This window comes from Acanthochromis polyacanthus, chromosome 10 (genome assembly GCF_021347895.1).
Source record: "Acanthochromis polyacanthus isolate Apoly-LR-REF ecotype Palm Island chromosome 10, KAUST_Apoly_ChrSc, whole genome shotgun sequence".
Taxonomy (NCBI): Eukaryota; Metazoa; Chordata; class Actinopteri; family Pomacentridae; genus Acanthochromis; species Acanthochromis polyacanthus.
The window spans coordinates 24,673,324-24,809,485 of record NC_067122.1 but is presented as its reverse complement, the minus strand read 5'-3'; the positions used below and the strand labels follow the sequence as shown (position 1 = coordinate 24,809,485).

At 41.0% G+C, this 136,162-nt stretch overlaps 6 protein-coding genes across 8 annotated transcripts; 4 read left to right on the top strand and 2 right to left on the bottom strand.

Moving 5' to 3' along the window:
* Nucleotides 1–5,931: 5,931 nt before the first annotated feature.
* On the bottom strand, nucleotides 5,932–22,122 carry anxa6 (annexin A6). Of its 2 annotated transcripts, none has more exons than XM_022195766.2 (25): nucleotides 21,923–22,122; nucleotides 20,932–20,987; nucleotides 18,551–18,635; nucleotides 18,296–18,390; nucleotides 18,055–18,168; nucleotides 17,887–17,977; nucleotides 17,727–17,806; nucleotides 17,529–17,585; nucleotides 16,184–16,277; nucleotides 15,675–15,770; nucleotides 15,530–15,588; nucleotides 15,252–15,374; nucleotides 15,101–15,159; nucleotides 14,717–14,795; nucleotides 14,011–14,092; nucleotides 13,821–13,915; nucleotides 13,548–13,661; nucleotides 9,979–10,069; nucleotides 9,804–9,883; nucleotides 9,512–9,565; nucleotides 9,329–9,422; nucleotides 9,144–9,239; nucleotides 8,958–9,016; nucleotides 8,667–8,804; nucleotides 5,932–6,383 (listed from the first exon to the last, which is right to left on the bottom strand). In XM_022195766.2, exons 2-25 carry the CDS (start codon nucleotides 20,932–20,934, stop codon nucleotides 6,324–6,326), a joined length of 1,998 nt encoding a protein of 665 aa, XP_022051458.2. In that variant the 5' UTR covers nucleotides 20,935–20,987; nucleotides 21,923–22,122; the 3' UTR covers nucleotides 5,932–6,323. The 2 variants fall into 2 exon arrangements, with proteins under 2 accessions (XP_022051458.2, XP_022051468.2); XM_022195776.2 differs by having other exon boundaries at nucleotides 8,682–8,804.
* A 6,608-nt stretch (nucleotides 22,123–28,730) lies between these two features.
* LOC110952289 (cationic amino acid transporter 2-like) lies at nucleotides 28,731–40,619 on the top strand. Its single transcript, XM_022195784.2, has 15 exons — nucleotides 28,731–28,889; nucleotides 30,114–30,222; nucleotides 31,684–31,743; nucleotides 31,998–32,030; nucleotides 32,438–32,811; nucleotides 33,340–33,495; nucleotides 34,694–34,856; nucleotides 34,951–35,087; nucleotides 35,661–35,883; nucleotides 37,606–37,742; nucleotides 37,842–37,944; nucleotides 38,043–38,176; nucleotides 39,210–39,376; nucleotides 39,473–39,581; nucleotides 39,664–40,619. The coding sequence occupies exons 5-15, from the start codon at nucleotides 32,442–32,444 to the stop codon at nucleotides 39,789–39,791; spliced, it is 1,827 nt and encodes a 608-aa protein (XP_022051476.1). The 5' UTR covers nucleotides 28,731–28,889; nucleotides 30,114–30,222; nucleotides 31,684–31,743; nucleotides 31,998–32,030; nucleotides 32,438–32,441; the 3' UTR covers nucleotides 39,792–40,619.
* Nucleotides 40,620–41,535: 916 nt separating this feature from the next.
* LOC110952165 (platelet-derived growth factor receptor-like protein) lies at nucleotides 41,536–45,137 on the top strand. The gene is made up of 7 exons (XM_022195568.2): nucleotides 41,536–41,827; nucleotides 42,037–42,188; nucleotides 42,266–42,408; nucleotides 42,510–42,661; nucleotides 42,777–43,070; nucleotides 44,204–44,343; nucleotides 44,725–45,137. Exons 1-7 carry the CDS (start codon nucleotides 41,752–41,754, stop codon nucleotides 44,938–44,940), a joined length of 1,173 nt encoding a protein of 390 aa, XP_022051260.1. The 5' UTR covers nucleotides 41,536–41,751; the 3' UTR covers nucleotides 44,941–45,137.
* Nucleotides 45,138–47,522: 2,385 nt separating this feature from the next.
* On the top strand, nucleotides 47,523–81,470 carry n4bp3 (NEDD4 binding protein 3). Of its 2 annotated transcripts, XM_022195814.2 has the most exons (11): nucleotides 47,523–47,799; nucleotides 73,675–73,955; nucleotides 74,068–74,239; nucleotides 74,935–75,147; nucleotides 75,900–76,021; nucleotides 76,141–76,336; nucleotides 76,440–76,532; nucleotides 76,626–76,877; nucleotides 78,008–78,266; nucleotides 78,978–79,307; nucleotides 80,586–81,470. In XM_022195814.2, exons 2-11 carry the CDS (start codon nucleotides 73,708–73,710, stop codon nucleotides 80,636–80,638), a joined length of 1,938 nt encoding a protein of 645 aa, XP_022051506.1. In that variant the 5' UTR covers nucleotides 47,523–47,799; nucleotides 73,675–73,707; the 3' UTR covers nucleotides 80,639–81,470. The 2 variants fall into 2 exon arrangements, with proteins under 2 accessions (XP_022051506.1, XP_022051496.1); XM_022195804.2 differs by having other exon boundaries at nucleotides 78,978–81,470.
* Nucleotides 81,471–85,152: 3,682 nt separating this feature from the next.
* On the bottom strand, nucleotides 85,153–94,163 carry rmnd5b (required for meiotic nuclear division 5 homolog B). Its single transcript, XM_022195825.2, has 10 exons — nucleotides 93,938–94,163; nucleotides 91,878–92,057; nucleotides 91,588–91,730; nucleotides 91,378–91,515; nucleotides 91,150–91,250; nucleotides 90,497–90,663; nucleotides 90,080–90,245; nucleotides 89,810–89,912; nucleotides 89,566–89,720; nucleotides 85,153–87,076 (listed from the first exon to the last, which is right to left on the bottom strand). The coding sequence occupies exons 2-10, from the start codon at nucleotides 92,014–92,016 to the stop codon at nucleotides 87,013–87,015; spliced, it is 1,176 nt and encodes a 391-aa protein (XP_022051517.1). The 5' UTR covers nucleotides 92,017–92,057; nucleotides 93,938–94,163; the 3' UTR covers nucleotides 85,153–87,012.
* Nucleotides 94,164–99,096: 4,933 nt separating this feature from the next.
* Nucleotides 99,097–107,715, top strand: si:ch73-43g23.1 (serine/arginine repetitive matrix protein 2). The gene is made up of 2 exons (XM_022195580.2): nucleotides 99,097–99,484; nucleotides 100,019–107,715. Exons 1-2 carry the CDS (start codon nucleotides 99,097–99,099, stop codon nucleotides 107,266–107,268), a joined length of 7,638 nt encoding a protein of 2,545 aa, XP_022051272.2. The 3' UTR covers nucleotides 107,269–107,715.
* Nucleotides 107,716–136,162: the final 28,447 nt, after the last annotated feature.

Here is a 136,162-nt window from a genome sequence, read left to right as displayed (position 1 = left end):
CCTGTGAACACTGAAAATCAAAGAAATCCTGAGGTTTCATTTCAATCAAAAATAATTTTAATATAATAATTTATTAACCCTCCTTTTCTTTTTTTTTCTTTTCTTTTTTTTTACCTCTTAAAAGTCACCTCCCATGGCCCTGGGAGAAACCCGGCCCTGTTCTCTGAATGATTTTTTCCTCATTGATAAAGAGAAGGGGCTGGTGGGGGTTTCTGTGATTGCATCACATATTTCCTCTGAACTGAAAGGGTCATGTTACACGGAGCTTTTTTAGTTCACACTTTAGGTTAACAGAAATATTTGGCAATAGAGTAAAAAAAAATTACAATGTTGTAAGGGGCTGCAACCATTTCTTTAGAATTAATGCTTACTATAATATATTTTGTCAATTAACTATCTGTCTTCTTGTCTATGAATATATAAAATGTAAATAAAAAACTCTGAAAAATCTCCATCAGAGTTTCCTAAAAATCAAACTGACATATTCTTATTACTTTCTTTGTCTAACTGAAAGCCCATTCAGTTTTTAACTGTAAAGGATATCTATTAATTAAATATGATTATGATAGCTCAAACAGAGATATTCCAAAATTACCTAGGATTTTGAAATTAAAATATATGTTTGTATTACATTTAAGTCACATCCTGAAAATGAAGCTACAAATAATATACAGATCTCATTTGAGAATTCTGCCTGTGTACAGTGAACATCATCTAAGTGTTCTACATATCTATGTATGTACATGATTTCAGACAAATGACATATACCTCATTATGACTGTCATGAAAATATTCAGAGCGTACACCATACTTATAATATGATCAGCTGATCATATTATATTTCAAATCTACAGAATAAAATTATGTTGAGCACAATAATTACCTGATACTGTGTAATACTAACACATTACACATTACACATTACATAGGCCACTGCAAAGAAATACTGTATTTTTTTTAATGTTAATTGTAAGTCAGAGGTTGCGAGGTGTTTGCCGCGACTCACTGTGCCACTTCAAGTAAAAACTATGTTTTGACTTATTTATCAGAATTTTATTCAAGGCCCCCAGCGAACCAAAAACAAATCATTCAGAGCAATAGTGACATCTTGTGGGAATTAACAAACAGATAATACATAAAAATATTCGCCCCCTTAACAACGGTATTTAGTAGATGAATCTTTGGCTGCAATTATAGCATTGAGCCTGTATGAAGGAGTCTCAATCAGGCTTCTACATCTGTACACTGTAAATTAACCCCGTACTTCTTTGCAAACTGCTTCAGCTCTGTCAGGTTGTACAGGAATTGTGAGTGAACGGCCTTTTTATTTTTTAATCCAGCCACAAATTCTCAGTCGGATTGAGGTCTGGGCTCTGATTAGGTGTCTCTAAAATCTTCACCTGCTTCAGGTCGTTGTTTGGCTTCAAAAAAATGTTTTCCAAAGTTGCAGTTGTCTTGTAGACTGCCTCAGATTGCCCAATTCTTTGTATTTTACCCACTGCTTTGAAAACCTTCCCGTGCCTGCTGCCGAGAAACAACCCGACATCATGATGCTGCCACCACCATGCTTCACGGCCAGGATGATATCTTTACCATTTCAGTCTCTGAAGATCCTCCTTCAGAAGAGTCATAGGGGTCTTTGTGGCCTCCCTAACTAGTGTCTTTCCCGTATAGTCGCTTGGTTTTTGAGGACAGCCTGCCTCAGGTTGATTAATGTATTTGCCATATTTCTTTAATTTCCTAATGATGGATTTGACTGAACTGCAAGAGATATTCTGTGACTTGGAAATGTTCTTGTATCAATCCCCCAACTTATGTTTTTCAATAATCTTTTAATGAAGGTTTGACTGTTTTTTAATCTACTTGGTGTACTTACAGTGTGAAGTACTGATTCCCCAGTGGCTGGACTTTCCAGATACAGATGTTTTTATATTATAATCACTGAGACACATTCGCTGCACTCAGACGATCTCCATTTCATTAACTGCGTGACGTCAAGCACCAATTGGCTGCACCTCTGTTGAAATGGATGAGTCATTTTAAAGGGGGATAATACTTGTTCCGTTATTTATTTTACATTTTCAATTAATTGACATGAATTGATAAAAATCTCTTTTCATTTTGAACATGACAGACTGTAAATCTCTTTTAAAAAATGTTACATTATACTGATCGTGATTCAGTGGTGTAAAACAATAAAAGAGGAAAACTTCCAAGGGGGTGAATACTTTTTATAGACACTGTATGTGGTAACAATTTTTCCACAAGGAGTGTCACCAACCATTGCTGTGTTGACTGGAAGCATAAATATGATACTGTATAATTCAGCTTCCATTTAGACCAAACCACACAAGGGTAGTCCCAGCTAAGTAGTGCGTGTTTCTAAGACTCTAGAAAGACAAACAATGTTTAATTTCACTATGAAAGACATATCACTGCTTGTCAGCCAACACAATTAGAACAAAGACACCTAGAGACTCAATTTTAGAACATTGGCCTTGTCGATCTTATCAGGAAGCAAGCTGTAATAAAACAGGAAACACCCAGTTTGCAAATAATTTTATAATTATATGTGATATGATTAATGATAAACCCAAAGTAATCAGAATCACACCTTTGTGTTTCTCTTTATAAAGCCATCCCTGTTACTTCCTGTAATGCAAAAATGTGCCCCAGTAATACTGAAGTATTGACGTATAACTGTCGTAATAAAGTAACTGGTTCAGTAATAGCTGTAATGAAAAAACGTCATCACATCTCGACTTTAAATGTCTCAGTCAGTCATTGTAAATAGGATTTCACTATACTAGTCATTTGTGTCTTAACCTCACTGTAAAAAAAAGACGATGAGTGACAAAACAAGAGCGAGTGGGTGTGTGGACTCTGTAAATGGTGTGTGATTTAATAACAGTAAGCCTCATTAGAAAATCCTTTTCATAAATAAAAACTATTCTTTGACTCCGTTTATGAGAGTATTCACATATTTCAGTCCAACAACAGGCGCACACACCCAACTCAGTGTGTCCCGTTGGGCAGAAAATGCTTGGAACGTGCGAATGCATCCCCCAGAGACCTATTTGTTCACTACAGGAAAAAGCAAACACACAACTCATGTGGCTCACACACACACAAGTTGTTTTTCCTTAGTCCTGTCCCTGCCACCAAACACCTTGGCCGTATCTGCTGGTGCACAACGTTTCCACCGCAGGCTGCTGTGGTGTGCTGAAATAACAAACAGGGTGATGACTCTCAGCCTGCCGGCACAAAACAAAAAACAAAGGCCTGAGGATACAGGAAACATCACCCAGCATGTAGTCCTGCTGCGTAACAAAAACTGCAAACTTTGTTTTCGCCTCCCACCTACTTTAAACTACATTTTAAAGCATTTTCCTCACAAGAAAGTGAGCAGGAGACGTGAGAAAGAGTATTCATCAGACTGAAGGCCCACTGTGTCAGTGCTCTAAAGAACATGCACCTCACCCTGCTGGGACAGTCCAGTCTCCCATCTCCTCGCAGCAGAAATTAGCAGCTGATAGTCATTAGATCTGTGCTACTTAGTACAAAATGTCCTTTTGTTTGCAGAGAGTGGTGACTTCAGCCCTCCTGAGGCATTAAATCAGAGACATTATCGCAACTGAGTCTCTAGCACAATGCAACAAAACTAAACAAGACATGCTCTGGCACCAGATCTGCTTCCATTTCAGCCCTTAACAAATTACTGATCTTATTTTTATTTCAAATCTAAATTTTAGACTTTATTAAGTGTGTAAAACTAATGTACCAGTTTGTCGAGTAGGCGTTGAAGAACAAGTTTCTTTAAAAGCTACACTTAAGATGAATTTATCATCAGGTTTTATAATATTTAGCTATATTTTAAATACATTTAATTACAAAATAATGTAAAATAAACAACAATTTACTTCTTTAGACTTTTTCCTTGAGATTAGATATAGAAGCAACTGTACTTTTGACCAAAAGACCACACAATTATAGAACTAACAGCAGTTTTTAAGCTTAGTGAATCTTTTTACTGCGCTACATTTGCCTGACATGTAAAATTCCAAACAAAAGGCTACACCAGTTGCTTAAGTAACTGCATAAAAAGGTTGCAACCCACCCAGACGTCAAGAAAAGAGAGAAAGTACAGACAAAAACACCTCTAAAATAATCTATACTTACATCTCAACTGTTAAAACAAATAAACAACAACTCACCCACACATTCAGCTTGTTTCGGAGAGGCACTTTTTAAGGAAACTGGTGAATAGGGGGGAAGCAATTTCACTGTGAGACTTGGGGAATTCCCATAACCCAGTAAAATGGCCTGATACTGTAGGCTCAGCCTGAACAGAACCTGGTGTGTGTCCAACCGTGTGGCCTGCCTTCACTGAGCAACACAACACAGGAAAAGAAAGCTGGATACATTTAAATAATTTTTTGTAAACACGTACGCCAGGCTGCAAACATGGATGCATGCAAAGAAACCTGAATGATACAGAAGAGCACAAAAACATGGCAAATTTAATGGTGAAGTGAGTTAAAATGCATGTAATATATTTTTAACTTGCATGTTCAGTACCAGTCAAACGTTTGGACACATTTTCTCATTCAATGGTTTTTATTTAATTATTTTCTACATTGTAGATTAATACTGAAGACATCAAAAGTACAAAAGAATACATATGGAATTATGTTGTAAACAAAATAGTGTTGATCTCCAGTATTAATATACAATGTAGAAAATAATACAAATAAATAAAAGCATTTAATACAAAGGTGTGTCCAAACTTTTGACTGGTAGTGTATAGTACTGTAGGCCTACATACAGTACAGAACATGGCTTCTTCGCGTCACGTAAAGAAGCATCTATAACAGAGAGGCTGTAGACAGTAAGTCAAAGGCTAAAGCAACCAAAGACTCTCTCTGAAGACGCTGCAGCTTTGAAATATGTAAACTACAAGCTGTTTAATTCATGCAGCACAAGCTGAACATCACCAAAGTTCCCCCACCTATAAAAAGGGAAATTCAAGAACAGTGTATATATGTTGATATTAGCAAAATGCTATTGAAGTAATCTCTTAATCTCTTGTAATTATCATCAAATAGAGCAATTTCAGGTTGGGTGTGCCATTAAAAGCAGTGTGACTGACTGCTGCAGACTTTATTTGTTGCCTTGGATTTTGGCGTAGTGCAGGGGATTTCCTCGCCACATACATCTTTTTTCTTCTTTCCTCTTTTAACTCGAAATGGCTTGACAGCAGCTGCACTCACACATACGCAGTGAGCTGAGACACCAACAAGAACAGAGGCAGCTGTCGTGCACTTTTTTCTTCTGCATTAACAAGTGTACGAGTGCAACTGACACACGAGAAACCAAGTGTCAAGTTAAGACAGAAAAGTGTCAACTACATATTTCCTCTTTGCTCGTTGTAATATATTGATGTATAACAGTTCTTTAGTCATGTTAAACCTCTTTCTTAATATGAAGAATCAAAGTGACTGGGAGTCCTAATAGAAGCCTGATGTGTTAAGATTGATTGTATTTCTCAGCTACTATCCAATAAAGAACTGTTTTCAAAAAATAATGAATTGCTTTTATTTTGATAGTGGAGCCTTTATTTACATCAGTTCACCTCCATGAGCTCACTTTTGCATATTTTTGCTAAGCAGAAGAGGTACCGAATTGGAGTGGGAGTTTCCTGATGTCAACTATTCTAGTTCCCATTTTGCTCAACCCAATGCTATTACCAGGATCAACATAGTTAATCATTTAATTACCCTGCTAAATGCAAACCAGGAACTCACCCATTTCAGATACTGTAAAAAAAAAAGTACAGAAAGAGAACTTGCGGTCTGCTGATATGCAACAAACAAAACCTAATATCTCAAAAATGTATTTATATATTAGAAGACAAAGAAAAAGAAGGCATAGTTTGATTTAATTTACTTTATTCAGGTATATGTGATACCTAAAAATCACAGTATTGACTGGACGTCCTACAGTCTGAAGGCACTACTAGTCTTACACACGTTGTACATGTGAAGCCCCTTCTACACTAACGTGAACGTCTTCATATAACATAGGACACTGTAAAAAAAAAAAGAAAGATACCGTCCTGCCACACAGGAAGATTAGATGTGAGAGCAGAAAAACTGGCTTGCAAGGCTGAGAGGTCACAGGTCACTTGGTTTGGCTGAGGAGTGGCAGCAGTTGGGAACACTGACAACAGATACTGACTTTAACCACCACCCGTTTCACTCTTTGAACGAGCTTGTCTTGTGGTCACTGAAGTCTGCGAACAAATCTGCAGGGACGTGACAGGTTTAATCCTCCCCTCCACAGAGAATCAGCAGGGTTTTACGGTAGTCTCCTGAGGTATCACCCTGAACATGGACAACAAACACACACAGAGCAGGAGCTTGAATGAATGGAAAATACTATTTTCATCACGTTCATGTCTGCTGATATGTGGTCATCACAGAGCTGACGCTGGAAAGCAGAGATCATTCAAGGCTCACATTGTAGCAACACAGCAGAACAAAAGGCAAGAAATCAACTGAAATCGACAAGGGAGTTAGAAGTGGAAATACCCTCAATGTCAGCTGACACCTATAAAGATTTCTACTTTACGATCATCATTATGTCAGACAATGTGGTCTTAAAGGGATAGTTCCTCATTTAGGGAATTACACCTATTTGCTTTTATATTTAGAACAGGTCAGGCTGTCTGTTACCCCGCGTTTCCAGTCAGTATGCATATATATCAGCCATCAGATAATACCGTTTCAATGAAAGGGTGTACATGGTCTGAAACAATGCTTAGGTAGATGGTACGTGTCACAGATACATCCACATGGATGGCAGGACACAAGGTTTCCCAGCAGAACATTGCCCAAAGCATCACACTGCCTCCCTTCTAGGTAGCCCCATACGTAACAAACTGCGATGCACTGTGTATTATGACACCTTTCTATTAGAACCTGCGCTAACTTCTTCAGCAATTTGAGCAACAGTAACTCATCTTTTGAATCAGACTACACGGGCCAGCCTCATCAATAAGCTTTGGCCACCCATGACCCTGTCACCAGTTTACCACTGTTCCTTCCAAGGACCATTTTTGATAAATACTGACCACTGCAGTACAGGACCCCACAAGCTCTGCAGTTTTGGAGATGCTCTGACCCAGTTGTCTAGCCATCACAATTTGGCCTTTGTCAAACTGGATCAAATCCTTATGCTTGCCCACTTTTCCTGTTTGTAACACATCAACTTTGAGGACAAAATGTTGACTTGCTGCCTAATATATACAACCCGCTAACTTTTACTTACTTCACCTGTCAGGGGTCATAATGTGAGGATACGCCGACACGTCCGCAGAGACAAATGAAACATTTCCTTCATGGAGAAAATATGAGGAAATAATTGTTTTGTTTTTCCTGTTTTTCTTTCTTTATGCTTAAAATTGAACCATTTATGTTCATTTTATCACCGTTGTCCGATCACAGAACTTTCTAACAGACCACGGGCCGATTCTTTGGATTTAAATTTAAAATGTTTATATGTAAACAAGTTTATATGTATGTGTGTGTGTATATATATATATATATATATATATATATATATACATACATACATACATATATATTGGATTTGTTGGGGCTCAGTGCATAATTTAGGGAGGTCTTCATCTTACTATGTGACACTAAAGAAATAAAATTATTTGACCCAAAATTGATTTTTAAATGTATATTTTATGAAAAACAAAACGTCTAAAGGACTAGTATACAATATCAGTGCATGATAACTGGAAACAATGGGAAACCACCCTGTCTTAAGGTAACAAAATCTACCTATCAGCACCTGTAAATCTGCTGCTGTTGACTTTAGAGGTGCTGATAGATGGATTTACAGTGTAGTCTTGAGAATAAGTAAATAAACATATTTCCTAGAATGTTAAAATACTCCTTTAAATAGTTTTAAGCATCTGTTTGCTCCAGTACAGTTGTGATACTAACATTTTTGTATAGTGGGTTAAATTTTTAATTTATCAAATCATTAATTACACTTTTCTTAAATCTCAAAACTTTTTCTCAATTTCTTCAACTCCAAAATGTCTTTTGTAATCGAAACTGACAACCTAAAAATAATTGTTATTAAAATCACCATCTTGCCAAACTTGACTGCACAACTTCGAAAACTTATGCAAGACATTTTTTTTTTTGCTATATACACACTTCAGAATAAACAGCATATAGCAATCGTTGCATCTGTTGCATAATCTGATAATATTTCTGTGAAGGGCACCCTACTTGCTTGATGGTGATTTCATCTGTAAGTTATTATAGAACTGCTTTTAGGAACTTCCTGTCTCTGTGGCTTCCAACCAATCACACAGCAGATATAGAGAGGAAGTTAAGCATGCAAGGGGAAATTCCTAAACAGCTGTGTGGTAGCCACAGATCCATAGTCCACCGCACAAAGCTATAGAAAAACGTACCCCTCCGCCGCCGCTGCCCCACCACAGCAGCAGCAGGAGGATGTGCAACACACGCTCACACGGAGGCACACAAACAGCAAAGATAAAAAAAAAAAAACTCCGTAGAGACACACAGGTCACATGAGAACACAACAAACCACTTTGTTAGTAGACAAAGACTCTGACTTACAATCATAGTTTCTACCTGGATGAATTCATGGAGGGACTCGTCATGTGTTTCCTTGAACTCTTTACGAATGTTGAAAAGGTCGACCTCGCTACGGGACACCATGATTCGGATCAGTGCCCTGTCGTCTGTACCAAGACCCTGCAGAGGAGATCAATGAATGCTCTGTTTATTCTCATTTTAGGTTAGGCTATTTATTTTCTAAAAAGGACACAAAGTACAACATGAGCATATCATTGTTTCTTCTGATAGTCAACACTCCAATGACATGAATTGCGTAAACTTAGAAAATACCTTCATGGCTTTGTACAAACGGTCTGCAAAATAAGAAGGCTGGTTCTTCACACTGCGAACTGGAGAGCAAAGAGATAACAAGAAAGAGCTCAGAAGGAGTCACAGAACAGATCCTGTCAGCATTAGCAACTGTGCCAAACTGAAAAGTAAAATATAACCAGACTTCAGGTCAAAAACAGTCATTACCTATCGCATAAAAGGCGTTTTTCACATCTCCTGACATTTCCTTCTTGATAATCTGTTCTATGTCCTTGTTAGTGCATCTGACAAACTCCTGGAATACTGTGAAAAGTAAAGATTACAATTCAAGTTGATAAATGAAAGAAACAAACATCTTGATTCGTAATTTATTGATTTATTTGAATCTCTACCTTTCCTGAGATGGGGGAAGCTCCTTGTGCACAGAATGCTCATGAACTTCATCTCCATGTCATCAGAGTCTGCATTGCATGCATCGGCAAGTTCCTGAGAAGTTCAGGAAGAACAAACATTAAAATCCATTCTTTTTTTTCATATTTTATCACTTTAAAATTGTGGAGAACACACTAAATCACCTGAGCGTCTGCATTAGCTCTTTCTACATCGGCAGGACCCTCCTCTCTAGCACCCTGAACTCAGAAAAAAAGGTAAATGTAAATTCTGTTCTATTATATGTCAGTGGTTAACCAACAACATGCTTTGTTCTTTAAAAACGTGGGTCAACACATGAGAAAAAAGACTTTTGAAGGTGATTAAAAAAAGGCTTTCTCGGCTACAGTCAGCAAAGAGCACAAACCAGACTGCAACCAGTGAGTGGGCGTGGAAATTAAACAAAGACTAAGTTCTCATGGTGCTGATGAACGTTACCTGCACGAGAGAAACAAGGATGCGACAGAAGTGGCCTGATGTGTCTGACTGAATGGCTTCCTCCAGAGTCTTCTTATAGGCTGTAAAGCGTGGGTAAACGATAAATTGCATGAACTGCAAAAGACTTTCAGGACAAGAAATGGATTTGAAAGTCCTATTGTGGTGTCAGACTCACCATCCTGATAGGCAGCATTCATGGCTTGTATTTCCTCGTTGCTCCTGGTCACCAGGATCTCGATAAGAGCATGCTCATCTGTACCGGCTCCCTAAAATAAAGATCATAAAAACAGCCAAAAAAGACATTCAGATAAGCAAGAGCTGCACCACACACCTAGGACGAGGTTAAATGTGAGCTGCACCCTGACATTATGAAATGACAGTGTCCATGTTTTAATATTTTGCTGCCTGGCTTTTATAATCTGTGAATCAAGAATGATGGTACACCAGGCTGTCAACTGATCACAAGGTTCAATCTGTAGCTTCTCCCGATGCTTCGCTTGGAAGCTGAACGCAAAGTTGTGGTGCATGAACGAGCGAATGCAGAATCTAGTTAAGGTTAAAAAGTGCAGACCATTGATTCGGGATCAGGAGACAGACGCTCTCTACTTTTATGCTATGTTTACTTAGCTGTGCTGCTATAGGCCTAGACTGTTGGGGGACTTCCCATCATCCACTGAGCACCTCTCATCTCATCTCCTCTCCTCTCCTCTCCTCTCCTCTCCTCTCCTCTCCTCTCCTCTCTGCATACGGTTATACGCCACCATTGCATGCTACTAACTTTGCTTCTTCTATCCCTGTTATTGGTATTTTGCTCTCTCTGCAGGTATCTCCCGATCTGGAGCCACACATATCTGATCTGCATTTACCGACCTCACCCATCTGCAGTGTTTTTTGTTTGTCTGTTCTCTTGTCTGTCACACTTCTCCCTCACCCCAACCACTCAAGGCTGGCTTCCTGAACCTGGTTCTGCCAGAGGGTTTTTGCTTCAACTTTGGATTTGTTGGGTTTCTCTTTACAAACGTTCAAAGGTTGACACCGTACTAAGTTAAGCGTCCTGAGTTGACATATGTTGTGATCTGGTGCTAGATTAATGAAAGCAAATTGAATTGATCTGAATGGAATTGTCCAGGTCATGTTTGCAAATGAGAACTGGTTACCTGGTAAAATAAAGGTCAAATAATCAAAATAAATAAATACAAAATATTAGCGTATTTTTATTGAACTGAACTGAACTAAACTGAATTGAAATTAACTGACTTAAACTCAATTCAGTTGAACTGAATTGAATTGAATAAAATTGAATTGAATTTATGAAATATACAGACGTGGACAAAATTGTTGGTACCCCTCAGTTAAAGAAGGAAAAACCCACAATTCTCACTGAAATCACTTGAAACTCACAAAAGTAACAATAAATAAAAATTTATTGAAAATTAAATAATCAAAAATAGCCATTACTTTTGAATTGTTGATTAACATAATTATTTAAAAAAAAAAACAACTAATGAAACAGGCCTGGACAAAAATGATGGTACCTCTATAAAAGATTGAAAACTATTTGACCAGAGTGACATGATTAACTCAGGTGTGTCATTTAATTGACATCACAGGTGTTTCCAAACTCATAATCAGTCTGTCTGCCTATTTAAAGGGAGACAAGTAGTCACCCTGCTGTTTGGTGAAAAGGTGTGTACCACACTGAACATGGACAACAGAAAGCGAAGGAGAGAATTGTCCCAGGACATCCAAAAAAAATGATAGACAAACATCTTAAAGGTAAAGGCTATAAGACCATCTCTAAACAGCTTGAAGTTCCTGTGACAACAGTGGCTCATATTATTCAGAAGTTCAAGACCCACGGGACAGTAGCCAACCTCCCTGGACGTGGCCGCAAGAGGAAAATTGATGACAAATTGAAGAGACGGATCGTTGGAATTGTATCCAAAGAGCCCAGAGCAACCTCCAAAGAAATTAAAGGTGAACTCCAAGGCCAAGGTACATCAGTGTCAGATCGCACCATTGGTCGTTGTTTGAGCCAAAGTGGACTTCATGGGAGACGACCAAGGAGGACACCACTGCTGAAAAAACTCATAAAAAAGCCAGACTGGAATTTGCAAAAATGCATGTTGACAAGCCACAAAGCTTCTGGGAGAATGTCCTTTGGACAGATGAGACCAAACTGGAGCTTTTTGGTAAGGCACATCAACTCTATGTTCATAGACTCAAAAACCAAGCATACGAAGAAAAGAACACTGTCCCTACGGTGAAACATGGAGGAGGCTCAGTAATGTTTTGGGGCTGCTTTGCTGCATCTGGCACAGGGTGTCTTGAAAGTGTGCAAGGTACGATGAAATCTGAAGACTATCAAGGCATTCTGGAGAGAAATGTGCTGCCTAGTGTCAGAAAGCTTGGTCTCAGTCGCAGGTCATGGGTCTTCCAACAGGACAACGATCCAAAACACACAGCCAAAAACACCCAAGAATGGTTGAGAGAAAAGCGTTGGACTATTCTAAAGTGGCCTTCTATGAGCCCAGATCTGAATCCCATTGAACATATGTGGAAGGAGCTGAAACATGCCATTTGGAGAAGACACCCATCAAACCTGAGACAACTGGAGCTGTTTGCTCATGAGGAGTGGGCCAAAATACCTGTTGACAGCTGCAGAACGCTCATTGACAAATACAGAAATCGTTTAATTGCAGTGATTGCCTCAAAAGGTTGTGCAACAAAATATTAAGTTATGGGTACCATCATTTTTGTCCAGCCCTATTTCATTAGTTTGGTTTTTTAAATAATTATGTTAATCAACAATTCAAAAGTGATGGCTGATTTTGATTATTTAATTTTCAATAAATTTTTATTTATTGTTACTTTTGTGAGTTTCAAGTGATTTCAGTGAGAATTGTGGGTTTTTCCTTCTTTAACTGAGGGGTACCAACAATTTTGTCCACGTGTGTAAACGTTAAAACTGACTGATTCAGTTCAGCCTAATTTAAAAGTTTAGTATTAGATTGGACATGTCAAAACTTTGATAGATAGCAAACAACTGTTATCTATGTCGTTCTTGTGCCAAATTCCTGTTTTTCCTGTATGCCTTCAAAAAAACATATTAAAAAAGTCTGACTGCTTCCAAATCTGTAAAATTGTGAAACACTACTTTGCATTTTATTCTTGCGCTATACGAGGAAATATAAAGTAATCTGACAGTTAGCTACACTTTCTGTATAATTGCCATCACATCTGTGCACCAACTGTACCCATCTGTGCCTAACATCAACCACCAGAGGCTTGATACGATCGGCCACAACATTAAAACCACCTGTCTGGTGCTGACAAACAGTTTTCTTGGATCAGACTTCCTCCAGAGCATCTCACAGATGCACATTTGGATTCTGATCGGGCAAATTTGGAGGCTGAGTCAACACATTGGCCTTGTTGTCAGGTTTCTTGTGCTATTTTCTCTGCTGTCAGTGAGTGCAACTGCTCTCGAGAGTTTGCTTGCTCTGTAACAATGTTTGGGTGGGTGTCATACGTCAATAGAACATCTGCCTGAATGCTATGACCCAACGTTTCTTATTGTAATAAGACAATTATCAATGGATGTATTGGTGTGGAGTAAATTAATGGAGGGTGTTCTTACCACACGTATAAATTAAATGCACCAGCAGATCACTTGGCAGCACCGGAGTGTCCCTCAAGGAACAAATCTAATCATTCTAAGCTTCGTATCAACTCCTATATTACCTCCATGGCCTTCCTCATCATTTTGGCGTTAAACTCAGCAGGGGTCAACATGAGTCCGATGATCAGCCTCTCCAAGTTCTTTGATAGTTCAGACTTCAGGTCCTTCATCAGATCCTGAGAGACGATGGAGAGCGGTAGGCGTTAGACAACATTTAATAACTAATGAGATTTAATAAGCATGTGTATCAAAAATGAACAAAGATAAGAAATACTGTATGTTCCAACATTCATCTTTTTATTCCAGGTTTATTTTCTGTATTTCACTTCTCTCACCCGTCCTAGTAGGGATTTGAAGGCCTGTCTGATCTCTTGCCTCTGGGCGTTGCTTCTTCGTGCAACAATATCAATAATTGCATCTTCATCTGTTCCTGTGGTTAGGAAAGAGGTAATAACACTTGTAAATATGAGTTTTGTAAAATTGTACAAGCGGCATCAATGTGCTTTAGTTTTCAAGGTTGCGTACCGAAACCCTTCATAGCTTTCCTCAGCGCTTGTGCATCAGCAGCAGGGTCAAAGTCGGGAGCGGGACGGACTGACGGCCTTAGCTGAGGGAGTAGAAATCACAAAATTAGAAGAATGAGAATCAGTGACACAAACATGATGTGAGGTGGAAAAGCTCACACTAATGACCTTAAATTAAATACACCAGATCTGTAAGCTTAAAGAAATACACACAGGGGTTTGCATGCAAAGTGCAAATTTCCATACAATGGTTTGTTGTTCAAAGATTATTTTGCTGATAACAATTTTGAAACAGCAGATTAAGTTTTATGATAATAATCTCCTGACATTTGAGGGGGCGGTGCCTTCTTGAGGTTAGAATTCATGCCACCACCAACAATGAAAAGGTTGGTAGACAGAAAAACAGCTCTGCTTTCTCAAGCGTTAGTGAGACAGCCCTTTGTTGACAAAAATGCTGAGATCTTTTTGACATTCACTCTCCATGTTATAGTGCACCGTGTGGAAGCTGCATTATAACAAAAACTATTTGTACTTCAGCATTCTGATCATATCCACAGTTAGACAAAGGCTTCACTGTGCAGATACAGCAGCGTTATCAGCACCATGTGTGGCACATCGTCGCAGGGCCAGCAGGTAACTCAGATGGAAAGTGCTGCTAAGCCAGACATGCAATGACACATCTACAGTGGTACAGATGAGGCCCAAACCTGCACTTTGGTCATGGCACTTAATTCCCACATCTTGTAGGCTATCTGAGCAGCTTCAGGGAAGAACTCTCCAGCTAAGCTGTAACGATCAGTTTAACACAAGACAGCACATTCAGCAAAGCCAAAATCTCAAGCATTATCCCATCTGTGCACGTCGAGGAAGAGGGACCTGTTAGAAAATGAACTCTGTATTTTGTGGCAATATTCAGATATCGGCTTTATCTACTAGTTTGTATTTGTCTCTGCACAATCACTATGACAGCAAGCTTTATCCGTTAAAGCAATAAACTTCTCTTGTACTTCCTTAGAAAGCAAAAACTCCTGCAAAAGTTGTGCTCTGTCACCCCCAGCTGGTTGCTGCTTTTGTCTGCAGCTGTAACTTACTCATCATCTCCTCCACACAGGTTAAGCAGAGTCCTCTTGTAATCCCCTGATGTATCATCCTACATTACACACATAATGTACACAAAGCCACGTTAGAGAGGGTTGTATACGATTTATGAATGTGGGAAAAATGTGTTAGCTTTGTTCTAACCTTTATCATGTTGTAAAGTGACTTCTCATATCTGAGACGGAAACACTCCCGAATGTCCAACATGTCGATTTCAGAGCGAGAAATCATGATCCGGATCAGAGTGTTGTCAGCTGTACCGAGACCCTGGAAAGACAGGAGACGTGTTGAGAGGCGATTCAAAGTGGCAGCAATATACAGTTCATCACAAATTTGAAATATCATTTAACAGAAAATGTGTTATAATGGTTATGCAGGTATCAGACGGCACTGAATTACAGTGAACGGCTACTTAAGTTTACCTTCATTGACTTGTAAAGGCGCTTGGCAAAGAACATGGGAACACTCCTTATGCACTGGACTGTGGGAAAACACCAGAAAAGAACAGTAGGTTAAATAAACAGTCTACATGTTGCCGTTAAATGCTGTTTTCAGTTTATTTCTTACCAACAGCCAACATCAGTCTCTCAAAGTCTCCGGACAGCTCGTTCTTAATGCTGTCCTCGATGCTCATCTCCGCGATCTTCTCATATGCATCAAAAACTAAACAGGGGACAACATGTCACACAGTTACTAATCTCATCTTTACTGGAAATCATCTTGTTCAGTTCTTTTATTCTACCAGACCAGGCTCTGATGATTCACCTTGTAAAGCGCTGAACATCAGCATTATGTCACTGTGAGCATGTTGACATTCAACTCAAATTGCCACTGAGCTGTCAGCATTGGCTGACTCTTTATCAAACCAACTGTATCACAAGTGACATTTATCTGGTTCTTCCTGTTCTGTAATGCTCTTTATCTATTCAAAGTTCAGCTGTGAACATCAGTTTCAGTAACAAAAAGCAGTAAAAAAAGTTTTACTGGGAAGGTTTATTATACTGACACACTGATAACAGCTGTAAAACATGGAATATCTTGAATGCTGTGTTAATTTGACAAAAAAACGTGCTCACCCATGTGGAGGTGGGTGACGCTGCGGTTTCCCAGGATCATGATGAATTTGGCCTCATCGGTGCCCCACTGCTCCTCTCCGGCTGCATACAGATCCTACATAGTGGAGAGAAAACATGGGTAGCACAGTGCAAAAACAAGATAAACACTCAGAGAGGGCATATGGCATTGTCAGAAATGCAGCATATTTTTCGTAGAAATGAAGCTTTTTTTTTTTAGTTATTGATGATCAGAAATCTTGACATTATAGAATGTGGCCATTTAATATAGATGTACCCACAAACACAATGATCTCACACTTCTGATCGCGTGACCTAAATATGTAGCCGGTGGTGACAAATGATAGGACTCAGAAACATCCCCACGATTTAATCAGTTGTGCCTTGTATAATTTCCAATGGATAAATCCCGATAAGTCCGCAGTGGTTGATTTGCAGTAGGATCACAATCACGTGATTGTCAGCAGTCAGCTGATGTAGTGCTATCTCGCAATGATACAGAAATCTTAAACAAATCTGTGGATCCAGACAATAAGCTGCATCACTGCCAGAATCTAATCACTTGGTCTTTGTGTCATTTCTGACCTTCCCTGAAAATTTAATCCGAATCTGTTAATCTGTTTTTGAGTAATGTTGCGCACAGACAGACTAACAGACAGACCAACGTATCCCAATCATCACATAACTCCACTACGTTCCTTGGCGGAATAATAATTTATAAAAAATACATGTGACATACGAGATCCAAGCTCTATCACTGGATTGAGGGTATGCCACATTGACCCTAGTTTATAAGCATTAAACCCAGCGCAAATAGAAACTCATGTGTGCACTAATGTCCAGTACGGTAACATCTCAACTATTGTTGAATAAACTTCCCGGAAATATTGTTCTTGCTTGCAAACTGAATGAAATTTCCATCAACCTAAACTGCACTTAGTGTTTAACCCTGATTAACAAAACTTGACCATGCTAGCATCTGAAACTAACATAGTTATTATAGCTGCACAATGCCTGCATGCTAGCTCTACATCTGTTAGCGTGCTGACGTTTGCATTGTGCATTGCTTGAGTTCAGTCAGTATTTGGTTTCATACTTTTTTGAGATATATTTTGATTCCTTTTATAATATATTGTATTATAAAGACTCGATGTATTGAAATCAGGCTATTCAATGTTGTCGCCAACGTGTTATGTCTCCATATCGAGTGCTACCCTATCCCATTGGATGACTGGTTTCACTGAAAGTCACTTAAAATGTCGTTTTTAAACAGATGCTGTATAAAGTCAAAAAGTCCAAGCACTGTATACTTTTCTATTACTCATAAAATGTTTTGATTCTCACCCACCTGTGCGTCCTGCTCCACCAGGTCTGCATTCACCACTCCTGACTCATCTCTGGTCCCCTGAAACCATCAAACCAAAAAATATATAAAACAACCTATCTGCTGATCGGTCAGGGTTTTAAAAGGCACCGAAGCTCAAGCATCACTGCGTGGTTGATAGGATGCTTCACTTCTCGTAACATCAACTCCAGTTGAACTGACCTGGAGTAAAACAATCAGCATCTTCTTAAAGTGACCTGAAGTGTCGGCGATTACATCCTCCTCGATATCGCTGCCGTAAGCTGCAGACACAACAATCATAGTGAGATGCTGCCAGATGCTAACACATTATCTGTTGTCTTGAAGTGATAGAAGAACTTACCATCTTTGTAAGCTGCAACCATCTCATGTATCTGTGCGTTGTTTCTGGATGCCAGGACTTCAATCAGGCATCTCTCGTTTGTTCCAGCGCCCTTTAAAAAATGAGTAAGTATGAAATAGTTGAACATGACTGGTGTCAAAAAGATGTGAGTGTGAGGTGAAGTCTTACTTTGATTGCATCATGGATTTCCTTGGCGTCATGGTAGGCCCGGGTTCTCATCAGACTGACAATGAGACGCTCAAATTTTCCGGTGAGCTCATATTTCAGATCCTCAATCAGGTCCTGATAAGACAGAATTGTAAATTTGCAAAAATATGCTAGACTTAAAGCAAGCGCCCAAAAGTTTAATGTATAATTTGATATTCAGAGGATTTCTTTGGCATGGGATATGAAAAATGCATTTGTGTACCTTTCCAAAGCTGCATTTGTACGCTGCAATGATTTCCTGCCTCTGTGCGTTGCTCCGAGAAGTGACCAGATCCAAGATGGCCTCTTTATCGCTACCTGAGGAACACCAGGAATAGTTGAAATCATTTTTGACATCTCAGACACAGACCCAAAACTGTGGAACATTCCTTCTGTGATTATTCAGCCGATAAGTGGGAAGGATGAAAGAAGACCTTTACACCCCCGTGGCCAAAAATGACAGGAATGAGACACTCACCGATGCCTTTCATAGCATTGTAAAGCGTCTCAGCATCAGCGCTGGCATCGAAGTCCGGAGCACCTGTTATTGTGCCTCTGAACACCTGTAGGGAGAATAATTCAATTTAATATTTCAGGTATGGTTATTCAAGAATAAAGTGTGGAGATGAAGTTGCATCTCAGGTTTGACACAACACTTTGCACACTTATACTAGAAATACAGATCAGCACATATGATGCTGTTATCTCTTAATTCATCCCTCTTTAGTCTACATCTAAAACAGGATCTGTTGGTGTTTGGGGCATTTGGGGACATAAATCTTTAATGTCCCATATTATGCATCTTTTCAGCAAATTATTGGAAGTCTCACATGTCCTTTGTTTTTTTTGTTTTTTTTTGTAACTCAAAATAATTTCACCTTGACTGTACAATCCCTTGTTTTAGGGTAATTCTAAACAGACTGCATTGCTCTGAAAACCAGTGAGCTGCTGCTGGTTCACCCCATCAAGGACGAACACACTGTATTCATAACTTTACAGCAACGCAAAACACAACAAGAAAGAGTTTTCACCATGTGGCAACTTTAAATCTGAGTGTGTGACGTATTGATGATGGCAGTGGAAAGCTGGATTGTGGGTACTGAGGTAAGGTGAGATGAAGCTTCTAGTTGTATCTCAAAGAACTCAAGAAGTGATAGCAACAACAACAACAATGGCTGGAAAGTACAGTTAGAGGAAACAACAATGGTCTACAATTCCTATTATAGCTTTACTGCCCTGTATCACCTGCAACCCTAATGAGGATTAAGCGGTGTGTGGACAACGGATGGACGGATGGACGGATGGATGGATGGATGGACTAACATCGGTGACACTTTTCATTTGTGTAAAGCAAAAAATGCAAAGCTAATCACATTCTTAGGTGCCTCAAGTGAATTTTTGAGTATTTCTGTGCAAATTCATTAGCGAATATTAGCATGGTGATACACTACACTAAGATTCTCAACATTAATCTTGGTACACATTAGCGTGTTGACGGTGTGCTTCTGCTAATCAATCCAAAGCCCCAAAATTAACACAGAAATCTGTAATGTCTAATTTAAAACTGCAGCTTGCAGGCTGCAAATATTGAGAAATAGGCCCCTGACTGGGTCTGTTTACGGTCTGCTCCTTTAATGTAACTTTGCAGATGCTGCTCACCTCAATCAAAAACAACTTCTTTCTCAACTCACTTATAAAGGTGGGAAAGAGACTGCATGTAAATCCTCCTAACTAAGGATTAATAGGATAGGAGTTACAATACATTTTGCTTTTCCAGGATCGCAGGTCTGCACTGCATATCCGACAGTGGATTAGTTCGACACGCAACGTCTTGCATAGTTTGAATTGTGTTAAAGTAGCAGCAACGGGACTCCGGGAGAGGAGGAGCAGCCAAGTCTGCCAATACAACAGCTGACCTTTGGCACCTTTTTGAACCCAACAGATCAGAGTAAAACCTGCAGTGTGTGTGTTAGTGTGTGTGTGTGTGTGTGTGTGTGTGTCAGGGAGTCAGGTTGCACACATAACACGCTGCATGGCTTTGCAGGGGTCTGACGTACAATAGCTCAAATACAATGAAAAATGTCAGAGAATTCAACTCCATATAAGGCTCTACTCACAATGACTGCATTAAAATAATCATAGTTGTGTCATTTAGCTCTACTGTGTGATAATATCACCTCGTTCACTGTGGAAAAAAAAAACAAAAAAAAACATTAGGTATGTAAACTGCAGCAGCTGCCATATAGATTATTGCTGCAGTGAGGCTGTCGGCCAAAAAAGTACGCTCCACCCATCTGAGGGGCCACTGCACATGCTCAGATCCTCCTCTTTACAAGAACGACCATCACTCTTCACGACAGCTGGAGAGCTTCGCCCACATAGCAACAGCACCACAAATACAAGCCCCTAGCAACAAGCTACACACTAAACTAATCCCATTTCTTTTGTCGTAAAGTGGATTTAATATCATAAACGATTGTCCTACCAAATCCTAGTCCACTGAGTGCAGCCAAGGTTTGAACTGAGCAGAGTTATAATTAAGACTAAGTGCGTGTTTCTCCTCAATGCAGACCACGATAAAGCTGAATGCCTGCCGCCAGTCGTAAACAATCCAACAAAAAGATGCGGCCAGGTGTGTCTATCAGCTGTGCAGGCAGAACAGGTAGCGATGACACCCTACACTGCTGCCTTTATGATGCCGAGGCTCACATGGTGGCAGGTGGCAGCTGATGACCTCACTCATTCATGTGGCACACAAAACCACTGCTATCACACATGACACAGAATCTTTCTGAATAGTTTGATACAGTCCTCACCATACTTACATAACACAAGATGGCAGAGGTCCTGTCTACTCACCATGTCTATGTTTGGTCTTGTGTGTCAACACTGCTCAGGAATCAATAGTTTCAGGCCTGAAGAGAGAGAGAGAGAGAGAGAGAGAGAGAGAGAGAGAGAGAGAGAGAGAGAGAAATGCTGAGGTAGGACTGGATAGCAGAAATGCAAATCATCCCTGCTCTGTTGAAAGTGTCATTCTTGAGAAATTATGCTGCAGAGACAAGAGGTAGTCTGTTCAGTGTGCTGCTTAAAGCTGTTTGCTACACCTACTAGTAACCCTCAGCAAGAATATAGCACCAAAAAAGAAACAGGGGGACTGTTTTCTATAGGTCTGACCTCATGTTCACCCTGTATGGCACATTAGTGGATGGAATTTGTATTCATCTGGCTGCCAGGGAAAGTATTTAGTCACATTTTCCATTCTGCTAACCTATAATGCAGCCATTCAGACAGAGGCAAAGTTCTGCTAACTTTCCCCCTTGGTACATTTTTGAATTTAGAATCACTGCACTGAATAATAATGGATTTCTGTCTACAAACTCAGATTGCAAATGCTTCATAAACTTTATATCCATTCAGTTTTTTGTTTTGTTTTGTTTTGTTTTTGCACAGAAAAGAAATGACTGCTTGATTCCCCTGTACTGTTTGCTTAAGACAGGAGTGAAGCTCTCCAAAAATAGCATGCACAGTCTAACTTAATGTCAGAATTAAGGTCTGGGTGGGGGAGACTGGGCCTCTCTATATAGACAGAGACCACACCCTTCTCTGCACCCCACACTAGAATAAACTTCAATCTACACACTGTTTTTCTAATTTCAACTTTAAATCAACCTTTTCACTTACATTTGAAGCTGTGAATACACTTATTTCACTCACAACTCTTCAGCTGTGTGCGTGCAAGTCACTGGCACATTTAAAAATGACAAATCAGTAAACTTCTCCTGACGCAGTCTCTGGAAGAACTTGTGTTTTACCGGCAAAAGAAGCGTCCAAACAACAGAAAGCAGCTTACCTCCTCTGCGCAAGAAGTATCGGAGTTGGGTGATAAGGCCAGTGGTCCTGTCGTCTCCCTCTCTGTCCCCGCTAACCCGGTCTATCTGCCTCCGCACCGGTCAGATTCAGGCCGTACCGTTACGTGTCCTCTCTGTGACGCAGCGACTGCAGCTCTCTCTCCCGCAGCTTCTCCAAAGTGTGGTGTGTGCGAGACAGCGCGCACGCGTGGGGGGGTGTGCGTGGGGGGTGTGAATGAGAGCTGAGCAGAAACGTCTTACGGTAAAGAAAATGCTAAAAATACATCGGTGTTACGTCTATGTGAGTGCGTAAAATCCCCGTAGCGCAAAATTTGGGTTGTTTTACGCACGTCTTCATTTGGAAAATGCAAGCTTCCATTCGAGCATTTCTTATTCTGCAGCCTAACCAAACAACATATGAATCTGTCTTCAATAGTAATAATAATAAAATCACTTTGGAGCATTTGACACACGTAAAGTGTCAATTGTGACGTATAGTTTCTGAACTTTATCGCATGACTGGGAGTTAAGTTAGATTGTAACAGAGGGCAGCTTGCTGGCACTGATGTGAGACATTGCCTGCTCTATTTCTGTCCTGTCAGGAGTCCATTCCAGTAAGAGGGGGAGAGAGACACCAGCATAGCTAAAGAGGGAGATGGGGGGAGACAGAGAGAAAGCAAACGTTGCAGCACACAGAAATTAAAGCGTCCAAAATATGAAATAAATGAACTGATAACAGAGGAGGCACAAACACTAGCAGCGAAAATTATCTTCAGCCTGACTTCTGGATGACCAGGTTTTGCTTCTACCTCACAGAATTGTGTGTTCCATGTGTATTTTCTGTGATGTTTTAAGCAGGTTTGACTGTGTTCCTTCATGGTGATATTGTGCCGCTAAATATGGAAAGTGGTTTCTGAAGGTAAGATGAGAAACAAGAGGTGACTTACAGGAAGAGCAGCGTGCCACAGACAGTCCACTGCCCCACATAGAATAAACATGACTCAGCTTGTTTCATCCTGACTGGGAGCTGCTGTAGGAAACTGTGATGTTCGTGTAATCAATACTTGTTCTGATACAGATAGGTGACATATTAAAGGAAAAACACACAACCCCTGACCCCTACAGCGAGGGGATCAGGTGCCCTTTTTATGCTGTGGAGGCATTTTTCTGCCTGAGTTTGAGTTCATTCTGTCCTTTAGCAGGAACATTCACTGCAAATCAATACAAAGCTGTTCTGACCGTTCACCTTTATCCTGTGATGAAACATTTCTAGCCTAAAGAGAGTGGTCCATTGATGAAAATTATGTGAATCATATGCTGAACTGAAGATCTATTTTATGGGGGTATTATTAGAGCTAAACAACTAAGCAGCTGTGACAACAGAATTTGTTGTTGTAGAGAAAACTTCACATATTAAACACATCAAAGTTGTTAGAGAATTCTGCGATGTCAGGTGAGGAAACCAGGAGGCGAACTCAGGAACACTCAGGAGACTCAGATGGTTGATGTTGAGAAATAAAGCTTTACTGAATTCAGGAGAATTGATACAACAAGTAGCACACATGCCAACATTGCCAGTATCTAATCTGTGGAGACTCTCTGTCCTTGGGGGTTTACACACGTGGACAAAATTGTTGGTACCCCTCAGTTAAAGAAGGAAAAACCCACAATTCTCACTGAAATCACTTGAAACTCACAAAAGTAACAATAAATAAAAATTTATTGAAAATTAAATAATCAAAAACAGCCATTACTTTTGAATTGTTGATTAACATAATTATTTAAAAAACAAACTAATGAAACAGACCTGGACAAAAATGATGGTACCTCTATAAAAGATTGAAAACTATTTGACCAGAGTGACATGATTAACTCAGGTGTGTCATTTAATTGACATCACAGGTGTTTCCAAACTCATAATCGGTCAGTCTGCCTATTTAAAGGGAGACAAGTAGTCACCCTGCTGTTTGGTGAAAAGGTGTGTACCACACTGAACATGGACAACAGAAAGCGAAGGAGAGAATTGTGCCAGGACATCCGAAAAAAAATGATAGACAAACATCTTAAAGGTAAAGGCTATAAGACCATCTCTAAACAGCTTGAAGTTCCTGTGACAACAGTGGCTCATATTATTCAGAAGTTCAAGACCCACGGGACAGTAGCCAACCTCCCTGGACGTGGCCGCAAGAGGAAAATTGATGACAAATTGAAGAGACGGATCGTTGGAATTGTATCCAAAGAGCCCAGAGCAACCTCCAAAGAAATTAAAGGTGAACTCCAAGGCCAAGGTACATCAGTGTCAGATCGCACCATTCGTCGTTGTTTGAGCCAAAGTGGACTTCATGGGAGACGACCAAGGAGGACACCACTGCTGAAAAAAACTCATAAAAAAGCCAGACTGGAATTTGCAAAAATGCATGTTGACAAGCCACAAAGCTTCTGGGAGAATGTCCTTTGGACAGATGAGACCAAACTGGAGCTTTTTGGTAAGGCACATCAACTCTATGTTCATAGACTCAAAAACCAAGCATACGAAGAAAAGAACACTGTCCCTACGGTGAAACATGGAGGAGGCTCAGTAATGTTTTGGGGCTGCTTTGCTGCATCTGGCACAGGGTGTCTTGAAAGTGTGCAAGGTAAGATGAAATCTGAAGAGAAAAGTGCTGCCTAGTGTCAGAAAGCTTGGTCTCAGTCGCAGGTCATGGGTCTTCCAACAGGACAACGATCCAAAACACACAGCCAAAAACACCCAAGAATGGCTGAGAGAAAAGCGTTGGACTATTCTAAAGTGGCCTTCTATGAGCCCAGATCTGAATCCCATTGAACATATGTGGAAGGAGCTGAAACATGCCATTTGGAGAAGACACCCATCAAACCTGAGACAACTGGAGCTGTTTGCTCATGAGGAGTGGGCCAAAATACCTGTTGACAGCTGCAGAACGCTCATTGACAAATACAGAAATCGTTTAATTGCAGTGATTGCCTCAAAAGGTTGTGCAACAAAATATTAAGTTATGGGTACCATCATTTTTGTCCAGCCCTATTTCATTAGTTTGTTTTTTTAAATAATTATGTTAATCAACAATTCAAAAGTGATGGCTGATTTTGATTATTTAATTTTCAATCAATTTTTATTTATTGTTACTTTTGTGAGTTTCAAGTGATTTCAGTGAGAATTGTGGGTTTTTCCTTCTTTAACTGAGGGGTACCAACAATTTTGTCCACGTGTGTATACTGTCTGAGTCTGAGAGGCAGGCAGGATCTAGCCTTGTTATTGTTGCACTATCAGCAAATAGTTGTCTGGTGTGCTTCTGTGCGTCTTCAGAACAACAACAACAAATGGAAATGCAATTGGGGTCAAGGGATGACCTCCTGTATGTTGGTTCGGGGTGACTTGGTACCTACAATTTTTCCTTCACAAAAGTGACAGAGAACAGTTCTTTATCTTTTGTCAAATGTTTTCCCCTAGAAAAACAACACAACCATTCTCAAATTCTTCATTGCTAGTGGACAAATACTATTTTTCAGCTCCTCTAATCAAGGAACTCAATCACTCATATTTTTGCTACAATTATTTGTAATAAATATGAAGTAAAAAACATTCACACACCTGTGTCAATGGATAAAATCATACATCAGTATGTGAATTCATGCAGTGAGAGTAGTGCAGCATCAGGCGAATGTTTTTTCACAAATGCATTTTCTCTTTAATATTTTTCCTTCACAAACACAAGTCAGTAACTAAAACTGTTTGAATGTGGCGCTATGGCTTGTTTTTTCACTCTCAAATCAAACACCTAAATTTTGTGGAGCAAAAGTGACTTATACATCTGAAGAGCACTGCTGAAAGTCATTTGTTTGGGGATATGACCTTTGGATGTTAGCACTCTTCACCACTACCCAGGGCCGGCTCTCCCTATACGCGAATTAAGCGGCTGCTTAGGGCCCCGCCGCCACTAGGGGGCCCCCGAATTGACTGTGTCTGGTCTGACCCACAGACTGCCATCTAACATTACTTGCTTCGGACTAACCTGGCAACCACGGTGGTTGCCAGAGGGGCCCTCTGTCCCCCCGCACTTTTTTCAGCCGTTACAACTTACAACAGCTAAACCCGTTATTAGCATCCAGTAACGTGTTTTCCCGAGCCGTCTTTGAATGCACCATGAGCGCATGCTAGCGCAGGTGTTCCACAGGAGACGTGCTGCTGTGCTGAGCTGTGCTGAACGTGCGTCTGGAGTAATGTTTAGCAAACCAGCCAGAGCCAGCAAGAAGCAAAAAACTTTACAGTTTTTTCCAAACAAACCGTGTAAGTTGTGTGACCTTGTTGGATGCAAACAGTGTTAGACTTGTTAGCTAAATGATGACAAGGTAAAACGTGGCAATATATCAATATGTTAAGCTAGTTAACAATAATTCAAATGTGGTTGCCTCTGTTACATTACTGCTAATTAGTTTATTCTTGGAATAAACCCAGTCCTCTTTAATTTCTGGGTAGAAGATGTGCTCACAATTGCTCTCCATGTATTTAAGTCTTTTGGTCCCAAAAGAGGAGAGTCAGGGAGGAGAAAAAAGAAAAGGCTATTTATGGTATAAAAGTGGTTAAATTTACAACTATTTTTACTGCTTCTCTTTCAAATTCTATCTCAGAATTTTGATTTTCAGATTTTTTAATGATTATTTCCATAACAAAGAGCAGAGTCAGGCAGGAGATGGACCAGAGGCGGCGGCCAGCAGTAATGTTAACCATGCAGGGTCTGCAGAGGTGGAAAAAAATATATATATAAGTGGCTGAGAAAAAAATATGTATCTATGGGTTAAAGTGATTTTGAGGTTAAATTCTACTGCAATTTTTACTCTTCCTAATGCTATTTCAGAATTTTTCTTACCACATTTTTTATGTTTATTGCCATAACAGAAAGAGCAGAGTCAGGGAGGAGATGGATCAGAGGCCAGCAGCAGGGACAAGGATGTCGGGTCTTTACAGGTGAGGAGAGATTATAACTTCCTGAAAATAAGATACCGGTATCTATTGCAGGGAGAAACCAGGCAGTACTGATCATTTCATGTTCAGTGTTTGGCACCTTTGGCTACTCGTCCAGTAGATGTTCAAGGGACATTGTTGTCAACTCAACTAGAGTTTGGCCACTAAAACTTTAGATTTTATAGTTTAAAGTTTTATACTTTATAGTTTAAAGAACTAGCCTAGTTGGTCCCCTGGTATTGTACTGTGGCTGTTAGGGATTATGTGGTTCTTTAGCCACTAAGGACGGTGCAATTAAATGTAAGAGAATGATAAATCGCTCTGAAAAATTTGTCCCCTTCATTTCTGAGATGGTGGTTATGCCCATGTCTGTCTTCCAATAAAACATAAATCATCATGGTAACATATCAATTTAAACTGGCTTATTAGAAAACTATACGGGAAAAATACAGGAAAGAAAAAATAAACCAGCAGTCAGTTGGTGACTCCATGCTTCGTGCGTAAGTTAGGCTACTGTGACACCACGGCACCATTTCAAACTTGATCGATTACACTCCATTACAAAAGGAAGTTCAGGAGTGGGCTGAATATTTGCTGTTAATCATGTGCATGTGTGTTTTAACCCAATTACAAGCTGGGCACGTGATTTGGTAGTTGCCCTGTGCATGTTTTGGGGCCACAAAAAAAATCTTGCTTAGGGCCACCAAAGTCCTAGGGCCGGCCCTGCCACTAGCATCAGAAAAAAACAAATGCTGAAACTCTTGTGGAAGAACAGTGTTCCAAAAGAGACTGTAGCATTAATGCAAAAGAACACTGAAGATGTTCTGGTGGCCCAGAAGCTTACTAAGACAATTCACGTTGCTTTTTCTTTTAATTTGCCACCTATATGTATTGTCTAAAGCACATTTCTTACACTTAGATACATGTTTATAAACTTTATACTCTGTTATTTAAAGAATAAAAGTTTCATGAGTCAACTAAAAGTTCTATTTGTCTGTCTGTATCTCTGGTCTTCTTCCTATTAACCCTGAAGTGGGTGTTTTGCTCAAACCAAACACAGCAACGTCACCGCTTCAGTTTTGCTTTTGTGGTTACTATCAGCAGTTCCCTGACATCACCTGACCTCCATTCACTGTATCAACATGGATAATGTTGTTAACTCATGTTTCCATTCGAATCATATCCGGTCGGTGAGAAAAATATTGTTGCTCTGCTCGTTTTCCTTTATTACCTAACCATCTTTTAATCTAGTTCACGCTCTATGTTTTCCCTGCTACTGTGCTGAAAGAGGGAGGAGGCCATGTGAGGTGAACACTGATGGAGGTGGGAGGAACCAAATGTTATTGTTGTATACTGACCTCTTCTGCTTTGAAAAGGCACTGCACACTGATCATGGCTGTTGCAAAATGTGATCTCTTACAAACTGCAAATGCATAATCAGTTCTGAAATTGAATGCATTCCAAAGATCACAAATTAGTATTTTAACTTACAAAAATGACGCTGTTATGCTTTTAAAACTTGAGATATTCAGTCAGCCATAAAAGTTTTAAATACATTCATGACTTAATAGAGACTAATAGAGAATTTCCCCAAATATTTCCCAAAGCATTTCACTGTAAAGCAGGTTATGTTCCCTAAAATCTACACATGCATCCGAAAAATTCATAAAACTGGAATTACGGGGTAAAAATGCAACAACAAATGAAGCGAGCACAAAAGCATTTTTCACATTCTGAATAGGATTTGCTGTTCACAGCTCTCACCCGTCGCCTTCCATGCAATAATGAGCACATTATGATCCAAACTGGTCGGGAGCGAGAAAGGCTACTTTGTGAGTAATTCCATTGAGTGGGAGGGTCACACTGGCCAGTCTTGTATATATCGCCGTAAAAATCATGCTTCCTTCATCCAAGTCAACAGCACGGATATTTTTTGTTTCGTTGCTCTGTTTCAGTCACCAGTTACTCCTTGTGGAACAGAAGACAAGGTAAAAGAACTGAATAAAATTACCATTCAAATCCCTCATCTCTGCTTCGATTGAAATTAGTATGTTTTAATGCATTTATCCAGTTTTGCATCTTTCTACAAAGTTGTACTGCTCAAAAAAAAATGCATGAAAATCTTTTTGCATTGTTTTTTCCATAAAAACAATAGTTGCAGTATGTAAACAAACTCACAATAAAAGGTATAATATGCAGAAATTTGATGAACATTTGGTATTTATTAAAAATGATGACAGTGGAAACTAATATTAGTATGCATGTGTCATTTTCGTTTCTCATCCCTGTGCATGTTGTTAGTATTATTACTGTTTTATTATTATTTGATTACTATTACTGTGTTTTTTGCTAAATAAGCTTGATGCAACAATGTGAATTTGCCCTGGCATGGGGAACAATAAAGGATTATCTTAACATTTTTATGGCAGCTGTTTTAATGAGAATATTTTGCCCTTAAGATCTTAATCTTTTTCAGTTAAATCAGATATGCACACAAAATATTCATACATCAGAGTCAATGTTGCTAATTAACGACGTATCTCAGACTGTGGAGATTTAAAAAAAAGGAATTTTCCACCTTTTATATGAAAATGTATTTTTTATGTTTTTTTTTAATTAAAAAAACAACAGCAACAAATTGGCATATAAAGGTTAAATCCTAAAAATCTAATAATGTTTGGTAGGTATAATCAGGACTGACGTTGGTTAAAAATAAAGCTTAGTAAAGGTAGAACATTCTATAACTTTTTTATGTCAGTTTTTCTGACGAGGACGTTTTTGTCCTTAATAAAATCTGTGTAACGTCTTTAAATAATTCAATTCAATTCAATTTTATTTATATAGCGCCAATTACAGTCAAATTGTCTCAAGATGCTTTACAGAACCCATATGCCTGACCCCCAGAGCAAGTCCAAAGGCGACAGTGGCAAGGAAAACACCCTTTGAACAGGGGGAAAAAAAACCTTGAGCAGAACCCGGCTCAAATAGGCACCTGAGGGTTAAACGCATCACAGATAGCCATAAAAATCACTTTAATGAGCATTACTCGAGCTTCAGTGTGATCATAAAGCTTCACATCACGTGCGTAGTCGCTGATATTTAGTTAAGCATTACCCCCCATTGTCCTTCTGGAATTGAAACGCTATCTCAGCTGCAGAGATGTGCAGATAGGGAGTCTGAGCTTAAAGCATGTTCTTTGACCTTCCACACAGGCTCGCCTTCCCACTCCACTCCAGCCTGCTGAAGTAGATGCCAGGAGGGATTAGGAAGCTGAAATCCCCCCTGATGGGAGATGAGAAGGTGAATGCTACCTCTCACGGAGTAAGTGTGCAGACCTGCTGCATGTATAAGCCATGAAAGCTGCTTTGTCCTCCTCTGTTTCGTTCACCGGCAGGGCCATTAGTCTGGCAGGCGCACACCTTCAGGCTCCTATAGGGAGGCAGGAAACTCCAACAAAGCTGCAGTGAGAAGTTCACAGCAACACCGACATGCTGTGATCACACTCTGAAGAGATATTGTGTGGTTTTTGTTGGTATGCACTAAAAATAAAGTTTTATTCGTAAATCCAGGTCATTTGAAAAGTCTAGTTTGTAGCTATTGTGAGTTCCCATAGTTGTCACATTTAGATGTTTCACTTTATGGTGAAGGACAGATTCTTAAATTTTGCAGAATGTCTTGTTTTATCTTGAAGAAATAAACATGAAAAGATGATCAAACTCAAAAAGAAATCTATCCATTTTTGTACAAAAAATCAAAAAATAAAGCTATTCTTGTTTAATTTTCTTCATATAGGCTAAATATTTTTCTTAAATGTTCATCCCTAATGTGTCAGAAGAATTAAATGTGGACCAATTAATGACACTACTCAACATTTATTCAAAAAGCAAATGAAAAAAATGAAGTGCAGTCGTTTAGAAGATTGACCACCAAGTGTCTGAGGGGCGGAGCTTCTCTCTGTCACTCACGTGCAGCTCTGTGCAGGTGAGTTTGGAGGAGAAGTAAATGTCTAAAACTATGATTAAACTTCAACGACTTGATCAAACTTCAACGGAACACAAACAAGATAAAACAGTAGAAAATTTCAAAGTCAATCACATACAGAGCTCGTAATTCATTCTTCAATAAAAGGTACATTATGTTTCTAAGGCAAGTTACTGAGTTAACTAAATTGTGTGAACATTAGATAATGTTTTGGCAAGAAATAAATAAATACATTCCTGCCATTTGTTGAGCTGTGACTGTATTCGTGGATTCAGAGTATCAGTTTAATTTCATGGTTTGGTGGCTGCGAGTAAACTGAAATATTTTCAGCTTTTCTGTCCCTGAATGTTGTAGTCAGAGGTAGAAGTACTTCAGCTGTTTTCTTCATTAAACTATTAAAATCACACAGTAAAAACAGTCAAAGTCCTGCTTTAATTTTCCACTTAAAAGCAAAAAAATGGAACTGGTTTTATTAGCACAAGGCACTAATAGTTACTTAATATCTGTTCAAGGTGAAGCTCTTAATTTTGATTATGATGTCATCAACACAACGCTAATGTCTGTATACGTTTAAATTCTTACACAGTACAGATGACAAAATTCAGCAATCTTTATCCTGATCTTAATTTGTTTAGTTTCCTCTCTGATAAGAATACCTTTAAGAGTACTGGATGGGTAAGAAGTTTCTGTAAAAATAGCGTGTTGTTAATATGCATTGGCACAGGCCGTACAAATAAGGACATAAAGGTCTCATCTTTACTTTTGAAGTGAACTTTTACTTTGTTGTCATTCATTTTTCAGCATTTGATTGATCAAAACTGAGAGGAGACATCATCTCTGACATGATGTTGCACTACTGAGGTGAGAACGCACTTTACAAATGACATTACAGATACATATTTTCCATCTTCTGTAATCATCTGAGGCTATAGGACATAACTGTGTAAGGCTGAGTAAAGTGCAGTCCAGGAGCAGGGCGTTGTTTTCGCTCAGTGGCTGGCAGTGAAACCTCATACATCAGCAGAGTGATATCAAGGTGCTGATAAAGAAGGACATGTATAAAGCAATATTGTGAATTAGGTTGGTGAAGGATTCTTTTTATTGTCTCTTCAAAGCACATCTGTGAGGCAGAAAATCACACTGAAGCGGTGAGTGGATTGTTATATTTCTTTTTAAGTTGTGTGAGTCATCAGAATCACGGCTCATTTGTCCCGTGAAGGCTGTTACACTTTAACCAAATAGATTTTTCTTTTAGTTTAAATGTGTAATTTGATGCCTCAGATTTAAATACAGCAGCTTTGAAAGCAAACAACACATTTTCTCTAAAACAAGAGGCTGCTGTTATAACAAAAATAGATGATAATAGCGTTTCTTTGAGTAGACAATGTTCCTCTGTGGGGCTGACCTGACAATTATTCACTGACACATTCGCTGATCTGCCCTCTCCTCTCCCCTCACCGTTTCTCCTCATTCTCAACAACATCAAAACCTGCACTCCCACCTGTCTCTTCCTATATAATGCCCTCATCTTTTCACCTGTAACCAAACCCTGTAGAAGCATGTCGTGCAGCCCTGTGAAGTCCTTTCTGAGGAGTCTGTCTCGGAGGAAGCCCCTGGAGCCCGAGGGGGAAGAGTCCACCTTTAACCGATGCCTGACCACCCTGGACCTGGTGGCCCTCGGTGTGGGCAGCACCCTGGGAGCTGGAGTCTACGTCCTCTCTGGAGAGGTTGCCAGAGAAACCGCCGGACCCAGCATCATCATTTCTTTCTTCATCGCCGCCATGGCCTCCATATTCGCCGGTCTGTGCTATGCAGAGTTTGGGTCCCGGGTCCCAAAAACAGGCTCGGCATACCTTTACAGCTACGTGACGATCGGAGAGCTGCTGGCTTTTATCACTGGCTGGAATCTGCTACTCTCCTATGTCATAGGCAAGTGTGATCAGTTACTATATTTTATGTTGTAATTCATGAGAACAAGCCCCTCTTTGAGTGTTATTTTTTTATTGAATCAGGGCTGAAATGTGACAGAAATGCGCAAGTTAATTATTAATCAAGTTTTTTGCCATTTTCTTCCCCATCATCATTATATAAACTGTTGATTTTCCTTTTTTGTGGCATGCTGACTCGCAAAGAGTATAGAAATTCATGAATGATCAACCATCCACAGGAGACTCTTTAACGTCGCTCTCCGACCTTTCATCTGCTGGAGAAGCAGATTTGAATGACTATTACAGTACAAGATTAGTAATCTTCTGTCCATTTGAAAGCCTGTTTTGCTTTTCCACACGGCCTATTAGGTTCATTTTTATAACACCACAAAGTGGCTGCAAATCACCCTGTTATAAAGTGTGAAATGACCAGAGAAGGAAATGGCCCCATCAGTATTTTCTGTTTATGACAGCAGTTAATGGCGAGCTGATTGGTTTATTGCATGTTTATCATGTTCTATCTGTTTAGGGACATCCAGCGTTGCACTGGCATGGAGTGGTACGTTTGATGACCTCATTGGAAATGTTATGTCAAAGTATTTTCAAGAAAATGCATCCATGGGTCTCCCTGGTCTGGCGCCGTACCCAGATGTGTTTGCTGCTGTTCTCATCCTGCTTCTGTCAGGTAAAATGGTAAAATTGGTGCTGTTGACTGAAAAACATGGACACAGTAATAAATAACTCCAAAAATACACCCAAATTCTAACAGTACTGTACATTTGCCAAAATACAATTGAAAATTATAAAATCTGATGCTCTTCTTGAGCCAAAAACGAGAATGATCACTAATAGCAGGAAACAGTAAAACCTAACGGTGTGAAGTGAGCGAATGATTTGACACAAATCAACACAAAACGGCAAAAACAAGATCTAAAGTGATAAAATGAGACAAAATGATATAAAGGACATAAAAAACTGTCACAAAGACACTTATAACAACAGACACAAAAGAAAAATGACACACAAAACGACACAAGCTTGACACAAAATTACAAAAAAAATTGATGAAACAGCACAAGTGAAGTATGACAGTAAAATGAAAGACAAAATGATGAAAACGAGACACGCAACAACAACAATTAGATCACAAAATGATGAAAACGTGAAACAGAACGAGACATAACGTGACACATACAAGACAAATGAGACACCAAATGACAAAAACAACAGGAAATAATACCAAAATGAGACACAAAATGACCAGCTGAGACAAATTATATCTCAAATTGACAAAAATGTGACACAACGCAAACAAGAAAAGCACTCAGAGAGCGCAGTACTCCAGCAAGGCTGCTCAGTCGTTGTATCACTTCTGACAGATAAGTCCCGATAAGTCCACAGCGATCGAGTTGTAGTAGGATCACAATCATGTGATGATCAGCAGGCAGCTGCTGTAGTGTTCACTTGTTGTCATAGTTACAGTGACGCCATGCTGCAATCTGGCAATGATACAGAAATCTTGAACAAATCTGTGGATTTAGAGAATAAGCCGCATCACTGCCAAAATCTAATCACTTGGTCCTTGTGTCATTTCTGACCTTCCCTGAAAATTTCATCCAAATCTGTTATTCTATTTTTGAGTAATGTTGCACACAGACAGACTAATAGACATACAAACGTACACCGATCGCCACATAACTCCGCCACATTTCTTGGCTGACTAAAAAAGCAAAACAAAAAAGTACAGAGACAGTTGATGTTCATTACAGCAGCAACACAATATAAACACAGTACATCACTGGAAAGTCCAATCACAGCATCAAACAGTAAAATTCTACTGCGTTGTGCTGCGGAACAGCGTCTTTAAAATGTTTTCCCTGAAGGTCTGCTGGCTTTTGGAGTAAAAGAGTCGACAACAATCAACAAGATCTTCACAGCGATCAACATCCTCGTGCTGCTGTTTGTCATCATCTCTGGATTCATCAAGGGAAACATCTCCAACTGGCAAATCAGCCCAGAGGAGCTCTTAAACGCCACGCTGGCTGGGTGTGTGTGCAGAATCCTGTCTTACATAAATACAGTAGAGTTGTTGTCTCACTGTAAATAACTACAAGGTGATGCTCTTTCTCCTCCGCTGCAGAAACCTGAGCTCCACTGGAAACGTAACAAACGAGTTCGGAGTGGGAGGATTTTTCCCTTATGGCTTCAGTGGAACCCTGGCGGGAGCTGCAACCTGCTTCTACGCTTTTGTTGGATTTGACTGCATCGCTACAACCGGTAAGAGGACCGTTTGTCTCATTTGACAACATCAGTAAATACATAATTATTTCAACAAAATTGCATTTAGATATTTAAAACATGAACTTCACAACTTTGGGAATATTTTTCGTGTCAGTATTGAAAACTATAACAGAAGGTTCGGGGATTGTATTTGCTGTGCAATGGTAAAAATAAAATCATAATTCAACTAATTGTAATGAGGGAAAATATAATGATGCATTATATGGAATAACACTATTATTATTAAAATTATATACCAGCATGATTTTGCACTTGACTTCATGCACTATTTGCATGTTACTTTGCACAGTGGTTTCCTCATTTTAAATATATCAATATAGTGATGAATATAATGGCAATTAATGGTAACTTTACCATAACGTTTTTACAGCAGCACATACATTATTATTTCTCAAACCTGCTATTGAAAACCACACAAACTCAGTCTCTTGTTTGCTTCTATTTTCTAGCTTCCAATGAGGATTGTTGTCTCCAAACTACATACACGCTTATTACAGGTTTTCATGTGTTCCCTAACTCCTCCTGACCTCTTTGTTTCTTTCTTGTTAGGTGAGGAGGTGAAGAACCCCCAGAAGTCTGTCCCTGTAGGTATCGTGGTGTCACTTCTTATCTGCTTCCTTGCCTACTTCGCCGTGTCGGCCGCCCTCACCCTGATGATGCCCTACTACATGCTCAGTGAGAAAAGCCCCCTGCCAGTGGCCTTCGAATATGTCGGCTGGGCTCCCGCCAGATACGCCGTGGCTGTGGGATCTCTGTGCGCCCTTTCAACCAGGTATAAAACCACTGGTAGTGTAGGTACGCATTATGGGAAGATTAAAGCTGGAATAGGCAAAAAGTAGGAAAAAGAACAGACCACCAATCAAGCTCGAGCTTTATCAGAAACACAAGCATCAACATAAAATTATAATAGTCATAACAGAGTTTTGGGTACAGTTGGCTTAACTATTCAAAGTATTCACTAAAGCCACTTTGTCAGCTTTTGTAGTATACCTACCAACACAACCTGACCAACACCTACAACACATTTAGATATTGTCAGGGAAATAAATCTGCAGCTTGCATAAATGAAAATGGCAAGCTCATTATGCCACAGTTATTGGCTGTACCTCCAGGTTTATTATGAGCATACGTCACTGATACTGACACTTTATCTGCCACCCTTATAGACTCTGTCCTCTGTTTTGTTGGGATTATTCCGCAAGATAGGCAGGCATTGCAAATGTTGGAATAGCGACTTCTCCTACATTAAACCTACTTTTTCTCCACTGAATCATGCTTTCCACCATCTGAAGAAACATGCAAGTGCATTAATACAAGAGTCCACAGAAAACACCTTATTTCTAGAAAGACTTGGGCTGGACTATCTTAAGCCTAAAAACGAAGAAATGAGGAGGTGCAGCAGTCTAGTTTCCTCTCAGATAACTAAAGCTACAAAATACTGATTGCTTATAATGGAATTTAGGTCCAGTGATAGTGGAAAAAATACTGCCTAACCTAGCTTTAAGCTCAAATCCCGTTTGTGCCTAACCCAAAAGTTATGGCCGTAGATTCTATAAACTGTTGTTTTATCCACAGATGTATTACTTTTGGATGTTTACAGCTTTTGGCAGCCTGCCATAGGTATCTGACTCAGTTTGTGACAATGGTTTATGCCAATATGTTTGCTTTATTCATCAAATGCATCGTCTTCTTTACACACACTTTGCAAGACTTAGAACTGGATTATCACCAAAAAAGTCCAACATGTGTGGCTTCAGAAAAGTTTCAAAAGACAGGCCTGTAATCAAACATCTCAGTTTGGTTAAAATTTTTAAATCTGTTGCAGATCTAGGAACTATCAAAGTATGTTCTGCAGTATTGACTCAATATCAACTCTACACAGACCCTGGAAAGCATTTAAGCCAAAGCCAGCAGGTCACCTGACAGCAGTTGTAGCGTAGCCCAAGAAGATTAGGGTCAGCTGTTTGTTACAAAGAGGAAGTGTTTGACAAAAGCATTGTTGTGAGTTCAGTTAAAAATATTCATTGTTAAGCATGTTTTCGCCCTTCACGTTCCAAGCGGAGACGTGTGGGTGCCAGGAGTTTTACTGTGTCCTCAGATCAGATGGACAGGAACAAATGTTTTGTACTGTTTTATTTGTCGAACGAGATGTAGTCTCGCACAGTGAGTGTGTCTCTACAGTGCTGCAGAAGATCGGATAAGTCGAGATCTCACGGTCACCACTGTTTGACATAATAGGAATTGTCTTGAGTCTAGGTTTTATTTAAATCAGTTGAAAGTGTTGAACTTTTATTATTGAGAGAAATGTATGAAATTAAATCACCAGTAATTAGCAAACCCATCCCTGAATGATACAAGCCATATCAACTTGTTTAGGACTTAAGAATCAAATCAACATAGAAATGTCTCTAGATTGAAAATAAGGTTGTTTTTTTTTTTCCTATGCTAAAGGCATTTACATTGTTGTTGTCTCTGTTTGTGTTTGTCCTTCCAGCCTGCTGGGCTCCATGTTTCCAATGCCTCGTGTCCTGTTCGCCATGGCCAGGGATGGACTTCTTTTCCAACCCTTAACCAAAGTCACCGCCAAGGGAAGTCCTGCTATAGCTACCGTATCATCTGGAATTGTGGCAGGTACAGATGTTTCAGCTGTTCATGAGGTTCATTGTACATGTGGTGACATTCTCTGGGCTTGAAATAACTCCATACCTCCTGTGTCCCTTGTATGTTCAGCCATCATGGCTCTGCTGTTTGATCTGGAAGCCTTGGTGGAAATGATGTCCATTGGTACTCTGTTTGCCTACACACTGGTGGCCATATGCATTTTAATACTGAGGTACATTTATTTATTTGGTCTCCTGCAGCTCTATATCTACAGCTTTGTGCAAATCTGAGCTTATTTCATGTTTATTTTCTTTCCTTTCCTTTATCAAGGTATCAGGAGGGCATTTCATCTGATGAAAACACAGACCTTAAAGAACCAAACACCAAGTACAACTTCTTGAAGCCTCCATCGACTGCCAGCTCTTCCACCTCACGAACAGTCACAATTTTGACTATGATTTCTGGTAAGTTAGGAAAAGATTCCTGCAGCGGTCATAAACTGGAAAAAATGCCCCTCTCACAATAAGAAAAAAAATGTATTTCAAGGAACTTTTACCTCGAACTAAGTGAAAAAATCTGCCAATAGAACAAGAGAAAAATGGCTTGGTAAGAGTTCTTGAAATAAGATAAAATGTTGAGATCTTAAAATTAGCTAGGAAAACTTATTTTAAGCTGTATTTTACCAGGATTGTCAAGCTTAGGTGTCTTAACCCTCCTGTTGTCCTCATTTACGGCACCAAAACGTATTGTTCTGTTGTCTGAAAAAACCCAAAAATTCAGCAAAAAATTCCCTAAATTTATAAAAAATTACAAAATCTTCAGAAAGAAAATTTCTTGAAGTCTCCCATAAAAATTTTATTAAAAAAAAATCCCAAACTTGGGAAAATATCTTAAGTGATTACATATATATATATATATATATATATATATATATATATATATACATATACATATATATAAGTAAAAGTTGTAATATTTGCTGGATTTTGGTTAATTTTTCCCCGAATGTTGTTAAAGAAACATTTTTTTAACATTTCTTTTTTTCCACCAAAAATGTCCTCAAAAAATTTGAAAATGTGGAAGTTTTCACTGTCAATATATGTATATATTTCCTCAGTTTAAACTTTAAACCAGGTCAGTATGACCTGCAGAACAACACGAGGGTTAAACTTATTTAGAGTTTTCTTGTAAAATTCAACTCAAAACAAGATAATTTCAAGATTGTTTGACTTAACAAGATATTTAAGATGCATTGTCTTAAAACAAGTGCTTCTATCTTGCTGAAATGCCACTTGTTAAGAGAATCTATCTTAAATCGAGTGGGATGAGTCATTTTGACTAAAAATCAGACAGATAGACTTGGTAAGAGTTTGAGTTTTTACAGTGTAGCTTCTCAGCTGTGTCTGAAACTACTGTTTTTGAGGTTCGTGACTTTTGCTGCCTGTCTGAGTCACAAACTGATGAACTTTGTCATTTGTCTTTTCTCTTTTGCTGCAGTTGTATGTGTGGTTGTCCTGTGCATCATCCTGACTCAAGCTTTAGATGCTCTGTCTAATGCGGAAGCCTGGAGCATTGTGCTCATCTGCATATTTGGAGTCATCCTGCTGCTCAACGTCTTTTTTATCTGGAGGCACCCACAAAATTCCACCAAGGCGTCGTTTATGGTGAGAGTATTTCACTTGAGTATCTGAGCATTCAAGTGACTCCTGATAATCATGAATTCGAAATGTTTCTCACCTTCTGATTTCTCATTTTTTTAGGTGCCCTTACTTCCTGCTCTGCCCATAGTGAGCACCTTCATCAATGTCTACCTGATGGTGCAGTTAGGTGGACCCACGTGGGTTCGTTACGCCATCTGGATGTTAGTTGGTAAGTCTAGACTTTTGCTTGAAAACATTTTGCTCGAGTCACTTCCTAATTTGTAATGACCGTCCACCTCTTTTCTCTGCAGGGCTGCTTATCTACTTTGGCTACGGTATGCATTTTAGTGTTCAGCGAAAGCATTTCAAGGTCAACAAGACGACCGTCGAAACAGTCAGCGGCAAAACAAACAAAATCATCAGCGAAGAGAAGTTCTAAACTCAAATGGAATGAAGAAATAAAAAGTGTATATGTTACACTGAGTAACTACTTCAAAGGTGCAACTGTGCTTTAGATGCACCGGTGCTGATGAGTGTTTAGTATCTGATAGCACAGACTAAATGGACAGATGGGCTAACTTACTCCACACTGACACTTTATTACATCCTAACAGTGTTTGCTGTGTATTTAAATATTATTATTCTCAACACTGGAACATTAAAATGCTGCATATCATTGGACCTTTAAGGTGTTCAAAAACATGGAATGAGAGTATTTCCTAAAGCCATTTGTGTATAACTAATTCAAAAAAGGGGAGCACATATTTAAACTTCACTTGTGCTTTTTATTAATCAAATGGACCTGCATATCATGCCAGTATCAACGTCAGAACCACAGCATCTCCTGGAGTCTCTAAATCTGTTATCAAGTTGCTCCTATTTACATGTTTAAAAAACGTGAAACAAAAAAAGGATTTATACTCGGTCGATAATTTGCATTTTATTACACTGAAATAACTTTATACTTTTAGCTACTTTTTGAAAAGTGTGAAAATTGATTTCAACTTTATACAATTTAGATAATGATTCCAAATAGTCCAATTGATTTTTTCTGACATATCAATTTGTAGTATTAGACTGAAGAAGTTGCACAATTTAGATGCAGAGAGCCTTTTGTGGAATGTCATATTTTTGTGTTGTAAACCGCTTTAAAGTCGGCTGTATTAATTGTTACTCATCTCCGTTTGTAAATATGGAAACTGTACATGTTTGCTTGTGATATTACTGTAAATGTGTAACCTAATTAAAAAGAAATTATCAAGTTTTTCATGTGGCTACAATCTGGTGTGACTTGGTTGTTTATCAGGTCATTTTGAATTATAGCTAATAAAATAATAAATAAGCCCAGTTCCACGTGTAATACAGTATGAAGGGCCAGAGATAGCTGACTACCCAGAGTGCACCGAGAACAAAAGGACCTTTCAAGGCAGCTTATCTGTGTCGTGTTCAAAATTACGGCTTAGCTAGTCACTCTGAGGGAAAGGTTTACATGCCGTTCCCACTGGGAACAGCATGCTACAAATTTAATCAAAAATGCCTATCCTGTTTGGAAACATGTCTTTATGGAGATGTTGTCATGTTTTTATCAGAGGGCAGTAAAGTCTGAACCTGCGGTTCCTCTCGTACTGACCAGGATTGCTATTGCAACAACACATCATCAGTAGGTTAAAACTAACCTGTCTCAGGACGGTCTAAACCCAGCTCACATTCCCTATTAGTGGGTGAACAATCCAACGCTTGGTGAATTCTGCTTTTTACAGCAGATTGTCGTAGTTTTTAAAAAAATCTGAATTACTTGATGGAATTTCACATCAAAAATCTCGTTTTCAGTATCTCAAAGCAGCTATAGTCCACTGGATGAATTACATGAAACAGACACGTATAAACAAGTTTATAGATATTTTTATGCATAATTTCATTCATTTTAGACTCTTCTAATCCTAGTCAAGACTATTTTTTTGATTTGCCCCTGTGCAGACAGTTGGTTTATGTAGGACACATGGTTTAGTGGGCACCAAAAGCTTTTAATAACTTTGCCACAGCGCTGTCCTGGGCAGTGTTTCTGAGGATCAGAGTCATGCTGGTAACACACTTCCAGTCCAGCAGCTCAGCAGCTAAGCAAACAGGCTGTGCGATTCCAGATGGAGGGGCCTCAGTCTCTGAACTCTCATTGGTCCAGACAAGCTTGAAAAGCCTCCATTGAGCCACTCAGGAGGAATTTGGGGTGCTAAGGCCACTCTCAGGAGGAGGAATTTGCGTGATTCTGGTAAACAGCTGACTTTGCAAGCTCTGCCCTCCTCCTCTCTTCTCTTTCGCCTTCTCTTCTTTTGGTTTCTGCACTGTGTTGAACTGACTGAACTAACAATCCACGCCGCACTTCGATAATCCCATGATCAATCATGCCTTTGGAGTCTCGATCGAAGTGGAGGCTGGTGCTGAGCGCTCTCTTGATTTGTGCTGTAATCTTCGAGTTAGGTAAGTGACTTTGTTCCCTGTTCACTGTGCAGCTCTGTGAACATGTGTTCCTACCAAGAGGGGAAAATTCCTCTCAGCCTTGCATGGCACATGACTCACTCTCCAAGGTGCCATCTGATAAAAAAAAGACACCACCTGCATCAATCTTATCTGTATTTGCACACCGCTGATGCAGTATCTCCTCTGTACACTGTGTTATTGACAAAAAGGCGCACAGGAACAGAGGGTCACGCCAGGTAGGACACCAAACCCAAGCAAACCAAAGCTGGGGAAGTCAGCAAAGAAAGGGCCCAGAGCTGTGACAGCCAAACCCAAGACCAAAGCTACACCTGCAGCCAGGGCCCAGAACCTCCTCACACAGGTATTACATCTATTGACATGGATAGATTGTTATTTTCTTTGAAAGTATGACTATAATTTTGCATTTTACACACAAAGGTGCTGAACAGAGGTAAGTTTAAGAAGGTGGGAGAGAGCATCAGTGTGCAGACAGGAGACACTCTGGAGCTGAGGTGTAGAGGGAAACCTGTGCAGTGGAGCGTCCCTCCCTACCTGGAGGAGGACGATGATGGAAGGCTTAGGTACCATCCATATATCTTTATTGTGCACTTTACAGTTCAAATGAAAGAATGATGACACCTGGAGGAGATTCAGTATTTTTTTTTCCTTTTTGACTTTGCAGGATTGTCCAACACGAGCGATACGGCACTCTGACATTAGTCAACAGCACTGGTGCAGACACAGGGGAGTACACTTGTTACCCAATGTACTGCGAAGACACAGACTGCAGGAAGGAGTACAATAAAGCTGTCAAAGTCTTTGTCTTCTTTCCTGGTATGATGAACGAACCTTACTGATGCTCACACGTGCATTTCTTAGAACTACATTGTAGGAATCATTCTCACACCCACAAGATCTTAACATCAACCTGCTTTGCTGAACCAAACAGATCCACAGGAACTATTTGTCCCGTCGTCCGACTATTACGAGGTGATCCAGCTGAGAACCAACTGGCCGACGGTCCTTCCCTGCCAGGTGACGTCGCCTGAGGCTAAAGTAACTCTGCACCGAGAGTACCCACCAGTGGAGGTGGCAGTGGACGGGACGGAGATCTCATTTAATGTCAAGAAGGGCTTCACCATCAATCGACCTCGGCCTTATCATGCTGGAGCCCTGTACTGTGTGGCCAGTCTGGGCAACCTGAGGCAGAGCTCCACCAAGTACATGCTCATCTATGTTAACTGTGAGTATTTCCTCACACATTTGATGCATGATGGGAAAAACAATGGATAAGCAAACAAACTGATACAGAGCGGAAAAATAACACAAAAATCAACAACAATTTTCATATTAGGTCATTTATTAAGCTTGTTTCAGCTTTCCTAATGCAAGAATTTGCGTTTTTTCTTCTCTATATAGACATACTTTCAATTAACAGGCACAATAAATTAAAGAAAAACTTAAGTTGTTCTGACTCCCCCAGTTCCCATTGTTTATGCCAATTGTTTGCTGTATTTAAACCTCAGCTGACACTTAAATTCACACTTTCCTTCCTTTTCATACACTTCAAGAAGGACAAATATCTTTCAGATCCCCAATAAGTACTGCTAACAGTTAACACTGTTAAAAGTATGTAACTGTTAAAATTAATAGCCATCATCAGTTTCTAAATAAACAAATGGAATTGTTAGCTAGCCATAAGAAAGCAGTCCAAATAGCTTTTAAAAAGTTGGAGTTTAACAGTTGGAAGTTATTAGGTGAAAATACAGCTAGCCAATGAAGTTGTTAGCTTATAGTAGACAATGGATATTAAATTGAAGTGTTAGCTAGGCATAAGAAAGCCGTTCAAATACCTTGAGAAAGTTGGAATAAACAGCTGGATATTATTAGGTGAAAACAGAGTGAGCAGATGGTTAATTCAAGTATGATTTAACAATTGAAGTTGTTACTTAAAAGTGGATAAACAGCTAAAATTGTTAGCTAAAAATCAGCTATGGATGAACAAATGGAATTGTTAGATAAACACAATTAGAATATTTAGTGAAAATTTTTGGGGGAAAAAAGCAGTTTACTGTCAGTAAACTGTCAGATAAAAGTTTGAACCATTGAAATAATTTGTTAACAGCTGAAAGAGTGGTTAACAGCTATGTTTTGTACGATAGATGTAGCACCAGTAAAAAAAAAAAAAATACAAGTTGCACTTGTGGAAATGTTCTTATTGAACAATGAAAAAGGGGGATAATGCACTGGACAATGGTTGCATGTATGTTGGTGAAGTAGCTGACCTGTGGAGCTCGATTGGGAACCGCTCGATTAACTTTAAATCAGATAAACTGACTGTGTGTTTACTCTCTGATACTTCATGTTTGAAACCAGATCCAATGGCACCTCCAGCTCCAGTGATCCAGGCATCGTCAAATTCAGTGGTCGTCGGGGAAAACCTGCGAGTCAGCTGCACGGTGATGGGAGAGCAGGACGTAGTGGTAGAGTTCACCTGGGAATACCCTGGACAGCAGGTCAGACATGCAAAAAATGGGGGAAAAAATCCTACCATTTTTCTGTAATACTTAAAACTAGCTTAACTTATTCTCATATGACTTTGATTCTGTTAATAAATCATCTATTAATACTTTACAGAGTAACAATAAGCTGTTTTGATGCTGCAAGAACATGCATTTCAGGTTGTGAAATAAAAAGTTGAGCTCAAACATCTTCAGAGACTGTAGCTTTCTTTCTGTCTAGTCAACAAGCATCCAACCTATGGACTGTCTGAGCCATAAACTAATTATAAATGGCTTATCAGCACTTATGCTGTAAACTGGAGACCTTACTGTAAACAGGTGGCTTTTCCTTGTATGCTGTACATCTTTATAATGGAGCTCCTGTTGTGGTTGCAGATTGGGAGGCCTCTGTACACACGTGAGAACATCAGTCCAGTCGGTGGAGGAGCGGCTCGGCAACAGTCCCAGTCAGTCCTCCTGGTGGACGAAGTTAGAGACGTGGACCAGGGAACCTATACCTGCACTGCCCAGAACCTGCAAGGAGCCAAATCAGTGTCCACCACCATTAAAGTGGTGCCCAAAGCCAAACCCAAGAAACTACGAGTGGCCTGAACAGCTGGATGACATTACAGAGAGCAGAATTTTGTCATTCACGTCTGAATACATAAACATAACAAAACATAATCTTTTCCCTTTGCAGCTATGAGTGATGAAAACACACTGCAACAGTACAAGGAGAACAACAGTCTGGTTGTTTAGATGAATGTATGTAAAATGTTCACACTTGTATATTAAAGGTTTTACATACACATGTTGTTGCCTTTCTATTGCTATTTATGTTTAATTATGCACAGTGGTGGAAAGTAATTAAATACATTGACTCAAGTAGTGTACTGAAGTTCAGTTTTGAGGTGCTTTCATACCACTTTTTACTTACGCTCCACTACATTTCAGAGTTAAATATTATACTTTCTACTCCATTACTCTATTTTAATTAATTGTTATCCAGTCCTTCCTTTCCTATTAATCAGTCATCTTACTTTCACATAGATTTATCTGCTGTCCCTGTATACAAAACTGTTTATAAAATAGTTCAAATTAGCTCCATCTGCAGAAGCTACAAGACTACGATGCTGCTGACAAATGATGTATCAGTATTAATGATGCAGTTATGTCTTATATAATAATCAGGGAAACCAAACTAACACTTCCATACTTTAACCACATTTTGCTGCTAATACTTGTGTACCATTACTTGGTTGGAATCTTGGTTTATTTCACTTTGAGGAACATTTTATTTCCAAACAGGCACATGCGAAATGCTACCATGTACTTAAGTGATAATATTCTCAGTATTTATCAAAAACTAAAACATATGCAATCGAAAACAGCTTTTTTGTGTTTTCGACTGTATTAAAATACAGCATATGAGAGCGCAGCGAGCAAGAGAGAAGTAAGCAAATGTAAACACCGGCTGAGTTTAGGTTGTACTGAAGCACAATGCTCCTCATGAAAACATAATTTATTGGTTTTAGATTTAAAGTTTCCACCATCTCCCAATGTCCCTCAACTTCACAATTTTAAGAGGGCTGTGACTTGTGGGCATATGATCAAAGCTAATGGCAAAGTTAGCCAGATCAGCCACACGACATGCTAACACTGCGGATTGTCAGGCTGTTGTGGTGCCGATTCCATCGATAATGAAAGTAATCCACTGGGCCTTCTTAAGTTCTTCAGACGCTGGGGTGCGTGAAGCCTCCTGCGTTCACTCTTGCGGCCAAACAACAGAACTCTAGGTGAAGTCTGAGACATTTCAGAGTTAGCAGAAGCTGCTCTAGAGAGTAAATGAAACTGACGGACTGTACATTCTGAAAGGGTTATGTGGAAACAGCAGGATATAAAGTCTGACCAACTTTTGGTTTGTTCAAGGGTATGTAGCACTTTGGCCATATATGCGGCAAAATGCCACAAGCTGGACTCAAACTCACAACCATCGTACCAAAGGCGAAGGCGCAACCTACTAAGCTATCGGTGCATGTAGGTGAAAGGGTCTGTGGGCCGCTATGGTACTAATTCTCCCGGGCCGAAATTTTGCCCCTGCACGCCTCTGGTCAGAGCGTCCACTTGGCACGGACGCAAATTTAGCATCTGTGCGTTTTTTTTTTTTTGACCTCACGAAGGTGTGCTGCACGTCTGTGCAACTCTCGGCGTGCGGAGTGCGAGTGCGGATGGTGCGTTCATGAGCGTCGAAATTTTCTATACTACTGAAAATAACTGGGTTTACAACGGCCTACATGTGAAGAATTTGAATGTGTTGGAGACAAAATGACCCCTGACAAAAAGTGTGTGTGTGTGTGGGGGGGGGGGGGGGGGGGGCACGTCCCCACCGTCCCCCCCCAAAACTGACGCCTATGTCTAATGCAATCAAATACAACAGCTCTGTCATAGGGTCTAAATATTAGGAACTCTTTTAGAATCAGAATCAGAAAAGCCTTCATTGCCAAGTGAGTACACACAAGGAATTTGACCTGGTGTATAGAGTTACAGTAGTCAGCAATAACAACGGACAATAAAAGAATAATTATACGTTCTGCTGTCGACACCTTTAAAAAGCAGCTAAAGACTCATCTTTTAAGACTTGCCTTTGAGTGATTTGTTGTATGTTTATCTCTTTTCTTTATTTTTTGTTTTTAATGCCTTGTTGTTTTATGCTTTTGTAAAGCACCTTATGACTTTTATGATCTAGAAAGGTGCTATATAAATAAAGTTTATTATTATTATTATTATTATACAAGTCTAAATCTGAGGAATTCAAAATAAAAATGCAATAAGTATAAGATGTACTGTGTTAGAATACAACTTAAACTATGATATTGCACATTGTTATTCAGGTATTGCACATGAGGTTAAATATTGTATATGTATTGAATATTTTGCACTGGTAGTAAGACAGGAGTCCTTAATGATTTTCTGATTCATGGTTTAAAACACAGCATAATAATTCAACATAATCCAGCCCTGTGCACCAACACCAACACCCACTTTGACCTCAATAATAAACCTAAAGTAGAAGGATCACCATTTTTGGCAGCAAAATGAATTGTTTTTTTCTCCACAGTGCTTCTGTTTATTTTCTTTATGCAGTGCACCTACACGTCCTGCCGGTAGATGGCGCTGTCTCTCCTCTCAGTCCTAAGTGTGTCAGTGCGGTTATCAGGGGACAGGCGCATGTTTCCCTGCATCTCGTGTTTCCTCCTTCTCTCCGCTGTTCAAACCTGTGAGAGGGAAACCGCTCGGTCCCACTCCGCTCCGCTCCGCGCTCCACGCCGCCTGTAGCCTCGCCACTGTCCGCTCCGGTCCTGGAGAAAACAGCCGCGTTAACGCAGTTTGTTTCTTTACGTAACCAGCGAGACCCAAAACTGCAGCAGAGTGCCAGTGCTGGTCCGAGAGATGTCCTGCATGCACAACATGGTGAGCGCCAGTTTTTCCCTAATCTTTCTCTCTGATCCGATCCCAATGCGGAGCTGCAGCTGGAATCTGTGTCAGTAGTTATGTTTGCGGTTCATGATGATGGCAAAACTTTATGCAAGGAATACATGTGATAAGAAGCTTGACTGTGCACATTGAAGCCCTTAAAGTAATGACGGTGTTGCTCCTAAATCAGAGTTTTTTTCATGCAGTTCACTGACATTTGCAAAGCTTTTACGGGAGCAGACTGATGGATCTACTTGTGCCATTTATTAATGTTGTCAGTGTGCAGCCATGGTGGTCTCCTGCTCGGTGTTTGGCCTACACGGCTGTAAATGTTTGGGCTCTCCAGGCTCTCTTTTGACGCACAGGAGTTTGGGGACAAAAGCTGCTCCTCTGTGAGTGTCAGTGTTTGTATGTGGGAGGAAGAGGGGGGGACAGACTCCTGGCTCAGTGTTGGGGACTGCCAGGCTGTCGTCGTGGAGACCAGAGGCCACAGGTGACCTCTGACCTGAGGAGTCATGGAGCGTTGCAGGAGGACTCCTTTGAGCCGTGGTGGTTACGGGTGTGTGTGCTGACGCAAGTGAAGGAGCACAATAGGGAGACAATAGATATGTGGGCCGCTGCTGGAGACTGCGTGGTAACCATGACTGTAATTTAGGAATGGATGATAGGAGGATTCAGAGTGGGTGATAGCGGGGTGATGATGCTGTCGCTGCACAGCAATCACCGAGACAGCGTAAGTATTGTTTAGGGTTAAAGTTAGCACACTAAAATGCAGGTCTCTATCTCATCCAGGCGTCTTCATTATCACAGAGGTGACTGAGAGATGAGACTTGGCCTCTATCCATGCAGAGGGCTTCAGCAGCACGTTGCTTTGCACTTTATTTTGAACATTAGCGTTCTTGTTTTTCTTAAATATAACACTTTCTCCATTCTATCTCTCTCTATCTGTAGTAGAACTTCCACACTAGACTCAACAAACTCAAGATAAGTGCAATTTAACTTGGCTGACTCAATAAAAACAACAGATACCATTGAAAAAGTGTCCTTTTCTGTAATTTCTGTGTGCTGACCCTTTAAGACACCATTAAAATGAAGCGAACCACTTGTAGCTTCTTGAAAAGAGCAGTTTAGATCACTAGATGTATGCAAACCTACCAATATTTTGATAATTAACTAGATATATAACGATGATTTTGCTCTATTTTGTGTGTGTGTGTGACGTTCAATTCCAGCGGGAAACTTAAAATCGAGAATTTTTTAGTCACTTTATTCTACATGTAGAGATTTTTAAAAATCTCCACAATAAAGTGTTTGCACTAACCAGATCCTGTCAAAAACCTCGGCTAGTCAATAGTTATGTTGAATATTTTGATAGTAAATTGAATATATTTCGATATATGCTGATTACAGGCTCTCATATGTGTGAATTTAACATGTTTTGTGTGGGTGAGATGTGCAGTTCCATCAGGAAACTTAAAATCGTGATATTTTAGTCACTTTACTGTACATATCTCATGCACTAACATACATGCACTTACTTGATTATGTCAAAAACATTTACTGATCAATAGATGTATTGAAAACTACCAACACTTTGATAATTAACTAAATACTTGCTGATTAGAGCCTCAGACATGAACTTGTTCTGCTGTATTTTGTGTCATCGGCAGTGTTGTTTTACGCTCTTTCAACATTTTAAGACAAACCAGACTATGAGGACAGATATTATTGCCAACACTCACATAATCAGTATTGAGATATTCAGTCCAATGTATCAAGATGCTAGTTTTTGCCAGAACACATCCGTTAGCTACGAGCTGATAGGGAGATGTTGGACCACAGCATATTAGCGCTGTCTGTGTCTTTGCGGCTCTTCTGTCAGCAGAATCAAGCAGACAGCTGAGGTGATGTCTTCGTTCAGCTGTTTGAGCTCCCAGGGGGTTGACACTCCCCTGTTTGTGTGTTTGTGTGTGTCTATACGAGCGGCTCCTTAAAGCACTGGCAGCTGATGAAACACTAATTCTGCTGACCATCAGATGTCTGCTGACCATTTGCTGAAGATTAGAGGATACAAATTCAGCTCCATCCCCCTGTACATTTGTGTTGATGCAAATGTTCAAGGCGCGGCTGACGTCGCTGATGTCAAATTCGCAGCACACTGCTTTGTAGCTTGGAAGTGCACGTCCAGTCGGTCGTGCGTACTGCACTGTAGCAGATGGTGTAGCGGGCAGAGCACAGTCGTAATGGCACTGTGTTTTCTTGACAGACATTTCCCCTCAGGCCAGCCACCTAATCAAGCACTAATCAGCTATTCTTCCACTCACTGGTTTCACTCTGTCTCCTAAACTCTATTTCCCCCCCCTGCTTTTCGCCTCCCCATTTTCACTGTTTGCTCCTAATCTTGAGGTTATCCGGTTATCCTGCTATTCTTTCTCTCTCTCTCTTTCCTGTTATCTCTTAGACTCTTTCTACACAAGGCCATGCCTGATCGGTCTAAGGAGAAAGTGCCATGCTCTTACACTTATACTCTGTCTGCCTGTGGCTGACCTGATCGCCTCTCGGGGCCATCTGTCGGTGCGATTAAAGCCCGCTCGGGTTAAGGAAATCACTGTGGGACCTGGCCAGGCGTGCATGGCTGTCGGGCTGCGTTCTGCCACAGTTGGATGAAAGGCTGTTTAGCATTCACAGCTCAGAGCGATCATAGTAGAGGGCGACAGTTTGCGTCAGTAGAATCAGAAGACAGCGTTTGTATAAGCAACTGCCAGCAAATATGTTTTGGATTTTACTCTGCATCTGATGAGCATATTGACCCTCCTAGTCCCAAATCCACTGGCTGTTTTCTAGAAGCACAGAGAAATGCAGGATTTTCAACTTTCTAGCAGTTATTGAACTAATAGTGCATGATGGTTACTTCTATCGGTGTGCTTGAATTCGTGATATTTTAGTCGGGTTATTCTACAAAAATTGCAAAAAATCAACTAGTTCTGCTAACCAGATTCTGTTACAGAAAGACAAAAAAAATTTGCCCTCACCTGTGCAACCATGAAACCATGAATGATTAAACTGTGACCAAAACTCACAAAACAAAAATTCAGGGACTTTTCGGCTGAGCTGCAGGTTGTGTGTGCAGACGAGTATGGATGCAAATTAAAAATAATATATCTATAGTAGGAAGGATGTCTTTTCTTGTATTTTTAATTCCTGTAGGCACTTTATATTGTGTGTTAATTCCAGGATTTTGAAATACATTTTTCAAATATATAATCAAAGAAATTCAACTGTATTTTTAACGATTTCTAGCATTATCACTGTGCCATGCTTCACATATGACATTTCTATTTATAGCAACAGTTGTGCTGTTTCCGTAGAAGTGCAGGACTGTTTTTTTATTGCTTTGAAAATGTGACAGGCAAAGAACACGCAGAAACTGATTGGGGTGTAACCAGTTCACTTTACATTCGTGGTGTGTATTCCTGCTGAGTGAGAACTTTGACAGCAGCTAAGATTTATTCCCCCAGTTTCTCAGTAAAACTTCAATTTCTTCGATACTAGTTCAACTGGGTCAAGTTGTATTGGTATACAAGATCGACCCAAGTTATCTTCAAGTACTGAGACACAGAACACACCCAAGTTAATCATTATCCCCAAATGGCAGGTGTTTCCCTATAGCTGAAGATTGATCTTCCTCAGTATGTTTCCATTCCTGCCACTTCCTCTTAGCTGGAATGTAAATAAACTACAACTTAGTAACTGAAACTGTAATGCTTTAGCTTTCCAATTTACTTACACCTTTAAGCTGCACTACTCATTACTGTTATATGGATATATTGTGTGTGGAAACTGGCAACTTACTATTGAGCAGCATGTAAACCAATGCAGAGCTAGAATGAGAGAGAATGTTGGACTTTATCCAATAATAATAATAATAATAATAAAACCTTGAAAAAATCTTAATATTGAACACTAATAATGGCAAGAAGTCAGTGCTGAGTCGTCCAGTTCTGCAGTCTGCTGTCATAAAAACAAACAAAAAATAATTAATGCAGCTTTTAGAAATAATCCACATTTAGAAACAGTTAAAACGGTGGTCTGGTTTACTAAATTAGATAAGACGAAGCAGTTTAAGGAATGAAACCAGCCTGAGTAGTGCCATAAACAGCTAACAACTGCAATTCAGTGAACAGTAGATACAGCATATGGCAGCATGTGGGCATCTAAGTCTCGCTGTTATCTTGTTTTGACTCCTGAAATATTTTTGCAACAAACTGGAATGTCTGAAATCTTAGAAGGTCAGAGCTCTTCCCAGAAGTTCCCGACTAACATTGCACCTCCTGTCAGCCTATTAATTAAACGAGACTGTGCAGCACTGTCTGCCAGGAATCAGAAATAACTTGTGAAGGACTGTCACGGGATAACTAATGTAAAGCACCCGACATCACAGATTCAGGATGTGTAAGAGTTTTAAGTGCGAGTGTGGGCGAGCATGGGTGGATGAGGCATAATGAGGAGCTGCCTTGGTGGCCCACACTCTCAGTCCTGTCAATCAAAATCCCTTCTGCCGCCAGAGGAGCCAGATCTGCAGATGCACCGTTTTAATATTTAATCATCGGAAACTCTGCTGTGCCCCCATGTTTCCGGGCTTATTGCTGCATGGTTAGCTGACCTGCCACCTCACTGCAGTGCTGAACAATTGTCTTATCCTCATGGGACACACGGGACCCTGTGACCTTCAGAGGAGAAAGGTCTCAGAGTGTGGGAGGCTGGACGGACCCCATACTGAGGCTTTTGTTTGTAAATGTCACCAGCTCATGGAAATAGTCGCTCACTGCTGCTAACTCTGGCATCATCTCATCCTGGGACTATTGTCTTGTTAACGCATGTAGCCTCGTGAGTCAACAGTGGTGTGTTCGCTTCGGCTCGGCCTTATCGTTTCCTCGTGTTTTTATTGATCGAGCCTATCTCCCCGTGAGGAGTGCTCGCACTCACCTGCCTTCTTTTTAGATATCGGCGGTGGCAGCTATCGTCTTTGTGTGTGTTGTGCTGGGATGAGTTGTGCGTGCGCGTTGTGCTCAGCCCTTGTCTCTTTTATTTAGTCTGAAGAGTTGCAGTGTTGCGGAACAAAAGGCCACGAGTCAAAGCCCTCCTCTGTGAGTGGGCATTGTTGTATTTATATCTGTGTGTACAAGTAGCGGTCGTCGGCTCTGTTCTCCCCAGCAGCGTTTCACTTCGCCCTCACATCCTGTGTCTTTACGCAAAATCAATATGGTGCTTTTAAAGGTTACAGTTGGTTAAAGTGACCTGCTCATGTCGCACAGGTAGTGAAGTGTAACAGCGGTTAAGACTCACTGCCACTTTGATTCTCTTGTTTTAGCTTGTTTAAGAGCAGTAGAGATGAAAGACATTTACAGTTTCACAGTATCTGTAAACAAGGGAGAGTTCAGGGAGGGTTCTAGTATCAGCTAAGCAAATGAGAAATAGCATTCCAATTTATGTCCTTTGTATGTGCTGGTAAGTGGATTCTGTGACCTTCGGACAGAGCGAGATTAGATGTTTCCTCTTGTTTCCAGTTTTTGCACTACGCTGCCCATTTGCTGGTTATAGGGTTGGACAGGGCTGCCACAATTAATTGATTAGTTGCTAACTGTTAAATTAATCACCAGCTGGTTTGATAATCAGTTAATTAGTTGTGTTATTTTCAAGAACTAAAGGTAAAAATTCTCAGCTTCCAGCTCCCTGAATGTGAATATTCCCCGGTTTCTTTCAAGGGGTCCGAAATTTGTAGTTTTTGTAGTAATCAGTATTGTGATTTGCTATGAATCGATTCCTGATGGATTAAAGTAAATGCTTTACTACGTCTATCGACAGAGAAACGCATTTTCAAACTGAAGCATGCTTTGAAAGTGAGTTTGCAGATGTTGCTGAAGTTGTAATAAACACCGCAATCTCATCTCTCAACTCAGCTTCCCAGTTAAACTTAACCTGACTGAATATTTCACTTTGTTACAGTGACACAGTTAACTTAAATAAGGTAACAGAGTCTTTTCTGTAGCACTAGATGTACATTTAAGTAGCATCTGTGCAAGTGCAGTAAACACAGTAGAGAATCCCAGCATTGTAAAGCTCTGACTACATTTCATCAGTTACTATTGTACATATTGAGTTATAGTAATCTTTACTATCACATGCTGTTAATATATAATGTTAAATTTCATTTTTTGGTTCTGCTTCCTTGATTGTTATTTATCAGTATGGGGATCAGTGCTAAAATAAATTATATCAGTCAACCCCTCATTATGTACTCTTCAGTGATTTATTTTAGAGGTATGGACAAATATTTGAGGACATCCTGTGAGGCTTTGGGAAACCCTCATCAATATTTTTTCATATTTTTTTTTTGCTATTTTGTTGACCAAACAGCTATTTGGTTCGAGATTGGCATTGTTGTTTTCATTTGTCTAAGTCTTATTCAGTGTTGTAAAACCTGTGTTTGTGAAATAAGATAGTTGTTCTAACTTCTTCTATATCATTACTGACAGAATTTCCAAATGGCATGTCGTATTTTCCAGAAGAAGTGGCTCCAAACTGGCAGACGCGCTAAGCTCAGGTGGCTGTCTGACAGGATAATGCTGTTTCTCCAGAACCAGACAGCTAGCATGCCTCCCATGGCTGTTTCCTGCGATATTATTGTCCACAAGAGCTTAGGCAGAGGAAATGAGTCTAGGCCAGGCTGTTGTCCCGTCTAGTTGACTGGTCAGACAGGTACAGCATCTGTAAGCAGGCCTCGACTCGTCCCACACTGTTGTTTTTGCCTTGTATCGCCATCTATGGATCTCTTTCTTTATCCTGTGTTTCCTCCTTCTGCTGCCATTTTTCCAAACATTCCCACACACAAACGCGTCACCTTGACCATTCCTCCAGGCTCCTCCAGACTCCTCCATCTTTTTTTTTTGTTGTTGTTGTTGGAGCTGCTCTGTCAGCCAGCTGAGAGACTTACAAGTGAGTATCTGTGGAATCTGAGCCTGGAAATGCCTGCGGGGCCCAGACGTAATGACAGGGGTACGGTGGCACCTGCTCAAGTGTTAGGCTAGCTTTGATGGGGTTATCCTCTCTTTTCATTTTTCAGCTGATTTTCTTCAAATTACACTCGGCAGGCCAAAGGGGCACCATAAAACATCACATTCTTGCTGTGGAATGCCTTTAATAGCTTGCCAATCCCTACATAGTGCATCTCTGGCTGGCAAGGTGCTTTATTAGCTGAGATTCCTGCATGCCCACCCGTCGGTGCCAGCTTTAAGAAGTCCAGATACATCCCTCACTCCCTTTAGCTTTGCGTCGACATCTCGTGGCGAAGACAGAAGAAGGGAGTCGCTCTCCTCTTGGTTAAGGAGCAGAGAACAATGTCCTCTCTTTTCTCCTTTCTCAGATGTCTCCAGTTTGAGTTATGTAACTTGATACGGTGCAGAACCCGTCCAGTAGCCCAGCCTCAGGAAGAGAGACTTACACTCAGACTATTGTCCAGACAGTCCACTCTGACACAGCCCCCACATGCCCTCATTTTCCACTTCTTCCTCATTCGTCCTCTCTCATATTTTCCTACCCTCATCCTTCTTTCTCTGTTCCTGCTGTCTTGTCTTTTAACCAAAGCCTAATCCCTCGTTATTGTCTCATTATCTGTACGTAAACACAACGCGCTGTGCTGTTGGTGTTTGTCCGGTGAAGCTGACACGGGTATTTCATTGTAGGGTCTGAGCTTGTTCGCATGCGGGGCTTTTGTTTCTGGAACTGGAGGAACAAGTTCAACCACACCGGTCCATGAGAGAGCTCAGAGTGCACAAAGAGATGCTCAGAAGGGCTGGGAAAGTGTATGGTGAGCTCTATTAGATGAGTTGAAATTAGCAAAATAGGACAGCTTAGTGGTTCCTCCCAGTTTCCTATGTGAAACACGGGTAAATTTACTGAAACCATCCTCACGAGCAGCTTAAGATCAGCTTAGTCTTCTATTTAGATCGGTGTAAAGTCACCCTGCATGTCAACGGTTTAGGCAGTTTCCTCCTCATCCACGCACCTTCAAAGAAACTGAAAGTCATGTGAGAGAGAAATAGAGCGAGCATGGGATCAGGAGCTGAGAGGTGAAGCAAGTGTCAGGTGGACAAGTACACACAGGTAAATGAGTTTTTCACTACCAGCCATTATATTTAAACTTATCCTCTGTGAAAAGCTGTCTTTGTGTGTCTCTTCACCTCATGCCAACATATATGGGTTTTGAAGAGTCTCTTATAATACTGAAATTACCTCTAATTCTAAACTCTGCTACGTAGAACTGGGCTTTAGGCCACATATGGCCTGTATGTGTATATTTTAGATATTTCCCAACTTTCTGCAGGAGAAGTTGGGCTTATTTAAATGTCAGTAACCTTCAAATGCCCTGAACTCGTTGTCATTTAAGGCTGCATTGTCAAAGAAGAGCTTAAGCTGCATAGAGGAGCGGAAAGCAACCTAATTGTTAATTACATTCCCCACGAGGAATGCTTATTTGTAGTGGAGCTGAATTGGATTTAGCTAACTTTTTAACCTAATCTTTTCTCCCGGGCAAATGACGTCACACTGAGCAGCTTCCCCATTTACCTCCAACATTGAACAAATATGCTAATTAGCAGTTAATTATTGAATGTCTTCAAATGGAGCCACATGGCACCCAAAGAACAATATGTCGGATTATTTTCTCCACTAAATGATGCATCTTGACTTCTTCATTCCATTGCATGCATTCTTTGTCTGCTATATTTAAGTGATCTGTGGTCTGATGTACTATTTGTGTCCCTGGAAATCCCCCTGAGGATTATTCATGGCTTTCTGTTGTACTCAAGCTCAGTAACAAGATTTCATCGAACTTCTTCCTTCCGCTGTCAACAATAGTTTCTCCAATTTCTCCGTGCACCTGAAGGCAAAGTGTCACAACCATCCTAGGAGGAATTTTGACATCTTCACTGCTGTTTCTTGTTGTTTTGTTGTCACTGTAAACTCTGTACGGTAAAGTTGTGACATAATTTGGCTGAGCATGCTGGTTTTCAGTAGTTCCCACCGTGCTCCTTCTCAGCACTGACAAACAACAAACACTTAATTTGTTTACAGAGAAACTCCACAGGAGGAAAAAGTGCTGATCCTCCAACTGGACATCAGCATGCGTCAGCAGCAGTGCTTACTACCTGACATCCAGGCCGCCTGGTTCTTCTTCTGGTGTTGGGGTGGTGATGAGATCAAAGTGAGCTAGCAGGGATGTGATCAGTGAAGCATTTCATCTTTGTGGTTTATTATGGCCTAAATTGGAAGGCATTAACATTTTAAGCACAGTCATACGGTGCAGAGGTCAGTCCGTATCTGAAGCCCGATCGATTTTTAGCTACAGTCCACACATTTCCCTGTTTGTGTTTGTGCTGAGTGTGTGGTCCGACAGCGAGGGCGGATGCATGCACATTCACTGCAGCTGTTAAGTGGAATCGGTTCAGGTGTGGGTCGATGTGGGAACCACTCGATTTCCATCGCTGTAATCACAGAGCGGTGACTCCTACATGAACTGCTCCAGGAAACAAAGAAGCCACAGAGAGAAGAAAGAGTCTCCGCTCAGCCTTCCCGTGTCCCCCCCTTTGCTGTTAAGAATTTAATAAGAAGCTGGCCCTCTCATGCTTTTGTCTTTATCAGCTCAATTTAACACTATACGCCCTTCACACTCTGATTATGTGACTAAATTATCAGTCATTAGGGTTTTGTTTGGTGCAGGGTGATTCTCATGGGAACACAGGTGCTTTGGATAATAGTCAAAAATGTCCAACAACACTTGAGGGCAGAAAGAACCGTTCACATCAACCGTATCCATGCTACATGTGCTATGTGATGCCGCATTAATAATTACCCAGCAAGAAATGTAAGGAATGTGAGTTTGTTTCCTCATCGCTCTGCTGATAGCAGCGGTCGGCAAACACTGTACGGGTTTTGCTCGCTGACATGGTGAGCACAAACCAAAAAGAACTTGAACTGGATTTGATAAAACAAATAGTCCGCCATTCTGTTGTTTGTTTTCTCACAAATTCCACTCACGTTACGTAAGGGAACATTTCAGTGTGCTGCCATTTTTATAGTGCTTGATTTTCTTGTTGAAATCAGGACAATCCCAAAAAAAAGTTTGTGCATTTATCCTGCGTGATCTCAGATATTACTGCTGCAATAATCATCTCATCAACATCTCAGAACAAGTAAACATTCTGTGTTTTTCATTTATAGCACTCTCAGCTTGCCAGGAAATGCACTTTGTATATGTTAACACTTGAACATGGTGCCAAAAATCGTCATCCAGACAAGATCAAAGTGTCAGAATAAGAAACGTACAACACAAAGCCAAAATACGTCATGCTCGGTCGGTCGAAGTTACACAAGTAATGTGAAGATGCATCATCTCAACAAGTTCAGGAGGTACAATGCTAACACATAAAGTGTTCAGAATTTGCAGGAAGACTGTGAAAGAAATTTTGAAGACCAACTTACTTCTTAAAAATATGCTGAATTTCAAGGACATTTCTCTTAGTTTGTGTCAGCACCCAAGGAAATACAGCAATTCTCTTATCGTTGAAGAAAATACCTGAGATTTTTTTTTTCATTATAGATACTTTATTACTTTACTGTGTAATACAAGAACGATGCAGCTTTCTTTATTCCTACTAGTGCAGTTTTCGGCTTCAGGTGTTGTTCCTTGCAGATTTGTCATTATTATCAAGCAGCTTCTAATCCAAACTACGTCACAATGACAGCACAAGGTAGTGTTCAAACTCAAATTAGCTGACACTTTGTTGAGTAAAGATGATTAATCCAAGTGTCAATCTTAAACATACTTTGAATGATCATCCGTAAGTTGTTTTGTTTTTAACTGCAGCCTCCAGCTTATTCTCCATCGGATTTGATGCAGTGGCATAGCACAGATGGTTTTGTGACTTTGATTGCATTGATAAGTGATTCCTATCATAGTCAGCTGTCATTTTATCTTTTTGTGTGTCTTAAGAACCACTTATCTTAAAGACTTGACTCCCTACATTGCACTTCTTTGGGTCCCTAGCAATATACACTGCTTGTCCAAAAAAAGTCACACACTAATGTTTTGTTGGACTGCCTTTAGCTTTGAGTATGGCACGCATTCACTGTGGCATTATTTCGGTAAGCTTCTGCAATGTCACAGCATTTATTTCTGTCCAGAGTTGGATTCATTTTCTGCCAAGATCTCATATTGGTGATGTGAGAGTCGGACCGCTGCGCAAAGTCTTATCCAGCACATCATACTCCCTGAATTCTCAATGTGAACCCTATGAATCCTGACATCGTCATCTTGGAACATACTCATGCCATCAAGGAAGGGCTAACTCCTAAGGGTCTAACTCCTTTGATGGACAGACCTTGACATTCAGTATATTCAGGTAGTCAGCTGACCTCATTCTTTGGGAACATAACATTGCTGAATCTGACCAATCCCAGATCATAACCCTAACCCCCACAGGCTTGTAGGCACTAGGTATGATGAGTGCATCACTTCATCCAACTCTCTTCTTACCCTGATGCACCCATCACTTTGGACCAGGGTAAATCTGGACTCATCAGACCACATGACCTTCTTCCATTGTTCCAGAGTCCAATCTTTATGCTCCATAGCAAACTGAAGCCTTTTTTTCTGATTAGCCTCACTGATCGGTGGTTTTCTTAGGGCTACACAGCTGCTTAGTCCCAATCCTTTGAGGTATCTTTGCATTATTACATTGTGGAAATGTTCTTACTTTCACTATGAAGCATAACTGCGAGTTCTCAATTTTGATTTCGCATGACAGGATTTCACCAAACGCTTAGGTGATCTCTAATCAAGATCATCCAAGAGTTTGTTCCGACTGTATTTCTTCCCAGAAGATGATGGTTCGCCACTATCCTTTCAGGTTTTAATAATGCGTTGGACGGTTCTTAACCTGATTTTAGTAGTTTCAGACATGTCCTTAGTAGTTTTTTTGCTTGTTGCAGGCCACTAATTTGAGCCTTCTGAGACAAATTAACATCCTTTCCACAACCACAGGATATGTCTTCCAACAAGGTTGTTTAAGAAATGAGAAGCTCCTCACTGCCAGGGTTAAATAAGTTGTTGTAGCTGAAACATATTCGTCACTGCAGTAATTATCCAACAGAAGGCTTTTACCTATTTGCTTAGTTAAATCCAGGTGGTGACTTTTTTGACAGTGTATCTGCCAAGTGTGAAGTAGATTGGATGAGCAGTTGTTGGGAAAAGCGAAGAACAGACACAAACGCATACATAGAAATTCCTTCATTTATTACCCCCATTTAGCATTGAGGTGTCTTCTTCGTTCACTAGTGCTGACTTCTGCTTCAGCTCCAGTGTTTCAGCACAATATCATGTAAACATTAGTGTTATATCCAAAACCTTTTTATGGGACATTTCCAAATCACGTCTTTATGAAGCGAGTATGGAGCTTAACTGACTAGCTAAATCAGCTAGTGACTGTTGCTGTCTGTCGTTTTCGTCACATGCTTTTGCCATCATGGACCTGTCATTTTACTCAGGAATTCTGAGTGGTAAACCTGCATCACTGGAATTATAAACTACTTTAAATGCCGTGTGTTGATGGAAATATTGATGGGTATAGCAACAACAACTGAAGGGTTTAGGAAACAGTCAGTTGTTTGGGTTGTTCAGAGATTATTTCCTTTAGTTCAGCACCCAGATTACTACCACAGTCACTGTGTCTTGTTGGTTTGACTAGTGGATACATCAAAAATTGTGTTTTGATGAAGGATATTAATCCATCTTTTAAATGTGTATTGCAGATTTATTTCTATTATTAGACTGTGGTCAACCAATGTTCAGTGTTCAGTGGCAGATGCTGTGAGAGCATCCTTATATAACCCAGATAATATAGCTATATCTATATATCTGTATATTTGTTCTGTTCTGTTTTTTATATCTGGTGAAATACAACATTTTAATAATAATAATACCAAAATGAGACAAAAAATTCTGAACTTGAATAAACATCAGCATTGTCTTGGGTAGATTTGCACCCTGTCTGCAGTGCACTTATTGAGAATTCAAATCTTCGAATTCGAATCTGCAAATAAAAAAGCTAAATTGTGTAAAATACAAAAACTGTAAATGAAAATAAGATCAGGTTTTAGTGCATTTAGTAACAGCATCTACTACTCTTCTAGTAAAATGCTCAGCTGCCCTTTACAAATTTATCTGAGCTCATATGCAGCGTTGAAAACAATCCATCAACTGCAGCAGCTAGTAGAAGAATAGAGAATAGAATGTGTTTATTGTCATTATACAGTGTATAACAGCGTATAATGAGATCGGGGAGCAACCAGTATCTGGTCCAGACCGACCCAGTGCAACCTCGGTCAACCTCGGTCAGCTGTCCCACTGTCAATCAACTGAGCCTGATTACCTCAAAATGACATTTAATCGCTGTTATTAGTTATATCTGATGTAATGTGGAGTGTTTACCACTCAGGGTTATTGGTAGATTAGTATAATGTGTGTGTGAGTGAAGGGCAAGTGGATGTCACCTTAAACAACACAGAGGTCAGATACTTATCCTCATACTAATCTCTCTATCACACACAGACACTCACAGAGGTTGAACTTGTAACCTCACAGAGGGTTTAGCACAGACATTCATCCAAACAAAGTTAGGGATTATGCAACCAATCCTGTTCACACTTCAAATTGAGGATATTGTAGCAAACATACTGTTTGTACTGATGGAGGAAAAGCAGAGCAGGGTTGTTGTTGATTTAATTTCCACATGAATAAGACTAATAACACGTTTGGGGGTAAGACGAGGGCCTGTGAACGCCTCCCCTAGGGTGCTGTTTCCTCATAATAAAGCAGTTTATGTAACATCAGTTAGATCCAGATCAATGAGGTTCCATGAAACACGAGTGCAGCCAGTCACTCCAGATAACCCCAGCATGGCTACTGTAGTCAGAGCCAGTAATTGAATTCTGTGCAGAAATACAATACTGTAAAGTCAACACAGGCAGTAAAAGCCAGAACAGACTGGGCACCGTCCTATCAATGAGCCAACCGATGCAAAGTGAGGAAACCGATTTCAGCTGGTCTGCCTCAGAGGAAGTCCTGACAGCTGATTTAGTGGAGGTAGTCCGGGGCAAAGCCTTGTGGCAGGATGTTGAGATTTCTAAACAGAGTTGTGGAGCTCATGAAGATTAAACTGGTTTTTACTGCAGATTCTCTACGGTAGCTGTTTTTTCCGACTCTCGTAAGGTTTGAGTTTCTCCTAAGTTGCAAGGATTTCCCTTCTGGGTCGGTAATTATGGATGCTGCTGTGGAAATTATTAATGAGTCTCATCTATCTACTGTACTCAGTGAGGAGAGCGATTTGTAGAAGTAGCCAGCTGAAATCCATTAAAGACTAAAATGTGAAAAGATAACAAGATGGATGACATGCACGGCAGGAATTTGTGATTAATGACTTATCTTCAGGAGCCTTGGCCTAACTTACTGAACAGGTATAAATGTGTAACTCAGTCATATCTGGGAATCAACATTAGGATTTGGCCAGTGAATGTATGTGAAATACACCCTGTTTATTCTGTATTATTTTTCTCTGAATCTGAAATGGTTTTAAATGCTTTTTTTGTTTTTTGTTTCTATAATCTTATGAACCCTGAGAAGTTTCTTGGCATTTTTAACTCTTGTCACATTTTCACTGTGGACTCATTTTTCCCTATAATATAAAGTCCTACACCTCAGTGGAAACGGCACAGCCATAGCTAGAAGTAGAGAGAACTCAAAAATGTCTGCTGTGCAGTTGTAATGCTGTATTCATACTAATTCATATTCAAAAAAGTTGACTGTCTTTGAATATTGAGTGATAAAAATAAGCGCTTGAAAAAAGTTGACTTACATACTGAAGATATTTTATGATTTACATATTTCATTAATGTTCATAGTTGTCTTATATCTGCTCTATGTAAACACAGCCTGCAGTTCAACTGAAACATCCCAGAATTTTTGTTTAATGACTGTTGATCACAGTTGAGTCAGTCATGGCGTCATTCTGACACCGATAAGTGCAGATTATTTTTAGTTTTTTAAAGAGTCTGGTAATAGTCTGCTACATCCATCTGCAAATTTTGTTGTGCTATGAAGCTGCAAGCCGTACCTTACCAGTCCTTACCACATTTGTTTGATTTGGGTCACACAAACATCTGTTTTTCCGACTTATATGTATTCCTCTGGTGTATTTTTGATTTAAAATATCCCTTTGCATCATACACGCTCCGACTTTGATGTCTCAAATACTAACTGTGAAGTGTTTGTATTAGTCATCTTTTGCTGGAACAATAACCCACTTCTGTGTTGCTTTTTGCCCATATCTAATACATTTTGTTATAGTTTATAGATTCTATGGATTTTTTGTATGGATTTTACATAAATTTTCCACTCAGGTGATACAGATGGGCATTCCCATGAATATGAAGTACCGATCACAATGTAGCCCTGCCCTAAAACCTACTCTGCTTTATCATTTGTTTGACTCTAAATGGGACCATAATTTACTAAATTAACATTATGCTGCATTTATAAAATCTTAAAATTCTCAACTGAGACCATAAACTTATTAGGGAAATGTTTACTAAGGTAGCAATTTAAGAAAGAAGAAGGGTCTTTTTCTCGTAGACTTCTGGACCATTTGATATATTTTTCTAAACAGATGCTGGCTATTGGAAAGAATGCAAATTGAAGGTACTCCTGTGTTGACTTCACTTTATAAAATCAGAGGATACATCTCTTTGTTATACACAGTCCATTGGTTGAACATTTAACACCTCAGTTTAACTTAGCATTGACTACTTGGCCCTAGGAATAGCATAAATCTCACGACGATAGGCACATCTTCAGTTTTGGATATATTTAGATCTATGAATTGCATTTTTTGCAGCTGAGTCAGACTAGAAATGCTCTTTATACATTGAGATGTATGTATGTACGATTGTTGATATATGTTGTATCGAGTTGAGTTTTTGTTTATTAAGATATATGTATAGCTTTAGAAAGTGCATTCCTACAGTAAAAGCAAAAAAAAGATAGTATTTCATCCACTGTTGTACAGCCGTATGGTATACAAGCTGCTCCAGTGATTGCTAAAATGCAGCAGATCTACCTTGTCAGAACTTGCAGAACTAAACATCTGTGTCTGGTCTTAACTGTCTGTCTGCTCAATAGCGCCCTGTATCTCTGGCTATGGCCAAATATAACCTTCGACCTCTGTAAAGACTGGAGTATTCATCATCAATGGGGACAGTGTGAAGCTGAACACTGGGCCTTCAGCTTTAGCACCACCACGTTCCAACCACCAGTGAGTTATGGTCCGTGTTTCTCTGACAGACTGCTCGTCATCCTGAGAGTCATGAAATGAAAGTTGACCTTTTATGCAGTGTTCTATATGATCTTTCATATAGAAAACAGAAGACAAGAATCACCGAGAGGCACTTTAGCTTGAGGTGGTTGTGACCATACATCCTCATGAATGTAGAGCTTGTTTCCTGTTAGATTTCACTGATGTGTGACGCAACATGACACAAACGACTGTCAGAGATGCAGAAGAAGAAACATTTCATTCATGCTTCTCAACATCTTGACTCCTCTGAGTGGCCTCGGGGTCTGTAGAGAGGAACAGCGTCTGCCTGATTATCTCCCATCCATAATGAGTAACCTGCTAACAATTAGAGAGTGCAGCTCAGCACTCATCTACTGCCAGGCCCCACAGCCAGAGACACTCTCACTCATTACATGCCAGCATCTAACAGTGGATCACAGAGTGGAGTTCTCCTCTGCTTCACTTAGAGTGAGTTTCCTTCCTGATCAGCCTCAGGCACAGCTTCACGTGCTGACAAATTTAGACATGATCATCAGTAGAAAGTCACACTTGGCTTTACATGCATGCTTCATTTTGTGCTCTCTGCTAGAACCATGTCCCTGTTCATTACATTTTTCCATAATATCTAACTTCAAACCAGAAGACAACAGCTTTTGCTGCAAATGTAATCACTTCCTTGTAATGCGGGATTCACTGGGTGAAGACTTATCCAACAAAAACACAAATACTTTTACTTAAATGTTCCGTTTTTAGCCATGTAGCTGACAGAGCTCAAGGGCTTTACAGTTTGGTCCAGGCTGAAATACCGTATCTGCATAACTTCTAATTTCTGCTGTAAAGTAGGGCTTATTGACGTGGAGGTCTATGGGCATTGACTTGCTTTTGGAGCCAGTCTCAAGTGGCTATTCGAGAAACTGCAGTTTTTGGCACTTAATCGGCTTCATTTTTCAAATCTGGAGGCTGCTGCTTGGGAGCAATCATAGCAATGCGGTTGGAGTGGGCTGCAGGTACTAGTGAACTGGTAAAAGACATAACACATAGTAGGTGGTGGTAGATACCTGAAAGGTTTCTGCTATCCACCTTGAAATCAGGAGAGGAAGAAAGCTGGAAATTGCTATTTGTTGTTGATATTAATGCCCCCTTGGTGAAGTAGGAGTATTAGTTTAAAGATTCCTTGACTTTCCTAAGTTAAGTTTATCCAGTCTTCACCTGCAAAAGCAATGACATTCTCATCTTCCCGGGCTCTTTTTGTGCTAATTAGCAAATGATAGCATCCTAACCTGTTAAGTTAAGATGGTTAATATGATAAACAGTGCCTGTTTAGCATCAGCATGTTTGCATTGTTGCTATAAATTGGGAGTAATATTTAGTAGGGTTGAAGGATATTAGAAAAAAATGACATTGAGATATTTTGTTTGTCAGTTATTCTTATTGCAATATAAAGAAATGTTTTGGATCACAATGAGATCTTGCTTTGTCATCATCATTCAGAGATTTGTGCTGATTTCAAAGGTTCAACGATTAGTCGTGTTGCTTTATATGGTGGCAACAATTGCAAAACACTTCTAACAGAACAGCTGATTTTGGTCAACATCATCCTTTCAATTGCTGAAACATTTCCGTAAAAACTGCCATTGCATTTCTTTTCAGTGTTTCTCTGCTGTTCCTCACTCATTTTTCAGAGAACACGTGCAGCCTGTATGCCGACAACCTCCATGTCTTGTAAATAAAGTTTTTTTTTTAAAAAAACTCAATTTATCCAAGAACTCCTCAAATCAGAGAACAATGTCGTATCAGAAAGACTTCCCTTGCAGAACAGTCACAGAAAATGAGAACCGTGTGTCAAAAAGTTGTAACATGATGTGTTTGAGTTCTGTTGTCCTTACTTTACACTGCAGTTCATGCGATGTGAATAATGCGCATGTTCATGTCGCAGTGTTGATGCTGAAACAATTAGTTTGCTGCTCTATTATTCAGCTCTCAGTGCTGCTATACTTAGACAACTTATCCACTCACAGACAGTACACCGTGTATACAGGTTAAAGCCTCTTCGTCATGTTGTGCTCTTTCTGGATAATTCTTCTGGATAATTTCTGCGGTGAAATGTGACCGAAGCGTCTATTGTAACACACCGAGTCAAACCTCTGACACTGCAGCAATCCTCCACATTACGCTGCCATGGCCCTGTTTTTTGATTTTTTGATGGAAGTGTCCCTAAAGACGGGCTGCCAGGTTATCAGAGTAGGTGTTAAATATATTCCTGCAGTTCTCTCTAGAATAGATTAAGTAAGGGTCATGGCTGATTTGGTAATCGCTCAGTGGTGTTTTACACAACTAACAGCTGCGAAAACCAAGTGAGCACAGCTTTGACAGAGCTTATATAATGTAACAGAGCGCGTGGGAGTTTGAGATATAACCTGCAAAGTTACCCCACAAACGTAAACAGACTTTGATCAGGGGCCGGTTAGAGAGGAGGGAAGCGGGTGAGGATCTGGAGCTGCGAGCCGAACATGTGCTCTTTTTTTGAGGCGGGGGCTTCGTTGAGTGACCAGCACACACACAAGTGTTGGTGAGCGTCTGTGGGAGTGGGAGTGAACGTTTTGTGCATCAAACGCTGACGAGCCCGAGCTTGTGTTCTGCAAAGTATCTGTGGAATTTGGCTTCTCTGCTCCGTCTCTGTCCCGGTGCAGAGCTGGGTTTGAAATGTTCCCTCTTCACGCTCAAACGTTTCATTCAAAGCTTTTTTTTTTTTTTTCCCTCCACAGGAGAACCAATTACAATATGTTAGGAGAGGTCGTCCTTGAAACCCTCCTCTTGAAGACTGCATGTTTGGTTTTCTTTGTGATCATAGTAAAGTGGTAGTTGTACGGCTTTCTGGAGGAGTTAAGGCACTCTGAGTGGACAGCAAAGAATCACTGCAATCCTTTTAGAGGAGACACCTCTCAGCAGCACATCTTTCCTCTGTAAGATACGCTGCTGTGGATCACTCTGACACCATGAAATCAGTGAAAAGAGTGTGTCTGGAGATACTTGCAAATGTTTAAATTACACAAAACACTTGAAGTATTGCTCTGAAAGAGAAAATTACAGAAATATTAATTTTTATTGTTTGGAAATTCCCAAATTCAGCGAAGCCATGGCTCAGGATTCATAAGATGAGCTAAAATAAGCTAGAAATGTATTTTTCTCAAAGGAAATTCTTGAAAAAATTGTCACATCCACCAACCATTATATTTCCCATTTGAATATAGGAACATCGTCTATTTTATCCCGTAGCACTGATGCTCAGCTGTGTCCATTCAAGACTGATGATGCTTCAGCAGGACATCCCAGTCCATTACAGGTTTTCAATCATGTACTAAATTTATTACAAATTTCCACTTAAAACTAGAAAAAATTACAAGGAATCCACCTGGGGCTTAGAGTGCAGCAGATGCAGGTAAAAGTGCAGCGAATAAGAAGCGTCTGTCTTCTACGCAGCTCTTACTTTTATGTTTAATCAACGTTTGCAGCTTTTGAAGAAGCTCGTCTCTGCTTTGAAAGACGTGTAAATCACCAACAGGCTACTTTTCAATTAGAACATAGCTGTTCGAGGCTGGTTGGAAGCGCTGCTTTGATGTGCGCACGCGTCTGTGTGTGATTTAAGGAGGTGTGTTGCATTTCAGGGCCCCCTTTGGTGAGTCGGGGCTGTAAATCTTCCCCCGTCTCCTGGTTTACTCAGGTCCATAAACTAGAAGGCAATTATGGAAAACAACTGGATGCAAGATTATTTTTTTTTCAGTCCTGCAAGATTTGTGGCTCCAGCCTAAAAGCATTTTTACCCTCCTATTGGCCCAAAAGGAATTGCCTCGCCTCACCCTGCCTCACCCCCGAGCTCTGCTTCCCGTCAAGCATCGATTGGCCCTCCATGTGTTTGGTAGATAGAAGACACGAACTGAGTGAAGTATTGTAGCTAAAAATACTGCATCAGACCTTGACCAGTCACCATTAGGTTTGCCACGCTCATGATTAATTCATGTGGTGTCAGACACATGCATGACCTGCTCTGACTGACGCTGGTCATGTCTTACTGTGACCCAGGCAGCGTGTTACCCGTTATTATATTCATTGATTATCAGGCTTCACTCCTCTGCCTGAGTTTAGTCTGTATTATATCAGCTTATTAGCAGCCGGATGCTTTAGTGGAAAGTTTCGCATCGGGGGGGGTGAATAGTACCTCATGAATACAAACATGAGCAGCCTGGGCAGCTTTGATCTGGGCCTGGCTGAGAGCCCTGAATGGAGTGGGCTGGAGCTGCCGCTGCACAGCTCTCTCTGCCTATTTTAACCATTTGCATAATTGTTCTAACTGTCGAGGCCAGCAGTGCAAAGTACTTGATGAGTGTGGATTGTATTAGAAGCAAGAGGAGATGCCAGAGCGCCGCCGCGGGTGTCGGTGCTCGTACATGGGAGATCGCCGTGTGACGGGGAGCAAGTAGAATTGCCGTAAGGAAGCGAGTGTGTCATTGACTGAGCTGAGCGGTGACAGCCAGCAGCAGGATGGTCCAGTCATTAGCTGGGATGAGCTCAGGGTTGAACCTCCATACAGCCTGATAAAGCATTCTGACTACCATACAGAGGTTTTGTACATTTATGCCAACAAATTGTGCACATCATCTAAATTTCATCGCAAACGAGCTTCCAAAAACTTCCCGGCAGTCACTTGGTTCATTTTGTTTCACTGCAGTACGACTTGCTTGGTCAAGATTGCCAGTCAGTCTGTTCCAGTGACTATTCTTTGCTTTATTTCCCCATTATTGTGTATAGTAATGCAGGTATTAGCTGGACAACTCAGTCTCTTGTTGCTTTTCAAGACATGAGGACCCAGGTTCCATGCAAAAATCTTAGCTGCATCAGTCCTCAAATTTCCCGCCTACCCCTTTGAATCCCAAATGCAGTATGCTGTCCTTAAAAAAACACTCACATTACAGCGTTTATCAGAGCTGGAAACTAAAACAGAAAAAACTGTTAGATTTTCAGCTTTCTGACAGTCTTTGAACTACTCATCCATGATGTTTCGGACCATCTGGAAACCTAGTACTGTGATATGGAATTAAAATGACTTTCTTCTGCAAAAATACCAAAAATGAAGTGCTAGTTCTAATGAAATTCTATAAAAAAAAAACTAAAAATTCTGTGCTCCTTGATGCAGCCATGAAACCATCAGTTAATCAGCTGCAACCAGCATTCGTATAGCAAAAATTCAGAGACTGCGTGGAACTGGAGGCCGTACTTGAAAGAGCAGATAGGAGACAAGTGTGGAAACAAATAAAACATTTATGATGTCTATAGCAGGCAGACACACCATTTTTTCCAGTATTTGTAACACCTGAAGGCACTGGAAAAACTGTGGCACATGCTGATTCCACGTCTTCTCTTTTTCATGATGATTTATTGCATAATCTTTTTTTGTACTGCAGAAAAACATTTTGAGTTCCCTCTATTTAAAGACATAAATCCAGGTTCCCGTTTTTACTTTTCAGATTCATGTAAACAGTGGCCTATTAGTTGAATTAATCTTTAGATTCATGCGGAGACCATTTGAAAAACTAGTCAGTAGCAATGTTAAGTATTAAAAGTTTGTAAATTAATAGTCCAAAATGAACAAAATATCCTATATGTCCCTTTAAAGTCTTCCTGGTCCATTGGTGCCACATCAGCTGGCTGAACACGAAAAGAGACTTTGCCTCCCTCAGGCCTTGTTTATAGTCGGAAAGACTGCGGCGTGTTTGTGTGTTTTATGGTCTGGAGGATGTTTTATGGCTGCTGGGGGTGTTTATGCACGGGAAGAGAGGGGGTCACAAGGGTGAAATCAATAGTGATCCTTAATGAGGTTGTCTGAAAAGAAGGAAAGGTGGGTGATTTGAAAAACGATGGCGATGGGGGTGTGCAGGGAGAAGGTATTCTGTTCAGTGGTAAAGAGGCTCAAACTCAAGCTGACAAAGCAGTAGTACTTCATATGTGGGTATTGTCAAACTTGGCAGTGGGTTTAGTTTTGTCAAAGTCAGCAGAAAATGTTAATTGTTGTAATGTTACTTTTTTTGTTTCCTACAGACAGACAGAAAGTCCAACAACACACAGACAGCCGTCATATCCGATGAAAATATATTCAGCCAATGCTAAGAGTGTGATTGGTGCAATGGCTGCGTCTCATTTTCATGAGAGGCCGGAAATTTGCAAAGAAAATAAGCTTCCAGAGCTCTTGATTAAATTGTCCATAATGTGCATTGTTGACCAAAGCACTTTTTCTCCTTTTTTTTTTTTTTTTTTTTTTATAAGGAAATGAGTTGTAGTAACCCAGTTGGATCAGAGTTACATAACAAGCTTATGATGTGACATATGCTGTCCTACCTCTGGAAAAAAGAAAAACAAAAAAACATTACCCTCAGAGAGTTCATGTTTCACATGATCCTGTGCTCTTTTGATTTGCTGTTGGGAAAGATAACACGAGCTCCTGAGAGGAAAGACGGATTCGGTAAGAGCTGCATCATGAAGAAATTTTCAAATTGGTTTGGGATTTGTTCTCTTTGTAGAAGCGTGGTTTTGCATTTATTGCTCTCCTATAATCGGGCTTGCATGGAGGTCAGGTTGTGTGTTTGTTCGGTGGTGAAGTGCGACGCTGTGATGTTGTGAGAAGCTGAGTTGCTCTAGCTGTGCTGTGAGACAGCTGTCTGCACGGAAAAACACAGCTGATGAAACGCGTGTCGGCTCGTTTTCCTCTCTGGGATTAACATCCTCTCACAGCAGCAACGGGACAAAATGTGAAGTTCATTTCAGTGGAGGAGGAAAGTCACAGATTTTTAGCAGCTCGGTTTTATGCGTGGTGATATCAGCTGGTGAAGACCTCAGTCCACAGTAAAATATCTCAACAGCAATCGTAAGGCTTGCCACAAAATCTTTCTAGTGAAGTATGTCAGCATGCACTGAATGGATTGGTACAATATTTACTGCAGACAGTCATGGTTCCCCTGAGATTAAACCTACCCACTGATCCTCTGACCTTTACTCTGTGTTTATTGCCAATGTTGTTATGTCAGTGACGCTAAACTTGCTAAACTAACCGGGTGAACATGGTAAACATATCTGTTGAAAATCAGCATGCTAGCACGTCAATATGGCCAGTATGACTCTTATACAGTTTGATATAGTTTGAAGTGATTGTCCATTAACTGATCATAAAACCAATAGAAGATTAGTCTGATCTTAATGCATTTTTTAGCCATTAGGAGTCATTTATTCAAATGAACAAGATCAAAATTCTTTGATCCAACCTCTCAGACATACAGCAATCAGCCCCAACATTAAAACCAGTGACGGGTGAAGTGAATAACACTGATTATCTCGTTACAGTGGGAGGAGGTGGGACATATTAGGCAGCAAGTGAACAGTCAGTTCTTGGAGCTGATGTGTTGAAAGCAGGAAAAAAAGGGCAAGAGTAAGAATCAGAGTGACTTAAACAAGAGACTAATTGTGATGGCCGACAACTGGGTCCTGGACACCCAAAGCTCAGTGATGCACATGGGATGTAAAGGTGTGGTTCAGTCCCACAGAGAAGCTTCAGATTGCTGAAGTCCTTAAAGCTGCTGTCCGGAGTTTCCGTTTGTTTTCAATCTATGTATCATTTTTTAACAAAGCTTAAATGTGTTAGTCTAGTTCGATACTATAATATAAAGTTAGAATAACGCGATATGAAAATTTATTCCTGAGCTCCGCCTTCCTCTCATAGACCCCCATGTTATTCCAAAAAGCGCCGGTTGCTGCCGACCAATCAAGTTCGAGCTTCAGCTTTGTCATGCTGTCAATCAACGGTTACGCGCACAGCAAGCAAGCCCATGCAGAGGTGGGCGAGCTACGCGCTACGCAACCGCGCGCACATTTGTTTTGCTTGTGGAGGAGAGAGCATCAGGGATCAGCAACTTCCAGAAAAGTTACCAATCCCACGGCTTGTCAGGCCAAGAGACTGCAGGACGTTTTTTGGCTCGGGGTGCTCGCGTCGCTCCCCGACCACGGCCTCCATAGCCCGCCTGACGGCTTCGTTTAGATGCCCGACCTCTGGAGGAAGATGTTGGGGCGTCTGGGACACACTCTTCGTCAGAGGAGTCATGCAATTCTGAACTCTAGATAGAAATAAATAAACAATGTAACACATATACACGCGTAAATGCACTAAGTTTGATAAACAACGTCATCGAGAGGGATACACGAGTGTAATCACATATTGAAACTTTATTCGTTCGTCCTAGCAGATTCATGTTATTTTGGTATTAGGACAAGTTAGACTCAATACAGCATTCTAACGTAATTCCTTTATTATTTACTGAATGTACTAAATGTAGAAGAGTGGAAAACAGCAAAACAGGCAAGATGCTGCAGCACTCCGGGCACTCCTCTCATGTACTCCGCGCGTGCACAAATAAAGGGGCAAAATCAGAGGGAGGGAGGGAGGGACCACCGGTGTTTTGGGAGACGCTGCGATTCAAACTCCGGACAGCAGCTTTAATGCTGCTATCAGAACATGCAGTACATCAGAGCTTGTTGCATTTGGGGCTGAGGAGCTGCAGACTAGTCCATGCTGAGCCTTATCCATTGCTGAAGACGCCTACAATGGACACGTGAGAGTTAGAAATGGATCAAGTGGAGGACTGGATGTGTTGTTTACTTGGACGTTTATGGGAAAAACTTATCTGGAACTTATCTCATTGCACGTGTTTAATAGGATAGCGTTTCCTCATTTCCTCAATCCCAAATTCATTTATTTCTAATATGACGTTAGGGTGTAGGTGGAGACTGTACAGTTTTATTCCACTTTTTTGCTGTAAAGCACTTTGTGTTGCATTGTATTTGTATGAAAAGTGCTATATAAATAAAGTCTGAATGCTTGAAGAAGGTGAGCAAACTGAGGCGGTGTGAGGTGAATGCACCCTGAAGTCACGTTTTCACATTAAGAGGATAGTTTTAACGCTGTGGCTGATTGGTGTACACTTTCTCAGACACTTGAGGTCACAATGGGCACTGGAACTTGCACTTTTTTTCTAGTTTTTTAATATTTCACATACAAAACAACAACAACAAAAAAAGTAATCAATAGACGAATGTTAAGGTAATGTTTATTATCATCAAGGGTAAGATTTTGAGTTTTTGCAGTGTATACTCACCAAACAGGGGATTCCAATGTGCTAAATCCTTAGTTTCAGCCCTAGAGAGCTCAGAATGATCAAATGCCTGGTTTTTTTTTACATGTTTTACCAAGAAGCAGGGGTACATCTCAACAAAAGAATCAAAGATATGTTAGCATCAAGGACATCAGCTCATTATCTGCTGTAAACAAGCCTATCTGCTTCACCTTCCTCTGACCAATCAACCCATTCTCTGTTTCTCTTCTCTCCAGAGCACCTCGCCGCCCCACAGAGCAGAGTGATCAATGGCAACCTCAGTCCAGACTCTTCCTCTGACCCGTAGCCCCAACAAAAACTTCCGCGGCCCCTTCCCGGCCCCGCCCCTCTCCCCGCGTTGCGCCATGGGAAGCGTAGGCAGTCTGGTGGAGAGGCCCGACGTGTCCCCGACCAAAGCCAGCCGAGCGGTTCCCCAGGTGAGACCCAAACAGAGCAACGGCCTCCTGAAGAAAGGCTTGACCCAGAGAGAGCTGCTCAACTACCTCAACATCACCAGGTGGGCTCAGCTGTAGACAAACGGCAGATTCTTTGGTAGAACATTTCACACGCAAGCTTCTCTAAAACATGACGGGGCTTGACCTCAGCTGACCTCCTGTGCTTCCAAACAGAAAAGAGCCTAAAGCAAGTCCAAGCAGCGACGGCAAGAAGGACATTATCACTGGCCTGAGCTCTGCCAGTGGCCGTGAAGAGGACAACGTTTATGCCAAAGTCTACCATAAAGACGGCACTGAAGTAGATTTGACAAAGAACTCGCTGCCAAGTGGGGGCAAGTATGAAAAGGTGAATGTCTTTGAGTAAAACAGCAAAAAAAAAAAGGTCAATTGAAGAAGCGAGCAATAAGAAACTACTTTGTTAAACATCATTTGTATTCAATTATTTACAGTTTTGGCGTCTTGTTTTGTGTCAGTGTCATTTTCAGTCAGCTAACAGAAGACAAGTCACGTATTACGCGTCTTCCAAACATCCATTACTGTAAGAGTAAAGTAGATAAGTTTAAAGCAGTAGGTGTGTGGATCACCGAGTCTCATCCGCCGATTGAGCCACACGTGCAGATGAATGGCTTCCCATTGTGTTGGTTTTATAAATGATATACAGGCAATGAAAGGCTGCAGGGGTTGCGGTAAATTGATCAGTTTCACATTTATACATCTCTGGCAGCGCGACGCAACACCCCCACACCCTGTCAGCAGCATAAATCAGCCCTAAACGTCTCGCAGCTCACCGGCACAGATTGAGAATCTGCCGCTTGCTGTGTTCTGAATTTATGGCAGCAATCAAATCTCACCTCTTTTTCTGCTCGAATTGATCAACGTTAAGAACACAGAGAGTGGAAAACTATTTGATTTAATGGAAATGTTGTGATTTATGTTGCGTAGCCCAACCTCTTCTTTCTCCCCTCACCGCTTTCTACTACCTGTGCATCCTCTGAAACTCTCCCTAAACTTCGTCGGGTCTCGCTGCTCCTCCTCCTTTAGGCTCGTTTCAGGTCTTCAGCCTTCAAACCTGTCACCCCCAAAAACTTCAGCTCCATGCAAAACCTCTATCCGTCTTCCAAGTCAGAGGATATGGATCATGGCCTTTCTAACGGGCTGCACAGAGCCTATGCTCATGTTCCCAAAGCCGTTTCCACCTCCTCTTCTTCTTCCTCGCCCTCCCGACATGGAGGACCAACGTCAAACGGTAACAAGGTACGCTATGGCATGATTGCAAGTCCCACAAATCGATGCATGGTGAATTATTACCACTACCAAGGAGGTGGCGAGTATTTATCAAGCATTTTTCAGCTTTACTTGTTGTTGTTTTCATTAACCCTCCTGTTGTCCTCATTCACAGCACCAAAAAATATTGTTCCCTTGTTTAAAAAAAAAATCCAAAAATTCAGCAAAAAATTCCCCAAATTTGTAAAAATTTGAAAAATCTTCAGGAATAGAATTCCTTAAAAGTTTTATTTTAAAAAAAAAAATCCCAAATTTGCCAAAAAAGCAAAAATTAAAAAATAAAATTGTAAATACTTTCAAAAAAGGAATAAAAATCTTCCAAAAAAACCCTAAAAATATCTGAAGTGATTCCATATATATCAGTAAAATTTCAAATAATTTCTTTAAGAACATTCGTAAAAAAAATCAACCAAAATCCAGCGAATTTCGCTGGATTTTGGTTGATTTTTTTTTACGAATGTTCTTAAAGAAACATTTGTTTTTTTAACATGTTTTTTTCCACCAAAAAATATTCAAAAATTTCCCCAAAATATTGAAAATATGTAAGTTTTCACTGTGAAAATATTTTTTTCTGCATTTTCAAACTTTAAAATGGGTCGGTTTGAGCCAAGCAAAGTTTCTGCGCATTGATTACAGATAAACTGTCCGTGATGCCGCTTCGTTTTCAAACATTGTTTATGGCTAAAATAAAACCTTTAATTTGTGTAATTATGACCGTGCAGGCTCTCTCCTCGGTGCGTGGGATCAGCCAGGAGGACGATAACCTGTCAGACTCGGGTCATAACTCCATGAGCAGCCTGCCGCCGTACCGGCCTCCATTCCGCCCACACCTGGCTCACATCAGGTCTGCTGCAGCAACAACGTCTCAACTATACGTTATATTCAAAAGCAGAGCTGCTGTATTTGATTTTTCTTGCTAAATTACTGTCTGGGTGGTGATATTAGAAGATTTTTTTTTTCTAGTGCATCCATGGGCCACATCAACACCATCGGCTCCCTGGACCGCACCGCTCTGGGCCTGAAGGCCGTGGGGTCGGGGGGCGTCGCTATAGGGGAGATAGCGTGCCGAAGCATGGCCACTCTGACCCGTCTGACTCCATATGGAGGAGAAGCTCCACCTCCTTATGAATGGACGCTGTCCCTCTCTGTGGAGGAAGTGGTGAGTAGAGTGCAGGTGGACGATTAGAGGGGAGGATGAGTAGGTCAGGATGATTTACAGATCGCTAAGTCCCTGCTGCTGTTGTCTTTTTCTTTTTTTCCAGGTGCGGGATCTGGAGGAGCGCCTGGTGGAGAAAGAACACGAGCTCAAACAGATGAAAAGGAACCTGGATGAGAGTGAGGGCGCCATCGCTCAGGTGAATCTGGCTGTCTGCCTTCCTCACATCAATCCATACCTTCATCTGCCTCTTTTTATTGAAGTCTGACCCCCATCTGCTCGCCGTATGCAGGTGTTCGAAGGGAAACAGCGTCTGTGGGAGCAGGAGGTGGAGGAGCTGAAGCGCCTGTATGCCGCTAAGCTGAGGCAAGTTTCCCAGCATGCCCAGCGGTCCCAACACAACTTGCAGTTGCAGCTGTTTAAGGTGCAGCAGGAGAAGAGCCGACTGCAAGAGGAGCTGGACAGCCTGAAAAGGGAAATGAGTCAAGAGGCTGGAGCCATGCCAAAGAGAACCAGTCCGACCCTGGAGGAGACGCAGTGGGAGGTAAGACAGGACAGAGCACAGTGGAAAAAATGCCCCTCTCAAAACAAGGAAAAAAAAAAAAAACTTATTTCAAAAGAACTTTTAACTTGAAATAAATGAAAAAAATGTACCAATAGAACAAGTGAAAAATGGCTTGGTAAGATTTCTTGAAATAAGATATGATATTTAGAACATTGAGATCTTAAAATTAGATGGGAAAACTTATTTTAAGTTATATTTTACCAGGACTGTCAAGTTTAGGTATGTTTAACCCTCCTGTTGTCCTCTTTTACGACAGCAAAAAATACTGTTGCCTTGTCTAAAAAAATTCCAAAAATTCAGCAACAAATTTCTAAAAATTTGAAAAATCTTCAGGAAGAAAATTCCTTAAAGGTTTTCCTTAAAAGTTTTATTTAAAAACAAAAATCCTCCAATTTGCCAAGAAATAAAAATGTAAAAAATAAAAAATAAATAAAAATTGTAAATTTTTTCAAAAAAATGAATAAAATCTTTAAAACAATCTTAAAAACATCTAAAATGATTCCATATATATTGGTAAAAGTTCTAATATTTTCTTTAAGAGCATTCGGGAAAATCCAAATCCAACATTCACTGGATTTGGGTAGATTTTTTTCTAAATGTTCTTAAAGAAACATTATTTTAACATTTGTTTTTTTCCACCACAAAATGTTCAAAAATTTCACCCAACAATTTGAAAATGTGGACGTTTTCACTGTGAAAATATAAATATATATTTTTTCCACATTTTTAAACTTTAAAACAGGTCAATTTGACCCGCAGGATGACAGGAGGGTTAAACAAGATAATTTCAAGATTGTTTGACTTAAGATATTTAAGATGCATTGTCCCTCCATCTTGCTGAAATGTCACTTCTGTGAATTTATCTTAAATTGAGAGGGATGAGACATTTTGACTAAAAATAAGACAAATAGACTTGGTAAGATTTTGAGTTTTTGCTGCGCAGTGACAGTTTACAGCAGGGAGAAACATTTACAAGTAATCACAGAGAACAGGCCAGATAACTGAGATCCTTCCTTGTTTGTCCTGATAGAATTATGACAAGGCCCGCAGCCAGGAAAATGTTCTTTATGATGCATCAACTGATTATTTTCCAATTACTGTCCCTCCAGGTTTGCCAGAAGTCAGGGGAGATCTCTTTGTTGAAACAGCAGCTGAGGGACTCCCAGGCAGAGGTGACCCAGAAGCTGAGTGAGATCTTCCAGCTGAAGACACAGCTCAGGGAAACCCGGACGGAGCTGCGCAGCAAAGAGGGCCAGATAGATGCCCTGAAGCTCGTCCTGCAGGGCACACAACGTCGCAGATGTTCTCCTCAAACTGCACACGAAGATGGAAAAGGAGCCGAAGAGAATCCATCAGGAGGGACAACAGGTAGTTTTTTTTGCATCTGTCTCGCACTCGCAACACTGGATTTCCACGCTTTGAATTTTGAAGATAAGATGAAACTTTATTGATCCTGAAGGAAATTCCTGTGCCAGATATTGCTCAGAACTCAATGACCAAACATAAGAAATGCAATGCATAAAAAATAGAAAAGTAATAAGATATAAGCACGATGCAATACTGAAATAAGATGAGTGAGCTAAAATAAGGCTAGAATAGAACATTTAAAAGTGATGATGGCAATTAAAAAATAGAAAAAAGAAAGAAAGAAGTAATATCACACATGATAGTGAAATATTGCACACACAATCAAAAGGATATTGATATTATTGATTAGATGTAAGGGTCTGATTTTTAGTTGTCAGAAAGAGGCGAAGTTATACAGTTATGAGAAAAGAAATTAAACCAACTCAAGTGCTTGTATGTAAAAAAAATCATATATTTGTTTGCCACAGATGTTTGCTTAATATTAAACTAAATGAAGCATCCTAAATAGGTTTCCTACCAACACAGCAGGAGCTTGTCTGGGCTATTTCCAGCTATGATTTTTACATGTGTGGACCCAGAATCCGGTTATTTGAGTAACCAGGTCAGGAGCAAAGTTCCCTGAGCTTTTAAAAGCAGCCAATGTCTTTCATTACATTCCCCCTACGGCTCTGCTGGACTGTAGTTGAAGCCATATGGACCTTTTCCTTGCAGGAGGTTGCGGGGGCTCCACAGAGGAGCGTCTCCGTGCAGAGCTGCTCCTGGAGCGGCGCCAGAGCGAGGCCCAGGCCATGGCTTTTGAGGAAGAGAGGCACACATGGCAGACAGAGAAGGACAAGGTCATCCGCTACCAGAAGGAACTGCAGGCCAGCTACTTGGAGATGTACCACCGCAGTGAAGCGCTCGAGAGGGAACTGCACCAGCTGAGGACGAGCATGGAGCGAGGAGGAGTTGGAGGAGCAGCATCAGCAGGAGGAGGAGGAGGAGGAGGAGGAGGAGGAAGCAGAACTGGGACGTTGGAACGAGAAGTGCCAGAGCTGAGGGGTGAGAGAGCAGCTGAAGAAGAGGAAGACACACATTCGTCTGGTTTGCCGTGGATAGACAGGATTGAATCATCTGAAATTTGAATGTGACAGACTCTTTTGCAATGCAAACTGTTTTCCTCCTGTACTGTGGCATCTACGGAAGACCAGGTCTGCCAGGAAATGAAAGAATACATGTAGTGCACCTTAAAATGATAAGATAGTGTGTCAAAATTATGAGATAATAAGCAAAGACTTACAATTTATTCAACAGTAAGTGAAAAGATTGCCTTCCTACGTCAACGTTATGGAGAAAAAACTCACAAGTTAGTTACTAAGTCCAGATTATCAAACTGGAAATCAAATTCTTCACTTAATATGACGAAAGTATGAGATGGAAAATTTGACCCCCAAAAAATGAGATGGTAAGTCTCAAAGAACAGCAAGTTTAAAAGGCTTTTTCTTACAAAAAAATCTGGAAAGTAACAGCATTTATCTGAGCCATAAACGATAAAAACAGTAAGAAACGTCTGATTTTCAGCTTTAAGATGGTCTAGGGTTAGGTTATTAAAAGTAATCATACTGACTTTGTGTGAAAATAAACTCAATCAAAGGGTGAAATTGTGATACGTCTTCAAAATCATTTTATTCTACGTGTGTCACTTAAAAACTGGCCAAAAATAAAATAGTTTGCATCATCCAGATTCTGTAAAAAAAACCACAGTATTTTGTGCAACACAGAAGCCATGATTCACTTAGTGGTGACCAACTGCAGGCCGTATTTACACAGAGCAACTACAAGACAATTATGAAGCAAATGTAAAGCGTAGGCCGTAAAATATCTGAATTAACAAGAGGGACCTCAACCTTTTTTCCACTATTGGTGACGCCTGTGGTTACTTTGAAAAATATTGTGCCATTTGTATTGTATTTCTTTCAATTTTTGTAAAATAATCAAACAAATATTCATCTTTTCTTTTTTATAATTTATGGCAATAGAACTTTTATATGCTGCACAGAAGGCGTGCTTGAGCTCTGTCCACTTTAGCTGTGGTGGTGCTGTTTCTGCAGAGGTGCAGGACTTCATACTGCAATGACAAATGAGCCTACAATGAGTGAAAATACTCTAATGATTGAGTTACTATATAAATATGATTAGATAAAGTTGAATGGATTCTTATCTCTACCATATCTGTTATCTCATAGTTTTGATTCAGTAACTCAATATCAGTAACTTGCAGTGACACTAAGTATAATCTGTATTTTTCATGTATTTTTCTTCTTTTCTTGGTGGAAATAGGTTTCCATAGATTCCAGTTCCTTCCTGCTCGTGCACCCTTGGTGACTGTTTAAAGCCATTCTCCTGCAAAGACTGGATCTGTAACCTCCTACAGAACCCACTAATCCTGAAGCTGTGTCTGCTCCCCATCTGTCCTTTCAGTTCTGTACAAAAGCCACAGCCGGAGAACCTACAGTAGACTGCCCTGCTTAAGACCTCTGTCAAATTCTAAACCTGTAAATGAGCAAATTGATATGCTATGATTGTGACTATTTAGTGTTTATTTGAGAGTTGCCTGGTTTTGGACTGCTGGGGAGTCTTGACGGTAACTAACGGGTTTAAATGGATTTAGTGAGGTCTGGTAACACCTCAGCAGGTGTTCGGTGTCTGCAGACAGATCGCTGGGTTCAGACTTCACCTGGACTCTGGCAGGGAAATCTGTGTCTCTGGGTTAAGTATGGAGGATTAACGCTATCCGGTGCCAAGGCAACTGATGCTACTTCTTTGCCATTTTAAAAAACTGTGCATCCTAAACTGGGAATGTTATTTTTCTCATTCCAGTCATGTTGAGATCTATATATATATATAAATATATTTTGTACATAAGTGTAGTTTCTATTTGACTGGCCTTTTGTCATTGTATTCCAAGCACACTGTTGTCTTAAATGTGTAAACTCCCTCATCTTCTGATTGCAGCGATTGCGATCAATAGATGATTATGGCTGCCCTGCTTATTGGTGCGATTCGTTGCACATACCTGGCCAATAACATCAAATGCATGCCACAGGTGAAAAGTTGTATTGTTTATTATTATTAATATATAAACATTCAAAAGCCAGCTCTCGATTGACCTTTCAACATACTGTGACTCTTGTCTATTTACTGCAATTAAAACTGTACAATATGTTTGTTTTGCGTTCTTAATTACAGAGATAAAAGCACTTCTTTCCCCATTGGTATTTGTTGTGTTAATCAAGGCAGCAGATTGCTTTATAAAAGGCTTTTATTTCCTCGACTTTAGCTGGTAGAAATCATTTGTCAAAATGTTAGAAGTGTAACCGATGGCATTCACTCAAGGGCTCCGACGCCTGCCTACTCTGAAGGGGCTTAAAATCTCCAGAGAGCGAGAGCGCACCAATAAAACCCAAGCACAGGGGCTTTATGACAGAACGAACAAAGCGGCGTAGGCTTTTGGGACTAATGTGGCTTTTAGAGGTTTAGCCTCGGGTCCTTATCGCTGCCTCTCCCCCCAGCCAGCCTTCACATACCACCACGTCCTGCAGCACCATACAGTCTATGTGCAGCACAGACAGCAGAGAGAGGTGGAGGGGCAGCTGGGATGGAAACAGGAGGATCCCCATTTGCTTAAGAAACAAAAAAAAACCTCTACGGAAACCATCAAATGTGCAAACCAGAACTGAATGCCAAGAAAATGTTGGCAGGAGGAAAGGTTTAACACATATATATATATGAATGTGCTGTAGGTGTAAATGCATAGAAGTGAGAGCACATATATATATATTAAATAGTGCAAAAATGTGAGAGCACATGCAAGTCCATAATGTAGGTTTGTTTTTGTGCTGGGTCATAATCTGAATAGATGCAAGCTGCAGCTGACTCACAAGGCTCTTACCTTGGCATTTAAAACATTACATAAACTGGGGCTTAATATAACAACACAGTTCCGGAGAGGTTGAGTGATTTACTGAAGTGGGATGGGAAAATATTCTTACCTCTCCCATGTTCTCTGCTCTGTAGGAGGTGCTGCAGCGCTGAACGGCATCACTGGTGAAATAACATGACGTTTGGTTAAATATTACTGATTAAATTAACAGTTCCTGCTTGGAAAACTCACTCAAATTTAAAAAAGCTGACTTTTCAGCGTCTTCAAGGCTTTTCAGTGTGAGAACAGATGGTATAGCACCAGCGCCACCAAGTGGTAATGAAAGCAGGTTAATGCAGGGCTGCCGACTTGTGACCAGACCTGAGAGTGAGATTTGGTTTGTGTGGGATGCTGACAGGGGGTGTGGGGACCCTCCCCCAGAAAATTTTGAAAATAATATTGATCCTATTTCCAGCATTCTGGTGTAATTTAAGAGCATTTTGCCTGTTAAAATCTTATTATAGAGATAACATTAAGGGATAATGAAAAACAAACAAACATTGAGCTTAAAAAAATCTGAAAAAACAAAGCAAGGGCAGGCAGTATTGAAAATGGTTCTTCATGTAAGATACAGATGAAAGTTTTGTGGCTGGATGTGCACAACACATTTCAGTATTTTCCATAAATATCTGCATAATTGAAATAACTCCAGCAACCACTTTGCAACATTTTTCTTGGAGGATTTTAATGCACAGACTCAACAGCTTCAAGTTGACCACATCAGCCAACTAAACAATAAAAGCCCATCCATCCATTCATCTATACACCGCTCTATCCTCACTAGAGTCGCGGGGGGTGCCGAAGCCCATCCCAGCTGACTCGGGCGAAGGCAGGGGACACCCAGGACAGGTCGCCAGTCTGTCGCAGGGCTACATATACAGACAGACAATCACACTCACATTCACACCTACGGACAAATTAGAGTAACCAATTAGCCTCAGCATATTTTGGACTGTGGTAGGAAGCCGGAGTGCCCGGAGAAAACCCACGCATGCACAGGGAGAACATGCAAACTCCATGCAGAAAGATCCCAGGCCCATCCCGGGATTCAAACCGGGGATCTTCTTGCTGCAAGGCGAAAGTGCTAACCACTATACACTGTGCAGCCCACAATAAAAGTGCTTAAGAAAAAGCAAAACATATCTTCAAGACTTAAATTATCCATTCACTGAACAGAATTAGTCAGACACTAAACTCTCTATTAAATGTCAAAACAATCCATGTGACTAAAAACTCAGCAGCTTTACAAACTTCAAGATTAAACTCTCCACAAGGATCCAAAATAAGTTGGACTTCTACATGAGAGCTTTAATTATTCTTCATCTACTTCCTGAAAAGTTTGATCAATAAAAAAGACAAAAACTAATAAGTTCAGCTGAACTAAAGACAGTCTGTGTGATTTTTCTGCTCACATGTTGTGTTGTTGTAAACTTACTCTTTTAAATAAATAGCCGCCTAACCCCCTGGAAACCAGTGTTTGTCCTGTTTTTGTGTGGTTCCTCGGCAACCTTAAACAGTCGGTTGTAATGTTTTTGAGCAACACACCATACTATGATGTTTTTACAGTGATAGTTCTACTATGGAACCAGTTTGATATGTTCAGGTGTTCTTTGTGTGAAAACTCAGAGATTTCAGGTATCACCTTTCAACTTTCTTTGCTAACTTTCTGCTTCAACTTTAAACCAAATTTACTTCACTAAGCCAGCCGTCTGGACTTCCAGTAAGCTGTGTTCCTATTGGCTGGTGGCTGCTTGGTGTTATCAGGAACACCTGAGCAGCTCAGTGTCTTCCTGCTTTATGTCTGCAGTCAAACATTTCCTCTGCTTTTTTTCACTGAACCGGGTTTGGCTCCGTTGCTTTAGTTTGTTCTTTAGGCCTTGGCTTGCAGCTTCCAGCAGTAATTTTATGAGTGTAGTTAGTATTTAAATCAATGTATAGGCTATGCTTGCATTTACCATATCAGAGGCTAGAAAATTGTATTGACGTACCTATTAAAAACCCATGGATATCTCACATAAAGCTGCCACTTGTGCATGTCTATCATACAGGAATAGTTACTAGGGATATTGTTCTTAACAAAAATGCATATGAAAATGTGCCCCCCAAAGTGGTACCGATGACCCCAATTTTACCCACTTGGCTCATGGACTATAACGTCTGAGTCTGGTCCGATGCAGTCTCGATGATGACGTTTCATGAGTACTTGAGAACCAGGTACGGACAGTACTGAGAAACGGCCATAGTCTTCTTACCGCAGAGGTCCAAAGCTGCTCGTCTTCTCTTCTGGCATCAGGAAACGTCTTCAAAGCTTCTTCAGATCCAAACGAAATACAATCAAAAGATCAAACTAACGTCATTGGTGCATTCAAGTGCAGTCGGACAATGAAGTTGCGTTCATGAGCGTCGGAAATCGCAGTATCAGTAATGTAAATTTCCAACGAAATTTTAGGGGGGGCACACGGAGTGGCCAGTCAGATCACGGGGGGACCACTACCCCCTGTGTCCCCACGGAAGATCTGCCACTACCCGGGCAGCTACATATGCTTTCAAACACAGGTGGTTACACAGACAGCCAGCCTGACCATACACATATACATATATACACATACATATGTATGTCTGTGAGCCCGACAGCTGCACAATGACTGGGCAGCGTGTAGGACAAGAAACGCAGACCAGATTTCCACAGGCCTGTCATTCTCTGGAGTAAAAATGCAAACTGGATTTCCCCAAAGGTTACATATTCCCATCACAACAAAGTGGAACTTTTTCCTTTTGTCCATGTGATATTTGGAGTGTGACATGAGAGCGTGTGAAGGGACTGAGTTGCGCGTGTCTCACGGCTAAAGCGTGAGAGTTGGCAGCTGTGTTAATGGTAGGAGCAATCCACCACCAAAATGCCAGCACAAGCCTCCAAAAACTGACTGGAGTATAAATTTTTTATTTTAATTTCAGATGCAAGTATATGAAACATGTTAGAGGATAAATATTTACAAGAAAAGTTGCATAACACACAAAAGCCGGAAATGCAAACATTCAGCAAAAACGAGTAGGACAGAAGTACGAAGCGCTATAGCAGTCTATCCGAAGGAACACTCAAAAGAAGCAATGAATGATTGTCAACCGAAGGTACAAAAACAAGAGGAAACTTGGTGAAAACCCCACACAAGAAGTTCAGAATGAAACCAGGATCAAATTTGAACCGAACTGCCAGTGTGAGCTATGCTGGTGCAGTGCTTGCTGAAAGAAAATTAAATAAAATTAGCCTCACTGGACTGTGAGGTGACATCACCATTTTCAAGAGAACACCAGGAACTTGCACTATTATTAGTATCGACCATCTAAACATACTGTATTGTACATCCAAACACCTCAGACTCCGCTCTCTCCAAGTGTAGAATGACACATCAAAAATTTAATAATATATACAAACCCCCGAAACTATCGGCCTCTATAGTGAAATATGTGTAATCTTTGTTCAAGACTCCTTATATAAATGTACAACTTTAATACTAAATGCAAAGTGTGGTGTGAACTGTTACAATGAGCCCTGAGGAAATGTCTTAATGTCACTACTGCAAATAAAAGCTGTGCAGCGGAGGCATTCTGTAGGTATATAATAAACAGCCACAACGATCCCCGTCCACAACAAGTAAAGTCTAACCACAAGCCCACAGTCACCGCAAATCAGACCATACGGCTACCGTCACACCGATTTACATCTCCAAAAAAAAAAAAAAAATTTCACATGGCGTGCAAGCGTAGGATACACAGCAGAGTGAAGCGAGCGATGGCACAGCCGTGAACTGTGGCTTAAAGTCACCCAGTAGTGTGGATTACGCGCTTTGCTGTTCAGTTTTTGCTATTTTACACGAGCCGTTGTGTTTTGTTGCGATGAAAATTAGGGGACAAAAAAAAAAAACACATTTCACAGTAGTATATATTTTTTGTTTGCTTTTCATCGTGTTTGTTAAATACATACATAGAACAAGACAAATGGCTTCTATAATGAGGAAAATCTTGCTGGTGCAGTCAGTCACAAAAAGAAAAAAAAAAGCTGTTCCACCATTCGATGAATTATTTGTTCTACTGATCAAACAGATGCATCAGCTGACAGTGACTTTCAAGCTACGTGAGGCCTTTGTTACATTATGTAATGGGTCACAATCAAGAGTTCGCTTCCAGATAGACCTCCACAGTCCCCTTCACCAGCAAATAATAAACCTTCTACACAGTTTGTTACTCTGTGGCTGTTCTCGTGTTTAATACAAGTTTATCCCGAAACCAGAAACTGCTTATCTACACCCACACTCTACTCCCATTCATAACCATCCAACTGCTTCTGTCCAAAAAAAAAAAAGAAAGAAAAAAAAACGAAGCAGTCATCCAACTCAAACAGTCGATAAAGCTGAAAAAACAAACACTATAAAGTATTACATACTTTAAAAGGATAAGCCTATCACTCTGCAGGCATTTGCAAATGAGTTTCGATGAATGATCCGTTGTTCACAGGTGCTTCTTGAGGATGCTCTCATTACTGACAGGCTCCTCGCTCTACTACAGGTTGTCGGTGGACCATCCCCGCTTTATATTTCGCAAAGTTGGAGGGTCCGAGGTGGGTTACAGGATGGCCAAGGCTGTCCAGAGGAGCACTGGGATAAAACCTTAATGCTTACAATAACAGGCCGAGAGGCCAGGGACAGAGGAAAAAGGGCCAGAGCAGATGGTCCTGGACAAGCAAAGAGCTCCAGGTGACTTCATCCTTGATGAGGAGAGTGTGCGGTATCAAAAGTAGATCTGCTTGGCGTGTGACGGATTCTGCTCCATGGGGCAGTATGGGCATTTCAACCTGGGGATGGAGAGCAAGAACAGACTCTTAGTACCTCTGACACTTTCAATCACTGCTGGTTATTTCCTAGAGCAAAGAGTTCTTACAGTATTTCTAACCACTACAGAGGCCCTTCTTTACATTGATTTTATATTTTCATTACAGAATTTTGGTCTGTTTTGTCCCCTGTTGGTACAATCAAAGAAGCTGTAGTCTCCATATTTTTAGGATTGCTTTTTAAAGGCGACCGGTGAACAAATATACAGCATCTTTTGCAGCATCCTCCCCGTTACTCTTTCATTTCCCAACATGAAAGCTCAGGGACATCAGTTGAGCAAGTAACTCTCAAATCTTGTATATTATGGCTTCTTTCAATGAAATTTGGTTAATTAGCTCAGAATATTTCACCACGAATGAGCATCAGTGGATGTTTTCATTCATTACTATACAAGAGGAAGTGTTTTTCAAATTAGCATTGAATAAATATAGACTGAGGTTGCGTTCAAAATTTTGTAGATTGCAAAATCAGACCAGATATACTAGAACACCCAGTTATTTCTGGAGTATTATTTTCACATACAATGTGTTGGGACATACCAAATCTTTTCTGGTGTACTATGTAGTGTGAAAATGTGGCTACTGGAGTTCTCCTAGAGATATGAAGGAGAGACTTGCCACTTGTCCCACCCCTCCCCTAAAAAAAACAATCATCTGTTTTGCAACAGCTGAACCAGGAAACATCCAGCCGATTATATTTTTGCACTGATTTGGAGTGTAATAAAACTGTGTGTATGCGAAGTAGAGGGATACAGTGTGGAAAAAGTCTTTTCAAACTTGAATAAAGATGCAAAATAAAGACTGTCCCACTTGCTATTATTTTAAGTCCTTATTGTTCAGTCCAAAGAGTGTTCGAGGCACTCTGACTTTGGTGTAAAAATTCTTTTAAACATTGATAAACTTTGTTTTGGGGCAAAGTCATCAAATCTTAAGTAGTATTCAGCAGATTTGAAAGATAGATGTTTTATTGTCCTGGTGACCACTGAAATTGCAGCTATGGTGCCTTAAACATGAGCTTAGTCTTGTTAGCCCAAAATAACTGCTCAGAGACATTACAAAGATGGCTGACAAGAGGCAGGACTTGCCTGTAAGGACTTAAAGGGGAACTTCGGTTTTTTTCAACCTGGGGTCTGTTTCCATATGTAATTTCATACATGTGAGTGATGGAGAAATGAATTTTCGACATAGCTCCAGTATTTAGCCAGGCAGGCAGCTTAGCAGCTCGACTAGCGAAAAGTATGGGGCAGCTGGCCCCCCCGCGTCAAAGTCCACCCTAGCGTGCTTTTTTTCCCCACACTGACCGGCTCAGATCGCTCTTTGTTGTGGTCTGTATCCAAATCAGACCACAACAAAGAGTGATCGCCAGGTAATGTGGAGGTTTTCGTTCACTTCTCATCTCTAGTATGTTGTGGGACACTCATGGAGACTATCTGAGCCGGTCAGTGTGGGGCAAAAGCACGTTAGGGCGGACTTTGACGCAGGGGGGGCCAGCTGCCCCATACTTTTCACTAGCTGAGCTGCTAAGTTGCCTGCCTGGCTAAATACAGGAGCTATGTCGAAAATTCATTTCTCCATCACTCACATGTATGAAATTACATATGAAAACAGACCCCAGGTTGAAAAAAAAACGAAGTTCCCCTTTAAGACATAAATCAACAGGAATTAAGACGGACTTTTACACTGGTAGCACTGGTGCAACAACCTTTCAAATCAAACATCCAAATCAAATGAAGCTACACCGTTATCATACAAGATGAGACAGCATTCCTGCAGGATCCAAAAACCAGATCAGCAGTTTAGTATTCTGACAGCTTGTGGAATGAAGCCGTTTATCAGTCTGGTGGTTCTTCCTTCACATGATTTGGCTGCACCCAACTTCTGATTTTATCTACATGGCTGTTGTATATGTGCAGACTTTTCTAGAAGTGGAGCAAATTTTAAATGTCAATATTGACGTTGATCACATTCATGTAAGCCAAAATCCTCATTGTTGTTATTATTTGTAGAAATTTCCAGCCCTAGCACTGCATTAGCCACTGCTACTGAATGTAGTGGACCACATTTTCTTCTTCACTGACTACTTAATTGTAATCTCTAAGCCTGCACCTGCACTTTTTGTCTGAGTCAGAACCTCTCCCTTTTCACTAGCATTCCCCTCTTGCTTCTTATTTTGTTTTTAAATAATCAGCTATACATCACTTCGTCTCTGTAACACAGTAACAACTGAATGGACTGTTTCACACTTGAATAAGTTCAAAGAAAAACTACAGTTTTCAGCCACGATGGCTAGCACAGTAGCTGCCTCTGCCAGCCGGAGGGTCATCAAAACAGACTAATGATCATCGTGCACTTGAACAAATGTGACCATGTGAAATTTTAACTCTCACATTCTCTAAAGAAAATTGCATTTTGTTCACAGTCTGGAGCTCTTTTCAAGCTTTTTGCTGACTTACTTCCCAGCGTTAGTGAGTTTGTTGAGAGCATCTCTGGAGATGACGTGGCCACAGATGAGCTTCATCGGAGGATTGCTCTCTGAGGTTTGCTGCCGAAGAATCGGGCAGGCGAACACAGAGTGATACCAGCACTTCTTCCCCAGGTCAATTTCAATCTACGTAAACAGACAGGATGTGAATTAACTGAGGGCTCAAAAAGAATGAAAAGGAGTGCTAAATGCTTTTTGTGTTTAAACAGACTTACAGGCAGCTCGTCTTTGTGCGTCCAGACTCCGCTGCACTGTCTCTGCTCTATCACCTGTTTGATGTTCATCAGCACTGGCAAGGCCATGCATCCTGATGCAAAACTGAAACAGACATAGATGTGTTGACAAATTTTGACTGACGTTCAAATCTATGACTAAAAAAATCTAATCACTTCTACAATAATCAAGCAACAAAAGCTAACTGTATCAGTTAAGATTTTAAAGTTTATGAGAGCTGACATCTACTGCAATGTTCATGTTTTTCTAACCTAACACTTAGTGGAGACTCTACAGAGAGGCCCAGCAGAGCGCAGGCATCCCTGGTGAAGATGTTGCAGATCTCAGCCCACTGGTTTGTCTCCAGCAGACTGCGGTACGGAGAGTTCTCAATGCCATGACGCAGGTACACCAGACTACCCATCAGGATCTGGATATCTGGAAAAAAACAAAAACAAACAATACCATGTGAGTACTGAAAATCTCACTTCTTAGTATTCATGTATTTGCTTTAAGAACTCTTTAATTCTTTCATCATTGCTAATAAATTCTGAATTGCTGGATGGTGATACTGGACTCACTTAAAAGAGAGAGAGAAACAGATTTTTCAGAGAGTATTAAAAATGGTGAAACATAACATTTGTTTGTTTGCGTCAGCGCTGGCATAACGATGACTGTACGCTGCCTACCTCTCTGATGCTGCGAGGCAAAGGGCTGGAAATGCCTGGCATACTGCAGGGCCTCCATTTGGTTGCCGATTCCTCCACTCAGCAGGCTGATGAAGTACAAGCGGTGCAACTTGAACTCTAAACTGCTGTTCAGGTCCAGAAGGCGCTGTCGATTCGTCACTGCCCACCTAAGGAAATTCAAAAACAAAGTATCAATCATTATATGTAAACATTCTTGTAACAAATAAGAGACATAATAAATGCAGTGCCTATAAAAAGTAGGAAAGCAATAAGATATAAGCACGATACAACGGTGAAATAAAATCAGTACGCTAAAATAAAGCTAGAACAGAACAGTAAAAAGTTATGCTTCAGACTGTACTGAGGTAATAAGTAACATCACATAACTATATACTGCACCTGAAAATGAAATAAAAATGAAATACTACACATTGCATTGATAATGTTGTACATGAAAGCTAAAAACGGTAGACTTTGAGAAACACTGCTTTAAAGCGAGTTTTGACATGACCAAAGTACTGCTAATCTCATTGGAAATTCCACGACTGGGTAAGGGCTGTATAGATGAGTAAAATCCTAAAATAAAAAAATAAAAAAGAGGATGGATCATTTAACACAAAGTGTAAAAAAGAATGAATACAAATACAACATACTCTAATGCTGGCCTGAGGTCCTGCATCCTCAGAGCTTCAAGGATCCTATTTAGCTCGAGGAAAGGCTGCTTCATACTCATGTCTATAACTACACCAGACTCCTAGAAAACAGAGCAAGTTATTATTAGTTCATGCTACTTTTTTGCATTTCTACATCTCATAGAGGAATCATTTCAAAGCCGTTCAGGCTACACCAGAGACATACATAGGAAAGTCTCAGCTGTTTACCTGACAGAGGTCCTCTGCTACACTGAGCATCCCTTGTCTGTACAGGTGCTCCACAATGGTCTCACTCAGGTATTTCTGTCTCTCTGGGGTGTCCCACACTGTCTCTGCCACCACAGCACTGATCTCTGCATCAAAATTCTACAGAGAAAGATACCAGACGTGAAGTACGTGTATACTGAACATAAAAACAAAGCTGCTGCCTGTTCTTACCCTGTCGATGGCTTTGCCGACTTTTGACACGCTGCCATGAATGTCCTTATGTCGAGAGGCTAGCATCTGCACTGTTTCTTTGATATTCTTACAACACTGTGCCATAGTCTGGGATAGCACCGATAAGTCTGCATCTTGTACTCCTGTTCGAGAGAAAAAGGAGTTCACTGTGCATGTCTACAATGAAATGTGGAACATGAGTTAGAATACAGCACCAGGGAAGCATAACCATGGATCATTTTAAATCCTGGTGCACTTTAATTCACCTTAAGTGTATCAGTTTTTCTTACCAAAAGCGACTAGCTGACCTCGTATCTCACAGACACTGCGCAGTAGCTCGTCTAGCCTCTCCTCAGACTGGTGGCCGTACATTACGAAGCGATGGAGCACTTTCTCCAGCTCCCGCTCCACACATGCACACTGTTCCATGATTCAGACTGGAACACGCGCACACACACACACAACAACACCTAGACTCAAGAGAAAAGACAAAATACAGAAATTAACATACATTTGGAGTGGAGTTGTTGATTATTAATTGTTAGTAACATATCTCTGGATATTTCAATAGAAAAGTATTTTGCATGTTTCACACTTTGTCCATTTTTGTATACATAACTGAGCGCAAACTGGTTAGTAAGTGGAACAATTTTAGATTTGAATAAAAAACTACTGCTTTTTTGTCTGTTCTTCTGCGTGAAGAAATCAGGTCAGCTTAATTAGTGACCTCCTTTAAGTGTTCTCTTACATTTATCTGAGAGCATTTCCTGATTTTATGCGACTTTAATTTTCCATGGCACTGTATTTCATTGCCTGTAAAGTCTGTTTATGTGTTCCTACACTGTAATGGTTTCATACCTTCAGCTGTTAATCTTTCCCCTATTAAAACCTGACAATTTTATGACTTGTAATTGGAAAATAATGTAATTTGCAGCACATTACCATCAGCTTACATAGCAAAGCTGCAACAATGACCAAATGAGTCAATTAGTCAACTATAAAGATAACTATCTTGGTTATTGATTAATAGATTTCAGTATGAAAAAAGACTGTAGCTTTTCTCCTCTATGACAGTAAACTACCTATTTTGTTGTGGGTGAAACATCACATTTAGGAAAGCCAAACTGGCCTTTGGATCAACATTTCTCACCATTTTCTGCCATTTTATAGACCAAACACCTAATAAATTAATGTAGACAATCAGACGGATTAATCCACAATAAAAAGAACTCCACAGACACAAACACTGATATATATATGTGTGTGTATGTGTGTGTGTGTGTGTGTGTGTGTGTGTGACAATTTGACAACATGTCCAGGTCTGACTGATTATGTTACTAACTTTATCATTTAAATTGTAAATCTTTTGTCTGTGGTGTGCATCTCAGTGGGGACGGATTCAGCCCAACAAAAATGTTCAAATGTGGCCCTATAAAAAGGGAATAAGAGTTTGTGGCTTTAATGTCACAAATCAGTTTCCAACAGGTTCTGACTAACCTAATTTTATAATAATAATCTCATGATTATCCCTCAACTAGTTAGTCCAAGCAGTACCTTAACGCCTCTAATAATGCCTCTGACTGCTGGCAAACAATCGTTTTATGGACACGAAAATGAGAACAAGAAGCCTCCACTGTGCTGTCCTGATGGAAACTTTGCCCTGGTGTGTTACTGCTAACAACTAGCCAGGCCTAAACAACACAGGAGCAGGCACACGGTGTACTCCGCGGCCTGCTGTTTATTAACCTTAGTACCCAATAACCACACAAAAGTACAATTTAACGATCGACTAACCAAAGACAGCGATAAAGGACTAATTTGTTTAGGCTGCTCGTTTACGTGTAGAAATTACAACTCTCTAATAAAGACAGCTTATAAGTTATTGATAGGTGCAGCTTTTATCCCACCGCTTGTAAGCCGAGTACAGAAAATGTCCACCTACCGTCAAGAGCTAGCTAACATTAACGCTAAAATAGACCCCTATTTTAACACCGAAAATGTCATGTTGCTTAGTTTATCACTCCCGCTAACCATTACATATTTGAAGTGCCACGCATTGCTAATCATTTCTTTGGACTCAATGCGGCATTTTCTAAGAATAAATCAGTCGCACAGCTAACACAAACAAACGGTATCACAGTCGCTGGTTGCCTACAAAAGCTCGCCACTGCAGCTAGCAGCTAGTTAGCTCGTCGATGTTAGCCAGCTGCTCACTGACAAGGCCCAAATAATTTCAGACAGGAATGACAACCCGTCTGTCTTCATCACCCTGCATTATTCCAACAGTTAAATTGCCTACCACCCTTCAAGTGAATTTATGGGATATTTTTTAAATCGAAAAAACACTCACCTATCCTGCTAATTAGTTAGCAAACATTAGCGTTAGCCGCTTGCCTGTTATGGCAACACTTGACCAGCTGTCGTAATGCGGATCTTCCTGTGTCGCAGTCTGCGTTAGCGTCACATTTCAGAATAAAAATCTCCTTCTCTGCGACAACAAACGCCGCTGTGAGTTTTTAACAAGGTCTCTGAATCACATTCATGTTCTGTACACGGCTGTTCAGTGGCTGGAAAAAAAGGCGCAAGAATATCTACATGTAACACTGTGGCTGGGAAGCACCATGCTGTAAAATCTGTTCTAATATTAATACTGCTGCAGTCAATTCTGGTATGTAACGAAGTAAAAACAACATTATATATTTTATATATATATAAATTAAATATATTGTTGTATATTGTAGGGTGAGTATTGTTAAAATGGGACACATGACAAATTGGGACAGTATATTTTCAAAAAATACATAAAATAACCCAAAACTAATGTCCATGCATTTCTAAAAAAAAAAAAAAAAAAAAAAAAGCTTTTGATAGAGAAAAAATGATTAAATTGGTATGATATTTTAAAAGTCACCCAGTGACATCCTCAGTGGGAACTGACACTGACATGATGTTCCATTAAATGTAGAACAAATATTTACAAATTAATTCTACTTTATTTTGTAATTTTATCTAAGTATGTATTAAAAGGAGTAGCCTAAGAATCAGTTCTATGATCCTTTTGCTTCTTTGAAAAATGCCCCTTTTTACCAATTCCACACTGTTAAAATGGGACACTACTGTCAGTCATTTTGATTAAAAATAGTTTTTGAGGATCACAAAATACATGTTGTCTTACAAGAAATTAAATTTCGGCATTTGATCCGATATAATTTCTCCTAAATATGTTCTCATATAACTTGCTGGAGCTAAGCTGAGATGACAGGACACAGACATGTTTAACTACTTAGAAAGCATTACCATACCAATAAAAGCTCCATCTAGCAATTTGTAGTTATTTTACTTCTTTTCCTAGCATGTATATAAACAATGTAATAAATATTAAACATATAAAATAGTGAATGAATAAGTAGGCCTTTGTGACGATCATTGTATGTTATGAAATAGTTTTGGAAGCCCATAAAAGGGAATAAAGAAATGCTAAATATGTTATAACAGTTCACATAACTATTTAATTTGTGTTCTCGTACTTCCATCATATGATTGTTTAAAGACTTATCTTCTTTAATATCTCTGGTTTTTATATCAAGTGTTCTCAGGACATGTTGTGTTTAAGATGGTCATCAATTTTTTGTTTGATTAGTGTTTCTTCTGTCCTTTAAATAGTAAGGAGGTCACTGTTTATAGAATTACTCATCCTATATACAGCGTGACATAACAACTGTCATCACTGATAGTGGGAAAAAAAACTAAGATCATAAATATAAGATAAGATAGAACTTTATTAAGCCTGATAGAAATGTTTATGCCAGATATTGCTCTTAAAAGCCCAGAAAATAACACAAGAGCCTGAGAATAAATACAGTGTCTTGCATAATAGCAGTAAGATATAAGTATGATATATTAGCCAAAATAGAAATAAGTACACTAAATTAATACTAAAATAAAAAAAAGGTAAGAGGTAATTCTTGCAGTGATACTAAAGTATTAAAATAATGCACATCACTTTGAGAAAGTGATAGTGCAAATGATAATATTATTGATGAGTGTTCATCATCCAGTTCTTCAACTGTCATTTCTGCAGAGTTTAACAGTTTGATGGTCGCTGGTAGAAAAGACCTCCTGTGATGTTGTGTGCTGCAACTCGCTGGTCTCAGTCTACAGCTGAAGCTGCTCTGATATGACACCAGTGTGGCTGCAGAGGATGAGAGGCATCATCTGTAATTTTTCTCAGTATCCTCCAGTCAAGACTCCAGCTCCACTCTCAGGACAGAACCAGCTTTCCTCATGAGCTTCCTGAGTCTGTTAGCATCGGCTGCCTTCATCCTGCTGCTCCAAAGCCCAGAGACAACGACAGAGCAATAAAACATCCACGGCATGGTTCTGCAGACATCCAACGATCTTTCTTGACCTTTCTCGTACCACACCTCCATGTTTTCAGTCCAGTTCAGCTAATTATCAATGCCAACACCTAAGTACTTGTAATCTTCTACAAACCCCACATCATTTCTCTTGATTGCTGGTCGAATCCTCTGCTTCCGAACCAACTCCTTGGTTCTTGTGATACTGAGTTGCAGGTGATTGAGTTCACAGCACCCGTGCACTGAGCCTCCTGTCTCATGCTAACACAGCCCACAATGGCAGAGTTGTCCAAAAACTTCCGCAGATGACAGGAAATGCCATGTTCTCATGTATCATATCATGTAACATATATTTAAAAAGTGGCTTGTGAAATGTTTGTCTGTGCAAAATGAATCACATCCTAAAAGAGCAACTAGGTCAGTTCAAAAAAGATAGATTTGAAATGTGATCTTCCATTTATATTCTTACTGTTTGTCATGAATACCGGCTCTGAAATAACCCATCATGAGACTGGATCCCTGTTTAGCATCACATACCTCAGATGGAACCTCAGCAGAAACAGCACCTATGATGAATTTTAGAAATACTAAGTCCGATTTATCTTGCTGTTGCAGACACAGTTTTACATCTGCTCAGCATGTGGACGCTGAATATCGGCCTCTCTTACGAGCCCCTGCAGAGGTTATTATGGTTTGTCTGCTCACAGATTCCCCCATGCAGCTTATTGTTTATGCACAGCTCATTTGTGTGTCACATTTGCTGAGGGTGAGGTTGGGTGAGGTTTTTGGACTTGAGCAGGCCGTGACTAATCTATCAGTGATGTAGACTAAAGCTCCCCATTGCTGAGGCGCTCATCATTCTTTCCCTGTGAGTCTGCTGCCTGCTGCCATAACCAGCACTTTATCTCATACCACGCACACACATATGCACTCATAAAAGTATGTATGTTGATATGTAAGGCCTTCACATGTTTCCCATGTGATATCTGTATGTATTTATAAAACATAATGGAATAGTATGTGGCAGTAGGAGGTCTAAATCAAGAATATGACACATCCAATGCTATAAAGAAGTTTGCTATTAAAACCTCTCATCATATATGAAAACACATGATATCTAGTCTGTCAACACTGAAAATGAGTCAACAAAGAATCAGAGGCGTATAAGTGGATATGTAGCTGTACTATTTCTGTGTGGGTAGAGAAATATTCAACAACTTCACCAAGGTCAAAGACTCACTTCCCATTTTGATTGACCACACTAAAAGTGCTTGTAGCAATGTGTGACAATGGGAGGAATTACATCCAATAGCTTGTTAACTTTCCAGTGTCAACAGCGAATTCTCAACCCCTTGATACTACAGATACAATACAGCCACGGCCTTATGCACTCGTACATTTTCCACTGGTTTGCCCCGAATGACTTAATAGCCGAGAATGAATGATAATCTCATGAGGTATTAGCCGAGGGACAGAGAGCTTATCCAAACTCGCTACCATCAAACATGTCTCGACAACATCAGCGCAGCTCAGAGGGCACTGCTGTTGTAGCAACAGTAATAAGTACAGTAAAATGATCCAAGTCTTTAGTGTTTTGGCAGATTTGATTGTGTCATTTGATGGGTGACTGGGACTTCAAAGATGAAAAGCTTCGTCGGCTAGACTGGTCCTGGAACAGAAAATTCCCCGACTTTAGAGAGAAAACGTGACTTTAAACATGTGACAGCACCTTGTCACATAAAGTGTTGTCAGCAAACATGCAGTGCAGAGGAGCTCTACATGTGAGCTGTTAAAGTCGGGTGGTCTGTGCTGACCTTTGACCTCCTCTCCAGCTACACCTTTCACATATATATATATATATATATTTACACACACATGCATGCATGGGTGTAGGTCTTCTTCCATTCCTTGCATGTTCAGCCTGGGAAACCTCTGGCGAAAATGGACAATGTGTGCGCCATGTTTCGGACTCCCCATTTCTCCTTTCTTTCCCTGTGAGAATGCCCCATAGGCAAACAGCTAAAGCTAAGGCTATCTGGCCCTGATAGTATGGGTCTATATATAGAGGAGCCCTGTGACTGATCTGGCTGTAAGTGTCAGATTCCAGGCGCACTCATCCGTCCTGGCCGGATCAGCACCTGCTGCTAACTATAAACCCAACCGCCCCCCTTTTGCGTCGCGCCCAGCTCACACAGGACAGCCAATGCCCAACCAAGCCCCAGTTTGCAGAAGAAAAAAGATCCAGGTTAGGTGCAATAAGTGCTTTCCCGGCTACCAGCTCTGAAGGGAGGGGCGGAAATAGAGATGAGAGTATTAGAGGAGGCAATGTGTCCAAGTGAGATGCCCCTCTTTGCTTTTTCTATTCAAGTCTGATGTATGGCAGTGCCTTTCGCATTCTGAAGTTTTCTAGTCAGTGTGGCTCCGGCAGACTGAGCTGCAGGGAGCTGCTCAGCCCTGGATTCAGCACAGAGGTCCTGTCAGCTTGGAGGGTTTTGTGGATTTAAGAGTTTGTTGGATGAGGAGCAGATATTTCAACACAGAGGAACTCCATGTGCTTGGGAAAGCTTCGTCAGTGGCCAAAGGTACAGTAGCAGTCACTCTGTCTTTCTGTATTTGCACGAGGAGCATGCTGTCTTTCTCTAGTCAGTCTTACATGTGGAAAGTTCAGATAAAGGCACTGGGCAGAGCTGATCTAAACAATGTCTCTCCAGATGCTTATGTCTTTGTTAATTAACTTAGTTGTACTTCATCTTGTGAGCTTTTAGGCACATGTGGAGGCTGAATTTCAGGCATCAGCTAAAGAACAGTTGTCACAGTAAATGTTTGTATATTCTGCAGGGTGACTTTGAAGCTGCTACATACTGCTTTGTAATGTATAGTAGCAGAGGAATCAGATTTGAATAATTTGAAGATAAATGTTCTGGAGGCAAGGTAATAAAACAAAAACAATGCAATTTTAATGGCAGTAGTGCAGTTTATATACTTTTTCCTCTCAGTGATATTCCTCAAATGCTAATTGTGGTTGAAATGAATGAGTTACACTCCCTCCATGTGACCATATCTTATTTCTTGTCCAGGAACAGAGCCCAGAGCAGACTAAAGGAGCAGACTGGACTGGCCACAGTGAGAATTTGGAGCTTGTGGACTAGCGATGGACAGCTGGACTCTCCAGGGGGACAGCTACTCCTTCCTGCGCAGTGCGCCCCGCACCTTTTCCCTGTGCCATCGTGACGGCACCCCCAACCACGTTGAAATCTTCGATATCATCAACGTCCCTACTCAGCGCAGCGCCATCTCTGAGACCACTTGTCTTTGTGACATTTTTGGAGACGACGGTGAGTCGCCGTCCCTCTCAAGCAGCCCTGCTGTAGGAGCTTTTGTCCCTTCCCAGAGAGAAGTGGAAGGGACAGCTGCTGCATCACCCCCGGTGGATGATCTGAACGACTCCTCAGGCTCTTACCACACTGCACACGGCTCCAGCGAAGGAGAGGAGGGCTTTGAGGATTCAGGAGAAAGAGTTTACAGCCCTCCACTACAGAGTGAGCCCTCAGAGAGGAGACTTTCAGAGGGCAAGTGGCTGAGCTCTGGACATCCAGAAGTTTCTGAGAATAGTAGCCCAGATTTAGAACCAGAAAGAAAATCACCTGTGCCTCAGCCTAGCATTGCTAGCTTATCATCTCAAGTCCTGAACACTGGTGAGAGAACCCCCTCTCCTGGACATACCAGCCCCTATACCCTCAATCCAGAAGGAAGACTGTCATCCTTGTCCTCCTCCTCAGCTGAAAAAAGACGTTCATCATCATCACCTGATCCAAAACCAGGACATTTAGAAGCTGAACCAAGGAGAATAACTCCTTCATTCTCAGAGAGACATAGCAGTCACTCACATCAGTCTTTAAGTCCCAGTCCCTCCCTTGAGCTTAGACACCGTGTCAGCTCATCCTCCTCTGAATCAGTGAACACCAACTTTTTACCTGAGTCACAAACAGCACAGAACTTGCCTGAGCCAAGAGTCAATCTCCTAAATCAAAACATCAGTCCGTCACCTGAAAACCTTCCTCAGGATTTTACAGAGTCAGCCTTTGAATCCAGAACCATCCTTTCATCTCCTTTACATTCACCCAGTGGTACAGAGTCATTATCCCAGTCAAGAGAAACACCAATCTCCCCTGAGCTCAGCTCCTCCTTCACCAACACTCAGGCATCTTCTCCTTTCTCTGAGCTAAGAGGGAGGGTCTCTTTACCGGATCTCTTTAGTAGAGGCTCCACACCTGAAATAACAGATTGTACAGACACCCCTGAGCTGATTTTAGATCTCTCCACTGCAGGGAGAGACACTGCCACTACGCCTGAGAGCCAAGATACAAGGTTATCACTTGAACTAGACAGCGCTGTTTCTTCACCTGCCCCACGATACACACCTCCCTCACCTGTCATTTCAACAGCAGCTTCTCCTGAGCTTGTAGACAGCACTGGTTCACCTGAATTAAGAAACACAGCTCCCTCACCCGGCCTGCTTTCTGCTGTCTCTCCAGCCAGAACTGGTTCAAGAACCCCCTCTCCTGACCCCTCAGCTAAAATAAGACGCAATTCAACATTTTCTGAACCCAAGAGCCAGGTTCCTTCACCTGTAGTGACTTATAGTTTATCTCCATCACCTGGAATAAGGGACAACGACTCTCCCATAGAGCACAGATATACTGCTCCATCACCTGAAATCAGGATTATAGCATCTTCACCTGAAGTCAGCAGGAAAGAGCAGTCCTCTGAAGTGGAGACAACATCAGCTTCTCCTTTCCTCGAGCCTCACTTTGAGCCTGCCTCATCAAGGAGCCTCGCCTCCTCCCCTCATATCACAGATATTTCTTACTCTGTCGTTCAGCCCGAGGACAGGAACTCTCCTCCGTTCCCTGAACTCTCTCGTCTCTCCAGCCCAGAGCCGGATAGGACACGTATATCTTCTGAGGCGAGGGGCCTTACTCCAAGCAGAGAAAGTGCACAGAGCAGCATAACAGAGTCCACTGGTACACCACGAGACTCACCTCACATACCAGGCTTTGCAAACTCTGTCCCAGAGTCGGAGCTAACTCATCAAGCCAGGTACCAAACGCCTTCACCTCAGTCAAATCATCACTCTCCCTCACCTGAACCGAGATATCAAAGCCCATCACCTGACAGGTATCAAAGTCCTTCACCTCAGCACAGAAGTAGAGATCTATCACCTGTTGCCTCAGTTCCTGAGCAGAGGTATCAGCATTCACCAGCAACACTCTGCACAGAGTACAACCCTCAGTATACACAGTCTGCTCCTCCTGAAAGAAACACACCAGAGGTTGAAAGGGATTCCTGTTCAGTTGATATTGCTGTAGCACCGTCTCCAACTCATTTGTCAAAAGACGGTGTGTCACCTTCATTCGAATTAGACAGGAAAGACAAATCACTTGTTGCCGAAATCAAAAGCATTTCACCAGTCGTGTCAGGTCATTCACCTGTATCTACATCACCTGTCGTAACCGAGGAAAAAGTAGACAGTTCAGTGAAACATCAAAGCACAGAGAGAGAAGAAACACCAAAGGAAGTAAACCTTCAACATAAATCGAGTGTAGTTTCCTTCTCTGACGAAAGCCAGGACATTACTACCAGCTTTTGTCAGAGAGAAGACTCTTATAATAATCCTGCCACTGAAACCAAATCTCTGTCTCCTAATCTTATAGTATACAAGGACAAGAGTCCAAACATTTCACCTGTCAACAGGGCGACATCCAACTCACCTGTGCAGAGACTTCAAAACCCCCAACCTCAGTTCACCTCTTATTCCCTTGCTCCTGAAAGCAGTAGCTCATTAAAGTCAACTTGCACACCCGTAAACTCGAGAAGACAGCTGTTGAACAAAGTTAGAGGTAAAAACAGAGAGAGGTTCAAAGAGGACATGTCTCGTCGCGTACACAGAAGGCGGACTCCGTCTCCGCCACTCACCAGGTTCACACCTGTCCACATCATCGCCCCTGAGAAGCCATACAGACAGTGGCAAAATAGAAGCCAGAGCCCCTCTCAGGTTGTAGCATCCTCACTGGGTGGTAATTTAAAGCACGCAGTGACAAATAGGGAAAGCCACGACGTTGCCCCTGTTGACAGTAATAGCCAGGCCCACTGGGTGAGGCAGGGAAGGCAACTAGAGATGGAGAGGGAAATGCAGCTGGAGCAGGAGAGAGAGGTAGGTAGGGGGAGGCAAATGGACAGGGAGGTGGAAAAAGAGAGAAAGAGGGAGGAGCAGGAAAGAGGGGAGGGTTGGCAGGGAGACGCCAGTTACAGAGGGGAACAGGTTGAGCTGTCATTCAGTGCCAGGAATAGAAAAGGACCTGCGAGTCGCAGTGCAGCTCCCACAAGCAGAGAGACCAGTCAGGGATTGCCAACAGTGCATTCCTATTCAGAGAGCTTGCTCACCACAAGACAACTACAGCAACAACAAAGTCTGCTTAGACTTGCTTCTCAACAAGAGGCCAGGGGTGGTAGCGCTGGCAGACGGCTTCAACCTCCAGTACCCCACAAGAAGAGCAGCGCTCCTGGACGCGTGGCCTCAAACAGGCCTGGTAGGAGTTCCAGCTCCAGCATGGGAAGTGAACTTGATGAGGCAGACAATGAGGTGAAGTGGTTCACAGACTTGGCTTTCCGCAGCCTGTCCAGTCCTGAAGTAGATTACCTTGACATGTACAACTCCAGCCACCGCTCATCTACAAACATTTCTCAGCCATCTACCCAGGAGAGCCCAGCGGGCATCAATGCCGCCTGGCTGGCCTACGCTGACTTCAGGGGCTCTGCTCCAAAGTTGGACCACGATGACCTCTCCTTCCAGCACCCATATGCTTACTGCTCAGATGGCCTGGATCCATCCAGGCGCTATGAGCTGGGCAGCTTTGAATGTGTGGATGTGGCTGTGGAAAGAGAGGACTCCAGGAAGGTGAGGAAAGGAGTGCCAAAGAGACAGATCCAGCTGAAAAGAAAAAGCAACACTGAAGGGAAGCAGGATGAGAGCAGCGAAAATAGCAGTCCTGGGCTACCAGCGATGGGGGAAAGCCCCTCTCAGGAGAGTCCCTCCAGAGGGACTTTTTTGAGACAACACAGTACACCAGCAGCAATGCAAGACTGTTACCCTTCAGAGCGCAGCCCGGAGCCCAATCAGCAAAATGACAGAAAATCAAAACTCCAGAAATCTGCTTCTATGGACGAGACATGTACTAAAACCAAGATGGCTACTTGCCTCATTAAGAGTGTGCTGTCCAAGAAGATGCAAGGTGCTGATAAGCAGCCTGATGAGCAAACAGGAGAAGAAGCAAGACCCAGTTTTGAGGATAACAGCCCACCAGCAGAGAGTGCAGTGACACCACGTAAAGAGTCCCCAAAACCTGATGTGCACAGTCTGAGTACCAGTCTTCAGTCAGATTATAGTCTTTCATCTGAGGGTCTGTCTGTGAGAGGGGAAGCGAGCACAAAGGATGAAGCCAAGCCACCCAAAAGCTTTGGAGCTAGATCGGGTAACAGGCCTGGTTCATCCAGCAGCAGCAGAAGTGTTAACTTTTCACTGACTGACAGCGAGGAGGCGGATTCTCAAAGCAGGACTGCAACCTCATTAAAATCTGAAATGAAATCAGAATTGAAAGTGCCATTTGATAGCAAACAGACTGGAGCATGGCGAGTAGATGAAAGTAAAACACACGAAAGGGAGGCTGGTGACTCATCAAATGCCACTGCTGGGAACACAGGAGCACCTTCTGCCACTGGAGCCAACAACACACAGATCAGGATGACAAACAGAGACCAGGAATGTGAAAACACAGAGGACCATAAACAAGTGCAACATGGTGACAAAGGTGCCTACATGTCAAAAACACCGGAGATTACACTGAAAGCAGTGGAGAAAAAGAAAGCCTCCATTAATGTCTGTCTCACACCTGAGGCAGAAAACAAACCTGAAGCTTCTTCACCAGAAATGTCTCTCAGAGTAAAGGAAAAGATAGAAACCAATGTAGCTGAGAAGACAGAGGAAGAAGGAAATGAGAATAATAAGGTTAAGGCTCCCATTCACAAAGTCAGAGATGTGAGGAGGCTTGTGAAAAATAAATATAATCTGTCCTTCAAGGCTGCTAGTGCTGTAATGTCATCACATGTGAATGAAGAAAGGATGGATAGTTTTAATAAGGAAAGAAGGGAGGAGGTCCTAACTGGAGAGGAGAGGGATGTAAGGCACGAGATAAGGAGGGAGGGGAAGAGGGAGGAAAGAGAAGAGGAGTTTTGGGTGGACAGGAAAGAGGAGCAGAAAGAGGAAACAAAAGATTCAAAGATGCAAACCTTAACTCCACCTCTTCAGAGCAAAGGAAAGTCTCCACCTGTGCCACAGCCAATGCAAATAGAATACAAAGCTATTTGCTGGAAAGAAGACAAAAATAAATTGTCAGGTGTCAAGAAAGACTCAGAGAAGCCAGGTGACAAACCCGAGGCTCATTCAAAGCCAGTCAATGAGCCAAGCAGGGACTCTCTGGGTGTAAACACAGCAAATTCGACAAAAGGGGAGACAGTAACTGTCAAGACCTGTGAACACGATGTAAACATCACAGCAGAAACACATGAGACTATCACAGAAATCCATAAAGTGGTAGACAGTGAGGAGAAACCTGTGCTGGTTAGAAGAGACAGAAAACCTCCAATGCTTGGAAGCCTCCCTAAAATGCCCAGCAAGGAAAGAGAGGTATCCACTGCTGTAGTGTTAATAAGGGAGGGATCGAGCAGGACCAAGACATCTGCTTCTCCAGCCCAGGAAGAGCTTCATTCTCCAATCCAAGCTGCGGCTGCTTCACTTTCACCTGAGCCTCCTGGGAGCAGTGGCCACTCAGTTTCTATGTTGTTAAAGGAAAAAGGCTACCAAGCTGACATTGGATCGGTGGTGGGAGACAACCAGAACACAGCAGGAGATAAAGGAGTTCCCCACAAACATGTAAACTGTCTGGAGATCCCCCTTCAGACCATCACCCCTCCAGATGCAGGTTGGACCGAGTCTCAAAGAGAGAGGACGTTCTCCTCCTCATCTGCCACCTCTGGCCCCTCAGCAGTTACTGACAACACAGACACCTTCACTAAGACAAGAGAAGATGAAGGTATCGACATTAAACCTACAGGAAAAGACACAGCAAAGCAAAAAAGCTTTTCTCCACTCAGGAATACACAGGAGCAAACACCACCTCTCACCAAACAGAAAGACCTGGGAGATTTTGAAGCAGTGAAACGAATAGATCCGACTTTCCCCCCGAGGTCCCCTGCAGTAAGGAGATTCAAACCACAGCCAATTGAGGTTAAATCACTATCTAAAGAAACGCAGAAACAAGAGATGGCCACAAACCCTGCCGCAACCAACAGGCCTCAAACTATTGAAGTTAAATCCATTGCAAAAAATTCTCAAAAACCAGCTGTGCCTCCAAAACCAAGCTGCAAATTTAAACCTGCAGATTTAGGAGCAGAAGCACAGAGATCATCAGTAACAACTGCAAAGCCACAAGGAGAGGAGAGGTCTCAGACTATAGTAGTGAGCTCACCGACAATCTACAGGAAGATTTCCAGTGAGTCCACATCAGCATCAAACTACTCAAGAAAACTAGCTGTGTCTGCAGTGTCCAGCCTCAAACCTCCACCAAACAAAACAGCAGCAACCACCATCTCCAGCCTCTCCAACCAATCAATGGAGCAGTCAGAAACAGAGGTGACTAGTGACAGAACTCAGCAACAGCAACCAACTGCCTCTTCACAGAGTTCCAGATATGCACAACAACCTGCAACAGTCCCAACATCAGCTCCTGGCTCAGGTGTAACTTCAGCTCCAGGTCCTGTTTCTGACCCAAAACCAAACCAGATCCCTGAACCCGCCTCAGCCGGAGTCACCCAGACAAGCCAACCAGCTGCTGTGCATCCAGACATCCAACAGGAGTGTCCCAGGCCGACATACCCTCACGAACAAACTATGCCGGTGACTTCAAACAACACCAAACAACAAGTGGCTGTTTCCACAGCACAAGCGCCAAGATACCCATGCCAGCCCTGCCACAGATCTCTCTCCAGCGAACGTTCCCAAAGGACAGATGACCTGCGTTTCTATGCCTCGGACGACCCTCCGAGCTACGATGAAAGAGAGAGCTTCAGCCCGCTCCTGCTTCCGGATTTGACGCCCCTGAGGTCAAATCACTATCAGCCCAGCTCCCGCCCTCCTCCCTGCTCCTGCACAGCTGGCTGCCCATCTCATCCCGGCGTCTTCCCTCCTCACCGTCACCGCAGCCCCCATAACCTCACCCCGCCTGCCCCTCCACACTCTCCAGGCCAAACGCTGCCTTATCCAGTGCAGCAGCCCCCTCTCCGTCCCCACCAGTGCAGACCTGAACCTCAGCCAATGAGCTACCAGCCCAGCTCCCCCAAATCAAACACTCTCGGTCCAAGCCAGCAACCGAGCATGTACCAGCCGCTCCACCAGTCTGCCCCCTGCCCTCCCCATCCCTCCCTCATGCAGGCCTGCCCTGCTGATCGCCCACTGCAGCCACCGCAGCACATTGACCCCCGACGGCCCCCTGTCCACAGATCCCCCCACCAGCAGCCACCAGGCATGGCCGGGGCTCCCTACAGCGATCCTGCTCACAGCCACTCTCCTGGCCTTCCTCCCATGGATCCTCAGTACCTGTGTGGTCCTCAAGGCATGGGGCCTGCCTATGGCTCTGAATATGGAGGTGATAGCTCCAGTTTGTACTCGGAGAGCAGCTACGGACAGAATCCTCGCAGAGTGCTCATGGATCCTGAAACGGGGAAGTACTTTTACATCGAGGTGCCTGTGCAGCCACTGAGAAAAATGCTGTTTGACCCAGAGACCGGCCAGTATGTGGAAGTGCTCATCCCTCAGCAAGCGATGTCACATTCAGGCCTGTATCCTCCATCAGCGGCACCCTACCCTCCACTCCACAACCCCAACATGTACGCCCCTGCTCCACAGTACATGCCCTACGCTGCTCCTCCTCCCCCAGCCCACCCCCAGCCTCAGTCCCAGCCACCCCGATATCCGGAGGCCTCTGCTGCAGCAGCGATGCACTCGAGCGGGCCTGGGGTCAGCTACAGGAATCCCTCTGGTCAGGGGTCCAAGCCAGAGCCCCCAAACCACCCACCACTGGACCACAGCTACCTGGAGAGTATGTATTATGTCCCTACAGGGATGAACGCGAGCCCCAATCCCACCCCACCAGACTATTACCACAAACATCCCCCTAACTTGCCCCCAACAGGGGGGAAAAGGTCCTGAAATAGAGAGTAGAGGCCGCCTTCCCGGAGCCTGTTGGGTTTTAAATACACGGTGTATAAAGGGGTGTGTAATGTTAGCCTGTAATGTTATTTGAGTTTTCACATCGCAACTGAAGACAGCAATTCTTTGGTTGTTGTTTATTTGCTGCTGACATGTTCTGTGCTGAAGCTGCTTTGAGAATGTATGATTCTTGTGTTAATAGAAAGTAGGCCTTCTTAACATTATTACCATTTTTATATATATATATATATATGTGATAAGAGAATCATATTTTGATGTCATCAGTAATGCACGGGCACCATGAATCAATGCGTTTACTAATTTTCTGATGTGTGTACCTTCTCAACAAATATCTCTAAAAAAACAACAACTTGAAAATACTGTTTAAAAGAACCTCATATTTATTTTATTATCATGTTTCTCTAATACTGGATGAGTGAGTTTGTGCACGTGATGTTTGCAACACAATGAAAAAGTGCTAATAAAATTTCACACATGCATTGCTCTTTTTTCTTGCTTTTACTTTATTTATTTTTGAGGCTCCTTAGCGGTGCAGAATTTTAGTAGTTATTTACCACTTATTATTTCTTGCAAGACCATCATATGAAACGTCGTGGCTCAGTTGACTTTGATATCAGTTGCTAAGTTTAAAAGCGCATTGTTTTCAGAAGAAAAAAAAACTGTTCAATCTCTTGGGCTCCAGCCCCCCCCCCCCCCCGTGACCCTAGTGAGGATAAAGCGGTGTATAGAGGATGGATGGATGGATGGATGTTCAATCTCTGATGTATTTTTTTCAGTCACATATTACAATGCATCATCAAATATTCTGAAGTTACTTATTTTTGCAATCAAATGCTAAACCAATCAGTGACAAATCTTGCAAGAACGCAGTTAAGAAGTGTGTAAAAAGAGCTCTGAGTTTTGCAGGGAAGCATGTGCACAGTCACTTCAACAATGTATACATACTGTAACACAAGAAAGACAACAGTATGCGCTATATTTAACTAAATATTAGCTTTAACGGCCCATTAAACATGTTGATTTGCAGTTGTAGCAAAAGATACAGAGAGTTGAGTGGTAAAGTTCATGTTACAAAGTATTATTCTTGCTGGATATTCAAAATGGGAACATTCACATCCTCTCTCAGCCTATAGAGGGCACTGTTTAACAGCTAATATAAACCCTAATCCGTGATATAATATGGGGTTTCTGTGTTCATTTGAAGTTACAGGATCATATTATGTGGCGATTATCTAAAACTAATTCTTAACTAACTATGAGATCTGTAAAATGAAAGCATCATTATTGTAAAGTAGTGTGCCCTATTAACAGCGTACAGTTTTTTGTAAGAGCACCAATATGACCACTGGAGGGCGCCACAGACCTACAAAGCTGCAGAGAAAGTCCCAACCTGAAGGTTTGTCCAGACCCACTAACCTTCTGTGAGAAGACCCAGTCACAGTTTAACGATTTCCTTCTTAAAGCCCCTGTTAAGCTAATTTGTTAGTCCAGAAGGACAAAAGTGGCCTCTACTTTCTTTGAAGTGGATGGCAGTAAAAAATTAATGAGACATCTTAGCAGTAGCTGTGAGTGGCTTTAGTGTGTTTGTGGATGTTTGTGGATGTGCGTGCCAGACTGAACAAACCACTTCTTTATCTGAGTGTTCGCATCTGGAGGGGATATAACGTTGGCAGCTCCTGGCGAAATGTGTGGTCCCTGTTTGTCGGTCATTTTCGACTGGGGAAAACAATTTTGCCAAGATTTTTTTGATAATACTTGTGATTAGTAAAGCCAGCTGAGCTCCCATTCAGTTGAAAAGAATGGTTTAGACAGTGCTAGCGGGCCATAAATAGTACATTACAAGACCGAAGTTGCGGCTGTATGAAATCTTACCGTGGGCCTTGATTGGCCCCCAGGCCTGACTTTGGACATGCCTGGTTTAATCCCTAAAATGTGTAACTAATGAGGATACTCAATCTGTGTAACAGCAACAATTTAACATGAAATAAACTTGGGTCCAGACTGTCTCTCTACAGCTTAAAATGGTGAATGAAGTGCAAAGTTAAAGTTTATTGCCATCATCCTGAATTGTCCCAACCTGGATAACGATTAATGACACACCTTAGGAACACACTCTAATCTGTGTGTAAACCTCCTGACACACCTAACACAAAATCACTTCCAGACAAACAGACACAAACTTCCACATACGTTGGGTCTGATCCAAGAAGCAGCTTAACTGAGTTACTTAACTTCACTGCAGCTAAACCCAGAGTCACCTTAAATCTGATGCAAAACGACCTGCTCTGCAACATTGTTCAGATAATCCAGCAAATCTCCTTGAAACAGACTGAGTTTGTCAAATGAAACTCAAATTCAGAACCATGTGAAACTACAATCAAGAGAGCCAATGTCTGGAAATAGAGAGCCCCTGGGACTGTCAACACTGTGATGATTGTGTTGAATTTACAAAATATGAAATTACAGCAACATTGTAGCTCATCCTTACTAATCATATAGCATTAATCATCTTTTTCCAGGCACATCGGGTTTGACTACGGTGAATTCCAATCGCACACACACACAAAAACAGACGCCATGACATCATTAGAAAGGCTCTGGGCTCTTTCCAGTGAGTCTGTTATTGTTATGGTTCTGTGACCACTTTTCTACCCCACAATGTGTCGACACAAACACACACACACACACACACACACACACACACACACACACACACGCCATAGGAGTCCCATCATCCTCACCACTCCTAGTATGAGTGGGTGAGTTCGACCCCGGAGTCACGTTTGATGTGGACCCACCGGAGGGCTGACTGATCACTGGAAAAGTCCTTTCTGCATTGTCTGATATCACCACTGCAGAAAACAGTGGGTGGCATGGGTGAGGAAAGTAGATAAAAGACCGAGTTTTAAGTGATGATAAGTTCAGTTGTTTGGAATAAAATACGCATCGTGCTTCCTGACATTTTCCAGTGATTGCCATCCGCATGTGCAGCCAGAGATTAGATGTCAGTAGTTTTTTTTTTAATTTCAAACTAATAATGACTGCATAATCGACTCAGAGAGAATTAAAGTAGCAGCATCAGTCTGTCCATGACTGTCTGTCTGTGTGTGTGTATGTGATGTATCAATCAAAGGGAAGAACCAGATCAGGAGGTGAATGTTTAATCCCTGTCAGACAATGATATTAGTAACCTCTGTCTGGCTAGAAACCTTTACTGTGAACACAAAGCCCCAAGAGATGCCAATCTACAGTTTCATTTGAATAACTAAGCCAGGAAAGGATCAAATATTTTATATAATAATAAAAATCAAGACTGAAATGACAAGGTATGAATTTATTTAGTATTGCTTTTTTTGTCTTCTTTTTCCTGGCCCATTTAGCAGCAAGCATTTTGTGACTGCTTAGATTCAGATTTCACTGCTATATGCTGTCTGTGTAGATTCTCAGGCATCCAGGCTATGATCATTCTACCAACCTCAGGTAATAGCAGTTTTGAAGGCATTTGGCTCTCATGCAAGATCTTGAAAAAAGATGGACACACTGAAAAGATAAAAGATTTGAATCACAGAAATGAAATGCTTGAATTTCTACTGTGATATTCGCATTTTTATTATACTATGCAAGATCTTGGATGAGAGGTGAAACATCTTTAGGAATCTAAAAGACAAGTCCAGTTGCTTTTCACTGAAGTTTCTAGCAGTCCTATACACTGTGTACCTGGTTGTGTGCAACCAGATGACTACTGACTTTTATTCTTAAGGTGACAAGATGTGGCAAAAAATTTCAAATAAAAAGACATAGACTGCAATTGAGTTATGAGTGTATGTCATCGCTGTCTTTCTTTTGATGTCTACCTGCAGGCCTGTGTTAGTAACGTTTATTGCCTGCTGCTGCTGCTATGACACCAAAGACAAACTGACTTTATAAACTGTAAGCGGCTATAAAAGAAATACTCATAGCAATGTCATAGCAAGAGAGAGTAAAGGAAAGTCTCTCCTGCTACCTGTCTGCTTGTGTTTATGCCCATAAAAGGGTGTCTTCCAGGAGGAAGTGGGCGGGGTTTTGGACACGGTGAGCGTGCGCTGATTGTGATTGTGACAGCCGGTGAGTAAGTGAAGCAACAAGACAAGAGATAAGAGAAAGGAGGGCTACATGAGGAGCCGGTGAACACCTGAAACCGTGCCTTCCAGCATTCACCTTGTTGCCCGGCAACCGGAGAGCATAATAATGACACCGTGTTGTAAGTCCAGCACCTGCATGTGTCATACTGACCTTCCTCTCTCCACCAGGTGGTGCGCCTACCTGTCTGAATGAGCCAGTTTCACGTCACCTCCTGTGATTGCCTAAGCCTTTTATTGCTCTTCATCAGCCAGAAAGCTTCACATGACTCATCTGAACAATGACTACTGCTTTATTTCTCACATTTATTGATTTTAACCGAGATTACTGTTACATGAGCTACATCAGGCACATCATAATGGACTCTAAAGGGAGCCCCGAATGGAGATGTTTTCATTTATAGTGGAAATCATTAGTCAAGACTAGTCTAGTCCCTTTAGTGTCCCCGGACCCCTCATGTCTAGAGAGGAAATTCTGTCTGGCCCTGTCTCCAAGACTGAGACGCACATACACATGCACACACACACACACAAACGCACTCGCACACTCCAGGGCTGAGGATGAGGTAGCCAAAAGAATGATGTCACAGCCTGATCACTTTACCCGTCCTCCTCCTCATCTTCCTCGCAGGACCTGGATGGCAGATCAATGAGGAATGGAAGGAATGAGCACAGAGGGGTTGAGCCCATGTGAGTGAGAAAGAAGAAAGACATGAGTTATTGGCAGGACCGGGCTTTTTGCTGCCTCCATCCTGAATCACTCGGAGCTGATGACATGTCCAAATTCTTATTGATACCATGCCATGTCAGCTATTCGCTCCTCAGAGCTCTGCACATTGAGACGAACGGCTCACGTGGGCTGTGGCCAGCTGCTGAAAGGTCCGGAGGTCTGGCAAATGTTACTGTGAGGGAACCTCCTGGGAATCAGCCTTTGGTTTAGTTCAGTGTGCAGGTCAGTTATGGGCTGGTGTACATGGGTCACTGGATTCCTTGAGTATGAGGGAAAAGGAATGAGTCAAACAAGGGTGGCCCTGGTCCTCACTGAATGTGGGCATTTAATAATGAAGCCAGTAATAGTAACACAATAATTTACCTCCTCTCACTTAAAAATCCTGTTACCCTGCGGCATGACAGTACCCAGGGAGTTCTGTATTGCTGCCACAGGTTAACACTACGCTGGCAAAGAGACGGCAGCAAGAAACAGGGACAGAGGGTCATAGATTACCAGACAAGGCAGAGAGGAGAACGTCATACTTGTACTTTGCACCGTTCATCAACTTTAATACTCAATGATTATGTCGGTCAAAGGTAACAGGTTTCAGTAGCAGTTCATGTTCAGTTCATCAGACATAAAGGCCATTTTGTGGAATTTTCTGTCATGATATAAAATACAAACAAAGCCAGGAACTAACTTCTAATCACAATCACACATTATTCACATAGTCTGACAAGAATATTGGCTTGTTTAAGACACTTTGGAGACATTTTGGGAAGAAAAAGATCAATTCTACATTTCCCAGATAACACTGAACGTTTCTACTGCCAGTCAAGCCCTGCAGGGACGCCAGAGAAATTGGCATAAAGCATCTTGTCATAATTCCACTTAAATAATCACTTTGCCAAACACCTGCATATTCATTAAACTGGTAATTTATTGTATAACACAGACGCGTCAAACTACAGCTTGTAAAGTTATTGTTCCCACAAAAAGCACACAAACCAGCAAATCTGCTTTTAATTTATTAGGTAAATAGGTGCATGTTTATTGCTTTTCAAACTGTAAAATCAGTTGTAGTAAACAGGTGAGTAGACCCCTGTGCAATATTACTTTAATGTGAAATGATTCTAAATGGTATGATGTTATAGCAATTGCATTACTTCCGCAATGAATAGGACTTTTTTTTTTTACTGTTGTATAAAATTAAAAACTACCAGGTTAGATTTACTATAATAAAAATGCAGGTAGTATAGTAGAAACCCAAGCAACAATAGTCAGTACACCTTGTCACCATTGTCAACCTTTATTTTCGATGGCAGGTTCATTGGAAAATACCGAGAGAGATGTTTTATCATCCACACTATTTTCTGAGCTGCTCTTTGCTGAAGCCCTTTTGTTGTTTTGATTCAAGTTAGGTAACATTCATGGCAAGCTCTTACTTTTCCCTTTGCCTTCTGTAGGAAACTCTTTTGTGATTTTGGCAGTGTGCTTTCGATTGTTATTGGACTGGAATATTGCTCTTCTGCCAAGTTTCTGAAGACTAGATGTCATCTTGTCAGCCAGTGTTTTGGTACATTCATGGTGCCATTGTTAAATGGAGTTTCTCCGACACCTTTTCGCTTATGCAGCCCCAAATCAGCACACTTTCACCTCCATGTGTCTTTGTCGGGACAATGCCTGAATCGTGGACAAGCCAAAACATGCTAAACTTGCTGGTCCTCATCTGAGCGAGACACAATTATCCATAATCTGACCAAAGAATGGCCACGCTCCCACCGCTGTGGGATTGATTCCAAACATTATGGGCCCCATTTGAGCCCAACAAATGTATCTTGACCATCATCTGATCTAAGATTATGTCCTTAAGGCTTCTTTTCATGTTTTTTAGCAAAATTATTCTTGCAATTTTGTGCTGATGCACAAACAAGGGTTCTTTTTTAAAACATTCACACTGTTTGAGTTGTCACAGAATCTCTGATTTCCACCGATAACCCCTGTGCCATGTCCAAAGCACATGCCCGTCTATATTTCAGAGGTAGATTGTGTAAGTAGCACATTGTCTGTGGCGTCATTTATGGCTTAATCTATTCCTCCTGATTACTGGTGCAACTGTATTTCCACTGATCTTTAGTTGGTCATTAATATTCCTGTATTTTTCCATCATCATGAAGTCCCACAACTAGATAGTTTCAGTTCCTTTGGCAGTGCTTTTCCAGGAGGAGCTATGATGCAGATGTGCTGATTGACTCAGGCCATGGGTCCAGCTTTTTTGTGGTCATTATATTTTGGAAAATAACAGTCATCTAACTGAGTTTGTTGGGGAGTCACAGTGTAGAGTGTTTGACCTGTATAAATAAATGTGAAACTTTCTGAATGGAAAAGTATTACTAGAGGCAGTGACAGAAAAAAAGACTGAACTGACCCTTTAAATGGACCAGTAGAAGGGAGGTTTAGGTGTATTTGGAGCTATAAAGTTCACCTCTGGAACGTCAGTCTCATAGATAAAAGATATAATTTTAGTTTCATTACAGGTTTATCTTAGTGAAAATATCCCAACAGCTCTGATGGAGCTCAAGATTAATCTTAAAATGTTGTATCATAATTAAATTTATCATGTAAATGTGAAATCTGGGTTTAACACTTGACCTGTTGGATGTGTAGAAAAACACAGAACCTAATTTATAATCAGATCCTGTGTTAGCGACGTTACAGCAGCTATGCTATGTCTGTACAAGACTCTCAATTTAAAGAAGCCTTCATCGTTTCTACCGCTGTGTGCTGCTGCAGGAATTTATCAAAATCAAAGGAAGGAATCTGACACAGCCAGCTGTGGGCAAAAAACAAGACGTCAATAGGCCTTCTAACATTCCTGCAAAATCCCCTGTTAGACACAGTAATATTCAGACACGTTCAGAGTCACATTAATAGTCATTGGCCGGTTTTGACAGATATTTCAAAACGTTGCGCAACAGATGATATTAAGAGAAGTGAAAGAAGCAAAATGCATGATAGTTAAATTGTGATTTTCCAGAGTTTTGTGTGTGTGGATATCTGCTGACTAAAGACACACAGACTCAGGAACAATCTCTGCAGAGATGTGACGAAAAACCTGAAATACTGAAACCGGCAGTGAAAGTAATTTTACAGCCTGTAATTCATCTGTAGAATGTATGTGTCTCTGAACGTGTAACAAAATATTCTCCTATTCCTCTGATTCCACTTTAGGTTCTGCTGTGTTTCATTAAAAATATAGTTTTGAAGAGTGAGAAATACTAAAGACTCGGCTGTAATTGTAGTTCTAATTGTAGTTCAGGGGATCGGTGTTGTGTTTTGCTGTAAAGACTAGATCCACTGCCTTTGGAGTTGGAATCTGATGTCCTGTCAAATACCGAAAAATTTGGGGGGTACAAATTTCCATCCATGACGGTGGCGATTACGCTGATGCCTGATAATCAGCCTCATATATCATTACCTTTACCACCCTTCACATAAATCATCCTACAGTCATGATTTCCTACACTCCAATTTTGAGTTATTACTCCACACAAATTGCAGGGCTGAGCTCTTTAGATTGGATCTAAGAGCGGGTCTGATCCCAGTGGTCATGGTAACCATGACACCTACAAGACGAGACAAGCAGGGGTGGCGGCAAACAAACAGTACGTGCAGGAGACTCCACTTAATAGTTCTGTTGACTGGATAATTTCCCTTCAGATTGTTTGTGTTAAGTGTCATATACATGTTATGATGCACAATTTTCCAAGTGTTGTTTTGTCAGTTTGTTAAGAAATCCCAAAGCAAAGTTGGTTAATGTTTCTTTTATTCAATCAGTATCAGCCACAGTATCTCATATGAGACCAAAAGGGATTTTCTCCAGAAACCATCCAAGATAGAATGTGAAACATCCCATATCAGTGCATGAAGTCAGCCTTGTGTTCGCTTGTTATTGTGTTGATAGGTGGAGGTACAGTGTGATAACAGATAAATGAGCTCTCTGTAAAGCGGCTTAGCGTCTTTTTGATATGACAGAGACAGGACGTCCAGTGTCAACCGAGGAAAAGTAAACACTGTCAGAAGTCTAAAAGGTATGTTTTGGAAAATGTTATGCAGGTTATACTCAGGATGAAACTAAATACAGCATGACAGCTCCGTAATTAGCAATAGGCCCCATTCACAGAAGATATTTTGATCTGTAACAATAATACAAGCGCAGGTACAAATAATTACTTCCATTTAGCTGTCATAAGTTGACACTTGAATATCACAATTTAAATGTCTGCTCTGTGAAATAAGGCCTTTGCTGTCTGTTTGGACTTCAGATTTTTTCCATAGCTACATGATTGATATGTCATCTGTGCTGCACTATTTTGGCAATTGCGCACTGGAACATTGTAAAATAAAATAAAAACTTGAAAAAAATGTAATGAAATGACAGACAGCTACAACTGCCACACAAAAACAGTAAAATTATAATGATAAACATAGTGCAACATGACAAATTTAAGGCATTTTCATAATATGTTTTGAGGGAAAAAAATGTTATTTTACATATTTTTTCCTGCATTATTGTAATCAAACACCTTCAGTATTCCAACAGACCTAAAAGTTCTACAGAAACTGTTTTATCTTACAGATTTCATCAAAGGAATCAAATAAAATCCCTTCAATAAAGTCTTACCACATGTCTTATTTAGCAAGTTAAATAAAGTACACACCACTATTGATTCCTCCTCAGGAGGAACTCAAAAACTAAAACTGTCACTTTCAATGTACATTATGTAAAAAGTAATGAAAAATGTTGCTTGATGTGTATTTAAATTACAGAGCTGAAATGTAAAAGTGCATATGGATACAAAACTAATCATATTTAGGTGAAAATTTCAAGGAAAAAAGTGATAGTATGGACATAAACCTTTATATTAACAGTTAGAAATTGAATTGCATTCTAGGAAAGCAGATAATACAGAATTAATAATTAGTTCTCTGTAGACAAAAATTAAAGAAGAAATATAATTTGACATTACTGGCATATCACTTAAAATAACTGTTGGGTCTATAATTTTACAAATATTTACTCACAATTATTTGAAAAAACTGAATACTACTGAAATTTATTTGTTGTTTTTTGTTGTTTAACAGTGAAGGAATCTCCATGTCTGGAGAAAATTTTGGAAATCTTTAGTCTTCTTATTATATAGACATTTAACTTAAAAGTAAAAGTAGGAGCATATTTGCAATTTTCCAGTGTTTTATGCACAAAGCATTGGTAGAACTGATATACAGATTTCATTTATTCCCTCAAACCTTCTTTAAACTTGGGATACATTTACATATGTAGGCTTCATTTACTATATAGCTGAATAAGAAATTAAACAAAACAGGCTCACAAATAACAACCTTGGATAAAATGATTATAAAAATATGACAAAGGCCATTTTGGTCAATTAAATTGTCAAAGTTGAAGCAAATGAATCAACTTAAAGAAGTCAGCTGGAAGTAAAATAAAGCTAAAAAACTGAATCAAGCTTTAGGTTGTTCCACACGTTTTTCCTGGTGAGTAAAGCGTGATTGACCGTGTTTTGTAAGGACTCACATCAACAAACAGCGATGAAGTAATCTAAGTGGGTAGACAACGAGTAAGGGTCTTATAAATAAATAAGGGCTGCCTAACATTAGCATACAGCTCACAATGAAGAGCATTACAACTATCATGGGTGATAAATCTCAGCGCAGAGTGATAAACAGCATGCAAGAGCTTCAGAGTCATGAGCTATTAGCACACAGGGAACGACTGCAGCTATGTGAGGCCATAAAAACAGTGTTCAGGGTAGCCAGATCTGAGGTTTCTAAAATGTTGCTAATGTCGATACTGTCTCATGCATCTGCTTTCATAAGTGGTGCCGAAGAACATAAGTCAAAACAGCAGCGGATGGGAAAAACCGAAGACATATTTGGGTGATTGTAGTGCTGCGAGTCAGCAGGGTGGAAGCAGGCGGAGAAGGCCTTCTATTGTTGTGGAGAGAATAGAAACTCTCACACAGCCAGATTCCATCCTACCAGTGCGGTCATGGTGGCAGCAATCTGATAAGTGTCTTCTGAACCAAACTCAAAGAGTCTGTTGTCCTGCTCTGCCAGATAAAAATTATTTCCCTCCTTTTTTGAATACCTCAGTACCTCTGTGGTCTGTTTTCAGACAGCAGCTTACAGATTTGATGGTGTCACAGCGTGTGAATGTGTACAACGATGTCTGTTTGATCTGATAAAGCATCTGTTGACAGGCCACCTGTGGGAACTGCCTTTATTCTTCTGTCAGCACCAACTGCATGAAACCAGTGCGGTCGTCCAGATACATTCAGTTCAGCACACCTGAATGAACACTTGAACGCCGCAGAAACATCACGGTCTCCCGACTTGCGTCACTTGCTGTGGTCACCACTGGCCGGCCGTCTCCGTTTCTCCACCCACAACATCCATTCCACAGTATCAGTGCATTTGAACACAGAATCAGAGTTTGGATGGAAACCATGGCAATGACTTGTTACCACAGCAATGACTTGCCACCACAGTCACCACAGCGCTGGGCAAAGCTTCTGTAGAAGCACAGTTTTCCTCCACTGCTCTCTAAAAAAATCTATCACTCTGAGGTTTCGGAGCTTTTTGATTCTGCAAAGTTTAAACTATGGTCGTTTCTTCATTACGATATGGTTTTCTTACTACTTTTCTCTGCAAGATTTATGCTGCAGCCAGTCTAAACAACAGTTGAGAATTGAATCTGGAAGTATTTATTTTGGATATATATTTAGCTTATGACCACTGGCCTGGAACATGCCAGCCATGCTAACTAGCTGGGCCAGCGCTATATTTACAGAGGGATGGGCATCCATCATAGCAGTGCAAAAGCACAGACAGCCAGAGAGCGAGGAAGGGAAAGTGTGGCCCATCAGTCACCACAGTCCAATCTCAGGGCCTGCCTATTTAAAACACCTCACAATGTGACCACAACAGTGCCACAGGTCACGCTGTACTACTGGACCTACAGCGCAGCATTTAACATCTGCATCCTTACACAATGCCTCCTGGCCTGCACATGTGCATGCCGGGTTCATAGCAGGGTTGCTATGAAGGGGGCATCGCTGTTGCCTCTAAAATCCTAAGCAGAGACTTGAGCGGGTACAGGTTGCCATTTCCAGTGGTATATTTCCTGTTTCTAATGCTGCTAATGTGTTGCAAATATGTTTTATAGGCAGAAATTTGGTTTCATGTAAAGACTGGATACCATTTTATGAAATGCTTATGAAGTTTCATTCCCACTTTTTGGAAGACTTTCTCTTGGAAAGACATGCATTTTCTTTGCCCTGTCGACTTTTAGTGTATCGGCTGTACATGTGATGTTTCGTGTGAATTAACTGTGTTGACATTTTTATGTTTTCAGCTGCATTCTTTTTCAATTTTCCTGCATAAGCCTGCTAATTAAGGGAAAGTTTTGTTCCAGCATGTGTGTAACAGGGTTCACATGTATGCCTGCAACAGCAGAGTGTACTGGTGAGACCATGTTTACCAGCATGGTGCATTTAGTGGCTTTTGCTGGTGGTGTTATACAACCGCAATTTCTGCAGCAGCAACACTGACTGTTTTGTTTCTTCACAATGTGATGCAAGGCTAGATTTTTTTTCTATACAGTGCAACATGATATACTGTACTGCCTCTTTGAGTAAATTTGTCTTTCATAGAGGTGCTACACACATAGAGCTGCATCTGTAAGAAATCCTAAACCCAAATTGTGCATATTGTATAGTATGTTACAGATGTTGAACATATTTTACATTCTGCTAGAAAACAGGAAGAAAATGTGTCTCTCTGTAATGGTAGTGTGTGACTCATACCTGTTTTGGTTATGGACTTTCTACTCAGAGGCTGCAGAGTGCATTTGGAGTGCATTAGTGCATCTTGTTTATTTCTTCACAAGTACTACAACAGAGTCAGACTCACTACAAATGCATCTCCAGAAAGCCCAGAGTGGAAGCTGTCCAGTCTGTCCTGTGACAGAAGAAAGAGCAAGAAAAGAAAAAGGCTGACGTTGACACCTAGGCTCTCTGCCCTGGCACACTGCACCTGAATGACATCACTCAGAAATAGCAGATCAAAAACAAACAGGATCGACTGTCTGCGGCTGCAAATAGACGACCAGACAGATGGGCAGGCGCACAGCCTGCAGTGATGGTGTTGAAGCAGACAGACAGACGGACAAGGTCAGAGAGTGGCTGACAGACAGGCATGCTGTGTCACTGCTCAGGACAGAAGCCTACCGAGATCAGCTTTCTTGCTTTATGTGTTTAACCTACAGCAGTGGAGCAATTCCATGAATGCATGTGAAAGGGTTTTTGCATGTAGACATATGTTGTAATCTGAACATTAATTTAATGTCTGTATACATTTTGCGTCAACAATGGAAGTGAAGTAGAAAACAGTTGAAAAAGAAAACAAATTAGAAGTAACCAACACTATTAATAACAGAATAAATGGAACAAATTTTCAACTCCACTGTACTTTCTACACTTCACTTGCAATATTTATTGCTTTTATCAAAGGAAAACTGAGGGAATGTTTTCTGTTTAGGTTCATTTTTGCAACCTGACAAGTAAAACCAGAGTCTTCCTCTGTTGATCGCTGAATTGCCCCAGTGGAGCAGTTGAGGTTGAAACACTCAGTTTAGTGCAGTAAACATTGTTGAGGTAGATGATAGTGTTTGTCATCCATCCCACATAGATTTTCTCAGCCTCTCTTGGGATTTGTATCACATTCAAAGTAAGCAAACGCATGATACCTCAGTCACAAGTTTGCTTTGTATCCAGCACCTAGTTTGCATCCAACTTCGGCTCTGAGCGCCTGCTGCCCTATGTGTGGACGTGCGTGTACTCGGGCAGCGCATTGTATAAGTTGCACCAATTGCCCTGCAGTGTGGGGTCTGACTGGTCGGCATCTTCAGTGTGGGGCCAAGTCGTTATCAAGTTGGAGTGGAGAAGAAACCCGCCATGTAGGGACATTTTATGTGAGCTCAGAAACACTGAAACCTAAGAAGCCTCTCAAATCCCCCCAACTGACTGCCTTTGGGGTATTAATACCACACACCCATATTCACCCCCGCATTCACCTACTGATTGACAATGACTGCAAGCAAAGTTTTCCCTCTAAACAGTGTAGATAAAGGTGTCAATGAGTGCAGAATCCTTGGGTTGCACAATCAGTAAAGTACTTTTTTTTTTACTTTTGCCTGCAGCATATTTACTTCTAAAGAAAAATTCACGTTGAAGACGTAGCAGGAGGTTTATATTAATGTTGTCTGGACTGTGATAAGGGTGTGTACACTAGTCCAGTTTAATGACATCATGTTAAATTGTAAATTAACACCCTCGGCTACCCACCGTCCCTGGACAGTGTGGATGCACGAGCCTCCTGGATGGTGAGCTCATGGCGATCTGTAGATCCTTGTCATGGACGGGGGGCTGCTAAATACAGAGTCAGGGTCGGGGGAATGCTGCCAATGCAAACCCAGTTTACTGTATACTATGTTTGGTCCCACTACCTCCACCTCTTTACTCTGTGCAATCTCTTGCAACACATGCGTGCATTATTCTTAAGCCATTACCTGCTAAACTGCACTGCATACTGTGAGTTTTCTAGATGCACTGGGGCAGAAAAAGCGAATGTAACATAAAAATCCAAGACTGCTGCAAACATGAGTCACAGCTGCTCTGTTTTTGATGCCCTCTGGGCTATGAACAGAAACGACAGATAGAGCGACTCAGATACAGAGGTGCTAGAAATCCTGCTTGTGTTGATAGCTTCAATCTGTGACGTGATGTGTATTTTATGCGGTTTTAAAGGTGACACAGGCTCAAGAAACAAAACCACAGGGAAAAGGAAACACAAGAGGCACAGAGCAAAAAGAACCTGCAGCTATCACCAAAAATGTAAAATGAGTGTTATTGTAAAGTGTGTTATTTTGCATCTTGTGCTGCTTTGGAAAAGTACTCTAGATCCGCTTTGGAAAAGTACCACAGACGGAGTGGTGGAAGACGGGGAAGCCTGCGCTGCATTCCTGAGTCGTGAGACGGATAATCACTCAGTGTGATGTCATGACAGGTTCACAGGTTGTGTTCAGGTACAAGCCCAGACAGAGGCCGGTGTCAACACTCCTCTACACACCTTCACCTGCCAGGTACATTTTATTCTCTCTACATTTGTGGTCTAATACAAATATTGTTTCTCAAGCCACATTACGACAAGAGACAGAGTGAGTAAAGATAAAAGATAGAAGCCTGAGGACAGTTATTCAACATTATGTATCTGTGAGTGGCCAAAGCAGGTAAACAAGTAGGATTAGCGGCTAATTTTAAGGTGAAATTAGAAATCAACTGTTTTCAATCAATGGAATGACAATCAGTTGTGAAAAGGTGCTTGTTTTATTCAAAGAACAGAGCTCTATCAGCATCACATATCTGTGGAAGTGTAGTCTCGCATTGTCAGCCCATTCCACTATAGGGAATAGAGGGAAAACATTGTGTTTCTTTAAACCATTCACAATCATATTGGACAGTCTAGACAAAGGGCGTGACAATGAGGACACTTTACAATACTGAGCGGAGAACTGCTTTCAATTATTATTAATGAGTGGGGGAAAAAATGCAGGGGTGCCTTAGTGCACAAGTCAAGTCCTCTGCAGAAATTTCAATTTTCAGTTTGACGGGTTGCTGCTCACAAGTTGTTGTGGTTTCTTCCTGTACTGAGGGGAAGTTTGAATAGCTTCTAGATAACAAAGGAGGAGACCAAATACATGATACTGAGGCATGATAACAGGCTTCTGAAAGTTTAAAATAGCACGTACAACGGAAATTTCCACCCTACCAAAAACTTTAAGTTACCGACAGCCAGCTGTAGTTAATCATTGGCAACGGTGATGAAAATCTGTTCCATAGTGATATTTTCATGTGCAAATTAGATTTGTAGCAAATTTGAGGTGGACTACTGTCTAACTTTGTGGGAAACTTATGTCAAACGAGTTCTTATTAACTACTTTGCTAGAATGTTTACTGCTTTCAGAAAGTTTGCCGCAAATATGTGTTTTATTCGGTTGTTTTGGCAAATAATTAACAATTATCCAGCAACCCATTTGTATACCAATGTGTACCAAGAGGCAGGGTATATACTGAACAGTCTACCATGGGGCCACCACAGACAACCATTCATGCTGGCATTCACAATTTGGAGTGACCCTTTAACCTACTTTGTGTTTGCCAGAGCACCTGGATGAAACCCATGTGGGCAAAGAGAGAGCATGAAGCTCCACACAGAAAGTCCCCAGCTGACCTGCAGGTTTAAACTTTCTTGTAGTGAGGAAACTGTGGTTACCACTATTATGCAAAACTCTGAATGCCAGAAAGGCGGTCTATGACAAACATAAACAGGCTGACATGTTTGCCACTAATGAGGAAACTTGGCGCTAGAAGGTCAGTAGAAGTGTAGCATTTCTAGCAAACTGTGGTTGCAAACCGCAGGTGGACATCTTTGCCAGTAATGGCAAACTTCTTACTATTGCGAGAATGTTGAGGGGAAGTTTAGCCCTGGTAGCCAACACAGGAAGGCTTGTGACGCAACGTTTTTCGGTAAACAAATGTCCTTGCTGCAAATCTGCCACTAACATTTTGCTTCGGGAAGGGTGTCGACCTGAGAAAAAGAATTATTGACACTAGTCTAGCTAGAAAAGGCTACAAGATGGCCACTCCAAGAGCGAGGTGTGTAATGGTCAACAATACCACAAAGGAAACCAGGGTAACCTCTTAAGAACTGAAGGCCTCTTTTACGTTGACTGATGTTAATGTTCATGTGTCTGCGATCATGAGAACATTGAACAAAGGTGTGCAAAGAGAAAGTCACTTCTCTCCACAAAAACAAAAAAAAACATCAAGACCTGTCTGCAGTTTTCTAAAGATCATGTGGACAAGCTAGACGGCTGCTAGGGAAGTGCTCTGCTTTATGGAGATAAGACCAAAAGAGATAATTTTGGTTTAAATGAGAAGCATTCTGTTTGGAGAAAGATAAGCAATGCATTTCAACATAAGAACGTTGTCCCATCTGTGAAGCATGGTGGTGGGGGAATCATGGCTTGGGCTTTTTCTTCTTCATCTGGGCTGGGTCACCCCATCATCTCTGACAGAACAATGAATTTTGATTTATGCTAGTAAGTTCTGATGGAAAACTGTCACAACTGCTGTCTGTAAATTGAGTCTCAAAAAGAAGCTGTGCAGCAAGACAACTAACCTGAGCACACAATTCATTCTGCAAGAGAATGATTCAATAAATTAACGTTTTGGAAGTCGAAAATGAGAAAGAGGTGGAGCATGACAGGAGCTGAGGTGGGCTGTGAACTGACACCTACCTGTCACTCCAGTAAATTCTGCATAACGTCAAGCCGTGATACAATTTTAACAGGCGAGTTAAATCAGATTTGAGACTTGTACAGTTGCTGTGAAAGGGGGAGCTATAAGGAGTGCTTTGTATGAGAATGTAAAAATGTTTATTTTTGCTGTAAAGTTAGAAATATTAACATTGGGGTCAAGTCCAACCTCAGATGTTTATTCGAGGAACTGCACTTTTTGGCACTTAGATCTTGGCTTCATTTTTCAGCCCTGGAGATTGCTGCCTGATGTGGACGCGTAATAACACTTTCACAGTGACAAGGGAACTGTGTAAAATTTATGGCAGCTGAGCCATATTGTTGTTGCAGTATCTAAAATGCCAAGCCCATAACATTTACACTTGTCTGGAGTGACAAATACAAGATCTGATACTATCTGGCTTGTTGCCTCATCACAGCGGTCAGCTTCTGTGTGTCAGCAAAGTCATCAGACTGTCTGTCTGCTTCGATTGGTTTTATTTCCAGTATCACACAGAATATGTCTGTCTCCCACTCATCCTCTGCATATTTCACACAATCCATGAGGCACAGCTGAGACTGTCTGCATATTCCCACCACGATAGAAAAATAAACAGGGCTTTTCGTCATGGGAGGCACCACTCAGTCAAGGAAACTCAGGCAGACAGTCGTGTCTTACTTGTGACAAATGGGGTTTCTCTTTCTTTTTTCTCTCCAAATCAACACAATTCTGTTCCATATATCCCTTTTGTGCTGACTTGTGAAAGTGTAAAAGAAACCACATTGTCCCAAAAAAAAGAATCTGTACAGTCTAGAGAGTGTGCTTATGTTGGCAAAATGCACCATTTAATTGCTGGGCTTGTAAAAAGCACTATTTGTCTCAGGGATTCCCCCTCTCAGACTACACGCACACACACACACACACACACACACACACACACACACACACACACACACACACACACACACACACACACACACACACACACACACACACACACACACACACACACACACAAGCGGCCTGGCTCGTCTGCAGAGACATTTAGATTCAAAAGCAGCATTGTGTGAAGGTCAGGAGAGTCTGTGGAATGGAGATCTATCGTTGTGACATTCTCCATTCAGTGTTAGAGGCTGGACAGCTGGATCCTGTTACATGGGCACCAGAGGAGAGCCGGATAAAAGGCAAAGAGTGTAATATTGTGTTGCATGTGTGTGCGTGTGTGTGAGTGTGTGTGTGCGCGTGCGTGTGTGTAGGCATACTGGAGCCAAAAAGTACTCGGTAGACAGTGACTACTTTGATTCTCATCTTATTATGACTGTATGCCTGATCACAGATAAATGAGTAAGACATAGGTGTATCGCTTGTTCATAAAAAGCCCCACACAGGTTCAGCAAATACACGCTACTTGTTGTCCGTACACCGGATTTAATAGATATTAAGGGGAAGTGGGCAAAGCCTTATGTTCCTCCAAATTGTAACAGATTGTAACCGAAAGTGTTAGCTAATTCTGATGATGCCATGGTTCCTGTGAATTTATACAACAGATTTCCGTAAGGTCACAAACCAGGATGGGCCCAGCGCTGTTGCGTTACATATGCTGGTGTCCAAGATATGCTTGTGGTTTCTTTGGGTGTATCTCATGATGGGTGGATTTTGAGTCAGTATTTCACAAAAATGTTCCAAAATCAGCAAAAAAAATAGCTCTAAAACTCAAAATACCACCAGGAATAAGCAACCCATTCTCATGAAATCAAATACTGCTGTTTTGTCAAACCTCCTGCCATCTCAGAGATAAGGTGTCCTTTTGTGTTGGTACCACCTGCGTCACTATTAGACGTCAACAGATGTCGAGTTTTTAAAGCTTAAAGTAGCCCAGTGAGGAGCCTGGTGGGTTGGTGGTTGCATAATGGACCTTTCAGAACAGGAGCAACATGGAGCAGAGCAAAATAAGTGGAATTTTCCAAACTTCAAACAGGACCATGTTACTGAGTCAGTCAAATATTCTGTATGAAATTTACATTGCATTATCGCAATTAAGAAACTGTAAAATTTCAGTGATTGAGGACAATCCGTTAACTTGAGCCTGGCAAACAAATGAAGAGTTCATTTGCAAAAACAGGTAACTCCGTTTTCAGAAAACTCTTTTTTTAATTGTTTACTTGAGATAATAATAATAATAATAACACTAATAATTTATTTTTTTCTCTATTTTGTCATGTATTTTTCTACTGAGTCAAATCCACTCAACTTCAGTTTGATTGATATTATTTCAAGTAAACAATAAAAAAAAGTTTTCTGAAAACTTATCAAAACGGAGTTATCTGTTTTTGCAAATGAACTCTTCATATACTGGCTAACTGTGAGCACCATTGACTGCATATGAGGTTAAAAGACGCCTGATGTGTTTATTTGGATAGAAACCTGTTTCCTAGATCGGATTTTCTCTCCATAAGCCTCATTACAAAAGCAGACTTGAGTCACATAATTCGGCATTACCAGCTTTTCCTTTGTGTTGTCTTCCATATTTGGCTGTGTTGTAAGTACTCATGACAGTGCAAGCTCACCAGGCACTGCATCAGAAATAGCTGGTTTCAGAGTAAAGCAGTCATGGTCTGACTGACCGTGTAAAAAGTCTAAGTCATTCATTATTCACAGGGGAAGCTGAGGTCGGCGTCCCTCGCTTAGGCACCAAAACCATAGTTATGTTAAAAGTTTGGATTGAAATACATCCTTTCACAACATGAACCACAATGTAATCTTCTTGTTGCCTTAAGAGAAGCTGTTGCGCTAAAATGATCTAATAATTTACTGAAAACCTAATCAAATTTGCACTTTACTGAAAACGCAATAAAACCCAATGATATAATAACTTCAACAGTAATGTAATAAAGCATCCTGACTAATGTTGTAATAACCTTTTAACTGGTAACGTTACATCATTCAGCTGTGTTTTTTCAAAACTTCTCACAGATAATGTTACACTTTGCTCACTGTCAGTCCAGAGTTCTACATTGTGCATTTTAAGAATGTAAGAATTTTATGAACATGGCTTTACATGGGAAAACATTGGTTTTAAAAAAATAAATAAAATAAAAGTCTGGGATTTGGGAAGAAAATCTGATCTCATGAAAATCTAATTCAAGTGGGTCTTGGACTACCTACTTGTAAAATCACAATATAGGGATCCAGAGCTCCAGGTCTGAACCACCTTTTAGGAACACTGTTCCCTTTACCTTCATTTTCACTTTCTGTAACACGGATTTCTAACAAAATACTATCTCATCTACAGCCCTCATTACACCTCCACATGACACCTTGTGTGTTATTTTTAATGTCAAGCTGGTATAATTTCAAATATTTTCTGACATTATTGAATTTTATCCCATTTTTGATCAGGTTAAGTGCAAGTTTTATTACATTTCAGTCAATGATTACATCATTGTAATCATTGTTGCCTCAGGAACATTTGGATACAGGTTCATTGCATTTATATCTGACATTTACTGAGTTTTATAGATCTATTGAACTATAAAATCTGTAAATGTCAGAAATTCACAGATTTTTAAAGGTCTATTGAACTACCTTATGTATGGAAATGATGCTAAAGGCACCCAAAGCATTTGAATGTGACACCACAAGGTCTTGACAATGACTGGCCGGGAGTAAGGCTGTGCTCAGATAAGTGAAAAGACACATTCTTAAAAAATCTCTTAACCAATACCTCGCTGTTGGGGGATGTGAAAAAGAAACGATCTTGAGAAATCAAACCACAGTAAGGGCAAGGCAACCGAGACAAAGGAACCACAGTTCTGATTTCCTCTGTACCTTCCCCTTTCTGCTCTCATTGCCTCTGCCCTCCTTTCCGCTCCATCCGATCTGTCATTACTCTGTATTTTCTAGTCACTCACATTCTGTTGGCAGCATGTCAGCTGTACATATTTGCAGTGGATGGCCTCATTAATAACAAACAGGAATGGAATGAGCGACAGAGAGCTGACAAGCTCAGCAGTATCGATTTCTATTACGCTTTCATTTCTAGAGTGAACTGATATCAGCACATAAAACGTCAAACATGGGTCAAGACGGTTTTTCCTATCCTGTTATTGATGAACTTGTTTCAGATCTGTCTCTGTGTCTTGTCATGACCATTGTCCAAGTGACGGAGTAACACAGACGACAGCTGCAATCCGGATTTTGGAGTTTTGTGAGTTTACAATAAGGGCAGTGGTGACACAGGCAGGGTTTCCTGTAGGTGTGTCTCATCTACTCAGCCTACCTGAATCACTGGGTCATCCTGCTCAGCTCAGCCCAACCCTAAACGGTAAACTGACACAGAGTAAAGACCATTTAATGTACCAGCCGTTAGACGTGAGACCAGTGTTTTATGATAGTTCATATGAAAGTCTGACTAAAGTGCTAATGACATTACTGCCCAGATACCAGATTATGTTGCATTTTTGCTTTCATGTGGCCTCCACCCACTGATAGAGAAGGCGAGGAATTTACAGTGTCTTCTGTATCAATCATAAAAAACAGAACTGTTATATTACAAAATACTGAAGTTTTGGGTGTGTGTGAGAGAGAGAGAGTGAGAGAGAGACTGTATTGATCTTTCTGACCCACATTCTTTTACAATGAAGCCAGCCAAGGGTTGTGAATATTATAGCATTTAAAGCTTCTAAACCAACAGAAAAACACAATTCCTACGAAACAGAAAGGAAATATTTTACACTTATGGCCTCAATATCATTATCTAATTATGTACTTTTATGACCTTTTGTTCTTTTATTTAAAGAACATTTAATGTATGTACACAAAGCATGTTGAGCAACCCAAAAGTTTTTCTCCTCCCTCGTTGAACAACAGATTTTCAACAAAACAACCACAGTCCAACTTTCACTAACCCTTCATTTGAAGCTCTTTTAACAGCTTCATTCATGACACCTGACATGAACATATATAACCAGTTATGTCTGCTTGTTCCACCTGGTGGTAAAGGATCATCGTGTCACTTTCAGTCAAATTGGTATAATTTCAAACATCTTATTACACTGTTTGCCAAGATATTACATTATTAAGCTTTATCACATCAAGATATGCATTTGTATTACTTTTTGCTCCTTTTTTTGGGTGAAAAACAAAACATAGATTCATATGAAAAAGCCTCTCTCAAATACTTTGCCTAACATGTATCGTTTCGTTATTTTCTATCCCAATATTCACACTGATTCTTCCTTTATACATTCAGTGTAAAATCACTTACAGTTTGCGTTGCGTTGCATCACATTACTATCCAGATGTGATGCAACAAGGCAGTGACTCACCGTCCGTTTGACAGCACCAGGAGGAATCCTGGGTCGAGTTTATCAGAAGTCCCTTGATAGTTTCAGTGTTTCGGTCGCTGTAAATACCAAACATTTGTGACATGCAACGCCTGAGATAAACACGTGCTATGGAAACAATTTAGATAATCCATGGATGATTATGCAAAGTATTTAGAGGAATGCTGTGCAACCTCGAAAATATTCTGTCCTTTTGAAACCATGTTCATAAGGGCTCTGCTCCTTGTCACAGTAAATTCACATGAACGTCTTGTTTGTATGTCTTCTACACTGTCCTGGTGCTACTGTATGAGATCAAAGTCCTACATGACCACAGTGGGTTCTTCACCTGGCCTTTGCCACAATGTAGAGCCAGAATACACAGAGGCGTGTTGGCGGCGATCAAAGGATTCTCTTTCATGTCAAACAAAAGCAATTAAAGACGGCCTCCGACTGAAGGCCGCTGAGAGCTTTTCTGTGGCAGTGGAACATTCCAGGAGAGCAATGTGATATGTTTGTTGGTAAAGGAGCTTTGAAGTTACCTGAGTGCTGATGCCTCGTCATGTGTTTACTCAGGTTACTACAGCTGAAGGATCTCTGCCTGCACTGGGCCAGAGATGGAGAGAAAGAAAACACCACACAGCTCTGTAAGACAGTGTTGTGTCAGTGAGTCAGGCCTCCTTCTGTAAATCATCCTCCATTCAGGTCTTACTTGTACAGAGGTAGAAGAAGTGGCCGCAGGCTACGCTTAACTCTCTTCCCCTGCTGTCCCTCCTTCCGCTGCTGCTCTGCTGACACACCTCATTTATCACATTCCTGTTTTTTCCTGACACAACCTGCATTTGAACTGTGTCAGAGTGTGTGTGCACTTTATGTATGTCAGAGAGGAGAGCTGCTGTCCAATTCAAAGGATAAAACATTGCCATCTTTAAGTCAAACATCAACAAAAACTGTAATTTATCGCAACTTGAACTTATTTTGAATTATATCATCCATAATAACACAACACATAACACTGCTACCAATTCATAAATGAAATCTCACATGGTGACATTGATAAAAAGAACACTGCTAGGATGACAGACCACTGCTCTTCACATGATCACACAGTTTATTTATAATCTTAATGGGATATTGCAGTGATTTAGCATTTAGCACTATCATAAAGTTTGGAGATAGATATAAGACAGAGTAAGGATTTGATTGAACTGCGGATGAGCACACAGAGCACCGTTGGTCTTTGTTTACTACTACAAGAGTTTCAAGCCCATTTACCCAGTCTTAAGTTCTTTGGTGTGTTTGTGAGTAGACAGGGTAGGTTGTGTTTTTTCTTAGTTTTTTTCCTTTTCTCAGGTTACGCCTGGCGGGAGTGGTCAGGAGCACCGGTGGCTCCTTACAATCAATCACAGAGATCTGACCTTGGCCTCTTGGTCTGACCCCAGACTATCTGTCAACATGAAGAGTTCCAGTCTTAAACCCTCAAACTGCTTACAAGACTCATTTGGGCCACATTAATAATATTTCCAAATTAGAATGCAAATGGTAATGACTATCACCATATCGCTGTTGACACTGTAGCCAAGCAAGGCTTGGCATTCTAACCCTAGATGCTAACGCTAGCTACAGATATTAAAAGTACAGTTAAAATCTCACCTCCTGTTCTCACTAAAGAATAAATAATCCGTGTTCCCAACCATTACTTCATGCAGATGCATCTAACCTTTGCTTCAGTCTTTTTCCCGCTGCAAAACTTTAGCACTGGCACTAGTGTTAGCGTTACAGCAGGATGTCCAGCACAGCCATCATTTTCTTTACATCTACATGAGGTGGCACGATGCTTCCTGATTTGTCCCTCTGGCACAACAACTTCAGTTAGTCCCTATAGTTTGTGTTGCTCCATTGTCTTTAAATCTTGCAGTGTGTGCATGTCTGAGATTAGACAGAAGAAGTTTCTCCCATATCTGTTAGGGTTTCATAACTGTCATAATGTGAGTCCTGCAGAAATGTAATTCGTGCCCTTGTAGTATCGTGGCTGCTTGGACAGTTTGCAGAGATTGCAAATGTCCACAAAGAGCCTCACTTACTCCTTCCGCTGACAAATTTAATGCCTCTTGAACACCAGTCACGTATGCCACAAATGGGAAAAATAAAATACTAGTCTGTTACAGCCAAACAAAAATCAGTGCATGCAGAAGATATTCTGACCTGCAGAACCTAATGTCATGTCTTTGTGACATTGTCCCTCCTACATATGTCCCAAATCAGTCAAATTTTATGCTCTGAAGTTATAACACAGTCACTGAAGGCTACACCAGACAAAGCAAAATGGAGTAAACCCACCTTGAATTGCAAAATTTGGGCAACCTTAAACTTATACGTATAATCAGATATGTTCAATTGTGTCCTTCAACCCAGATTAGCCCTCAAGCTTTACTGTACCTTTGATCAAAAAGCAGGTAAATATTAAATAAAGGTAGACATCATGGTATATCTGTTCAGTCTTCTTCCCTGCTAGAGGCTTCAAGTCATGAAACAAACATAGCAACATCACTGCAGTCTTGACAAAGCTTTATAGCCTCCATTACACTTTTTACAGTCTTATCTTAGCATGTAAATGCACAACAGATTGACCATTACTGAATAATATATCCAGGTTTAAAAGGCCTGGTGCCCGGCTGTCTCCTAACATCGCAATGTTAAATAGTATTGTTGCTTAGTAATGCTTGGCATGCCAGCAGTGCGTTGGCTGATGTGGGAGCATACTTTAGAATATAGTAAGGCCCTCACAAGATTTTACACACATTCCATAGAAACAAAGCAAAAGCTCATAAAGAAAACTGTCTTCAATGGGAAACTCAGTGTTTAAACCTGTAAAAAATAAAACGCCTCTGCTTTGGAGACTAAGAATGCCAAGAACAACCAGGAAGTGACTTTCTGACTCCGGCTAGAAGTGTAAAAATACTGACATGAAACTGAAATAGCAACCTCCCAATCAGTTGTGCCCAAACTCGGGGGGATTATGTGAAAGTGCTACCACCACGCCAACGTCTCTCCATTGTGGCATTGTGTGTAGGTCTGTGTGCCTTCAAACACCCGGGCAGGGCTTATTTTTTCCATTTATTCATCTGAAGGTCAAGACTTGTGCTGTAAAACACACAAAAGTTTCTTTCGATGAGGCTAGCGGACAAAAAAGCTGGTCGAAAAAAAAACTAAAAAACGTTCCCTTTGCCCTTTTATCCTCACAACAATCACACTTCCTCACTTCAAACACTTTGTTATTTCAGCTTCACGGTGTTTATGGAGGGCAGACTGAAGATCCACTGCTGTGTGGAGACACATCCTCTTAAGCCGTACTCTACTATTAGCTCAAACAGTCTATAAACGCCAACCACGCGATAAGTTTCTACCTCCAAATTATCATGCGTGGAGGCCACCAACGTTTCCATGGCATCACAGCAGCTATGATCTCACTGGGCCACCCTCTCTTGACGTCTCTCCATTGGTCACTGCAGCCAGTTTCGGCCTCTCTTCCGCCTCTGTCAGTACTGTTTTGAGTCTTCACAGGAACTGGTCAGGAAGGAATGTAGTGGCACAGCAGCATGACACAGCTCAGAGCACCCACACAGACATAACAGAATTAGAAGGACAACGGGGAGGAAGAGAGAGGAAAAGGTGTTGGTGGTGGCAGAAATGTGTCAGTGTGGTGCTGGGACTTTCTGAATGCAGTATTCAAATGAATTAAAGAAGAAAAAAGCGTTGTGTGAGGGAAGTAATGCCACCACAGTGTATCAGATAATGCAAGGAAGTGGTTAATGTGTGGTCTCTATTTTAAGTCATTTTCCTGAATAATTAAAAGTCACATGGGGACACATTTAGTGAATGAAAGCTTTTGTACTCTTACTTTATGCAGGAAGGGGCATGTAGGTTTTTATTGTCATTTTGTGTCTTTACAGTGACTCAAGATTCCACTTATTGTTTGAGAGCGGATGACAGACATCCTATATGTTGCTCCCGGTTGGCTCTTGTATGTTCAAACTGTCACTGCAGCTTGTGCTCCGGAGTAATAATCTCTCACGTACAGTATGTGTGAGACAGTAACTGGTGTGTCATGTGGTAACAGGCTACTGACCACCACGTGTCTGTCGGTTTATCGTCTCATCACACCAAGATGCATAGTCTGTGCATGCCTGAATATTTGCAAAGTGGATTTTTGTCACATTGTGATCTTATGATCCAGAGAGGAAAAAACAGAAACGTGGTACATATAGAGGACACTCGTCATGTTGCACTTTCAGTGAACCTCTCACAAACAAAACGCTTTAGGCTCAGAAACAGCAACTGATTGACCTGAAACTGTGGTGTAATGACTTTTGTATTACATCTCCTTTTCTTTATCTACGCAGTTATGGAAACCAACAACAATAGCAATGGACAATCAAGCATTTTCTCTTTCCATGGCAGCTGCTTGATTTTTCCAAGTTAGAGCACGAACATCCATCATTGGGAAAGATCAGAATCTGCATTGAAGCTCATAGCATCTATCTATCTATCTATCTATCTATCTATCTATCTATCTATCTATCTATCTATCTATCTATCTATCTATCTATCTATCTATCTATCTATCTATCTATCTATCTATCTATCTATCTATCTATCTATCTATCTATCTATCTATCTATCTATCTATCTATCTATCTCTGTAGTGCGTACTGTTGACACATTTACAGTAAGCTCTCTACACAGAAGAGGGAAGCAGGAAAAGTTGTACATGAAGGACTGTTGTTAAAACTTTTACAGGAACTGGCCCTTCACCTCAATAAATACTGGAGTTCATTTTATCCCTGGCATGCTTTGGAAGGAGGCAGAAAAGAAAGTGATTGGATTAGGGGCCGATTATTGGACCAGCCAGGTTGTGATGTGTATGACATCAGTAATGTGTTGAGATTTGGGGGAAACAAAACATTTAACGACATCAAAATTGAAAACAAAGTCTTAGGATTTTGTACTATGGCATCTTAAACTAAACCAGTGATGATTCAGCTGTATGTAACTCATTGGCTGGTCAGATTTTCACAAGAAATTCAACATGTGATGCATTTCTTCACATTTAATTCTGCAGATGAATGAAATAGGAATTTGAACAATGAGTAACACAGAACCCCGTAATTATTAAAACTACGCTTTGATTATTGATTATAGCCCTTCAAACTCTGTGTATCGATGTTTCAAACTTAGAACATCAATTTCAAGTTGTAAATTCTGAGTAACTCAGTCAAACATGTTCAAGCTAGAAACCAATTCGGAGGAATAAGAAGGATACAGAAGTCCCACCCAGCAAGCTGACAGGTTTGGTTACTTCGGTTTTCAATGTATTAAACGGAAGTTGGAATTAGTATTTTTGGGATTGTTAATGGTACACCGCAGTTTCACAATGAGAAATACTCCAACATGACACTGATGGCTTAGTTCACTCATCATGTGTCACCTACAATATAAATAAACATGTTGGTATGTTAACAAGGTAAAAAAAACTCACCATTTCCTCACCTGTCTCAAAAAGAGGTCAGCCTCGGTGACAATAGGAGAAAATGTAAAAAACGTAAAAGAATAATCACAATGATCTGCTTGACCGGTGTGTAATTGTAAAGAAAATTCTGCATTTTTTTGTGAATTCATCAAAACAACTTCCTGCTAAACAACGTGTGTGCAGCAGTTAGTCATTAAAAGCTTAATGTGCACGTTTCTGTGCATATAAAAGCAGATGACACCTGTGACACCAACCACAGACAAGCACAATGCTCAGACATTAGCTTCTATTCCTCCACATCCTCTTCTTCTGCTGGTTCCCCCTTTCCTTTATTTTTAGATCATTCAGCAGTTTGTATTTTTAGTGCATTTGCTTTGCGTTAGGACTCTAACACCCACTCCTAAAGAAAGCCTCTGAAAATAACACTACTGACAGACAGATGGAAGAAAACCCAGCTATGTTGGTAAGGGACAGGGTGCTGGAAAAAGAGGAAAACAAAGAACAATCTTTATGTTTGTGCAAGACGGGCCTTTTCTTGGGCGTGTAGGGTCGTCAGTGTGTCGTCAGTGAGTGTGTCTGTGTGTGTGTTTCCGTTTATGACTCTGCAGTAATCAGCCAGGAGGAAAAGCCTGTCCAAGTGCAGACAGCGTATCTCCTTTTGCCTGAGGATCCACCCGGTGTCACGCACAATAAACAAGCTCAGAAGAAACACAGACACACATGCATGTGCAGCGTCATTCAATAAGCTA

Bases quoted from the DNA above. Each gene is read 5' to 3' on its own strand.
- LOC110952165 (XM_022195568.2), top strand. From the start codon at position 41,752: ATGCCTTTGGAGTCTCGATCGAAGTGGAGGCTGGTGCTGAGCGCTCTC. The intron at 41,828-42,036 runs GTAAGTGACTTT...ATTGACAAAAAG, and splicing joins TGCTGTAATCTTCGAGTTAG to GCGCACAGGAACAGAGGGTC. The intron at 42,662-42,776 runs GTATGATGAACG...TGAACCAAACAG, and splicing joins AGTCTTTGTCTTCTTTCCTG to ATCCACAGGAACTATTTGTC.
- LOC110952289 (XM_022195784.2), top strand. From the start codon at position 32,442: ATGTCGTGCAGCCCTGTGAAGTCCTTTCTGAGGAGTCTGTCTCGGAGG. The intron at 35,088-35,660 runs GTAAGAGGACCG...CTTTCTTGTTAG, and splicing joins TGACTGCATCGCTACAACCG to GTGAGGAGGTGAAGAACCCC. The intron at 39,582-39,663 runs GTAAGTCTAGAC...TTTTCTCTGCAG, and splicing joins CGCCATCTGGATGTTAGTTG to GGCTGCTTATCTACTTTGGC.
- n4bp3 (XM_022195804.2), top strand. From the start codon at position 73,708: ATGGCAACCTCAGTCCAGACTCTTCCTCTGACCCGTAGCCCCAACAAA. The intron at 74,240-74,934 runs GTGAATGTCTTT...CTCCTCCTTTAG, and splicing joins GTGGGGGCAAGTATGAAAAG to GCTCGTTTCAGGTCTTCAGC. The intron at 76,337-76,439 runs GTGAGTAGAGTG...CTTTTTTTCCAG, and splicing joins CCCTCTCTGTGGAGGAAGTG to GTGCGGGATCTGGAGGAGCG.
- rmnd5b (XM_022195825.2), bottom strand. From the start codon at position 92,016: ATGGAACAGTGTGCATGTGTGGAGCGGGAGCTGGAGAAAGTGCTCCAT. The intron at 89,721-89,809 runs GTAAGTCTGTTT...CTGTTTACGTAG, and splicing joins CGCACAAAGACGAGCTGCCT to ATTGAAATTGACCTGGGGAA. The intron at 87,077-89,565 runs GTAAGTCAGCAA...CTCCATCCCCAG, and splicing joins AAACTCACTAACGCTGGGAA to GTTGAAATGCCCATACTGCC.
- si:ch73-43g23.1 (XM_022195580.2), top strand. From the start codon at position 99,097: ATGGACAGCTGGACTCTCCAGGGGGACAGCTACTCCTTCCTGCGCAGT. The intron at 99,485-100,018 runs GTGAGCCCTCAG...AGGATTTTACAG, and splicing joins TTACAGCCCTCCACTACAGA to AGTCAGCCTTTGAATCCAGA.
- anxa6 (XM_022195766.2), bottom strand. The intron at 17,807-17,886 runs GTAAGTTCTTCT...TTGTGTCTGCAG, and splicing joins GGTTGCAGCTTACAAAGATG to CTTACGGCAGCGATATCGAG. The intron at 9,017-9,143 runs GTAATGACTGTT...TTTGCTCTCCAG, and splicing joins AAACGCCTTTTATGCGATAG to TTCGCAGTGTGAAGAACCAG.